The sequence below is a fragment of the Amblyraja radiata genome, unplaced genomic scaffold, assembly GCF_010909765.2.
Source record: "Amblyraja radiata isolate CabotCenter1 unplaced genomic scaffold, sAmbRad1.1.pri S79, whole genome shotgun sequence".
Classification (NCBI taxonomy): Eukaryota; Metazoa; Chordata; class Chondrichthyes; order Rajiformes; family Rajidae; genus Amblyraja; species Amblyraja radiata.
The window spans coordinates 257887-402065 of NW_022630169.1; the positions used below are offsets into that span (position 1 = coordinate 257887).

A 144179-nucleotide genomic window follows, 5' to 3' on the forward strand; every position below is an offset into this window, starting at 1 on the left:
ACCTTATATCTAGAAAGAATTAGACTTGTCTTAATGGACAAACAAGAACGTTTTGATAAAATATGGGCTCCATTCATTAATTATCTGACGGGATAAATTGGCCCAACAGAAACTTGAACTCAGGATTAGATGAAAAGTCATACTTTATAATCTACGAACCTATCTCCAATGACGTATTATGTAATCCATTCCACCTTCTTTGTTTTTTTTGATATTTGTAACTCTTTTTTCTCTCTTTCTCTGATTTTCTATATAAAAAAAAATCATTAGAAAAAGAAGTAATCGACAATTGAAAATTTTAATAATGTATGACTGATGTATATGAAAAGTTTTTTTACTATAATATGTAACTATACTTTATAATATGTCTACTAATAAAAATATTTTAAATAGATGTCTTTTGTTGGGTTTCCAGGGGTTCATATGTGTTCAGAGGGGTTTAGAGGGGTTTAAAGGGGCTAAGATAGGCTTAGAGGGGTTCAGAGGGATCCAGAGAAGTTTGGAGGTGTTTGGAGGGGTTTGGCGGGGTTTGGACGGGGTTAGAAGGATTTAGAAGGGGTTTCGAGGGGTTTAGAGGAGTGTCGATGAGTTTGTGGGTGTGGAGAGGGGTCTGGAAGGGTTTCGAGGGGTTTCGAGGTGTTTAGATAGTTTTTGACGGGGTTAAATGGGTTCAGAGGGGTTCCGAGTGGTTTAGGAGCGGTTTAGGAGGGTTTATGGCGGTTTAGAGGGGTTGGGATGGTTTCAGAGGGCTATAGACGGGTTTAGAGGGGGTTTGAATGGTTCAGAGGGGTTCAGATGGGTTTGGAGGTGTTAAGAGCGTTGTGGAGATGTTTAGATCTGTTTAGAGGGGTTAAGAGTGGTTTAGACGAGTTCAGATGTGTTTAGATTTGTTTAGAGGGGTTTAGAGGGGTTTAATGTGTTTAGAGAGGGTTAGAGATTAGAGGGTTTCAGGTTGGCTAAGTGGGGTTTAAATGGGTGTAGATGCGTTTAGAGTGGTCTAGGGGAGTTTAGAGCGGTTTAGAGGTGGTCAGATGTGCTCAAAGGGGTTCGGAGGGTTTTAGAGGGGTTTGCAGGGTTTTCAGATTCAGATTCAGATTAAATCTTTATTGTCATTGTGCTGTGCACAGTACAGGGACACAGAAATACAGTTAGCATCTCACCCATAAGAGCGAACATAGAATCATGAACAATAAATATATACACGTACATACAATAGTAGTGGTGCAATTTTTCTGAGGGAAGAAATATCCGGCGGTGGTGGGGGGGGGGGTGACTGGCAATCACCAAGGTGCAGAGTTCAGTAATGTAATAGCCGCAGGGAAGAAGCTGTTCCTGAACTTGCTGGTCCTGCAACGGAAAGACATGTAGCGCCTCCCGGAAGGGAGGAGGGTAAACAGTCCGTGGCTGGGGTGAGAGCAGTCGTTGACGATGCTGCGCGCCCTTCGCAGACATCGCTTTATTTGGACAGTCTCATTGGAAGGGAGTGAGGAACCGGTGATACGTTGGGCAGTTTTCACCACCTTCTGCAGTGCTTTCCGGTGGGAGACAAAAAGCAGTTACCATACCATACTGTGATACAGTTGGTAAGAATGCTCTCGATGGTGCAGCGGTAGCAGTTCACCAGAATCTGAGGAGACCAATGGTTCAGAGGTGTGATAGAGGTTTAGCTGTTTGGAGTGGTTTAGAGGGGTTCATAGGCGTTTAGAGGGGTTTACAGAGGGTTAGAGAGGGTTGGAGGAGTTTAGAGGTATTTAGACAGGTTTCGAGGGATGTACAGGGGTTCAGAGGTGTCCAGATGGTTTAGAGGGGCTTAGAGGGGTTCACGGCGATTTAGAGGGGTTGAGAGGGATTTAACGGCGTTTAGATGGGGTTTAGAGGGATGTATATGGGCTTAGACGGGTTTAGAGGCGTATAGAGATGTCTATATGGGTACAGACGTGTTCAGAGGAGTGTCGGCCGGTTTGGTGTTATTTGGAGGGATTTAGAGGGGTTATAAGTGGTTCATAGGTGTTCAGAGAGTTTCAGGGGGATTTAGAGGTGTTCAGAGCGCTTTGGAGATGTTTAGAGGGGGTTTAGAGTGGTTTCGAGGAGTTAAGATGTGTTTAGATTGGTTTAGAGTAGTTAAGAGGGGTTTAATGGGTTTAGAGGGTATTAGATGGATTTAATTGGTTTAGAGGGGATTAGAGGCGTTTCGATGCATTATGGTGGGCTAAGAGGGGTTTACATGTGGTTAGATGCGTTTAGAGTGGTCCAGAGGAGTTTCGAGCGGTTTAGAGAGGTTCAGATGTGTTCAGAGGGGTTCGGAGGTGTTTAGAGGGGTTTAGACGTGTTTATAGAGGTTTAGCAATTTGGAGGGGTTTAAAGGGGTTCAAATGCGTTTAGAGGCGTTCAGAGAGGGTTAGAGGGCGTTGGACGGGTTTAGAGGTCTTTAGACAGGTTTCGAGCGATTTAGAGGTGTTCAGAGGTGTTCAGCCGGTTTAGAGGGGGTGTATAGGGGTTGAGAGCGTTTTGGAGATGTTTAGAGTGGTTTAGAGTGCGTTAGGGGAGTTAGGAAAATTGTTCCCGATGTTGGGAACGTCCATAACAAGGAGTCACAGTTTAAAGATAAGGGGGGGGGGCATCTTTTTAGGACCGAGAAAACATTTTTCACACAGAGTGTGGTGAATCTGTGGAATTCTTTGCCACAGAAGGTAGTTGAGGCCACAGTTCATTGGCTATATTTAAGAGGGTTAGATTTGGCCATTGTGGCTAAAGGGATCAGGAGGTATGGAGAGAAGGCAGGTACAGGATACTGAGTTGGATGATCAGCCATGATCATATTAAATGGCGGTGCAGGCTCGAAGTGCCGAATGGCATACACCTGCACCTATTTTCTATGTTTCTATAGTTCTATAAGTGTTCGGAGTGGTTTCGAGGGGTTTCGATGGATTTATCGGAGTTTAGAGGGGGGGTTAGAGGGATTTACAGGGGCGTAGAGAGATTTAGACGGGTTTAGAGAGGTTTAAATGGGTACAGACGTGTTCAGAGGGTTTTCGAAGGATTTAGAGGGAGCTAGAGGGGTTTAGAAGGGTTCAGATGGGTTCAGAGGGGTTTAGAGTGATTAAGATAGGTATTGAGGGGTTTGGAATGGTTCAGAGGGATTCATAGGGGTTTACAGAGGTTGAGAGCCGTTTAGAGTTGTTTAGAGAGGTTTAAATGGGTCAAGAGGGGGTTTACAGTGGTTCAGAGGGTTTAGAGGTGTTTAGAGTGGTTTGAAAGGGTTTAGAAGGGTTCAGTGGTGTTCAGAGCGTGTTATAGGTGTTTGGAGGGGTATAGAGTGGTTTAGAGGTCTTTGCAGGGGTTCAGAGGAGCGCATATGTTTTGAGATGGACTTAGAGGGGTTTAGAGGTGTTCAGAAGGGGATTAGAGTGGTTTGGACTGGTTTGGAGGGGTTCAGAGGGGTTCAGAAGTGTTTAGAGGCGTTTAGAATGGATTAGAGGGGTTCAGAGGCCTTCGGAGGTGTTTAGTGTGGTTTAGAAGGGTTTAGAGGGTTTCAGAGCCGTTCAGAGGCAGACAGAGGGATTTCGAATTGTTTAGAGGTGTTCCGAGGGGTTCCTATGGGTTAGGAGGGATTTAGTGGGGTTTTGACGGGTCTAGATGGGTTTAGACATTCAGAAGGGTTCAGTTGGGTTCAGAGGAGTTTACAGGTGTTTAGAGAGGTTTAAAGGGGTTTAGAGGCCTTTAGAGGGGATTAGAGGGCTTTACAGGGGGTTTGGAGGGGTTTGGTGGGTTGAAGTTGTTTAGAGGTGTTCATAGGGGTACATAGAGGTTTACGTGGGTTTACAGGGTTTCAGAGGAGTTTAGATGCGTTTAGAGGAGATTAAAGCGGGGTTTAGAGGGTTTTAGATGGTTGCGGAGGAGCTTAGAGAGTGTTTGAGGGCTTTCGATGTGCTTCGAGGTGTTGGAGGGGTTTCGAGTTGTTTCGAGTGGTTTCTAAATGTTTCGAGGGCTTTCGAGGGACTCGAGTGGATTCGAGGGCTTGAGAGTGGTTTAGAAGGCTTCAGAGGGGTTCAGAGAGGTTTGGAGGGGTTTAGAGGGGTTTAGTGGGGCCCAGAAGGGGTTGGAATGGTTTAGAGGGCTTCTGAGTGGATTAGAGAGGTTCAGATGTGTTCTAAGGGGTTTATAGGGGGTTTAGAGTGGCGTATATGTGTTTAGGCCGGTTTGGATGTGTTCTGAGGGGTTTGGAGGGATTTGGGACATGAGTCGTTCCGAGGGGTTAAGAGGGGTTCAGAGGGGATCTGAGAGGTCGGATGGGCTTTAGAGGGGTTCGTAGCGGTTTGGAGGGCTTTGGAGGGATTCTGAGGGATTTAGAGCGGTTCAATTATGTTCGGAGGGGTTTAGAGGGGTTTGGAAAGGCACAGATGGGTTTAGAGAGGTTAGAGGGGTTTACAGGTTTGAGGTAATCAGAGAGGTTTATAGGGATTTATAGGGGTTTCGAGGTGATTATAGAGGTTTAGAAAGGTTCAGAGGTGTTCAGATGTGTTTGGAGAGGTTTAGAGAGGCTCAGAGGAGTTCATACGGTTTGGAGGGGTTTAGAGGGGGTTCAGAGTGGGTTAGAGGGACATAGAGAAGCTTAGAGGGGTTTAGAGGAAATTTGAGAGGCTTAAGAGGGGCGTGGAGGTGTTCAGAGGGGTCCAAATGGGTTTAGATTGGTTTAGAGGTGTTTGGAGGAGTCTCGAAGAGTTTGGAGGTGTTTCAAGCACGTTTCGTGGTGTAGAGGCGTTTACAGTGGTTTAGAGGTGTTTAGAGGGGTTTGGCGGGGTTAAGAAAGGTTTTAGATGGGTTCATAATGGTATATAGAGGTTAAGTTGTTTGGAAGGGTTTAGAGTGTTTTAGAGGGGTTATGAGGCGTTTAAAGGGGTTTAGAGGGATATAGATGGGCTGAGAGGATTTTAGAGGTGTTTAGGGAGGTTTTTATGGGTACAGATGGGTTCAGAGGGTTTTGGAGCAGTGATTTTTGGTGTGATTTAGAGGGATTTCGAGGGGTTCAGATGTATTCAGAGGGGTTCAGAGGAGTTTAGAGAGGTTGAGAGTGGTTTATAGATGTTTAGAGGTGTTTAGGGGGGTTTAGACTGGTTTAGAGGGGTTAATATGTGTTGAGATTGTTTTAGAGGTGGTTAAATGGGGTGAAGGGGGTTTAGAGGGGTTTAAAGGGGAAAGAGGGGTTTAGACCGGTTTGGAGGGCTTTAAAGGGCTTTTGAGGGGTTTAGAGGGGCTCATAGCAGTTCAGAGGGAATTAGAGAGATTTAGAGTGGGTTTAGAGCGGTTCAGAAGGTTTCAGAGGTATTCTGATGGGATTAGAGGTGTTCAGACGTTTGGAGGGGTTCAGAGGCGTCCAGAGGGGTTCAGATGGGTTGTGAGTGATTTAGAGGGGGTTAGAGATGTTTAGAGCGGATCAGAGGGGTTTAAGCGGAGGTTAGAGTGGTTTCAAGAGGTTTAGAGGAGTTCGGAGTTTTTAGAGAGGTTTAGACGGGTTTCGGGGTTAGACGGTTTCAGTGCCGTTCAGAGGGATACAGAGGGGTTTCGAGGTGTTTAGAGGCGTTCCGAGTAGTTCCAATGGGGTTTGGAGGGTTTTAGAGGTGTTTACAGTAGTTTAGGTTCAGAAGGGGTCAGATGGGTTTACAGGGGTCTAGAGGTGTTTAGATGGATTTATAGGCGTTTACAGGGGATTAAAGGGCTTTACATGGGTTTAGAGAGGGCAGAGGGGTTTAGAGGGGGTTTTGAGGGTTGCAGATGTGTTCAGATGTGTTTAGAGGGGTTTAGAGGGTTTTCGAGAGGGTTCGATGGGTTTAAAGGGGGTTCAGATGTGTTCAGAGGAGTTTGGAAAGGTTGAGAGCTGTTTGAGATGTTGAGAGGTGTTTAGGGGGTTTAGAGTGGTTTAGAGGAGTTAATATGTGTTGAGTTTGGTTTAGACCGGGTTAAAGGGGTTTGACGGGGTTTAGAGGGTTGTAGAGGGCTTTAGAGTGCTTTAGAGCGGTTTAGAGGGGTTTAGAGGGGATTAGAGCGGTTTAGAGCGGTTTAGAAGGTTTCACAGGTGTTCTGATGGGTTTAGAGTTATTTAGTGGTTTCGAGGGGTTTAGATAGTGTAGGTGGTTATGCATGCAACCAAATATGTAGCTGCCTCATTACCATTTGACACTCCCACCTTAGGTAGTATAACTGTATTATCTGCATGCACCCCCCGCTCTTGGTTCCAGTACGTGTGTAGACCAGTTGTGGTCAGTGCTGGGACGTGTGGATGTAGTGTCTTAATAAAGACTTAGTGAAGGATTAAAGACCACGTCTAAAAACATCTACATGGTGTCAGAAGCGTTTAATCTGCGCCTCTCGTATATCGGGTTTTATTTTGCTTTTTGAGTGTGTGTGTAGTGATGGCTTCGTCTTGTTGCAAGCCTTCCCCGTTAGACTTTGATGTCGACATCGCGGAGCGATGGGACACGTTCGTCATGGACTACAACCATTATGTGAATATTGCGCACCGTAATAACCCTGCTGCTGTCAAAGCATCGCTGCTATTGAACCTTGCTGGGCCTGATGCCATGAGGCGGGCTAAGTCGTTTGTGTACAGTCCAGCGGTCCTGGGCGAAGATGACCAGATTGCTGAGCCAGCCGAGTCTCCTGACGACCCGGTGTGTCTGTTGAGGAAGTTCACTGAAATTTGTGACCTTCCCTCGAACCGCATTTTGGAGCGGGCTCGGGTTTTTTCTCGCAAGCAACAGCCTGAGGAACCTGTGGAATGTTTCATTGCCGACCTCCGCTATCTAGCTCAGCGCTGTCGTTTTGGTGAGTTATGTGACCAGCTCACGCGGGACATGTTAGTTACTGGCATGTTAGACCAGAAGTTGCGGGCTGATTTATTACGGATGCCTGACCTCATGTTGAACGAAGCTGTGCATGCTTGTCGCATTGCTGAGGTTGTTACTCCGCTTTGTGGGGAGAGAGGATCTGGGAACCGTGCCGTTAGCGTGGCTGCTCTGTCTGTGCCGCGGCGGCCACCGAACAGTTTTAAACCACAGCCTCGCCCAGCTCCTGCCCCTCGCCCTCAGAGTGCCAGGAAGTGCCCCAATTGTGGGTATGGACATTTGCCACAGTCTCTGTGCCCTGCTTATGGAAAAGCCTGCAACTATTGCAGAAAACAGAACCACTTTGCAGCGGTCAGTCGTTCCCGTGGGAACGTTGCTCAGCCTCCTCGCCAGGTGTTCAACAATCTCCAGAGGATTGAAAGTGTCCTTGATTCTCAGTACATCGAGGAGTCAGCCCCCGAGTCAGACTCCAGCATCTCTATGGGGGATGCCAGTGTTTACGCTCTGCTGCACAACCAGACTCGACTCCCCGACCCATCGGTGCTTGTTACTGTTAATGACAAGACCTTCACTGCGAAGTTGGACATTGGTGCCAAGGTCAGCGTAATATCAACATCACTCTTCCACCAGATAAGGTCTAATGAAAGTTTGACTGCAGACCATTCTGAGCTCCGAGCGTACGGAGGGGAGGAGCTGACACCTGTGGGGAGGGTAACATTCCACTGCAAGCTACAGAAAACATCTCGTGACCTGTCTTTTTTTGTGTTGGATTGTGATTGTGTGCCTCTGCTGAGCAATCAAGCATGCCAGGATCTGGGTCTGGTTGCTTTCGACAGTACAGTCCATGAGGTGAGGGTGGTGCTGGACCCTGTCTCTGAATACCCTGACCTCTTCGATGATCAGCTCGGTAAGCTGCCGCTTGTATATAAAATTACTACTGACTCCTCCATAACTCATGTGTGCCGTCCACCTCATAGTTAAAGCAATGCTGGACAACATGGTAAACTTGGTGGTGCTAGAAGCCATCAGTAAGCCCACGAGCTGGGTGTCTACGATGGTTGCCACTATAAAAAAAGGGAAGAATGAGATACGGGTCTGCATCAACCCGAAGGACTTGAACACTGCCATTAAGCGGCCCCACTACCCTATGCGGACTGTCGAGGATGTTGCCGCCCAGGTTGGTCAAGCCACCGTATTCTCAGTTCTCGATGCTAGGAGTTCCTTTTGGCAGGTTCCACTGCACAGGGAGTCAACTGACTTGACAGCTTTTGCAACGCCATTTGGGAGGTACAAGTTTTTAAGAATGCCTTTTGGGATAAGCTCGGCGAGCGAAGTCTTCCAGCGCTCCATGGAGCAATTGGTTGCCGGGCTGCCATGTTCCATCATTGTCGATGATATCCTCGTTTATGGTCGGGATGTCACGGAACACGACCGAAATCTCCGACGGGTCCTCGACCGGGCTCGCCAGATAAACCTCAAGCTGAACCCGCCCAAGTGTAGGTTCCGGTTGTCTGAAGTGTCGTATGTCGGCCACATCTTTACCTCTCGTGGCCTGAAGCCTGACCCAACAACAACTGCTGCCATCTCCGAGTTCCCTGCACCTGCTGATGTCGCTGGCCTGCAGCGGTTTCTCGGTATGGTAAATTATCTGGGTAAATTTGTTCCGTGTCTAAGTGAGCTCAGTGCGCCGCTGCGCCTCCTGACAAAGGAAGATGTTGCCTGGTCGTGGAGTCCGCAACACCAACAGTCGTTTGACACTTTGAAAAAAATGCTGGTCAGCACTCCGGTTCTCCGGTTTTTCGATCTCCGACTACCAATTGTAGTGACCTGCGATGCCTCCCGTTTTGGTCTCGGTGCAGCCTGCATGCAACAATATGATGGAGATTCTCTGCAGCCTGTCTCGTTTGCCTCTCGTACCATGACGGACACTGAGCAAAGGTATGCCCAAATTGAGAAGGAGCTCCTTGCTGTGGTGTTTGCGTGCTCTAAGTTCCGGGACTTTCTCTTTGGCGTTCGGTTAACGGTGGAAACAGACCACCAGCCGCTGGTTACGATATTAAACAAACCCATTCATGCTGCCCCGGCCCGTCTGCAGCGGATGATGCTACAGCTACAGCGGTTCGATTTCAACATTGTGTATAGGAGGGGTACCGAGATGCATGTTGCCGATGCTCTGTCGAGGGCACCTCGGTCCTCCTGTGCCCAGCATCCATACGAGCAGGAGGACCTGCACGTGCTGAATGTGAATTTTGTTCCTTCAGAGCAGCTGCGGTGCCTGCTCGAGCACACTGCTGCCGACCCTGACTTGCAACAGCTGTCTGCTGTCATTCTGCGCGGGTGGCCCCGCAAGCCTGCCTCTCTGCCTGCTGGCGTGCAGCCCTTCTTCCTGGTTCGGGATGAGCTTGTGGTTCGGGAGGGTATCGTCGTGAAAGGTCACAAGGTGGTGATCCCTGCCTCACTCTATGATGCTTACTACTCTGCTGCTCATTTGGGGCATCCGGGCGCTGACGCTACCATTCCTCATGCTCAAGGGCAGTACTATTGGCCTGCCATGGCCAAGTATATCAAGGCTCGAGTGGCGGCGTGCTCCGAGTGCAACTCCATGGCCCCTCACCAGCAGCGGCAGCCCCTGTTGCAGCAGCCGGCCCCCGACATGCCCTGGTCTTCACTGGCTGCAGATATTTTTGAGTGGCGTGGGAAGCACTACCTGGTGTTGGTGGACTCGTATTCATCCTGGTTTGAAATGGACCTTTTTCCCACCATCACATCGGAGATGGTCATCGGCAAGCTGCGACGTCATTTTGCTGTCTTTGGTTCCCCGGTCAAGCTCCAGACTGACAACGGCCGTCAATTTACTCGCGCCGAATTTGCTGCCTTCGCTACGAAATGGAACTTTACTCACTTTACTAGCAGCCCTGAATTCCCTCAGAGTAACGGACTGGCTGAACGTGCTGTGCGCAGCGCGAAGACGTTGCTATAGCAGTCTCGCTTGTCAAACTGCGATTTTTATCAGGGACTGCTAAATTTGCGAAATGTGTCTAGAGACGGTGTTTTGGGTTCACCTGCTCAGCGGCTCATGTCCCGTGTCTTCCGGCCGCCAATGCCGATCGCTCAGCAGTCGCTTGTGCCGGTGGTACGCCAACCTGATACGGTCCACCGCCGTATTTCCCAACGCCACGAAATCCAGCGCCGGTCCCACGACAAGTCTTGCCGCCCCCTTCCCCCCCCCTCACGACGGGTCAGGCTGTCCCTTTGCAGTCACCTACCGGGGTTTCCAAGCTTGCCACTGTAGTAGGAGTGGCGGACTAACCCCGTTCCTATTTAGTAGACTACGAGGGCACTGTGTACCGTCGCAGTCGCCAACGTCTGTTAGCTGTCCGGGAGCCTGCGCCCCCGTTTCCATTCCCGGAGCCTCCCTCTCCGTGGCTCGACTCTCCTCCTCGGATTGTGCCGCCTAGTCCTGTTGTTATTCGTGCCCCTACCGTGCCTCTAACGGTGCCTCCGAGTTTTGCCTCCCCGGCTGGCACGTCTCCTCCACGTCTTTCTCCTACTGATTCTCCTTCTTCTTCTTCTTATCCGCCTCGGCAGTCGCCATCTAGCAGTCCACCGGTTTCTGGCCAGTCTCCTGTTTTTCTGTCTGATCCGCAGTCCCCACGTAGTTCTCCGCCTCTGCCTTTCTCTTTGGGGGAGGGGAGTGAGGGTGAGGGCGCTGTACGGACCCGCTCAGGTAGAGTTGTCCGGCCCCCTGATCGGTATGGCGACTTTGCTTAATATTGTGCTGTTTGATTAAATGATGCTGTTACTATGTTGCAGGCTTGTATAATTACCCTGCTGCTGTTTATTCTACGGGAAAGGATGTAGGTGGTTATGCATGCAACCAAATATGTAGCTGCCTCATTACCATCTGACACTCCCACCTTAGGTAGTATAACTGTAGTATCTGCATGCACCCTCCCGCTCTTGGTTCCAGTACGTGTGTAGACCAGTTGTGGTCAGTGCTGGGATGTGTGGATGTAGTGTCTTAATAAAGACTTAGTGAAGGATTAAAGACCATGTCTAAATACATCGATAGATAGATAGATAGATAGATAGATAGATAGATAGATAGATAGATAGATAGATAGATAGATAGATAGATAGATAGATAGATAGATAGATAGATAGATAGATAGATAGATAGATAGATAGATAGATAGATAGATAGATAGATGGATAGATATATAGATAGATAGATAGATAGATAGATAGATAGATAGATAGATAGATAGATAGATAGATGGATGGATGGATGGATGGATGGATGGATGGATGGATGGATGGATGGATGGATGGATGGATGGATGGATGGATGGATGGATGGATGGATGGATGGATGGATGGATGGATAGACAGATAGATAGATAGATAGATAGATAGATAGATAGATAGATAGATAGATAGATAGATAGATAGATAGATAGATAGATAGATAGATAGATAGATAGATAGATAGATAGATAGATAGATAGATAGATAGATAGATAGATAGATAGATAGATAGATAGATAGATATAATTTAATTGCCACACAACCATGGTCGGTGGAATTTGGGTTGCCAGCAGCGGTACAGTAATAAAGAACACACAACCACAATAAAAATGTTACACAAACATCCACCACAGCATTCATCACTGTGGTGGAAGGCACATAACTTGGCCAGTCCAGGGGGTTTAGGAGGGTCCAGTGGTGTTTAGAGGGGTTTAGAGTTGTTTAGATGAGTTTGGAGGGGTTCAGAGGTGATCGGATGGGTGGAGAGGGGTTTGGCGGGGTTAAGAGGGGGTTTATAGGTATTCAGAGGTTTATAGAGGTGTTCAGAGGGATTCATAGAAACATAGAAACATAGAAAATAAGTGCAGGAGTAGGCCATTCGGCCCTTCGAGCCTGCACCGCCATTCAATATCATCATGGCTGATCATCCAACTCAGTGTCCTGTACCTGCCTTCTCTCCATACCCCTTGATCCCTTTAGCCACAAGGGCCACATCTAACTCCCTCCTAAATATAGCCAATGAACTGGCCTCAACTACCTTCTGCGGCAGAGAATTCCAGAGATTCACCACTCTCTGTGTGAAAAAAGCTTTCCTCATCTCGGTCCTAAAATATTTCCCCCTTATCCTTAAACTGTGACCTCTTGTTCTGGACTTCCCCAACATCGGGAACAATCTTCCTGCATCTAGCCTGTTCAGATGGGTTCATAGGGTTTTAGAGTGGTTTGCAGTGGTTTAGAGGGTTTTAGAGTGGATCAGAGAGGTTTAGATGGCTCCAAGTGGTTTAGAGGCATTCAGACAGTTTCAGATGAGTTTAGAGGCGTTTAAAGGAAATTAGAGGGGTTTACATGGGTTTAGAGGGGTTCAGGTGTGTTTAGACTGGTTTAGAGGAGGTTGGAGAGGTTAAAAGTGGTTCCGAGGGTTTAAGAGGGATTTGGAGTGGTTCGAGGGGTTTAGAGGCGTTCGGAAATGTTCAGAGGGGTTTAGAGGCGTATCGATGTAGATTACAGAGGGGTTTAGAGGGGTTCAGAGAGGTAAAGTGTAATCTGGAGATGTTTGGAAGGGCTTTGGGATTTCAAAGGTGTTTAGAGGTGTTTAGAGGGGATTAGAGGGCTCTCGAGGTGTTTAAAGGGGTTTCTAGTGGTGCCGAGGTGTTTCTAGGGGTTGCGTGGGCTTTAGAGGGGACTCGAGTAGTTCCAAGGAGTTTAGAGAAGTTAAGAGGGGGTCCGATGGGTTCAGAGAGGTATAGAGGGATTTAGAGGGGTTCAGAGGGGTCCATAAGGGTTTAGAGGGGTCCATGGGTTTTTTGAGGGGTTTAGAGATGTTCAGATGTGTTCGGAGGGGTTTCGAGTGTGATAGAGGGGCTTAGAGAGGTTTAGGGGGGGTTCAGATGGGTTGAGAGGGGTTTGGAAATTTAGAGGGTTGCTAAAAGGGGTTATAAGTGTATACAGGTGTTCAGAGGTGCCGGAGGGGTTTGCATGGGTTTATAGGGGTTCAGATATGTTTAGACGTGTTTAGAGGGGTTCAGAAGTGCTTCGAGGGGTTTAGATGGGGTTAGAGAGGTTTAGAGGGGTTTACGGGGGATTATAGTAGTTTAGAGCCGTTCAAAAGGTTTCAGATGTGTTCTGAGGAGTTTAGAAGTGTTTGTGGAATGGTTTAGAAGGGTTCCGTGGTGTTCAGAGTAGATTAGAGGTGTTTCGAGTGATTTAGAGGGGTTTGGTGGGGCTCAGAGGTGCTCAGATGCGTTGAGAGGGGGTTAGTGGGGTCTGTGGGTGTTTAGGGGTGTTCCGAGGGATGCAGAGGTGTTCAGAGGGGGTCAGGGTGCTTTGGAGTGGTTTAGAAGAGTTTAGTGTGTATCAGAGGGGTTTAGTGGGGTTTAGAGGTATTCAAACAGTTTCAGATGGGTTTAGGGGCGTATCAAGGAGGTTAGAGGGCTTTACAGGGGTTTAGAGATGTTCCGAGTGGTTCCGATGGGTTTTGGAGGGATTTAGAGGTGTTGACAGGGGTGTAGGTTCAGAAGGATTCAGATGGGATTAGACGGGGGTATAAATGTGTTCAGAGAGGTTTAGAGGGGTTTAGAGGCTTTTACATAGGATTAGTTGGCTTTACAGGGGTTTATAGAGGTTCAGAGGGGTTTAGAGGGGTTTAGAGGGATTTGGTGGTTTGGAGTGGTTTACAGGGGTTTAGAGTGTTCAGAGGGTTCAGAGAGATGTACAGTGGTTTACAGGGCATCAGGGGGGTTTAGAGGCGCTCGGAGATGTTCAGAGGGGTTTAGAGGCGTATAGATGGGGATTAAATAGGGGTTTAGAGTGGTACAGAGGGGTTCAGGGGAGTTTGGGTTTAGAGGGGTTTAGATGGTTTTAGAGGTATTTAGATGTGTTTAGAGGGGTTTGGAGGGCTTTCGAGTGGTTTAAAGGCGTTTCGAGTGGTGTCGATGGGTTTCTAGATGTTTCCTGGGCTGTAGAGGGGACTCGAGTGGTTGCGGGGGATTAGAGAGGGTAAGAGGTGTTCAGAGGGTTTCAGATGGGTGTGGATGGATTTAGAAGGGTTCAGATGGGTCCAGAAGGGTGTAGAGGGGTTTAGGGGGGGTTAGAGGGGTTTGCGGTGTTTAGAGGGGTTCATATGAGTTCGGGGGGGGGGTTCGAGGGGATTAGCGGGGCGTATAGTGTTTTAGGGGGGTTCAGAGGGGTTCATAGTGGTGTAGAGGGGTTTAGAGGGGGGTAGAAGGGTATGCAGATGTTCAGAGGTGCTCAGAGGAGTTTGCAGGTGTTTATAAGGGTGTCGATGTGTTTAGACGTGTTTAGAGGGGCTCAGAGGTGTTTAGAGATGTTCAGATAGGGTGAGAAAGGTATAGACGGGGATAATAATAATAATAATAATAATATATTTTATTGTCATTGCACATCAGTGCAACGATATTCAGTATCCAGCTCTAACCGATGTACAGGAAAAGTAAAATAAATAAATAAGCTGTGTGACGTGGCCATCCGAGGGAGACTGTCCAGGGGGGTTGGGTGGGGGGCACTCAGCAGGGCCGGTTCAGAGCCGCTTATAGCTCTTGGAATAAAGCTGTTTCTGAGTCTGGAGGTTCGGGCGTAGAAGGCCTTGTAACGTCTGCCGGAGGGAAGTAGTTTAAACAGTCCGTTACAAGGGTGTGAGGAGGCTTTATGGATGCTGACGGCCTTCTTGAGGCACCGTGTGTGGTAGATGCCCTCCAAGGCTGGTAGCTGTGTCCCAATGATCCTCTGCGCTCTGTGGACGACGAGCTGAAGAGCTCTCCTCTCTGCCTCCGTGCAGCTGAGATACCGCACAGAGATGCCATACGTTAATATGCTCTCTGTGGTGCAGAGGTAGAACGTTGTCAGCAGCTGTTGGGGCAGATCAGTCTTTTTTAATGTCCTCAGGAAGAACGGTCGTTGCTGTGCCTTCTTGACCTGCGCAGCAGTGTTAGTGGACCATGTGAGGTCCTCTGAATTGTGAGTGCCCAGAAACTTAAAGCTGGACACTCTCTCCACACTTTCCCCGTAGATGGATAATGGGGCGTATTCTCCATTATGGGACCTCCTGAAGTCAATAATCAGATCCTTGGTCTTGGAGGTGTTTAGTGACAAGTTGTTATGAGCGCACCAGTCCTCCAGGTTCTGCACCTCCGCTCTGTAGTTTGTTTCATCACCGTTGGTGATCAGCCCAATCACTGTTGTGTCGTCTGCAAACTTCACGATGGTGTTGGTATCGAATGCAGGGACACAGTCGTGAGCTAAGAGGGAGTAGAGCATGTGGCTTAGTACACAGCCCTGTGGTGTGCCGGTGCTCAGGGTGATAGTGGAAGACAGGTGCGGGCCCAGTCTCACTGCCTGCGGTCGCTCCGTTAGAAAGTTCAGGTTCCAATCGCATATCGGCGAGCTGAGGCCTAGCTGGTGGAGTTTGGTGGTGAATGACCGTATTGAATGCAGAGCTGTAGTCAATGAAGAGCATCCTCACATACGTGCCCTGTCTGTCCAGGTGAGTCAGGACAGTGTGAAGAGCCAGAGAGATGGCATCCTCTGTTGATCTATTTTGTATGTAGATGTGGTTTAAATGGGTTCAGAGGTGTTCAGAGGTGTGTTGAGGGGATTAGAGGTGTTTAGAGCGGTTTAGATAATTTTAGACGGGGGTAGAGGGGTTCAGAGGGGTTCCGAGCGGTGTTGAGGCTTTAGAAGGAGTTTACAGGGGTTCAATAGTGCTCAGGGGTGTTTAGATGGATTTCGAGGTGTTAAGAGGGGTTTCAATGGGTTTCGAGGGCTTTCTATTGGTTTTGTGGGATTCAGTTACTATGAGTGTTTTTGAAGGGTTCAGAGGGGGTTTGAGATGTTTAGAGTGGTTTAGAGGGATTTGAATAGCTTCAGATAGGTTCAGAATGGTTCGGAGGAGCTTAGAGGGGTTTAGATGGGTTTAGCGGTATTTTGAGTGGTTCAAAGGAGTTCAGAGGTGTTTGAAGGGGATTGAAGAGGTTCGGATGGGTCCGGAAGTGTTTCGAGTGGTTTAGAGGGCTTTTGAGGGGTTTGGATTCAGATTTAGATTCAACTTTAATTGTCATTGTCAGTGTACAGTACAGAGACAACCAAATGCAGTTAGCACCTCCCTGGAAGAGCGACATAGAATATGATTTAAATAAATAAATCTATTTACATGTATACAGTCATAGTATTTTTCCTAGTGGGAGGAGTGTCCGGGGGGGGGGGGTGATTGGCAGTCACCGAGGTACGTTGTTGAGTAGAGTGACAGCCGCAGGGAAGAAGCTGTTCGTGGACCTGCTGGTCCGGTAACGGAGCGACCTGTAGCGCCTCTCGGATGGTATGAGGGTAAACAGTCCATGGTTGGGGCGAGAGCAGTCCTTGGCGACGCTGAGCGCCCTCCGCAGACAACGCTTGCTTTGGACAGACACAATGGAGGGGAGCGAGGAACCGGTGATGCGTTGGGCAATTTTCACCACCCTCTGCAGTGCTTTCCGGTCGGAGACAGAGCAGTTGCCATACCATACTGTGATACAGTTGGTAAGGATGCTCTCGATTGTGCAGCGGTAGAAGTTCACCAGGATCTGAGGAGACAGATGGACCTTCTTCAGTCTCCTCAGGAAGAAGAGACGCTGGTGAGCCTTCTTGATCAGAGATGAGGTATTGTGGGTCCAAGAGAGATAATCGGAGATGATGACCCCCAGGACCCTGAAGTTGGAAACATGTTCCACCTCCGTCCCGTTGATGTGGATGGGGGTGTGCGTGCCGCACTTAGACTTCCTGAAGTCTACAATGAGCTCCTTGGTCTTCTTGGCGTTAAGGGCCAGGTTTCTGTCAGCGCACCATGCTGCTACGTGCTGGACCTCCTCCCTATAGGCCGACTCATCGTTGTTGCTGATGAGGCCAATCACCGTTGTATCGTCTGCATACTTGATGATGGTGTTAGTACTATGTACAGGTGTGCAGTCGTAGGTGAAGAGGGAGTAGAGGGGGATCAGCACACAGCCCTGTGGAACGCCGGTGTTCAGGGTGAGGGTTGAAGAGGTGTGCTTGTCTAACCTAACAGACTGGGGTCTGTTGGTTAGAAAGTCCAGTATCCAGTTGCAAAGGGAGGGGTCGATGCCCAGGTTACCGAGTTTGGTGATCAGTTTAGATGGGATAATGCTGTTGAATGCTGAGCTGTAATCGATGAACAGCATTCTTACGTCAGTGTCTCCGTTGTCGAGGTGGGAGAGGGCGGAGTGGAGTGCCGTTGAGATGGCATCCTCCGTACTCCTATTCTTGCGGTAGGCAAACTGATATGGATCCAGTGTGGGGGGTAGACAGCCTTTGAGGTGTGCCAGGACCAGCCTCTCGAAGCACTTGGTGATGATGGGGGTAAGTGCAACTGTGCGGAAGTCGTTGAGGCTTGCTGCAGTGGAGTGTTTTGGCACTGGCACGCTAAAGGTTTTAGAGGGGTTCAGATGTGTTCGGAGGGGGTAGATGGTGTTTAGAGAAGCTTAGAGAGGTGTAGTAGTGGGGTTCAGGCAGGTTCAGAAGGGTTTGTAGCGGTTTACATGGGGTTTAGAGGGGGTTAGAGGGATACACGGTGGAGCGGAGGTGCTCAGATGTGTTTGGAGGGGTCCAGATGTGCTTAGAGTGGTTTAGATGGGGTTAGATAGGTTTGGAGGGGATTAGAGGGGTGTGAGTGGGCTTATAGAGGTTTCGAGGAGTTTAGAGTAGTTAAGTGGTGTTCAGAGGTGGTTAGAGGTGTTTGAGGGGTTTAGAGGGGTTTATGAGGTTCATTGCGTTTTAGACGGGTTTAGAGAGTTTCGGAGGGGTTCCGATCGGTGAAGAGGGGTTAGGAGGAGTTTAGAGGGGTTCAGAAGCGTTCAGATATCTTTGCAGGGGTTTAGAGGCTTTCATACGTGTCCAAAGGTGTTTCGAGGGGTTTAGATGGCTTTTGTTGTGTTTAGCGCGGTTTAAAGGGGCTTAGATAGGCTTAGAGAGGATCAGAGTAGTTTGGAGGTGTATAGAGGGGTTTAGATTGTGTTAGAGGGGTATACAGGGGATCAGAGGGGCATAGAGACGTTTGGAGGGTTTATAGGGGTTGAGAGGTGTTCAGAGGTGTTTATAGGTATTCAAGGGGGGGGGTTAGAGGGGTTTAGATGTGGTTACAGGGGGTTTAATGGGGTTCAGAGGGGTTTAAAGGTATTTTGAAAGCGTTAGATACGTTTAGAGGGTTTCATACGTGTTGAGAGATGTGTAAAGGTGTTTAGACGTGTTCAGATGGGTTGACAGGTGTTTAGAGGAGTTTCGAGGTGTTTAGGGGTATTTGGAGGGGGTACGAGGGGTTTAGATTGGGTTTAGAAGGGTTTGAATGGGATTTAGAGGGGTTCAGACAGGACCAGAAGGGTTGAGAGGGGTTCAGAAGTCTTTTGAGGTGTTTAGAGAGGTTCAGATGTGTTCTAAGGGTTTTAGATTGGTTTAGAGGGGCTTAGATGGGTTTAGGCCGATTCAGAGTGATTCAGAGGTGTTTGGAGGTATTGTTACGGTTTAGAGTTGTTAGAGGGGTATACAGGTGTTCAGAGGTGCTCACAGGGGTTTTGAGGGTTTTATAGAGGTTTCGAGGTGTTTCGAGGGGGTTGTAGGGGGTTTCGGGGGCTTTAGAGGGGACTCGAGACGTTCCGAGGGGTTAGAGAGGCATAGAGGGGTTCCGAGGGGGTAAGATAGGTTTATGAGGGGTTTAGAAAGGTTCAGAGGTTCTCAGATGTGTTGAGAGAGGTTTAGAGGGGGTTAGAGGGACTTTGATGAGCATAGAGGAGTTTAGATGTTTCCAGAGGGGTCCATAGGGGTTTAGACGTGTTTAGAGGGGTTTCGAAGAGTTTAGATGTGTTTGAAACATGTTTCTAGGGGGCGTCGAGGCGTTTACAAGGATCTCGAGTAGTTTAGAGGGGTTTGGTGGGGGTTAGAGCGGTTTTAGATGAGTTCAGAAGGGTTTATAGAGGTTTAGTTATTATAGAAGGAGTATAGAGGGGTTGAGAGGGGGGCATATGCGTTTAGAGGTGTTTAGAGGGATTTAGATAGGTTTAGAGGGTTTAAGAGGTGTTTTGAGAGGTTGTTATGGGTACAGACGGGTTCAGAGGGGTTTAGAGGGATTTGGATGTGTTTTGAGGGGTTCAGAGGCGTCCGAAGTGGTTTAGAGAGGCTAAGTGCGGTTGAGAGATGTTTAGATGTGTTTAGAGGTGTTTAGAGTGGTTTAGAGGGGTTAATGTGAGTTCAGATTATTTTAAAGGAGGTTAGAGTGTTTTAAAGGGTTTTAGATGGGTTTAGCGGAGATTAGAGCGGTTTAGAGCGGTTTAGAAGGGTTCTCAAGTCAATTCAAGTCAAGTCAAGTTTATTTGTCACATACACATACAAGATGTGCAGTGAAATGAAAGTGGCAATGCTCGCGGACTTTTGTGCAAATAGACAAACAACCAAACAGACTATAAACACAATCATAACACACATATACCTTTACATAATACATAATGGAAGGAAAAACGTTCAGTAGAGTTAGTCCCTGGTGAGATAGGCGTTTACAGTCCCAATGGCCTCTGGGAAGAAACTCCTTCTCAACCTCTCTGTTATCACCGCATGGCAACGGAGGCGTTTGCCTGGCCGTAGCAGCTGGAACAGTCCGTTGCAGGGGTGGAAGGGGTCTCTAATGATATTGTTGGCTCTGCAGTTGCACCTCCTGATGTATAGTCCCTGCAGGGGGCAAGTGAAGTTCCCATAGTGCGTTCGGCCGAACGCACTACTCTCTGCAGAGCCTTCTTGTCCTTTGCAGAGCAATTCCCAAACCAGATGGTAATGTTCCCGGACAAGATGCTTTCCACCGCCGCTGCGTAGCAGCACTGGAGGAACCTTGGAGACACTCTGAATTTCCTCAATTGCCTGAGGTGGTAAAGGCGCTGCCTTGCCTTACTCACGAGTGCTGAGGCGTGTGATGCCCATGTCATATCCTCAGAGATGTGGACTCCCAGATATTTAAAACAGTTCACCCTATCCACAGGATCCCCATTTATCCTCAATGGAGTGTACGTCCTCGGATGATGTGCCCTCCTAAAGTCCATGATCATCTCCTTCATTTGTTTGATGTTCAAGAGGAGGCTGTCATCCTGGCACCAGAGTGCTAGATCAACCACCTCCTCCCGGTAGGCCTTCTCGTCGTTGTCTGAGATCAGGCCCACCACCACAGGGTCATCAGCAAACTTAATTATTGAGTTGGAGCTGAACCTAGCCACACAGTGTACAGGGAGTACAATAGTGGGCTGAGGACGCAACCCTGGGGCGATCCTGTGCTCAGAGTGAGGGACTTCGATGTATTCCCTCCCAACAGTTGCTCCACCCCCAAATGAACAACCCCTCAGTCTCTCCACCTCTGCTGTACAAGATGCACTGAGCAAGGTGAATGAGCGCAAAGCTGCCGGCCCCGATGGCATCCCTGGCCGGGTGCTTAGGGCATGTGCTGGACAACTATCCCAAGTCTTTACCGACATTTTCAATCACTCACTGGCCCAGGGTGTTGTCCCCACTTGCCTCAAGACATCAACCATCGTGCCAGTGCCCAAACAGTCAGCCACAGGGAGCCTCAACGATTTCCGCCCAGTGGCACTCACCCCTGTCATTGCTAAGTGCTTTGAGCGGCTGATCTTGGCTCACCTCAAAGCCAGCCTCCCCCCCACACTGGACCCCCATCAGTTTGCCTACCGGGCCAACAGGTCTACAGAGGACGCCATATCGGCGGCCCTACACTCTGCCCTGACCCACCTGGACAACAACAACTCCTACATCAGGTTGCTGTTCATTGATTTCAGCTCCGCTTTTAACACTGTCATCCCCGCCAGCTTGATCACCAAACTCAGCGGACTTGGCATCTCCACCTCCCTCTGCAACTGGACACTGGATTTCATCACCAACAGACCACAGTCTGTTAGGGTCAACAACCTCACCTCCACCACTATAACACTGAACACCGGCGTGCCACAGGGCTGTGTGCTCAGCCCTCTCCTCTACTCCCACTTCACCCACGACTGCATCCCTAAGTACGGATCCAACGCCATCATTAAGTTTGCTGACGACACCACGGTGGTAGGACTGATCAGTGACAACGATGAGTCAGCCTACCGAGAGGAGGTCCAGCACCTGACAACCTGGTGTGCCAATAATAACCTCGTCCTCAACTCCAAGAAGACGAAGGAACTTATTGTCGACTTCAGGAAGGTCAGAGGGGGCAGACATACCCCCATCCACATAAACGGGACTGAGGTGGAGCGCGTCTCCAGCTACAAATTCCTCGGGGTACACATCTCGGAGGATTTGTCCTGGTCCCTCAACACCTCCAAGCTGATCAAAAAGGCACAGCAGCGCCTTTACTTCCTGAGGAGGCTCAAGAAAGCCCACCTGTCCCCCCAGATCCTGACCAACTTCTACAGGTGTACCATCGAGAGCATCCTGACCGCCTGCTTCACGGTATGGTACAGCAGCTGCACTGTTGCGGACAGGAAGGCACTACAACGGGTGGTGAAAACCGCGCAGCACATCATCGGCGCCCCGCTCCCTGCCATGGATGCCCTCCACCGAAAACGGTGTCTGAAACGAGCTGGGAAGATCATTAAAGACCCCTCCCACCCCAACCATGGACTGTTTGCCCTCCTCCCATCAGGGAGGCGGTACAGGAGCCTCAGGTCTCGTACCAGTAGGATGAGGAACAGCTTCTACAATCATACCGTCGCATTGCTGAACTCGGAGTCCCGCCGATAGATTCCTCCGGTCCCATCGTCCCCATTGTTTAATTATTCTGTATTTTTTATTATTCTGTATCCTCTTTTTTAAATTTAATTTTCTATATTGCACTACTACGGACTGACGCAAAACTGCATTTCGTTGTACCCATACTCAGTATTTGTGCAATAACATTAAAGTTGAATTGAATTGAATTGAATTGAATCTTGACTACCTGGGGCCTGGCGGTGAGAAAGACCAGGATCCAGGCACACAGGGAGGTGTTGAGACCCAATTCCATTAGCTTCCCGGCCAATCTGGTGGGGACTATCGTGTTGAAGGCTGAACTGTAGTCTATGAACAGCATCCTCACGTAGCCCCCCTTCTGGCTGTCCAGATGGGAGAGAGCGGTGTGCAAGACCTGGGAGACCGCATCGTCCGTGGATCTGTTCGGACGGTATGCGAACTGCAACGGGTCCATGTTGCGAGGGAGGAAGGCGCAGATGTGTTTCTTCAGCAGCCTCTCAAAGTATTTCATGACTACCGAGGTAAGGGCCACCGGACGGTAGTCATTCAGACAGGCAGGGGAGGCATTTTTTGGTACCGGTACAATGATGGATTTTTTGAAGCAGGCAGGGACCACGGACTTGTCCAGGGAGAGGTTGAATAATGTAGTGAGCACTGGAGCTAGCTGCGTAGCACAGGACTTGAGTACTCGCCCCGAGATGCCATCGGGGCCTGCAGCTTTCCTCGTGTTCACCCGTGTCAGAGCCCTCCTCACGTCGTGCTCGGACAGCGACAATGTGTGCACATTCCTCCCTTCAGCTTCGGTAGCCAGCCCACTGGCGGAATTGTCGATAGTCGGCAGACCTGAGGTGGTGTTTCCCCTCTCGAAACGAGCGTAAAAGGAGTTCAGGTCATCAGCTAGGGAGGTGCCGGCACTTGCGGATGAGGGAGGGGTGCTCCGGTAGTTGGTTACAATCCGTAACCCCTGCCACAGGCTTTTGGTGTCCTGCTGCTCCATCTGTAACTCCATCTTGTCTCTGTACCTCCTCTTTGCGTCCTTCACCGCCCTTCGCAGTCGGTAGGACTCTGCCTTGTATACGTCCATGTTTCCTGATGCCAGGCCCGAGTTGTAGACAGCGGTGCGAGCATTCAAGGCCACACGGACAGACCTGTCCACCCAGGGTTTTTGGTTCGGAAATGTGCTTACCCTTACCGTGGGGACGATGTTGTCGGTTATTGTTGCTATGAAGTCCGTGACTGCTTCCGCGAACTCACTGGTGTCACTGGAACTTACTTCGAACATATTCCCGTGGACATCACTCAGTGCATCTTGCAGCATGGCCTCTGGCTGGTCGGACCATCGCTTTACGTCCCTCGTCTCTACCGCTTCCCGAACTATCCTCTGTTTATACTCCGGCAACAGGTAAATGGCAGCGTGGTCAGATTTTCCTAGGGGAGGGAGTGAAACGGCCTTGTAGCCTTTCCTGAACGGCGTGTAGCAGTGGTCCAATGTTCTCTCCCCCTGGTGGCACACGTGATGTGTTGGTAGAAGTTCGGCATGACCTTCTTGAGATTTGATGTATTAAAATCTCCAGCCACCACCATAGCTGCATCCGGGTACTTGTTTTGATGTCGACATAGCACATCGTGTAGGGCCGACAGTGCCACGTCGGTGCCCGCCTGCGGTGGAATGTAGACGGCTGTGACGATCACTGAGCCGAACTCCCGCGGAAGGTGGAATGGGCGGCATGAGATCGTCAGGTGCTCCTGGTCCGGCGAGCAGGAACGAGAAAGCATCTTTATATTTCCAGGGTTGCACCAGTTGTTATTGGTCATGAAGCAGACTCCTGCACCCTTGGATTTTCCAGATGCTTCTGATCTGTCAGCACGGTGGACAGTGAAGTACTCGGTTGGGCAGATTTCCTGATCCGGAATCAGTGAGGTCAGCCATGTTTCAGTCAGGCAGCGGATGGTGCGGTTGTGAGCAGTGCAGTGGGAATTCGAGGGGTTTAGAGGGGGTTTAGAGCCGTTCAAAGGTTTCAAAGGTTTTCTGAGGGGCTTAGCAGTGTTTAGTGGTGTGGAATGCTTTAGAAGTGTTCCGTGGTGTTCAGAGGAGGTTAGAGGTGTTTAGAGTGATTTCGAGGGGACTGGAGGGGCTCAGAGGTGCCCAGATGCGTCGAGAGAGGTTTAGAGAGGGTTAGTGGGGTTTGTAGGTGTTTAGAGGTATTCAGAGGGATTCATAGGTGTTCAGAGGGGTTATGAGGGGTTCTGAGGGGTTTAGAGTGGCTTGGAGTGGTTTAGGGTTCAGAGTTTATCAGAGGGGTTTAGAATGGTTTAGAGGCATTCAAACAGTTCAAACTGATGGCGGTTAAAGGAGGTTAGAGGGCTTTACATGGGTTTAGAGGGGTTCAGATGGGTTTAGATTGGTTGAGAGGGGTTTAGAGATGTTTAGAGTGGTTCAGAGGGTTTAAGAGGGGTTTAGGGGTTAGAAGGACTTAGAGGGTTTCAGAGCCGTTCAGAGCCGTTCAGAGCCGTTCAGAGGGATACAGAGAGTTAAAGGGGTTCAGAGGTGTTCAGAACTGTTTTGAGGGGATTAGAGGGGTTTAGAGCGGTTTAGAGAATTTAAGACGGGGGTAGAGGGGTTCAGAGGGGTTCCGAGCGGTGTAGAGTGGTTAGGAGGAGTTTACAGGGGTTCAATCGTGTTCAGGGGTGTTTAGATGGATTTCGAGGTGTTATGAGATGTTTCAATGGGTTTCGAGGGCTTTCGATTGGTTTTGCGGGGTTCATGTGTATTTAGAGGTGTGGAATGGTTTAGAAGGGTTCCGTGGTGTTCAGAGGAGGTTAGAGGTGTTTAGAGAGATTTAGAGGGGCTTGGAGGGGTTCAGAGGTGCTCAGATGCGTTGAGAGGGGTTTAGAGGGGGTTAGTGGGGTTTGTAGGTGTTTAGAGGTGGTCCGAGGGATTCATAGGTGTTCGGAGGGGTTCAGAGGGGTTTAGAGTTGTTTGGAGTGGCTTAGAAGGGTTCAAAGTTTATCAGAGGGGTTTAGAGTGGTTTAGAGTCATTCAAACCGTTTCTGATGGGTTTAGAGGCGGTTAAAGGAGGTTAAAGGGCTTTACATGGGGTTAGAGGGGTCCAGATGGGTTTAGATTGGTTTAGAGGGGTTTAGATAGGTTTAGAGTGGTTCAGAGCGTTTAAGAGGGGTTTAGGGGTTAGAAGAGCTTAGAGGGTTTCAGAGCGTTCAGAGGGATACAGATAGTTAAAGGGGTTCAGAGATGTTCAGAGGTGTTTTGAGGGGATTGGAGGGGTTTAGAGCGGTTTAGATAATTTTAGACGGGTTTAGAGTGTGTCAGAGCCGTTCAGAGGTACACAGAGAGTTTTCGAGGGGTTTAGAGGTGTTCCGAGTCGTTCCGATGGGTTTTGGAGTGATTTAGAGGTGTTGACAGGGGATTAGGTTCAGAAGGGTTCAGATGGGATTAGAGTGGTTTAGTTGTGTTTAGAGAGGTTTAGAGGGGTTTAGATGCGTGTACATGGGATTTGATGGCTTTACAGAGGTTTATAGAGGTTCAGATGGATTTAGAGGGGTTTAGAGGGGTTTGGTGGTTTGGAGTGGTTTACAGGGGCTTGGGTGTTCAGAGGGGTTCAGAGAGGTTTACAGGGGTTTACAGGGCATCAGAGGGGTTTAGAGGCATTCGGAGATTTTCAGAGGGGTTTAGAGGCGTATAGATGGGGATTAAAGAGGGGTTTTGAGGGGTACAGAGGGGTTCAGGTAAGTTTGAGTTTAGAGGGGTTTAGATGGTTTTAGAGGTGTTCAGATGTGTTTAGAGGGGTTTGGAGGGCTTTCGAGGGGTTTCGATGGGGGTTTAAATGCGTTTCGAGTGGTGCCGATAGGTTTCTAGGTGTGTCGTGGGCTTTAGAGGGGAGTCGAATGGTTCCGGGGGTTTAGAGAGGTTAAAGGGGGTTCAGAGGTTTTCAGGGGGGTGTGGATGGATTTAGAAGGGTTCAGATGTGTCCAGAAGGGGGTAGAGGGGTTTAGAGGATTTTGAGGTGTTTAGAGGGATTCAGATGTGTTCGTGGGGGGGAGGTTCGAGGGGATTAGCGGGGCTTATAGAGTTTTAGGGGGGTTTAGAGGGGTTCATCGTGGTGTGGAGGGGTGTAGAGGGGTTTAGAGGGGGATAGAAGGGTATACAGGTGTTCAGAGATTCTCAGAGGGGTTTGCAGGTGTTTATAAGGGTTTCGAGGTGGTTAGAGATGTTTAGAGGGGCTCAGGGGTGTTTAGAGGTGTTTAGATAGGGTGAGAGAGATTTAGAAGGGGTTACAGGTGGATTATAAAGGTATAGAGGAGTTTAAAGGGGTTTAGAGTTGTTCAGAGGTGTTTTGAGGGGATTAGAAGGGTTTAGAGTGGTTTAGAGTGGTTTAGAGAGTTTCAGAGGCGTATAGAGGAGTTTAGCGATTAGAGGCGTTTAAAGGGGTTTAGAGGAGATTTGAGGGGTCAGATGTGTTTGGAGGAGTTTATAGGGATTTAGAGGGGACTTAGAGGGGTTTAGAGGTGATTAGAGAGTTTTATATGGGTTCAGACGGGTTCAGATGGGTTTCGTGCGGTTTGGTGTGATTTAAAGAGATTTAGAGGGGTTAGAGGGGTTCAGAGGGGTTAAGATGTGTTTAGAGGGATTTGCAGGGGTTTTGATGTGTTCAGAGGGGTTCAGATGGGTTTAGAGAGGTTGAGAGCGGTTTAGAGATCTTTAGATGTGTTTAGGGGGATGTAGAGGGGTTTAGAGGGGATTAGATCGGTTTAGAGCGGTTTAGAGGGGTTCAGAGCAGTTCAGATGGAATTAGAGCGGTTTAGAGGGTGTTTACAGCGGTTCAGAGGGGTTTAGAGACGTTTATGGGTCTGGAAGGGTTTAGATGGTTTAAGTGGTGTTCAGAGGGGGTTATAGGTGTTTAGAGGGGTTTAGAGTAGTTTAGAAGTGTGTGCAGGGGTTCAGAGGAGCTCAGATGGGTTGAGAGGGATTTAGAGGGTTTAGTGGGGTTTAGAGGTGTTCGGAGGGGGTTCAGATGGGTTCAGAGGGGGTTAGAATGGTTTGGAGTGGTTATGGGGGTTTCAGAGGGGATCAGAGGGATTTAGAGGGGTTTAGAGCTTTAGAGGGTTTCAGAGGTGTTCAGACTATTTCAGAGGAGTTTAGAGGCGTTCAGACTATTTCAGAGGAGTTTAGAGGCGTTTAAAGGGGATGAGATGGCTTTACACGGGTTTAGAGGGATTCAGATGGGTTACGATTGCGTAGGAGGGGTTTGGAGTGGTTTAGATGGGTTTAGTGGTGTTCAAGTGGGTTCAGAGGGGTTTTGATGGTGTTACAGGGCATCACATTGGTTTAGAGGCGTTATGAGATGTTCAGAGTGGTTTAGAGGCGTATCGATGGGGATTACAATGGGGTTTAGAGGGTGTCAAATGCGTCTAGAGGGGTTTAGAGGGATTCAGATGGGCTTAGAGGGTTTTAGAGGGGTTTAGAGGGGTTTAAATGGTGTTAGAGGTTTATGCGGTTTAGAGGGGTTCAGAATGGTGCCGAGCGGTGTAGAGGGGTTAGGAGGAGTTTCGAGGGGTTCGAAGTGTTATGAGGTGTTTAGATGGGTTTAGAGGTGTTCAGATTGGTTTGGAGTGGTTTAAATGAGTTTAGAGGGGATGGGAGGCATTCAGAGGGGTTCAGATTAGTTTAGAGGGGTTTAGAGGGGTGCATATGGGTTCAGAGTGGTTTAGACGGGTTTAGATTGGTTTAGAAAAGTTTATAGGTGTATACAGGGGTTTATAAGGGCTCTGTGGTTTCGAGGGTTATAGGGGTGGAGTGGTGTTTGGAGGTGTTTAGAGGGATTCAATTGGCTGTTGAGGGGTTCAGAGGGGTTCAGATGTGCTCGGACGGATTTAGAGTGGTTTAGATGAGGGTTAGAAGGGTATACAGGGGTTCCGAGGGGCTCAGACGTGTTTATTGGTTCTTGGTTCTTGGAGGGTTTATAGGGGTGGAGAGGTGTTTTGAGGTGAATGGATGGGTCAGGGGTGTTTTGAGTGATTTGGATGGGGTTACAGAGGTTTCGAGGTGGCTAGATGGGTTTAGAAGGGTATAAACGGGTTTAGATGGGGTTAGAAGAGTTTAGAGGTGTTCAGAGGTGTTCGGAGTTTTATAGAGGTGTATAGATGGGTTTTAGACGGGATAAGAGGGGTTCATAGGGTTTCCGAGCGGTTTAGAGTGGTTTAGAAACATAGAAACATAGAAAATAGGTGCAGGAGTAGGCCATTCGGCCCTTCGAGCCTGCACCGCCATTCTATATGATCATGGCTCATCATCCAACTCAGTATCCCATCCCTGCCTTCTCTCCATGCCCCCTGATCCCTTTAGCCACAAGGGCCACATCTAATTCCCTCTTAAATATCGCCAATGAACTGGACTCAACTACCTTCTGTGGCAAAGAATTCCACAGATGCACCACTCTCTGTGTAAAACATGATTTTCTCATCTCAGTCCTAAAAAACTTCCCTCTTATCCTTAAACTGTGACCCCTAGTTATGTACTTCCCCAACATCGGGAACAATCTTCCTGCATCTAGCCTGTCCAACCCCTTAAGAATTTAGTAAGTTTCTATAAGATCCCCATCAATCTTCTAAATTCTAGCGAGTACAAGCCGAGTTTATCCAGTCTTTCTTCATTTGAAAGGCCTGCCATCCCAGGAATCAGTCTGGTGAACCTTCTCTGCACTCTCTCTATGGTAATAATGTCCTTCCTCAGATTTGGAGACCAAAACTGTACGCAGTACTCCAGGTGCGGTCTCACCAAGACCCTGTACAACTGCAGTCGAACCTCCCTGCTCTTATACTCAAATCCTTTTGCTATGAATACTAATATACCTTTGCTTTCTTCACTGCCTGCTGCACCTGCATTCCTACTTTCAATGACGGATGCACCACGACACCTAGATCTCGTTGCATTCCCCCTTTTCCTAATCGGGCACCATTCAGATAATAGTCTACTTTCTTGTTTTTGCCACAAAAGTGGATAACCTCACATTTATCCACATTATACTGCATCTACCATGCATTTGCCCACTCACCCAACCAATCCGTCACCTTGCAGCCTCCCAGCATCCTCCTCGCAGCTAACACTGCCCCCCCCCCCCCCCAGCTTCGTGTCATCCGCAAGCTTGGAGATGTTGCATTCAATTCCCTCGTCGAATCATTAATATATATTTTAAATAGCTGGACTACCACCACTGAGCATTGTCGTAGCCCACTAGTCATTGCCTGCAATTCTGAAAAGGACGCATTTACGCCTACACTTTGCTGCCTGTCTGCCAGACAGTTCTCTATCCACATCAATACTGAACCCCCAATACCGTGTGATTTAAGTTTTCATATTAATTCTTTATGTGGGACCTTGTCGAAAGCCTTCTGAAAGTCCTGATATAACACAACCACTTGTTCTCCCTTATCCACTCTACTAGTTACATCCTCGAAAAATTCTATAAGGTTCGTCAGACATGATTTACCTTTCATAAATCCATGCAGACTTTGTCCAATGATATCACCACTTGCCAAATGTGCCGCTATCCCATCTTTAAAAAAATTACTAGCATTTTCTCCACTACCGATGTTAGACTAACTGGTCTGTAATCCACATTTACTCTCTCCCTCCCTTTTTGAAATGTGGGGTTACATTAGCTCCCCTCCAATCATATAACCATATAACCATATAACCATATAACAATTACAGCACGGAAACAGGCCATCTCGACCCTTCTAGTCCGTTGCCGAACACGTATTCTCCCCGAGTCCCATCTACATGCACTCAGACCATAACCCTCCATTCCTTTCCCGTCCATATAACTATCCAATTTGTTTTTAAATGATAAAATCGAACCTGCCTCCACCGCCTTCACTGGAAGCTCATTCCACACAGCTACCACTCTCTGAGTAAAGAAGTTCCACCTCATGTTACCCCTAAACTTCTGTTCCTTAATTCTCAAGTCATGTCCCCTTGTTTGAATCTTCCCTACTCTCAGTGGGAAAAGCTCATCCACGTCAACTCTGTCTACCCCTCTCATCATTTTAAAGACTTCTATCAAGTCCCCCCTTAACCTTCTGCGCTCCAAAGAATAAAGCCCTAACTTGTTCAACCTTTCACTGTAACTTAATTGCTGAAACCCAGGCAACATTCTAGTAAATCTCCTCTGTACTCTCTCTATTTTGTTGACATCCTTCCTATAATTAGGCGACAAAATTGTACACCGTACTCCAGAATTGGCCTCACCAATGCCTTGTACAATTTTAACATTACATCCCAACTTCTATACTCAATGCTCTGATTTATAAAGGCCAGCACACCAAAAGCTGTCTTTACCACCCTATCTACATGAGATTCCACTTTCAGGGAACTGTGCGCAGTTATTCCCAGATCCCTCTGTTCAACTGCATTCTTCAATTACCTACCATTTACCATGTACGTCCTATTTTGATTTGTCCTGCCAAGATGTAGCACCTAACACTTATCAGCATTAAACTCCATCTGCCATCTTTCAGCCCACTCTTCCAACTGGCATAAATCTCTCTGTAGACTTTGAAAATCTACTTCATTATCTAGAACCCCACCTATCTTAGTATCATCTGCATACTTACTAATTCAATTTACCACACCATCATCCAGATCATTGATGTACATGACAAACAACAGTGGACCCAACACAGATCCCTGTGACACCCCACTTGTCACTGGCCTCAAACCTGACAAACAACCATCCACCATTACTCTCTGGCATCTCCCATTCAGCCACTGTTGAATCCATCTTGCTACTCCACCATTAATACCCAACAATTGAACCTTCTTAACCAACCTTCCATGAGGAACCTTCTCAAAGGCCTTACTGAATTCCATGTATACAACATCCACTGCTTTACCCTCATCAATTTCCCGAGTAATCTCTTCAAAAAATACAAGAAGATTAGTCAAACATGACCTTCCAGGCACAAATCCATGTTGACTGTTCCTAATCAGACACTGTTTATCTAGATGCTTATATATATTATCTCTATGTATCTTTTCCATTAATTTGCCTACCACTGACGTCAAACTAACAGGTCTATAATTGCTAGGTTTACTCTTAGACCCTTTTTAAACAATGGAACGACATGAGCAGTACGCCAATCCTCCGGCAGTATTCCCGTTTCTAATGACATTATAAATATTTCTGTCATAGCCCCTGCTATTTCTACACTAACTTCCCTCAATGTCCTAGGGAATATCCTGTCCGGACCTGGAGACTTATCCACTTTTAATTTTCTCAAAAGTGTCAGTACTTCCTCTTCTTTGAATCTCATAGTTTCCATAGCTACTCTACTTATTTCCCTTACCTCACATAATTCAATATCCTTCTACTTGGTGAATACCGAAGAAAAGAAACTGTTCAATATCTCCCCCATCTCTTTTGGCTCTGCAAATAACTGTCCACTCTGACTCTCTAATGGACCAATTTTATCCCTCGTTATCCGTTTGCTATTAATTTGGCTGTAGAAACCCTTTGGGTTTACTTTCACCTTACTTGCCAAAGCAACCTCATATCTTCTTTTAGCTTTTCTAATTTATTTCTTAAGATTCTTTTTACATTCTTTATACTCCTCAAGTAACTCATTTACTCCATGCTGCCTATAATTATTGTAGATCTCTCTCTTTTTCCGAACCAAGTGTCCAATTTCCCTTGAAAACCATGGCTCTTTCCAATGTTTACTATTTCCTTTCAACCGAACAGGGACATCAAGATTATGTACTCTTAAAATTTCACCTTTAAATGTCTTCCATTTCTCTTACACATCTTTCGCATAAAACAAACTGTCCCAATTTACTCCTTTTAAATCCTTTCGCATCTCCTCAAAGTTAGCCTTTCTCCAATCAAAAATCTCAACCCTAGGTCGTTCTGACCCTCTTCATAATTATATTGAAACTAATGGTATTGTGATCACTGGACTCGAACTGTTCCCCAACGCATACTTCTGCCACCTGACCCGTCTCATTTCCTAACAAGTCCAGCACCGCCCCTTCTCTAGTAGGTACCTCTATGTATTGCTGCAAAAACTATCCTGCACACATTTTACAAACTCCAAACCATCCAGCCCATTTACAGAATGTGTTTCCCAGTCTATGTGTGGAAAATTGAAATCTCCTCAGAAACTCCTCAGGAAATCTCCTCAATCCTCAGGAACTACCCCAGTTTCTAAAGAGATTTGACAAATTACCACTAATGCATCCACTATTTCTGGGGCTACTTCCTTAAGTACTCTGGGATGCAACCTACATGGCCCTGGGGATTTATCGGCCTTTAATCCATTCAATTTACCTAACCCCACTTCCCGGCTAATGCTGGATTTCACTCGGTTCCTCCATCTCATTTGGCCCCCGGTCCCATGCTATTTCCGGCATAAATTGATGTCTTCCTTACTGAAGACAAAACCAAAGTAGTTATTCAATTGATCTGCCATGTCCTTGTTCCCCATGAGCAATTCGTCTGTTTCTGACTGCAAGGACATGGCAGACCTACAATTTGCTTTCACTTCTCTTCACATATGTATAAAAACATTTGCTCTCAGTTTTTATGTTCCCTGCCAGTTTTTCTTTCCATTATCTATTTTACCTTTCCTAATTAAGCCCTTTGTCCTCCTCTGCTGGAGTCTGAAGTTCTCTCAGTCTTCTGATAGGCTGCTTTTTCTGGCTAATTTGTATGCTTCATCTTTTGTTTTAATACTATCTCTGATTTCCCTTGTTATCCACGGATGCACTACCTTCCCTGATTTATTATTTTACCAAACTGTGGTGAACAATTGTTCTAGTTCATCCATGTAGCCTTTAAATACCTTCCACTGCATATCCACTCTCAACCCTTCAAGAATCAATTGCAAGTCTATCTTGGCCAATTCACGTCTCATATCCTCAAAGTTATCTTTCTTTCTCCCAGTCCTCTGATAGGCTGACTTTTCTGGCTAACTTGTTTGCTTCATCTTTTGTTTTGATACTATCCCTGATGGTTTAGCGGGGATCACAGCAGTTCAGAGTGAATTAGAGGGGTGTAGAGGTGAGTTGCAGCGGTTCAGACGGGCTCAGGGTTCCGAGGGGTTTAGAGGTGTTTATAATGGTTTCGATAGGTTTGGAGAGGTCCAGAGGTACTCAGAGGGGTTTTGAGTTGTCCAGAGGGGTGTATATGGGTTTAGTGGTGTTTCGAAGTGTTTCGAGGGGTTTCCAACAGGGTTCTAGGGATGTCGAGGGACTTCGATGGGTTTAGAGGGGGTTGGTGCGGTTTAGAGCCGGTTAGAGGGGTTCGATGTGTTTAGCGGGGTTTTAAGGTGTTTCGATGGGATTAGAATGGTTTTGAGGGGTTCAGATGGGTTCTGAGGAGATTGGATGGGGTTTAGAGTGTTTTAGAGAGGGTTATATGAGTTTCGAGGCCTTCAGTGGTTCGGCGAGGTTTAGAGGTGTTTTCATGGGTTTTAGATGGGTTTAGCGGGGTTCAAAAGGGTTCAGACGGGTTTCGAGGGATTTAGAGGGGGTTTGCAGAGTTCAATACAATTCAATACAATACAATTCAATCTATTGTCATTTGGACCCCTTGAGGTCCAAACGAAATGCCGTTTCTGCAGCCATACATTACAAACAAATAGACCCAAGACACAACATAATTTACATAAACATCCATCACATTGCTGTGATGGAAGGCCAAAAAAACTTCTCTCTCCACTGCACTCTCCCCCCCGATGTCAGAGTCAAAGTCAAAGTCCAAGCCCCCGGCGGGCGATGGCGATTGTCCCGTGGCCATTAAAGCCACGCCGGGTGATGCAAGGTCGCACACCGGGTCTTGATGTTAGAGCCCCCGGCGTGCGCTCGCAGAGACCCGCCACCATTCCAAGCCGCGCGGGGCGGTGCTGTAAGGCCCCGCTCCAGGTGCTCTTCAACCCCGCAACTCCGGCGGGAGAAGTTGCCGCTGCGGAAGCCCCGAAATGCGGTCTCCCTCCAGGGACCCGCGGGCTCCCGGTGTTACCGTCCGCCAAACCCGCAGTTGCAGCCACCGAATCTCCGGTGGTCGGGTCGCAGCAGCGTCCACCACAGCTCCACCCGCTCTGGACTCGGCCAGCCCCGCGACGGTGAGGTGAGTAGTCGGCCACAGAGCCCCCGGTCTTCCTGTTGGAGGCCGCTCCTCGTTGCAGCCCCAACGACAACGGAGACCCGACAAAGAAAAGGTTGGGTCTCCCGTGCAGGGAGAGATTTAAAAGTTACCCCCAACCCCCCCCCACACCACCCCCACACCCCCCCCCACACACACACATACCCCAACAAAAATAACAAAAACTACATCAAAACATAGACATAAAATAATAAAAACGCAGACGGACTGCAGAGGCCGCTGCTGACGAGAGTCGCGCCGCCTGCCGGGATGTGTTCAGAGGGGTTTAGAGGGGTTAAGAGCGGTTTAGAGATGTTTAGAGGTGTTTAAATGGGGTTAGAGGGGTTTACACCGGTCTAGATGCGTTTTGAGGGGTTTAGAGGGGAATATAGGGGTTCAGAGGGGTTTAGATTGGTTTAGAGGGGTTTAAGAGGGAATTGGAGCGGTTTAGAGGTCTTTAGACATGTTTCGAGGGATTTAGATTGGTTCTGGAGGATTCAGATAGTTTAGAGGGTTCCAGAGGGTTTAGAGGGGTTCAGATAGGTCCAGATGGGTTTAGAGGTATTTAGAGGGGGTTTGAGGGATTCAGAACGATTCAGAGGGGTGTAGAGGGGTTTGTAGCGGTTTATAGATGCTTAGAGGTGTTTAGGGGGGTTAGAGTGGTTTAGAGTGGTTAAGATGTGCTTAGATTGGTTTAGATGGCTTTAGAGGTGCTCCGAATGTTTTAGAGGTGGCCAGCTTGATCCAGACGGGTTAGAGGAGTATAGAGGGGGTAGGAGGTGGGTACAGGTGTTTGGAAGGGTTTCGAAGGGTTTACAGGGGTTTAGAGCATGTTTCGTGGTGTGTGGAGGTGTTTACATGGGTTTCGAGGTGTTTGGGGGGGGTTTAGAGTGGGTTCGTGGGGTTTCGAGCTGTATAGAGTAGTTCCATGGGGCTACGAGTGGGTTCAAGTGGTTTTGCGGGGATCAGAGGGGTTCTGAGGGGGTTGAAGCGCTTTAGAGAGGTTTAGAGGAGGTTTTGGTTGGAGGGGTTTAGTGGTTCAAAGGGGTTCGGAGGGTTTTAGAGGGGCTTAGTGATTTAGAGGTTTTCGAGACGTTTATATGGGTACAGACAGGTTCAAATGGGTTTGGAGGGTTTGGAGGTGGTTAGAGGTGTAAAGATAGGTTCAGAAGGGTTCAGAGGGTTTAAATAGATTTAGAGCGGTTGAGAGAGTTTTGGAGATGTACAAACGTGTTTAGAGGGGTTAGAGTGGTTTAGAGAAGTTACCATGTGCTTGGAGGGTTTTAGAGGGATTTAGAGGGATCAGATGGGTTTAGCGGGGGTTTAATTGGGGATTGAGGTGTTTAAAGGTGTCAGAGGTCTTTAGAAGTGATCAGAGGTGTTCGGAGGTGTTTGGAGGGGTTTCGAATGGTTTAGATGCATTTAGAGGCGTTTGGAATGGTTCAAAGGGGTTTACAGGTTATTGGAGGGGGTTTAGAGATGTCCAGACAGGTTTAGAGGGATGTAGAGGGGTTCATATGTGTTCAGAGGGGTTTAGAGGGGCTTATTGAGGTATAGGTGGGCTCAGAGTTATTTAGAGTAGTTTAGATTGATTTACATGAGTTTAGAGGGTATCAGAGGGGCTTAAATGGGTTTAGAGGGGTTTCGAGGTGCGTGGAGGGGTTTCGAAGTGTTTGAGGGGTGTCGATGGGGTTTGGAGGAGGTTAGTGCGGTGTCGATGGGTGTCGACGTGGTTCGAGTGGTTCAGAGGGGGTCAGAGTGGTTTAGATGGGTTTAGAGCGGTTCAGAGTGATTTCGAGGGGTTTAGAGGAGGTTAGAGGTTTGTCCAGTGGTTCAGGTGCGTTAAAATGGGTTTAAAGGGGTTTAGAGACGTGTTGATGGGTCCGAAGAAGTTCAGGGCGGTTTAGAGGGATTTACAGGGGTTGGAGGTGTTTAGATGTTTTTAGATGTGTTTAGATGGGTTTAGAGGGGGTTACAGGGGTGTAGATGGGTTTAGAGGGGGGTAGAGTTGTTTAGAGTGATTTAGAGTGGTGTAGAGCGATTTCTAGAGGTTTAGAGGAGGTTAGAGAGGTTCCGAGGGTTTCAGGGGGGTTGTGATGTGTTTACCGGAGATTAGAGAGGTTTAGAGTTGTTTAGAGGGGTTTACATGGGGTTACAGGAGTTTACAGAGGTTTAGAGGGCTTTAGACGCGTTCAGAGAGATTTACAAGGGTTTAGAGGGTTTTAGAGGGGTTTGAAGAGGTTGAGAGGGGTTTAGAGTGGTTTTCAGGGGGGTTAGAGCGGTTTACATGGGTGTTAGAATGATTTAGAGCGGTTTTACGGAGTTTAGATGGGTTTACAGAAGTTTAGCGGGGTTTAGAGTGGTTTGGAGAGGTTGAGATATGTTTAAAGGGGCTTAGAGATGATTACTGGGGTTTACAGGGGGTTTACATGAGGATTAGATGTGTTTAATGGGATGTAGAAGTGTTTAGATGGGTTTACAGTGGTTTACAGTGGTTTAAAGGGTTTTACAAGGGTTTAGAGATGTTTGTAGTGGTTTACAGACGTTTGGTGGGGTTTAGGGGGATTTAGTGGGGTTTACAGGGGTTTACAGAAGTTAAGGAGCGTTTGCGGGTGTTAAGAGTGGTTTAGAGGGGTTGGCAAGCGATAGAGGGGTTACAGTGTTTAGAGTGGTTTTAGGAACTTTAGAAGGGTTTAGAGCGATTTAGAGTGGTTCACAGGGGTTTAAAGAGGGTTGGATAGATTACATGCGGTTACAGGAGTTTAGAGGGAATTACACGGGGTCTTCAGAGGTTTACACGTGTTTATAGGGGTTTACATGGGTTTACATAGGTTAAATGGGTTTAGAGTGGTTTAGCGGTGTTTGGAGAGGTTTACATGGGTTTGCATGGGGTTTAGAGGGGTTTGCATGGGTTTTGAGGAATCCAGGTGGTTTCAAGGGGTTAGAGGGGTTTAGATGGGTTTAGAGGGGTTTAGAGGTGTTTAGAGGTGTTTAGAGTTGTTTGTAGATTTCCAAATTCTACAGAGAGATTTAGGCCATTTGGAAGAATGGGCTGATAGATGGTAGATGGAGTTTAATGCTGATAAGTGTGAGGTGCTACATCTTGGCAGCACAATCAAAATTGGAGGTACATGGTAAATGGTAGCGAATTGAGGAATTCAGTTGAACAGAGGGATCTAGGAATAACTGCATAGTTTCCTGAAGGTGGAATCTCATGTAGATAGGGTGGTAAAGAAAGCTTTTGGTGTGCTAGCCTTTATAAATCAGATTATTGTGTATAGAAGTTGGGATGTAATGTTATAATTGTACAAGGCATTGGTGAGACCAATTCTGGAGTATGGTGTACAATTTTGGTCGCCCAATTATAGGAAGGATGTCAACAAAATAGGGAGAGTACAGAGGAGATTTACTAGAATGTTGCCTGGGTTTCAGCAACTAAGTTACAGTGAAAGGTTGAATAGGTTAGGTCTTTATTCTCTGGAGCGCAGAAGATTGAGGGGGGACTTGATAGAGGTATTTAAATGTATGAGAAGGATATACAGAGTTGACGTGGATAAGCTTTTCCCATTGAGAATAGGGAAGATTCAAACAAGAGGACATGACTTCAGATTTAACGGACAGAAGTTTAGGGGTAACGTGAGGGGGAACTTCTTTACTCAGGGGGTGCTAGCTGCGTGGAATGAGCTTCCAGTGGAAGTGGTGGAGGCAGGTTCGATTGTATCATTTAAAAATATATTGGATAGGTATATGCATGGGAAATGAATGAAGGGTTATGGTCTGAGTGAAGGTAGACAGGCTGGGGGAAAAAGTGTTCGGCACGGAATTGTACGGCCGAGATTGCCTGTTTCCGTGCTGTAATTGTTATATGTTATATGGTGATATGGAGGCATTCACATGGGTTTACAGTGATTTAGAGGGATTTACAGTGGATTAGAGGGGTTTAGGGGGGCTTAGGGGGGTGTTCAAGTGCTTAGAGGGATGTGGAGGGGTTTACAGTCGTTTAGAGAGGATGAGAAGGGTTTGGAGGGATTTACAGGCGGTTGGATGGGTTTAGACCTGTGTCGAGGGGTTTAGAGGTGTTTAGGTGGGTTAGAGGTGTTTAGATGGTTTTAGCGGGGTTTAGTGGGGGTTTGAGGCGTTTTGAGTTGTTTTGGAGTGGTTTCGATGCGTTTACAGGGGTTTAGGGGTTCACATGGGTTTACAGGGGTTTAGAGTGATTTAGAGATGTTTACAGGGGGTTTGCATGTGCTTAGATGAGTTTAGTTGTGTTTAGAGCGCTTTACAGTGGATTTAGAAGGATTTGGAGGTGGTTTAGAGGGGTTTAGATGGGCATACATAGGTTCACAGGTGTTTAGAGAGACAGAGCTGTTTAGCGTGCTTTAGATTAGTTTAGAGGGGTTTAGGGGGGTTTACAAGGTGGTTTGGAGGGGTGTAGAGGGGTTGAAATAGGTTTTGAGATGTTTGGAGGGGTTTAGATGGGTTTGGAGGTGTTTGGAGGAGTTTGGAGGTGCTTGAAGGGGGTTGGTGCGGTTTAGACGGGTTTACAGTGGTTTACAGGGGGCTTCGACGGGTTTAGAGGGTTAAGAGGTGTTTCGAGTGGTTTTGAGCGGGTATCGGGGGTACTGGAGGTGTTTAGAGGGTGTTCGATGGGTTACAGGGGTTGAGAGGGGATTTCAGGGGTTTGGAGATGTTTAGAGTGGGTTAGAGGGGTTCGGATGGGTTAGATGGCTTTAGAGGGGTTTATAGGGGGTTAGACGTGTTTATAGATGATGAGAGGGGTTTCGGCAGGTTTCGATTTCGGTTTAGAGGGATTTACAGGGGTTCAGATGGGTTTACATGAGGTTAGGTGGGGTTTCGATGGATTTAGAGTGGTTCAGAGGGGGTTAGATTGGTTTCGAGGGGATTACATGGGTTTCCAATCGTTTAGAGGGGTGTAGATGGGTTCAGAGTATTCAGAGAGGGTTAGAGGGGTTTAGATGTGGTATACTGGGGTTCCGATGGGTTTTGAAGTGTTCAGACGGGTTTAGAGAGGATTACAGTGGGTCAGAGGATTGAGAAGGGTTCTGAGGAGTTCCGTGGGGTTTTGAGGGGTTTAGATGGGTTTAGATGGTTTAGAGGGGGGTTAGAGGGGTTCAGAGGAGTTCGGAGGGGAATAGATGGAGTTAGAGGGAGCAGCCGTTCAGAGGGGTTCAGAGGAGTTTAGTGGGGTTTGGAGGGGTTTAGAGGTGGTCAGATGGGCTTAGTGGGGCACCTGCGAAAATTGCGAGACTAGAGAGAAAAGTACGAACCTGTTACGAAAAGAGCGAGTCTGGTACGAACAGTGCGATCTTATTGCGAAAAGTGCGGTAGGCGCAAAATGTGCGAGCCTCGTGCGGAAAGTGCGAGTCTGCTGCGAAAAGTGTGAGCCTGGTGGGAAAACTGCGAGCCTTGTGCGAAAATCGCTAGACTGTTCCGAAAAGTGCGATCCTGCTGCGAAAAGTGCGATCCTGCTGGGAAAAGAGCGAGTCGCATGCGTAAACTGCGATCCTGATGCGTAAACTGCGATCCTGATGCGTAAACTGCGATCTTGGTGCGAAAACTGTGAGCGTGGCGCAAAAAAGTGCGAGCCTGGTGCAAAAGTACGAGCCGTCTGCAAAAAAATGCCAGCCTGGTCCGAAAAGGGCGAGCTGGTGCGCAAACTGCGAGCCTGGTGCGAAAAGTGCAAGCCTCAGTAAATGGGGAATTAGGGGAGCGCACTCATGAATGGGGAAATAGGGAGCGCAGCATTGAATGGTGAATCGGGGAGGACACCAATACATGGGGATTTAGGGGGTGGCACCAGTAAATCGGAATTTAGGAGAGGGCGCCAGTAAACAATGGCACAGGTGCCTCAATTTCAGAGACTGGGTTCATTTCCGACCACGGTCGCCGTCCGCACGGTTTGTATATGCTCCTCGTGACCGCGTGGATTTTTCGCCTGGCCCGCTTTTACTCCAGCTTTTTGTGACGACATATATTATACCTGTGTTTCTCAGCTGAAGCTATACAGCTCGGAGGCACCGCGGTATAATTGCTGCCTTAAAGCGGTTTCAATCCCGACCAAGGGTGCTGTATGTATGGAGTGTGTCCGTCCTCCCCCTGACCGCGTGGATTTTCTCCAACATCATCCGTTTCCTCCCAATCTCCAAAGACGCATAGGTGTGAAGACAGGTACACAAAAAAGCTGGAGAAACTCGGCGGGTGCAGCAGCATCTATGGACCGAAGGAAAAAGGCAACGTTTCGGGCCGAAACCCTTCTTCAGACTGATAGGATGGGGGAGGGGGAGGGGGTTGGGCGAGAGAAGGAAAGGAAAAGGGAGGAGGAGGAGCCCGAGGGCTGGGGGATGGAAGGACACAGTCCCAGGGCTGAGGAAGGGGAGGAGACAGCACGGACTAACAAAATTGTGAAAATTCAATGTTCATGCATGAATATGAATGAAGAATGACTGGATAGACTCGGCTTGTACTCACTAGAATTTAGAAGTTTGAGGGGTCATCGTATAAAAACTTACAACATTCTAAAGGGGTTGGACAGGCGAGATGCAGGAAGATTGTTCCCGATGTTGGGGAAGTCCAGAACAAGTCCAGAAAAGTGGATAAGTCTCCAGGTCCTGACAGGATATTCCCTAGGACATTGAGGGAAGTTAGTGTAGAAATAGCCAGGGCTATGATAGAAATATTTCAAATGTCATTAGAAATGGGAATAGTCCCCGAGGATTGGCGTACTGCGCATGTTGTTCCATTGTTTAAAAAGGGTTCTAAGAGTAAACCTAGTAATTATAGACCTGTTAGTTTGACTTCAGTGGTGGGCAAATTAATGGAAAAGATACTTAGAGATAATATATAGAAGCATCTGGATAAACAGAGTCTGATTAGGAACAGTCAACATGGATTTGTGCCTGGAAGGTCATGTTTGACTAATCTTCTTGAATTTTTTGAAGAGGTTACTAGGGAAATTGACGAGGGTAAATCAGTGGATGTCGTCTATATGACTTTAGTAAGACATTTGACAAGGTTCCTCGTGGAAGGTTGGTTAAGAAGGTTCAACTGTTGGGTATAAATGCAGGAGTAGCAAGATGGATTCAACAGTGGCTGAATGGGAGACGCCAGAGGGTAATGGTGGATGGCTGTTTGTCGGGTTGGAGGCAGATGACTAGTGAGGTGCCTCAGGGATCTGTGTTGGGTCCTTTGTTGTTTGTCATGTACATCAATGATCTGGATGAAGGTGTGGTAAATTGGATTAGTAAGTATGCAGATGATACCAAGAAAGGGGGTGTTGTGGATAATGAAGTTGATTTCCAAAGTCTACAGAGTGCTTTAGGCCATTTGGAAGAATGGGCTGAAAGATAGCAGATGGAGTTTAATGCTGATAAATGTGAGGTGCTACACCTTGGCAGGACAAATCAAAATAGGACGTACATGGTAAATGGTAGGGAATTGAAGAATGCAGTTGAACAGTGGGATCTGGGAATAACCGTGCATAGTTCCTTGAAGGTGGAATCTCATTTAGATAGGGTGGTAAAGAAAGCTTTTGGTATACTAGCCTTTATAAATCAGAGCATTGAGTATAGAAGCTGGGATGTAATGTTAAAATTGTACAAGGCATTGGTGAGACCAAATCTGGAGTATGGTGTACAATTTTGGTCGCCCAATTATAGGAAGGATGTCAACAAAATAGAGAGAGTACAGAGGAGATTTACTAGAATGATGCCTGGGTTTCAACAACTAAGTTACAGAGAAAGGTTGAATAAGTTAGGTCTTTATTCTCTGGAGCGCAGAATGTTAAGGGGGGACCTGATAGTGGTCTTTAAAATGATGAGAGTGATAGACAGAGTTGATGTGGACAACTTTTCCCTTTGAGAATAGGGAAGATTCAAACAAGAGGACATGACTTCAGAATTAATGGACAGAAGTTTAGGGGTAACATGAGGGGGAACTTCTTTACTCAGAGAGTGGTAGCGGTGTGGAATAAGCTTCCAGAGGAGGTGGTGGAGGCAGGTTCGTTGGTATCATTCAAAAATAAATTGGATAGGCATATGGATGAGAAGGGAATGGAGGATAATGGTATGAGTGCAGGCAGGTGGGACTAAGGGAAAATAATTGTTCGGCACGGACTTGTAGGGCCGAGATGGCCTGTTTCCGTGCTGTAATTGTTATATGGTTATATGTTATGGTTATAAGGGGGTCACAGTTTAAGGATAAGGGGGAAATCCTTTAGGACCGAGATGAGAAAAAACATTTTTCACACATAGAATGGTTAATCTCTGGACGTCTCTGTCACAAAAGGTAGTTGAGGCCAGTTTATTGCCTATATTTAAGACGGAGTTAGATGTGGCCCTTGTGGCTAAAGGGATCAAGAGGTATGGAGAGAAGGCAGGTACAGAATACTGAGTTGGATGATCAGCCATGATCATATTGAATGGCGGTGGAGGCTTGACGGGCCGAATGGCCTACTCACCTAATTTCCATGTTTCTCTTTTAGACGAGTTTAGAACAGTTTACAGAGGTTTAAAGGGGGGGTTTACAGGGTTTTAGAGGGGGTTACATAGGTCTACAGAGGTTTAAAGGTGTTTACAGGGGGTTACAGAAGTTCAGAGGAGTTCGCGGGGGTTTAGAGGGGTTTACACGTGTTTACATGGGTTTAGAGGAGTTTGCAGTGGTTTAGATGTGTTTAGTGGTTTTCAGAGGTTTAGATTGGTTTAGTGCGTTTTAGAGTGGTTTACAGGGGGTTTAAAGAGGGTTGGAAGGGTTTACATGCAGTTACGGGTGTTTAGAGGGGCTTACAGAGGTTTATGTAGGTACAGACAGGTTCATGTGGGTACAGACAGGGTCAGAGGGGGTTGGGGGGTTTGGAGTGGTTTAGATGTGTATGGAGGAGTTCAGAAGGGTTCGTAGGGTTTTAGATGGATTTACAGGTGTTTTGAGGTGTTCAGAGAGGTTCAGAGGGGTTTCGAGGGGCTGAGAGCGGTTTAGAGATGTACAAAAGTGTTTAGAGGGGTTTGGAGTGGTTAGAGAAGTAAAGATGTGCCTGGAGGGGCTTAGAGGGGTCAAATGGGTTCAGAGGGATTTAGAGGGGTCCAGAGGCGTTCAGAGCTGTTTAGAAGTGTTCAGAGGTGTTCCGATGTGTTTGACGGGTTTCGAAGGTTTTAGAGGAATTTAGAGGCGTCTCGAATGGTTCAAAGGGGTTTATAGGGGGGTTGGAGGGGTTTAGAGGTGTTCAGACAGGTTTAGAGGGATATATATATGTGCATATGTTTTCAGAGGAGTTTAGATGGGTTTAGAGAGGTCGAGAGTGGTTCAGAGTGGTTTAGAGTAGTTTAAAGGTATTTATAGGGGTTTATGGGGATTAGAAGGATTTTGAGGTGCTTAGAGGGGTTTGGATGAGCTTGGAGGGGTTTCTAACGGTTTAGAGGGGGGTTCGACGGGCGTCTAGGGATTACAGGCGTTTACAGGGCGTTTCGAGGGGTTTAGTGCGGTGTCGATGGGCGTCGACATAGTTCGTGTGGCTCAAAGGGGTTTTGTGGGGTTTAGAGGGGTTTAAATATGTTTAGAAGGGTCTAGATGGGTCCATTAGCGTGTAGTGTGGTTTAGAGGGGTCCATTCGCGTTTACTATGGTTTAGAGAGGTTTAGAGCGGTTCAAAGTGGTTTAGAGGGGTTTAGAGCAGTAGAGGGGTTACAGGGGTTCAGTTGCGTTTAGAGGGGTTTAAATGGAGTTTAGAGGCGTTTAGATGGGTCCAGAGAAGTTCAGAGTGGTTTAGAGGGATTTACAGAGTTTGGAGGGGTTTAGATGTGTTTATAATGGGTTGGAGGTGTTTAGATGGGTTTAGAGGAGTATAGATGGGTGTAGAGGTGTTTAAAGGGGGTAGAGTGGTTTAGAGGGGGTTAGAGAGGTTGGGAGAGTTTCAGAGGAGTTGTGATTCTGGAATTGTTCATCCCAGTTTGACAAAATAATAAATCAGGGAAGGTAGTGCATCAGTGGATAACAAGGGAAATCAGGGATAGTATCAAAGCGAAGGATGATGCGTACAAATTAGCCAGAAAAAGCAGCATACCTGAGGACTGGGATAAATTCAGAGACCAGCAGAGGAGGACAAAGGGCTTAATTAGCAAAATGAAAAATAGATTATGAAAGAAAACTGGCAGGGAACATAAAAACTGACTGCAAACGTTTTTATAGATATGTGAAAAGAAAGAGATTAGTTAAAACAAATGTAGGTCCCTTGCAGTCAGAAACAGGTGAGTTGATCATGAGGAACAAGGATATGGCGGACCAATTGAATAACTACTTTGGTTCCGTCTTCAGTAAGGAAGACAATAATCTGCCGGAAATAGCAGGGGACCGCGGGTCAAAGGAGTTGGAGGAATTGAGTGAAATCCAGGTTAGTCAGGAAGTGGTGTTGGGTAAATTGAATGGATTAAAGGCCGATAAATCCTCAGGGCCAGATAGGCTGCATCCCAGAGTACTTAAGGAAATAGTGGATGCGTTAGTAATAATCTTTCAAAACTCTTTAGTTTCTGGAGTAGTTCCTGAGGATTTGCGGGTAGCAAACGTAACCCCACTTTTTAAGAAGGGAGGGAGAGAGAAAACGGGGAATTACAGAGCAGTTAGTCAAACATCGGTAGTGGGGAAACTGCTAGAGTCAGTTATTAAAGATGGGATAGCAGCACATTTGGGAAGTGGTGAAATCATTGGACAAAGTCAGCATGGATTTACGAAAGGTAAATCATGTCTGACGAATCTCATAGAATGTTTCGAGGATGTAACTAGTGGCGTGGATAGGGGAGAACCAGTGGATGTGGTGTATCTAGACTTCCAGAAGGCTTTCGACAAGGTCCCACATAAGAGATTAGTATACAAACTTAAAGCACACGGCATTGGGGGTTCAGTTTTGATGTGGATAGAGAACTGGCTGGCAAAGAGTAGAAGTAGACGGGTCCTTTTCACAATGGCGGGCAGTGACTAGTGGGGTACCGCAAGGCTCAGTGCTGGGACCCCAGCTATTTACAAAATATTTTAATGATCTGGATAAGGGAATTGAAGGCAATATCTCCAAGTTTGCGGATGACACTAAGCTGGGGGGCAGTGTTAGCTGTGAGGAGGATGCTAGGGGACTGCAAGTTGACTTGGATAGGCTGGGTGAGTGGGCAAATGTTTGGCAGATGCAGTATAATGTGGATAAATGTGAGGTTATCCATGTTGGTGGCAAAAACAGGAAAGCAGACTATTATCTAAATGGTGGCCGACTAGGAAATGGGGAGATGCAGCGAGACCTGGGTGTCATGGTACACCAGTCATTGAAAGTAGGCATGCAGGTGCAGCAGGCAGCGAAGAAAGTGAATGGTATGTTAGCTTTCATAGCTAAAGGCATTGAGTGTAGGAGCAGGGAGGTTCTACTGCAGTTGTACAGGGTCTTGGTGAGACCACACCTGGAGTATTGCGTACAGTTTTGGTATCCAAATCTGAGGAAGGACATTATTGCCATAGAGGGAGTGCAGAGAAGGTTCACCAGACTGATTCCTGGGATGTCAGGACTGTCTTATGAAGAAAACCTGGATAGACTTGGTTTATACTCTCTAGAATTTAGGAGATTGAGAGGGGTTCTTATAGAAACTTACAAAATTCAGGACAAGGGGTCACAGCTTAAGGATAAGGGGGAAATCCTTTAAAACCGAGATGAGAAAAACCTTTTTCACACAGAGAGTGGTGAATCTCTGGAACTCTCTGCCACAGAGGGTAGTTGAGGCCAGTTCATTGGCTATATTGAAGAGGGAGTTAGATGTGGCCCTTGTGGCTAAGGGGATCAGAGGGTATGGAGAGAAGGCAGGTAGGGGATACTGAGTTGGATGATCAGCCATGATCATATTGAATGGCGGTGCAGGCTCGAAGAGCCGAATGGCCTACTCCTGCACCTTATGTCTATGTTTCTATGTTTCTATGTGATGTGTTTACAGGAGATTAGAAGGGTTTAAAATGGTTCCGAGTCGTTTAGAGGGATTTACAGGGGTTTACAGGAGGTTACAGACGTTTGGTGTGATTTAGAGATGTTCAGATGGATTTAAATGGGTTTAGAGGGGCCTAGTGGGGTTTAAAGAGGTTTAGAGGGTGTTTAGAGTGGTTGTCAGGGGGTTTAGAGCGGGTTTCCTGGAGTTAGAATGATGTAGAGCGGTTTTGCGGAGCTTAGATGGGTTTACAGATGTTTAGAGGGGTTTAGAGTGGTTTGGAGGTGTTGAGGTGTTTAGCGAGGCTTACAATGGTTTACAGGGGTTTACAGGGGTTTACATTAGATCTACACCGAGGTGTAGAGGGGTTTAGATGGGTGTACAGTGGTTTACAGGGGTTTACGGAGGTTAAGACGCGTTTGCGGGGGTGTAGAAGGGTTGGCAATGTTTAGAGGGGGTTACAGTGGTTTAATAATAATAATAATAATAATAATAATAATAATAATAATAATAATAATAATAATAATAATAATAATAATAATAATAATAATAATAATAATAATAATAATTATTATTATTATTATTGATCCCCTCAGGGAAATTCAGATGTCCAGAAGCCCCCAACCAACAAACCCACAGATTCAAAATGAACGCAGACAGAAAATACATAGAATACAATGTGGACACTACCTGAGAGCAATAAATACTTAAAAAGACCAATAATTAACAGTTAAAAATTAAAAATTGCAAAATGCATCCCCCTACAGCCTAGCGGTCCGAATTATAAAATCTAATGGCTGCAGGGGTGAAGGATCTCCTGAACCGCTCCGTTCTACAGGGCAGGGAGAGGAGCCGGTTGTTGTTCCGATTGCTCTTTTGACTCTCCAGAATTACATGGAGGGGATGCCCGGGGTTTTTCAGGATGACCTGCGCCTTGTGCCTCATATGCCTCTCAAGCACATCCATCCCAGAGTCTACTCTCCCCTCCAGCACTGAGCTAGCTCGTTTAACCAGTTTGACCAGCTTCTTGTTCAAAAGGGAACTGCAGATGCTGGAATATCGAAGGTACACAAAATTGCTGGAGGAACTCAGCGGGTGCAGCAGCATCTATGGAGCGAAGGAAATAAGAGAGGAGGAGTCTGAAGAAGGGTTTCGGCCCGAAACGTCGCCTATTTCCTTCGCTCCATAGATGCTGCTGCACCCGCTGAGTTCCTCCAGCAATTTTGTGACCAGCTTCTTGTTGTTTTTTGCACTAATGATGTTGCCCCAGCAGACAACAGCGTGGTAAATAACACTTGCAACCACCGTGTTGTAAAACATGTGCAGCATATCATTACACACATTGAAGGATTTGAGCCTTCTGAGGAAAAAGAGTCTGCTCTGGCCTTTTTTGTAGAGGGAGTCAGAGTTGACAGACCAGTCCAGTTTGTTATCAAGGTGCACTCCAAGGTATTTATATGTCTGCACCACCTCAATGTCAGCCCCTGCAGCGTTGACCGGCTGAAGGGGGAGATTGGTCCTGCCAAGGTTAACCACCATCTCTTTAGTCTTAGTTGTGTTCAGGATGAGACAGTTCTCTTCACTCCAGGCACAAAAGGCACTGGTCAAGTTCCTGTATTCCTCCTCCTGCCCGTTCCTTACACATGCCACAATCGTTGTATCATCTGAATATCTCTGTACGTGGCATGTGTCAGACGTATAGTTAAAGTCTGCTGTATACAGGGTGAAGAGGAACGGGTCCAGAACCGTTCCCTGTGGGGCTCCAAAATTGCACACCACTGTGCCAGAGACACTGTCCCCCAGCTTGACAAACTGTGGTCGACCCGTCAGGTAGTCGTATATCCAGGAGATAAATGTGGAATCCACCCCCATCTTCTTAAGCTTGTCATTCAGAATCAGGGGTTGGATGGTGTTGAACGCACTTGAGAAGTCGAAGAACATAATCCTCACATAGCCACCGGGTTTGTCCAAAAAGGAGTAGATCCGGTGCAGCACGTAGAGGACTGCGTCATCCACCCCGATGTTCTGCTGGTATGCAAACTGTAGTGGGTCGAGTGCGTGCTGGACTTGTGGTCTCAGGAGACGAATGAGTAGCCGCTCCTTTGTTGTCATGATATGGGATGTAAGGGCCACCGGTCTGTAGTCGTTGATCTCGGTCGGCCGCCCTGCTTTGGGAACCGGCACGAGACATGATGTTTTCCACAGACCTGGTACCCTCCCTGACTGGAGGCTCAGGTTGAAAATGGTCTGGAGCGGCTCCGCCAGCTGAGCCGCACAGTCTTTTAGTAACCTGGGACATACACCATCAGGGCCAGCTTAGTGGGGTTTAGAGTGGTTTTCTGGGACTTCCGGTGGCGCTATGGAGTAGGAGAGACTCGCGCCAACTAGCTCCGTGATAAAACCCGAAAAAACGGGGGGGAAAGACAGATCCTACCTGCAGAAAACGGCACCGATTGTTTTGCAATAGGCCCGTGACGTCATCAGGCGCGCGACACAGGCAGTATGTCGACTCAGCATACCCCCCCCCCCCCCACAAGATAAAAACCGGCAAGACTGAAGAGGTATACCAACTGAAGCCTCGGCCTCAGGTTTAACAGCACCCAGAGAAGACATCTCAAAGAAAAAGAAAAAGACTGAGATGGAAGAATTAAAAACGTTTCTTACGGAGGAACTTAAAAATCTTAGACAGAACTTTAAAGAAGAGCTGACATCTTTTAAAAAAGAAATTAAAGAATAAATTAAAGAAGATGTTACAGAGATTGTACACGAAGTCTTTGAAGACTGGAAATTAGATATGGAAAGAAATTTGACTCAAAATGCTGAAGAAGTAAATGAAAAACTGAATATGATGGAATCCAGATTTGATTCTAAACTTGAACCTATCTTCCAGACATTAAACCAACACCACAAGATTGTAAAAGAACTTGAGGAATTTGCTGAGACAAGCACCGCAACTACAAAACAACTCATCACTGAGAACCAACGCCTATCAAAGTTATTGCGTCAAATAACCGAAAAATGTACAGACTTGGAGGGACGACAGAGGCGTCAGAACTTAAGAATCGTGGGCATCCAGGAAGACAGAGAGGGGACTCGTGACCCCCGTGAATTTGCTGCAGATGTGCTGAAAACAATTTTGAACCTGGACCAGGCGCCATCACTTGCCCGAGCGCACAGAGTGCCGAGACGTCCCCCAAAGGTGGGTGGCCCTCCAAGAATAATGATAGTAAAGGTCCAATATGACCACGTATTGGATGACATGATGAGGAAAATTGTCAAAAGCAGAAATCTTGTATATGAAGGAGACAAGATTAGCGTATTCAGAGATTATCCTGTGGAAGTTGTTAAGAAAAGAGCATTGTTCACAGAAACAAGAAGAATACTGAAGAACATAAAGAATTTGAGATGTGGACTGTTATATCCCGCAACACTAAGAGTTAGTTACGAACAGAAGGAACACTTCTTCATCAAGCACACAGAAGCATTTGAATTTGCCAAGAACATCGAGGACAAGATCGAAGATTGAAAAATACTCAACAATCAACACCTACCTGGATACTGCTATCTCGCAGAGAAGATATGGAACTCTAAACTTTAAACTATTATATTTAAGAGTTGCCTAAAATTCGCAATAAGATTTGGGTAAATATCCTGCAACGGATATATAATACTTACATTTTAGTACTAACTTCTAACAACTATTATTAATCATGAATACTAACTAACACTAATTATTGATAATTAGATTATTTAGATTATTTAAGAATTAACTAAAAGTATGAACCATAAGTAAAGTGTGATTCAGATATATTACAATGAAAAATGTATGGTGGCTCTCTCTGTGATGTTTTTGATTTTGATTATTCTTTTATAAATGTTTATATTATACAAAACTAACATTTCAATTGGAGACTACTAATTATATCAATAATGGAAGATAATCATTATTTCTTCCCCCCCCCCCCCCCCCCCACAAATTGTTTGCATCGAATTGGAAACTTTCCTTTCAAGGAAAGTACGGAGTACGGTTATTTTTATTAACCAAAAGCTACGGAAGTCCATAGATGCTTAGCCACATTAGGGTGGCTATCACTAACTGCACTAATTGTAGTTGTAGTTGCTTTTTCTTTTTACTTTCCACACTTTACTAATCCAATTTGCTATCACTTTTTTAATTTTATATCATATTATATTTTGTATTTGGAATGGAATTGCATATTTTACTGAAGGAGATAAGTTCGGATGGAAAACAGACGTGACCTTAAATTCATCTACCTGATGTTCGAGTATAAGGTAGGGTTGAATGTGCTCAATCATCTGCTCTACCACTTAATCACAAGATGCAAGACATGAATATAAAAATTGGGGGTGAAGGAATTAAATTCTGTAGTTGGAATGTTAAGGGAATTAATGAACCTATCAAGAGAGGTAAAGTGTTAGCTCATTTAAAATCATTGAAAACAGATATAATATTTATCTAGGAAACACATCTTAAAAAGGAATCACAACACAGATTGAAAGCTAAATGGATAGCCAAAGCGTACCACTCTTCATTCTCACATAAATCTAGAGATGTTGCAATATTAATTCGTAAAGGTATACCCTTTAAACATATATCAACGATAGAAGACACTTAAGGCAGATATATTGTAATAATAGGGGAGTTATACTTAAAAAAGGTGACTCTCCTCAATGTGTATGGACCAAATTTTGATAGCCCTCTGTTTTTTAAGAGAATTCTTAATAATATCCCGGAATGTACACAACAAAACTTAATAATCGGTGGAGATTTAAATTGTACATTAGATGCTTGTTTGGATAGATCATCAACTCAAAGAAAACTAAAATCTCGATCAAGTGAATGTTTAAACTCATACATTAATACTACTAATATTAAGAACGTTTGGAGAATTGAAAATCCATCGGGCCGAGAATATTCATTTTACTCACCAGTACATAAAACTTACTCAAGGATAGACTATTTTTTAGTAGATTCAAAACTTATCCCATTTACCTATAATTCGCAATATCATAACATCATAATCTCAGACCACGCTCCACTAACATTTATGATCAAACTAAACGGAATGGTAGAGACACAGTCACAATGGAGATTTAATCCCCAAATCTTAAAAGATAAGTTATGTAATGAATACCTAATAACACAGATTAAAATGTGTTTTGATGCTAACGATAGCCCTGAAATCTCTGCTTCCCTTCTTTGGGAAACATTTAAAGCATTTGTACGAGGAGCATTAATTTCTTCCCAATCATTTTTTAATAAAGAGAATAGGGCCAAACAACAGAAACTGGAAATGGAAATAAAGCAATTAGACACAGAAAATGCAGCAGCACCATCCACGATAAAACACAATAAAATTGCAGTACTGAAATATAAATTCAACAAGATATATTCAGACCAAGTTATAAAACTTTATCAACATACAAAACAATTAAATTTTGAATTTGGTGATAAACCACAAAAACTACTAGCGCGTCAACTTCGTAAATTTGATGGGGAAAAAACAATATACAAAATTAGAACAGACAAGGGAGAAACATTAACACTGCCTAAAGATATTAATGATAGATTTCTACAATACTACTAAAAATTGTATTCATCTAAAATAACAGAACAATCAACGGGAATGGAAACATTTTTACAGAATTATAAGTTTGCGGGTCTAGTTCAGAAAGAGAGAGAATTACTAGGGGCTGAAATTACGATAAAAGACATCGAAGAGTCAATCAAATCTTTAAAAAACTGAAAGGCTGCAGGCCCCGATGGTCTAAATTCTGAATTTTATTAAAAACATTATGATTTGCTTTCCCCACGCCTACAGACAATGTACAAATACGCTTACACTCAACAGAAACTCCCAGAAACACTAAATTAATCTACAATCATACTCATACCAAAAACGGACAAGGATCTTGAAGACCCAGGTTCATACAGAGCTATAGCCCTCTTAAATACTGATCAGAACATATTAACTAAAATTTGATCTAATAGATTGAGCTTAGTGATCAGTAAATTAATACATCCTGACCAAACAGGGTTTATCCCAAAACGTTATTCATTTTATAATCTGAGAAGATTATTAAATATTATATACTCCAATAGAATTCCTAATGCAGATCTAGCAATTATTTCGTTAGATGCTGAAAACGCATTTGACCAGGTAGAATGGCCATATTTATTTTCGGCGATGGAAAAATTTCAACTAGGAGAGAAGTACTGTACATGGGTTAAATTGTTATATTCTAATCCAACAGCCAGAATATTAACAAACAAAATGTTATCAACTAAATTTAATCTCTCTAGAGGCTGTAGACAAGGATGTTCACTATCCCCACTATTATTTGCTCTTGCAATCGAACCCCTAGCAGAAATCGTTAGAAACCATCCAGGAATATATGGATACAATACTAGAGACACAAGGAATAACATTTCCTTATATGCAGATGATGTACTAATATATATTACAAAGTTAGAAACTAGTATTCCAAATTTATTAAATCTAATAACTCAATTTGGTCCGTTTTCGGGATATAGAATTAATTGGAATAAAAGTGAAATCATGCCATTAACAAAATTCAATTTACATACAATACAACAATCCCCTTTTAAAATAGTTAAAGATAAATTTAAATACTTAGGAATCTATGTAACTAAGACATATACCACTTTATTTAAACTAAATTTCCCACCCTTACTGAATAAACTACATAAGAATATTCAATACTGGAAGACACTCCCCATTTCTATGCTTGGGAGAATTAATGCTATAAAAATGATTTTTTTACCGCAACTGCTGTACCTATTTCAATTAATTCCGATATATATTCCAAAAACATTTTCCAAAAAAGTCGACTCCATTGTTACAAGTTTTGTCTGGGATTATAAGAATCATAGAACAAGTAAAAAACATTTATGTAAGTCAAAGATAAATGGAGGTTTGGCTTTGCCAACTTTCTTATTTTGTTTTTGGGCAGTCCATATTAAAAACATGAATTTCTGGCTGGAAGAAATGGATCGACAACCAGATTGGTTAATGATGGGAAAAGGAAGACTGTCTACCTTTTGAAATAGGTCCGATCATATTTGCCCCCACAAAACTGCACAAAAAAACCTATAAAGAAAACCCCATAATGCATAGTGGAATACGAATTTGGAAACAAATAAAAAAAGATTTAAAATTGAATAATATACCACTATACCTTCCCATTGTAAATAATCCTTTATTCAAATCATCCTTTATGGACAAAGGTTTCACACAATGGAAAAATTATGGAATCAAAAATATTGGACATCTTTATGGGAAAGGCACTTTTCTCTCATTTCAAGAGTTACAACAGAATTATGGACTGCACTCAAATAATGTTTTCAGATATCTACAGATTAGAGATTATGTTAAATCTAATACACAAGTCTACATGAGTAGGGAATCAGAAATTATTGATGAATGTTTGAACAAGCATCCTAATACTGAAAAACTAATAGCTTATATTTATAACACCCTACTAAACAACGAGGTATCACCGACCGAACCATATAGATACAAATGGGAAAATGAAATGGGTCACCCTATAACGAAAGATATGTGGGACGAAAGTTTACAACAAATACATCAATGTTCATTAAATGCCAGACATACTTAAATACAATGCAAGGTCTTACATAGACTACACTACTCTAAAATAAAACTAAATGGAATCTTCCCACAAATCTCTCCTATTTGTGAGAAATGTCTACATCTAGAGGCTAATTTAACACACACGTTTGCAAACTGTATAAAACTTAAACATTTCTGGACTGATATTTTTGAAATAACTTCAGAAGTTATTAATACAAAACTGGACCCAGACACAACATTAATAATACTTGGAACATCAGAACAAAGTTTAACACTCACAACAAACCAAATAAATTTCCTCGACTACAGTATAATAATCGGAAAAAAATTAATATTACAATTTTGGAAAGGCCCTACAACCCCCACAATTAAAATGTGGATTACGGAAATGTCGGAGACCCTATACTTAGAAAGAATTAGACTTGTCTTAATGGACAAACAAGATATTTTCGATAAAATCTGGGCTCCATTCATTAACTATCTGAAGATAGTTTGGCACAGCACGAGGACCCAACTGAAACTTGAACTCAGGATCAGATGAAAAGCTATACTTTATAATCTACGAACCTATCTCCATTGACGTATTACAGGTAATCCATTCCACCTCCTCTGTCTTTCTGTTTTTTTTAATTTGAAACTTTCTACCCTCTCTTTCTCTCTTTCTATAAAAAATAAAAACACTAGAAGCAGAAGTAATTGATAATTGAACATTTTAATAATGTATGACTGATGTATATGAAAAGTCTTTTTACTATAATATGTAACTATACTTTACTTTATGTCTACTTCTAACAAAAATAAAAAAAATAAAGAAAGAGTGGTTTTCTGAAATTTAGACGAGTTTAAATTGTTTAAAAAGGGGTCTAAGAGTAAACCTAGCAATTATAGACCTGTTAGTTTGACGTCAGTGGTGGGCAAATTAATGGAAAGAATACATAGATAATATATATAAGCATCTGGATAAACAGGGTCTGATTAGGAACAGTCAACATGGATTTGTGCCTGGAAGGTCATGTTTAACTAAACTTCTTGAATTTTTTGAAGATGTTACTCGGGAAATTGATGAGGGTAAAGCAGTGGATGTTGTGTATATGGACTTCAGTAAGGCCTTTGACAAGGTTCTTCATGGAAGGTTGGTTAAGAAGGTTCAATGGTTGGGTATTAATGGTGGATTAGCAAGATGGATTCAACAGTGGCTGAATGGGAGATGCAAGAGAGTAATGGTGGATGGTTGTTTGTCAGGTTGGAGGCCAGTGACGAGTGGGGTGCCACAGGGACCTGTGTTGGGTCCACTGTTGTTTGTAATGTACATCAATGATCTGGACGATGGTGTGGTAAATTGGATTAGTAAGTATGCAGATGATGCTAAGATAGGTGGGGTTGCGGGTAATGAAGTAGCGTTTCAAAGTCTACAGAGAGATTTATGCCAGTTGGAAGAGTGGGCTGAAAGATGGCAGATGGAGTTTAATGCTGATAAGTGTGAGGTGCTACGCCTTGGCAGGACAAATCAAAATAGGACGTACATGGTAAATGGTAGGGAATTGAAGAATGTAGGTGAACAGAGGGATCTGGGAATAACTGTGCACAGTTCCCTGAAAGTGGAATCTCATGTAGATAGGGTGGTAAAGAAAGCTTTTGGTGTGCTGGCCTTTATAAATCAGAGCATTGAGTTTAGAAGTTGGGATGTAATGTTAAAATTGTACAAGGCATTGGTGAGGCCAATTCTGGAGTATGGCGTACAAAGGTCAAAGGTCAAAGGTCAAAAACTTCATTTGCCATTTGTGCTTACACACATAGGAACTCTTGTGCGGCTATTCAGAGAGTCAAGTTAAGTTAAAAATTAAAATTAAAAATTAAAAACATTTTAAAAAAAAATAAAAAGACACACAGAAGACACATAGAGCATTGTAACTTGCACAAACACTATATCAGGACATCAGTTCATTTTGTTGTGTTTTGGCCAAGAGTCTCACTGTTGCAGGGAAGAAGCTCTTAAAAAAGCGTGTTCTATTTGTGGCGATACTGTCCGCTCGTCTGTGCCTGAGGTTGTATGTGCAGTTTTTGTGTTTGAGCAGGGAGTGAGCTGGATGTAGTGTGTCTCTAATGATTCTCCCTGCTCTTTTTTGACAGCGCTGTGTGTAGATTGTGTCCATGGAGGGGAGTTCAGTTCTGATGATCCTCTCTGCAGTCTTTATGACTCTTTGCAGAGCCTTCCTCTCTGTCTGTGTGGTGTTTCCATACCACACCGTGATGCCTGTGGTGAGGATGCTCTCTACCAGTCCTTTGTAGACCTGGGTGAGAGGGCGACAGTGCAGACCAGCTTTTCTGAGCAGCCTGATGAAGTACAGTCTCTGCTGGGCTTTTTTCACTGTGGCTGCAGTGTTCAAAGTCCAGTTCAGATCTGATGTTATTTGTAGTCCCAGGTATCTGTAACTGTCAGCCCTCTCCACCACAGTCCACTTGATGATGAGGGGCTGCAGGGGGGGTGGATTTTTTCTAAAGTCCATTATTATTTCTTTTGTCTTGTCTGTGTTGAGGCTTAGGTCGTTCACCTCACCATAGGCAAGAATGTCGTTCACCAGACTCCTGTAGCCCGACTCGTCCCCCCCCCCCCCTTGATGAGGCCCAGGATGGTGGTATCATCCGCATACTTAATAATGATGGTGTTTTCCTGGGTGGAGACACAGTCGTGTGTGTACAGGGTGAAAAGTTTGGGACTGAGACAGCAGCCTTGTGGTGATCCTGTGCTGACGGTGAGCTCTGCAGACACCCTCCTTCCCATCCTCACCACCTGTGGTCTTTCAGTCAGGAAATCTAAGATCCAGTTGCAGGTGGGAGTCGGGACGCCGAGGTCTGTCAGCTTCTCAGTCAGCCTGCCCGGGCGAATGGTGTTAAAGGCCGAGCTATAATCCAGGAACAGCGTTCTGACGTATGTTCCTCTGCTGTCCAGGTGTTGCAGAATGTGGTGTAGAGCAATGGCCATAGCGTCGTCCACTGAGCGGTTGGGGCGGTAGGCGAACTGGAGGGGGTCGATCGTGCCCGGGACCATGTGATTGATGTGTGTGAGAACCAAATTTTCTAGACACTTCATGGCAACTGGCATGTGTGCCACTGGCCTGAAGTCATTCAGGGTGGATGGGTTTGTTTTTTTTGGAACTGGTACAATGGTGGAATATTTAAAAATACGGGGGACCACTGCTTGGTTTAAAGACAGATTGAAGATGTCTACATACACTCCCGTGAGTTGTTCTGCACAGGCCTTCAGAACTTTAGGAGGGACGCCATCTGGTCCCACAGCCTTGTGGGGTTTCACCTGCCTCAGAGATTTCAGGACCTGTACGGGTGTCACCTGAAAAACAGTGTCCGTGGGGTTGCATGGGGCTTTTGAGGGGGTGTCTGTGTTCAGTCTGTCAAACCTGGTGTAGAAGGTATTAAGGCTGTCTGGGAGGGTGACATCCTGGGGGTCTGTGGTTGGTACTGTTTTCTTGTAGTTTGTGACTGCTTGGATTCCCTGCCACATACTGCGTGTGTTGTTACTTAGGTAAAAGCTTTCAAGTTTTTGGGAATAAGCCCTCTTTGCATCTCTGATGGACTTCTGTAGCTCGTACCGGGCTTTCTTGTACTCCCTTTGATCTCCTGACTTAAAAGCTTCCTGCCTTTTCCTGATCTTCTGTTTTATGTTTCCTTTGAACCAAGGTTTCTGGTTTGGAAACACACGCACAGTTCTGGGAGGGGCACATATAGATGTGCACCAGCTGATGTAGTCACTCACAGCCTCTGTGTATTCATGAATGTCATCTGTGGCCACCTTAAAGATATTCCAGTCTGTAGCCTCTAAACATCCCTGCAGGCTAGCCTGTGCACTGTCCGTCCAGGTGTTAACAGTTCTGACTGTGACTGGCTATGCCTTAAGCCTCTTGGTGTAGGTGGGCTTGAGCCGAATTGCCAGGTGGTCAGACTTGCCGAAGTGGGGTATTGGTTCAGCTGTAAAAGCATTTTTGATATTACTGTAGCAGTGGTCCAGTGTCTTATTTCCTCTAGTTGGGAAAGTCACAAACTGATACAGTTTTGGAATGTTTTTCTTGAGGTTGCAATGATTAAAGTCTCCCAGAATAATAAAAGCAGCATCAGGATATTTGTTTTCATGCTCATTGATCATGTTGTGTAGCTCCCTGAGTGCAGCCTCTTCTTTGGCAGAAGGGGGAATATACACGACACTCACAATAATACATTGCAGTTCTCTGGGTAAATAAAACGGCCGTAGCTTCACAGTTAGATCTTCCACATTCTCAGAGCAAGATTTAGAAATAAGCTTACAGTCGGTACACCAGGTTTGTTTGACGAGGACGGCCGTTCCTCCGCCGCGGGTCTTGCCGCTGTCCGCTGCGCTCCGGTCCTCCCTGAAGGCCGTGTAGCCGTCTGGTGTTATCGCCTCGTCGGGTGTCCTTTCCCCCAGCCATGTTTCACAGAAGCACAGCATGGAGCAGTCCTGTAAGTTCCTCTGCGTGGAGCCCGAGCATGGAGCTCATCCATCTTATTTACCAGAGACTGGACGTTAGCAAACAGTATAACCGGGAGGGCTAACCTTCCATTATCTAAATGGTGGCCGACTAGGAAAAGGGGAGATGCAGCGAGACCTGGGTGTCATGGTACACCAATCATTGAAAGTGGGCATGCAGGTGCAGCAGGCAGTGAAGAAAGCGAATGGTATGTTAGCTTTCATAGCAAAAGGATTTGAGTATAGGAGCAGGGAGGTTCTACTGCAGTTGTACAGGGTCTTGGTGAGACCACACCTGGAGTATTGCGTACAGTTTTGGTCTCCAAATCTGAGGAATGACATTATTGCCATAGAGGGAGTGCAGAGAAGGTTCACCAGACTGATTCCTGGGATGTCAGGACTGTCTTATGAAGAAAGACTGGATAGACTTGGTTTATACTCTCTAGAATTTAGGAGATTGAGAGGGGATCTTATAGAAACTTACAAAATTCTTAAGGGGTTGGACAGGCTAGATGCAGGAAGATTGCTCCCGATGTTGGGGAAGTCCAGGACAAGGGGTCACAGCTTAAGGATAAGGGGGAAATCCTTTAAAACCGAGATGAGAAGAACTTTTTTCACACAGAGAGTGGTGAATCTCTGGAACTCCCTGCCACAGAGGGTAGTCGAGGCCAGTTCATTGGCTATATTTAAGAGGGAGTTAGATGTGGCCCTTGTGGCTAAGGGGATCAGAAGGGATGGAGAGAAGGCAGGTACGGGATACTGAGTTGGATGATCAGCCATGATCATATTGAATGGCGGTGCAGGCTCGAAGGGCCGAATGGCCTACTCCTGCACCTAATTTCTATGTTTCTATGTTTCTATGTTTCCACTGCTAACCAAGCGCCGGAGTCGTCGTTCGGTCCCTCCCCGTCTGCCGCGTCTCCGCCTGGGCCTGTCGTTGTCCGGGTGCCGGCTTAGCGACGAGTCGCTGTAGCGTATTAGCTCAGGGTAGGGGTTAGACGTGCTCGGGTCTAAATGTCCGAAAGGACTGCACTCTCTCAGTCGTAGTAGGGTCGCCCGGTCATAGACGCCGTTTGCTGACCATGCTGTTACCGTAGTATGGCACAAAATAACAAGAAACAGACAAAAAAACAGGTTGACTCTGAGAGCTCCGCGACGTCGCCCTCTCAGGTGCGCCATCTTGACGTACAATTTTTGTCGCCTAATTATAGGAAGGATGTCAACAAAATAGAGAGAGTACAGAGGAGATTTACTAGAATGTTGCCTGGGTTTCAGCAACTAAGTTACAGAGAAAGGTTGAACAAGTTAGGGCTTTATTCTTTGGAGCGCAGAAGGTTAAGGGGGGACTTGATAGAGGTTTTTAAAATGATGAGAGGGATAGACAGAGTTGACGTGGAAAAGCTTTTCCCACTGAGAGTAGGGAAGATTCAAACAAGGGGACATGACTTGAGAAGTAAGGGACTGAAGTTTAGGGGTAACATGAGGGGGAACTTCTTTACTCAGAGAGTGTGGAATGAGCGCCCAGTGAAGGTGGTGGAGGCAGGTTCGTTTTTATCATTTAAAAATAAATTGGATAGTTATATGGATGGGAAAGGAATGGAGGGTTATGGTCTGAGCGCATGTATATGGGACTAGCGGAGATTATGTGTTCGGCACGGACTAGAAGGGTCGAGATGGCCTGTTTCCGTGCTGTAATTGTTATATGGTTATATGGTTATATGGTTTAGAGCGATTTAGAGTGGTTTACAGGGGTTTAAAGAGGGTTGGAGGGTTTACATGCGGTTATAGGGGTTTTGAGGGGTTTACAGGGGTCTCAGAGGTTTACATACATTTACAGAGGTTTACATGGGTTTACAGCGGTGTCGAGGGGTTTCGAGTGGGTTAGAGGTGTTTGGAGAGGTTTACAGGGGTTTAGAGGAATTTACATGGGGTTTAGAGGGGTTTACAGAGGTTTAGAGGAATCCAAAGTGGTTTAGAGGCGTTAGAGGCAAAGCTTGTATATCTTATAGCTATATAAGATCTTTGGCTAGAGGGGTTTAGATGGGTTTAGAGGTGTTTAAAGTTGTTTGGAGGCATTTACATCGGTTTACAGTGGTTTCATGGATTTACAGGGGATTAGAGGGGTTAGGAGGGATTTCAAGGGTTCAGAGGAATGTATAGGGGGTTACAGTTGTTTAGAGAGGATGAGAGGGTTTAGAGGGATTTACAGGGGGTTGGGGGGGGGGGGTTAGATGTGTTTAGAGGGGTTTAGAGGTGTTTAGGTGGGTTAGAGGTGTTTAGATGAGTTTTGGGGGTTTTCGAGGGGTTTTGAGGGTTCAGAGGTGTTTGAGTTGTTTTAGAGTGGGTTAGTTGCGTTTACAGGGGGTGTTAGTGGTTTATATGGGGTTTACATGGGGTTTGGAGTGGTTTCATGGGTTTACAGGGGGTGTAGGTGAGTTCACACGGGTTTACAGCAGTTCGCATGTGTTTACACTGCTCTGGAGAGGTTTAGATGGGTTTTCAGATGTTTTGGCGTTTTTACAGGGGTTACAGGGGGTGTCTGGGGTTTACATGTTTAGAGGGGTTTAGAGGTGTTTAGAGCGGTTTACAAGGGATTTAGACGGATTTGGAGGAGGTTTAGAGGGGTTTAGATTGACTTACATGGGTTTACAGGAGTTTAGAGGGACAGAGCTATTTAGCGTGGTTTACGACGGGTGGGGTTAGTGGTTGCCACAGTTTTGGATTAGTTTAGAGGGGTTTAGGTGGGTCTACAAGGTGTTTACAGTGGTTTGGAGGGTTTTAGATGGATTTAAATGGGTTTAGAGGTATTTGGAGGGGTTTAGAGGGGTTAGGAGGGATTTAGAGGAGTTTGGATGTGTTTGAGGGGGGTTGGTGCAGATCAGAGAAGTTTAGAGGGGTTTAAGGGGGGTTCTACGGGTGTAGAGTTGTTTTGAGCGGGTACCGGGGCGTTAGAGATGTTTAGAGTGGGTTAGAGGGGTTCAGACGGGTTTAGAGGGCTTCAGAGGGGATTACACGTGTTTATAGATGATTAGATGGGTTTCGGTGGGTTCCGGTGGGTTTCGAGTTTTTTACAGGGGTTCAGAGGGGTTCAGATGGGTTTATAGGAGTTTAGATGGGGTTTAGAGGGATTCTGAGAGGTTCAGAGGGGGTTAGATTGGTGTCGAGGGTATTACAGGGGTTTCCAGTGGTTTAGAGGGGTGTAGAGATGTTCAGAGGGGTTCAGAGAGGTTTGGAGGTGTTTAGAGTGTTTTAGAGTGGTTTCGAGTGCGTTTTGTGGATCAGAGGGGTTCAGAGCGGTTCAAATGGGTTTAGAGGGGTTGAGAGTACCTCAGAAGGGATTAGAGAGGTTTAGAAGTGTTTACTGGGGTTCCGAGGGGTTTTGTGTGGTTCAGAGGTGTTTAGAGGGGATCACAGTGCTGCAGAGGGTTCAGAAGGGTTCAGATGAGTTTCCCGGTGTTTAGATGGGTTTAGAGGGATTCAGAGGAGTTTAGAGGGGTTCAGAGGCGTTCAGATATGTTTAGAGGGGTTTAGAGGTGTGTAGATGGTTTAGAGGAGGGTTAGATGGTTCAGAGGAGTTCAGAGGGGAATAGATGGATTTAGAGCCGTTCAGAGGGGTTCAGAGGAGTTTAGTGGGGTTTGGAGGGGTTTAGAGGTGGTCAGATGAGTTTTGAGGGGCGTCTGCGAAAATTGCGAGACTGGAGATAAAAGTACGAGCCTGCTACGAAAAATGAGCGAGCGTGATACGAACAATGCGATCCTGGTGCGAAAACTGCGATCAGGCGCAAAATGTGCGAGCCTGGTGCAAAAAGTGCGAGCTTGGTGCGCAAACTGCGCTCCTGGTGCGTAAACTGCGATCCTGGTGCGAAAACTACGGTCCTGGTGCGAAAACTGCGATCGTGGCGCAAAAATGTGCGAGCCTGGTGCGAAAAGTACGAACCGTCTTCAAAAAATGCCATCCTGGTCTGAAAAGTGCGAGCTGGTGCGAAAGCTGCGAGCCTGGTTCAAAGAGAGCAAGCCTCAGCAAATGGGGAATTTGGGGAGCGCAGCATTAAATGCTGAATCAGGGGAGGACACCAATAAATGGGGATGTAGGGGATAGCACCAGTAAATCGGAAATTAGGGGAGAGCGCCAGTAAACAGTGGCACAGCTGCCTCACGTTCAGAGACCGGGTTCGATTCCGACCACGGCCGCCGTCCGCACGGTCTGTATGTTCTCTCCGTGACCGCGTGGATTTCTCCAGAGATGCCGCCTGGCCCGCGGTTATTCCAGCTTTTTGTGACCACATATGTTGTATCTGTGTTTCTCAGCTAAAGCTATGCAGCTCGGAGGCACAGTGGTAGAGTTGCTGCCTTACAACGCCAGAGACGCGGGTTCAATCCCGACCAAGTGTGCTGTATGTATGGAGTTAGTACGTCTTCTCCCTGACCGCATGGATTTTGTACGACATCTTCGGTTTCCCCCAATCTCCAAAGACGCATAGGTTTGTAGATATACAGGTTTAAATGTAAGTTGTCCCCAGTGCGTGTAGGACATCGACAATGTGTGGGCATCGCTTGTAAGTGCGGACTCGCACTGTTCCTTTTCGAGACACTATTCTCCAGAGATGCTGTATGTCACGCTGGATTATTCCAGCATTTGTGTCTATCTTCGGTTGAAACCAGCATCTGAAGCTCCTTCCTGTGCGAAGCTATTCTTGTCAAGACATTTGAGGGGTTTAGAATGGTATATGCGGGGTTATAAGAGTTGTGAGAGGGTTCAGCGGGGTTTAGAAATGGTTCAGAGGGGGGTAGATGGGTTATAGCGGTTCAGAAGGGAAGTCGAGCTGTTTCGAAGGGGTTAGAAGGGCGTCAAGGGGTTTATAGGGCTTTAGAGAGTTTAGAGGGGCTTAGAGAGGCTTAGAGATGTCTAGAGGGGTTTAGAGGGGCTTACAGATGTTTAAGGCGGTTGATAGGGGCTCAGAGGCGCTCCCGAAGTCCTCAGGCCGCGCTGGTCGGTGCTCCGACTCTGGCGATCTCGGATCCCAGGCTCCGAGGTGTTTTAAATCCAGCGCCACCCGCTGCTGGGCGCTCTTAGCCACAGCTCATCTGATGTTGGAGTCGGCGTTCACAGCACTCCGGAGCTTACCGCACGACGACCCGGGTAGGACATCGCCCACTCCGTGATGGTGACCCAGCGCTGTGCCGCCACCGAAGCTGCAGTCCCGGCCGATCCCGGCAGGAAACGCCGCTCCAGTCCCGAAGGTAGGCCGCACGGAGAGGGCGAAGATGCGATTCCGCAGGAAAACCGCATCTCCGAACAGCTAGGGCTAAGAAAATACAATTTCTTCCTTCCCACCCCCACATAAAAAGTTTAGAATTCCAAAATAAAACGTTTTTAGACACTAGAAAGGGTGAAAAGGCGGACTGAAGGCAGAGCAGCCATACTCTTGCACATCCGCCATTTTGTTTACATGTGTTTAGCGGGGTTTAGTGGTGTTGAGGGCGTTTACAGGAATTTAGACCGATGTAGAGGGGAATAGAGCGGTTTCGAGAGGTTTCGAGGTGTTTCGAGGTGTTTAGAAGGGTTTACAGGGTTTTACAGGGGATATAGAGCGGAATAGAGAGGTTTCGAGGGGTTTGCAGGGGTGGTGGTGGGGGGGGGGGGTTAGATGTGGTTTACAGTGGTTTAAAAGAGTTGACGGTGTTTTAGAGGGGTTTAGAGGGATTTAAAATGGTTTGGAATTGTTTGGAGGTGTATATAGGGGCGTAGATGGGGTTTAAATATGTTTAGAGGCGTGTGTAGTAGTTTGGAGGGGGTCCGAGGGGTTTAGAGGAGTTTGGAGGGGTTTAGAAGGGGTTGGAGGTATTTGGATGGGTTTAGTGGGGTTTAGAGGGGTTAGAGGGTTTAGAAGATTAACACTGGTTTAGAGGGGTTTAGAGATGTGTTGAGGGTTTCTGAGGGGTTTAGATGTGTTTAGAGGAGTTTAGAAGGGTTTAGAAAGGTTAAGAGTTGTTTAGAGGGTTTTACAGGGGTTTAGAGAAGTCTACAGAGGTTTAGAGGGCTTTAGAGGGGTTCAGAGGGAAGTATAGAAGTTAGAGGTGTTTTGAGTGGTTTTCAGGGGGTTTAGAGCGGTTCCCATGGGGGTTAGAGTGACTTGGATGTGTTTATAGGCGTTTAGATGTGTTTATAGAATTTTAGAGGGGATTATAGTGGATTTGAGTGGTTTAGGTGTTAAGAGTGGATTACAGGGGTTTACAGGGGTTTAGATGTGTTTACAGGGGTGTAGAGGGGTTAATAATGGGTTGACAGGGGTGTTCATCAGTTTAAAGGGGTTTACAGCGGGGTTTAGAGGGGGTTGTAGTTCTTTACTGTCGTTTAGATGTGGTTTGAGGGCATTAGAGCGGTTTACAGAGTGGTTTAGAGGGGTTGGCAAGGTTTAGAGGGGTTTACAATGGTTTAGAGGGGTTTAGAGTGGTGTTCAGGGCTTTAGACATGGTTCCAGGGTGACCAAGGCTGAGAGCCGAACTTCCAGGGATATTCAATATTCAGGAGGGTTAGACAGAAAGGAAAAGGAGGTGGGGTAGCGTTGCTCGTTAGAGAGGAGAATAACGGAAAAGAACGGAAGGTATTGGCTTGGAGGACGTGGAATCGATATGGGTAGAGCTGCGAAACAATAAGGGGGAGAAAACGCTAGTGGGAGTTGTGTACAGGCCACGTAACAGTAGTAGTGGAGTTGGGGATGGCATTAAACAGGAAATATAAATGCGTGCAACAAAGGTAAAATATATATAATGGGTGACTTTAATCTACATATAGAGTGGGTGAATCGAATTGGCTGAGGAAGGGGATTTCTTGGAATGTATGCGGGATAGTTTTCTAAACCAACATGTAGAGGAACCAACGAGAGAGCAGGCTATTCTAGATTGGGTCTTGATGAATGAGGAGGTGTTAGTTAGCAGTCTTGCTGTGCGTGGCCCCTTGGGCAAGAGTGACCAAAATATGGTTGAGTTCTTCTTTAGGATGGAGAGTGACATTGTTAATTCAGGAACAAGGGTCCTGAACTTAAAGAAAGCTGACTTTGAGGAGATGAGACGTGAATTGGCCAAGATAGACTGGCAAATGATACTTAAAGGGCTGACGGTGGATATGTAATGGAAGGCATTTATAGACTGCATGGATGAACTACAACAATTGTTCATCCCAGTTTGGCAAAAAAAGAAATCAGGGAAGGTAGTGCATCCATGGATAACAAGGGAAATCAGGTAAAGTATCAAAACGAAAGACGAAGCATACAAATTAGCTCGAAAAAGCAGCCTACCAGAGGACTGGGAGAAATTCAGTGCAGCAGAGGAGGACAAAGGGCTTAATTAGGAAAGGGAAAAAAGATGATGAAAGAAAACTGGCGGGGAACATACAATACTGACTGTAGAAGTTTTTATAGATATGTGAAGAGAAAAAGATTAGATAAAACAAATGTAGGCCCCTTGCAGTCAGAAACGGGTGAATTGATCATGAGGAACAAAGACATGGCAGACCAATTGAATAACTACTTTGAATCTGTCTTCACTAAGGCAGACATAAATAATCTGCCGGAAATAGCAGGGGACCGGGGGTCAAATGAGATGGAGGAACTGAGTGAAATCCAGGTTAGAGGGGAAGTGGTGTTAGGTAAATTGAATTGCTTAAAGGCCGATAAATCTCCAGGGCCAGATAGGCTGCATCCCAGAGTACTTAAGGAAGTAGCCGCAGAAATAGTGGATGCATTAGTGATAATTTTTCAAAACTCTTTAGATTCTAGAGTAGTTCCTGAGGATTGGAGGGTAGCTAATGTAACCCCACTTTTTTAAGGGAGGGAGAGAGAAAACGGGGAATTACAGACCAGTTAGTCTAACATCGGTAGTGGGGAAACTGCTAGAGTCAGTTATTAAAAATGGGATAGCACATGTGGAAAGTGGTGAAATCATTGGGCAAAGTCAGCTTGCATTTCTGAAAGGTTAATCATGTCTGACGAATCTTATAGAATTTTTTAGGATGTAACCAGTAGAGTAAATAAGGGAGAACCAGTGGATGTGTTATATCTGGACTTTCAGAAGGCTTTCGACAAGGTCCCACATAGGAGATTAGTATACACATTTAAAGCAAAAGGTATTGGGGGTTCAGTATTGATGTGGCTAGAAAACTGGCTGGCAGACAGGAAGCAAAGAGTAGGAGTAAACTGGTCATTTTCACAATGACAGGCAATGACTAGTGGGGTACAGCAAGGCTCAGTGCTGGGACCCCAGTTATTTAAAATATATACTAAACCAAGTGCAGACCCGTCGGGTCTGTTCCCCCAACGTGCGGTTGTGGGCCGGGGGGGGAGGCGGCATGCAGCGTCACACACACTAACTATCCCCCCTCCCCGCACTCACGCTAATTACCCCACTTGATATTATATTAATATTATTAATTTGCTCATTTTACCCCATAACCACCCTATCTACTGACGCATCGCCCCCAACTTGCAGTCACATCTAGAGAGAGGGGGGGGGGCGGGGGTAGAGAGTGAGGATAGAGAGAGAAGGGGCAGAGACAGAGAGAGAGGGGAGGAGATGGAGTGGATGGAGGGGAGAGAGAGAGGGGGAGAGAGGGGGGAGAAGGGGGAGGGGGGAGAGAGGGGTTGGGGGGAAGGGGGGAGAGAGTGGAGGCGAGAAAGGGGGCGAGAGAGTGGGCGAGAAAGGGGGCGAGAGGGGCGGGGTAAGGAGGGGGGGGAGAGGGGAGCGCGATGGGGGTGAGAGTAGATAGGAGTGATGAGATGGGTGGGGGAGAGGTGGGTGGAAGGGAGGGGAGGGAGGTCAGGGTCAGAGGGACTAGTGGGAAGGGGTCGTGTGGAGGGGGGGAGGGGTGCTAGTGGGGATGGACAGTTGGCGGGGCGATGGAGGGGAGGAGGGGGAGAAAAATGAGGGGAGGAGAAGAGAGGGGGAGGAGAGGAGAGAGAGAGGAGAGGAGGAGAGGAGAGCCAGAGAGGGGAGGAGAGGGGGGAGAGACGGAGAGGGTAGAGGAGGAGTGGGGCGAGAGGGAGAGGTGAGGTAAAGCAGGATGGGGGAAGAGAGAGATGGGGGAGAGGAGGGGGAGAGGGGGGAAGAGGAGAGGGTGGGAGGAGGGGGGAGAGGAGAAGGGGGAAGGAGATGGGGGGAGGAGGGGGGTTGGAGGGGGGGAAGAGGAGGGGGAAGAGGAGGGGGGAGAGGAGGAGGGGAGAGGTGGGGAAGAGGAGGGGGAAAGAGGAGGGTGGGAAGAGGAGGGGGAGAGGAGAGGGGGGGAGGAGAGGGGGAGAGGAGAATGGGGGGAGAGGGTGGGAGGGGGAGGGGAGGGGGTGAGAGGAGTAGGGGGTGAGAGGTGAGGGGGGTGAGAGGAGAGGGGGTGAGAGGAGAGGGGGGTGAGAGGAGAGGTGGAGAGAGGAGATGGGGAGGAGAGAGAGGAGAGGGGGGAGAGGAGAATGGGCAGAGGAGGTGGTTAGAGGAGAGGGGGGGGAGGAGAGAGGGGGGAGAGAGGGATAGAGAGGGGGGAGAGTGGAGAGGTGAGAGAGGAGAGGGGGGAGAGAGGAGAGGGGGCCGATAGAGGAGAGGGGGGAGAGATGAGAGGCGGAAGGAGGAGAGAGGGGGGGAAATAGGAGAGGAGAGAGGGGGGAGAGAGGAGAGGGGGAGAATGGGAGGGAGAGGTGGGGAGAATGCCTTTTTACTCAACCCAAACCCCCCAAACAACCATTTGCATGCAGTGCTTTTTTCCCTCAAACTAACCATAACCATATTTTCATTTTCAAACCAAATTAAGGGGACTTACTCACAGCTGTGTAGACATTTGTTCAGTCATTCAGAGCTCATACCTCCATGTTGTAGAGACTGATTGGGGCACACCACTTCCTGGTTTTATAGTCCCTCCTCCTCCCACCAGCAGGAGCAGCAGAGAGAGTGGGGAATTTTGTAAAAGCATTAATATCTCTGTAATTTTTCATCGATAGGAAAAATCCTCGGCACACATACGGCGGAGCGGGGGCTCTGAGCAAGGTAGCCAAAAATGACGTCCGTAGGTGGCGGCGTTCTCTCGGAAATCTCAGCACAGAAGGCCAAAACCGGTCAAGAAAATACTTTTAGTAATATAGATTAATGATTTGGACGAGGGAATTGAATGCAACATCTCCAAGTTTGCGGATGACACGAAGCTGGGGGGCAATGTTAGCTGTGAGGAGGATGCTAAGAGGCTGCAAGGTGACCTGGATAGGCTGGGTGAGTTGGAAAATGCATGGCAGATGCAGTCTAATGTGGATAAATGTGAGGTTATCCACTTTGGTGGCAAAAACAGGAAAGTAGACTTGTATCTGAATTGTGGCCGATTAGGAAAAGGGGAGATGCAACGAGACCAATAGAAGGGGTATGGTGGAAGCCTGTAATTGGTGGAAGAGGATCAGAGGAAGCAGCTGATTGGGTGCAACCCCAGGTTTGCATTCTGCTTTCATAGAAACATAGAAACATAGAACATAGGTGCAGGAATAGGCCATTCGGCCCTTCGAGCCTGCACCGCCATTCAATATCATCATGACTGATCATCTAACTCAGTATCCTGTACCTGCCTTCTCTCCATACCCCCTGATCCCTTTAGCCACAAGGGCCACATCTACCTCCCTCTTAAATATAGCCAATGAACTGGCCTCAACTACCTTCTGCGGGAGAGAATTCCAGAGAATCACCACTCTTTGTGTGAAAAAGGTGTTCCTCATCTCGTCCCCCTTATTCTTAAACTGTGACCCCTTGTTCTGGACTTCCTCAACATCGGGAACAATCTTCCTGCATCTAGCCTGTCAAATCTCTTAAGAATGTTGTTAGTTTCTATAAGATCCCCCCTCAATCTTCTAAATTCTAGCGAGTACAAACCGAGTCTATACAGTCTTTCTTCATATGAAAGTCCTGACATCCCAGGAATCAGTCTGGTGTACCTTCTCTGTACTCCCTCTATTGCAAGAATGTCTTTCCTCAGATTAGAAGACCAAAACTGTACGCAATACTCCAGGTGTGGTCTCACCAAGACCATGTACAACTGCAGTAGAACCTCCCTGCTCCTATACTCAAATCCTTGTGCTATGAATGCTAACATACCATTCGCCTTCTTCACTGCCTACTGCACCTGCATGCCTACTTTTAATGACTGGTGTACCATGACACCCAGGTCTCGTTGCATCTCCCCCTTTCCTAATCGGCCACCATTCAGATAATAATCTACTTTCCTGTTTTGCCACCAAAGTGATAACCTCACATGTATCCACATTATACTGCATCTGCCATGCATTTTCCCACTCACCCAGCCTATCCAAGTCACCTTGCATCCTCCTAGCATCCTCCTCACAGCTAACACTGCCCCCCAGCTTCGTGTCATCCGCAAACTTGGAGATGTTGCATTCAATTCCCTCGTCCAAATCATTAATATATATCGTAAATAGCTGGGGTCGCAGAACTGAGCCTTGCGGTACCCCACTAGTCACTGCCTGCCATTGTGAAAAGGACCCGTTTACTCCTACTCTTTGCTTTGTGTCTGCCAACCAGTTCTCTATCCACATCAATACTGAACCCCCAATACCGTGTGCTTTAAGTTTGTATACTAATCTCTTATGTGGGACCTTGTCGAATGCCTTCTGAAAGTCCAGATATAACACATCCACTGGTTCTCCCTTATCCACTCTGCTAGTTACATCCTCGAACAATTCTATAAGATTCGTCAGACATGATTTACCCTTCATCAATCCATGCTGACTTTGTCCAATGATTTCACTACTTTCCAAATGTGCTGCTATCCCATCTTTAATAACTGATTCTAGCAGTTTCCCCACTACCGACGTTAGACTAACTGGTCTGTAAATATCCGTTTTCTCTCTCCCTCCCTTTTTAAAAAGTGGTGTTACATTAGCTACTCTCCAATCCTCAGGAACTACTCCAGAATCTAAAGAGTTTTGAAAAATTATCACTAATGCATCCACTATTTCTGGGGCTACTTCCTTAAGTACTCTGGGATGCAGGCTATCTGGCCCTGGGGATTTATCGGCCTTTAATCCATTCAATTTACCTAACACCACTTCCCGGCTAACCTGGTTTCTGACTGCAAGGGACCTACATTTGTTTTAACTACTCTTTTTCTCTTCACATATCTATAAAATCGTTTGCAGTCAGTTTTTATGTTCCCTGCCTGTTTTGTTTCATAATCTAGTATCCCTTTCCTAATTAAGCCCTTTGTCCTCCTCTGCTGGTATCTGAATTTCTCCCAGTCCTCTGGTAGGCTAGTTTTTCTGGCTAATTTGTACGCTTCATCTTTTTTTTGATACTATCCCTGATTTCCCTTGTTTTCCACGGATGCACTACCTTCCCAGATTTATTTTTTTGCCAAACTGGGATGAACAATTGTTGTAGTTCATCCATGCCGTCTTTAAATGCATTCCATTGCATATCCACCGTCAACTCATTAAGAATCAATCGCCAGTCTATCTTGGCCAATTCACGTCTCATACCCTCAAAGTTACCTGTCTTTAAGTTCAGGACCCTTGTTTCTGAATTAACGATGTCACTCTCCATCCTAATGAAGAACTCAACCATATTATGGTCTCTCTTGCCAAGGGGCCACGCACAACAAGACTGCTAACTAACCCTTCCTCATTACTCAATACCCAGTCTAGAATAGCCTGCTCTCTCGTTGGTTCCTCTACATGTTGGTTTAGAAAACTATCCCGCATACATTCCAAGAAATCCTCTTCCTCAGCACCCTTGCCAATTTGATTCCCCCTAAACTATATGTAGATTGAAGTCACCCATTATAACTGTTTTACCTTTGTTGCACGCATTTCTAATTTCCTGTTTGATGCCATCCCCAACTTCACTACTACTGTTAGGTGGCTTGTACACAACTCCCACTAGCTTTTTCTGCCCCTTAGTGTTTCGCAGCTCTACCCATATCGATTCCACATCCTCAAAGCTAATGTCCTTCCTTTCTATTTCGTTAATCTGCTCTCTAACCAGCAACGCTGCCCCACCTCCTTTCCCTTTCTGTCTATCCCTCCTGAATATTGAAATCTCTGGATGTTCAGCTCCCAGCCTTGGTCACCCTGGAGCCATGTCTCCGTGATCCCAGCTATATCATAGTCATTAATAGCTATCTGCACATTCAACTCATCCACCTTATTACGAATGCTCCTTGCATTGAGACACAAAGCCTTTAGGCTTGTTTTTAAAACACTCTTACCCCTTATACTATTATGCTGAAAAGTGGCCCTTTTTGATTTTTGCCCTGGATTTGCCGGCCTGCCACTTTTACTTTTCACGTTGCTACCTATTGCTTCTACCCTCATTTTACACCCCTCTGTCTCTACGCTCACACATTTATGAAACCCTTTCCCTTTAACTCCATCCTCCACTATCCCATTCGACACCCCACCCCCCTTATTTAGTTTAAAACCACCCATGTAGCAGTGGCAAACCTGCCTGCCAGAATGCTGGTCCCACACCTGTTAAGATGCAATCCGTCCCTTTTGTTCAGTTCCCCCTTACCCCAAAACAGATCCCAGTGACCTAAGAATCTAAATCCCTGCCCCGTGCACCAGTTCCTCAGCCACACGTTCAGGTCCCGTATCTCCCTGTTGCTGCTCTCGCCAGCACGAGGAACTGGAAGCAAACCGGAGATAACAACCCTGGAGGTCCTGCTTTTCAGCATTTGACCGAGCTCTCTAAAGTCACGCTGCAGAATATTCATCCCCTTCTTTCCGACATCGTTTGTGCCGACATGCATTACCACTTCCGGATGTTCACCTTCGCCCTTGAGGATTTTCTGCACTCTGTCCGTGACATCCTGGATCCTGGCACCAGGAAGCAGCACACCATCCTCGCATTCCGTCTGTTGCCGCAGAAAACCCTGTCCGTACCTCTCACAACGGAGTCTCCCACTACAATGGCGTTGCCTGCCTTAGGCCTTTTTAGTTTTGACTCAACAGCCCTATTCGCATCGCAAGCCAGTCCGCCGCTCAGTGTAAACACCTCTTCTGTCCCGACAGCTTCTAAGTGGGTGAACCTGTTCACAAGAGGTACAACACCCGGGGAAGTTGGCATCCCATGCTTCCCTCCCTTTCTCACTGTCTCCCACCTTCTCTCTTCCAGTACCTTAGGTGTAACAATCTTACTGTAGGACTTGTCGAGGAACGACTCCGTTTCTCGGACGAACCGGAGGTCATCCACTTGCTTATTCAGTTCCCCAACACGGTCCTTCAGGAGCTCTACCTGGATGCACTTCTTGCATTTGTAGCAGCCAGAGGCACCAGCGGTGTCCTTGACCTCCCACATGCTGCAAGCATCGCACTGAATCAGCTTGCTTGACATCTCCTTCTTTCGTCTCTACCTCTCAAGCGTATTGCGTGGTCTCCTCTTCTCAGGCTCCTCGCCGAAGACTCTCGAGTCAAAGACTCAGAGGTTTGGTTTGTAATTGCAGAAGGAGGTTTGCTTTGAAAATACAAAAGTTTTTTTTGGTTTGAAAATGCAAATGGTGCTTTGGTTTAGTTTGGAAATGCAAAAGGTGGTTCGGTTTGAAAATGCAAATGGTGGTTTGCTTTGTAAATGCAAATGGTGGTTTGCTTTGTAAATGCAAAAGGTGTTTTATTTGAAAATGAAAAAAGATGGTTTGATTTGAAAATACAAAAGGTGCTTTGCTTTGAAAATGGAAAAGGTGCGCGGGGGCGGGAATGGTGTGTGTTGATGTCACTCGGCCTCGCGGCGTTTCCCGGGAGCAGCCGTTGATAACCGACAGCCGTTAAAAGTTGTTCGTGTCGGGTCGGGGTCGCTCGGGAGCGAGCGTCGACTGCACACGACCGTGCAGTTAACGGACGTTGACGTGTGTGTGTGTGTGTATGGGGGGGGGAGCGTCGACAGTTGGAGTTCTTGAAGAATCCATTCAGTCCACCCTCTCCCCCGTCTCTCTCAGTTTAAAACTGTCGTTGACTTTCCTTCTCAGTCACACTGGCTTCTTTCTCCCCCTAGAATCTTTCTTCCTCTTTGGAATAAAATCATTCGGATTCTTCCGAATTATTCCCACCAGACATTCCTGCCATTGCTGTTCCACCCTCATCCCTTCCAGGGTCCATTTCCAGTCATCTTTGGCCAGGTCCTCCCTCATGCCTCTGCCGCCTCCTTTGCTCAGCTCCAATACCGACGCATCCGAGTTCACATTCTCCCTCTCAAATTACAGATTTCAAACTGATCATATTGTGGGCGCTACCTCCCAGTGGTCCCTTTATCTTGACTTCCCTTATCAAATCCGGTTCATCACACAACACTAAATCCAGAATTGGCTTTTTCCGGGTCGGCTCCGTTACAAGCTGCTCTAAGAATCCATTCGGAGGCATTCTTCAAATTTCCTTTCTTGTGCTCCAGTATCAATCTGAATTTCCAAATCCACCTGCATGTTGACATTTCCCGTGACCCACCTTTCTAAGATACCAATTGTATCTCCTGGTGTAATTGGTATCCTATATCGTGGTTTCATGTTTGGAGGCCTGTAAATAACACCCATTAGTGTATTTTTACCCTTACTATCCATCAGATCATGAGGAAGGTAACGCCCCTTCCGGGGGGTGCAGGAGTATAAAGCCCCTGAGGTCGGACGCGAGTCAGTCACTCTGGAAGATCATGAGAGAGTCCAGAACTGTAATTCTACGCAATGAGTCAACTGGACTGTGAGTCTTCAATGTGATTGGAATAACTGACGTAAGCCCGCAATGTGCTTGCAATAAACGATTTCTTAGCCCTGCACTGTGCTTGACTTGAAATGGAATGGATTGAATTGTTGGCCCAGCACTCTGCTTGACTTGAAACATAGAAACATAGAACATAGGTGCAGGAGGAGGCCATTAGGCCCTTCGAGCCAGCACCGCCATTCATTGTGATAATGGCTGATCGTCCCCTATGAATAACCCGTGCCTGCCTTCTCCCCATATCCCTTGACTCCAATAGCCCCCTAGAGCTCTATCTAATTCACTCTTAAATCCATCCAGTGACTTGGCCCCCACTGCCCTCTGTGGCAGGGAATTTTATAAATTCACAACTCTCTGGGTGAAAAAGTTTTGTCTCACCTTAGTCTTAAATGACCTACCATTTATTCTAAGACTGTGGCCCCTGGTACTGGACTCGCCCAACATTGGGAACATGTTTCCTGCATCTAGCTTGTCCAGTCATTTTTATAATTTTATATGTTTCAATAAGAACCCCATCATCCTTCTAAACTCCAGTGAATACAAGCCTAGTCTTTTCAATCTTTCCTCATATGACAGTCCCGCCATCCTAGGGATCAATCTCGTGAACCTACGCTGCACTGCCTCAATCACCAGGATGTCCTTCCTCAAATTAGGAGACCAAAACAAGGCCCGTACGATGCTTTTCAAAAAGGGGGGTGGCATGACAGGATTACAAACAACTTAATGTGAAGCGTGAAGTCCCTCAATGCCTGGGTCCAGGGCCCGCTTAAGGGCCCTGGAAGCTCAGGGGGTTTAGATGCTCTCTGATGCATTCGGAGTCTTATTTTTGAACATTTTTGCACAATAATCTATGACCAATATTTTAGAAATTAACAGGAATCTGAGGTAGCTTTTTCACACAAAGGGTGCTGGGTATACGTAACGAGCTGCCAGAGGAGGTAGTTAAGGCTGCGACTATCCTAATGTTTAAGAGACATTTGGACACATACATGGATAGGACAGGTTTAGAGGGATATGTGCCAAACGCGTGTGAGTGGAACAAGTGTAGGTGGGACATGCTGGTCGGTGTGGAGAAGTTGGGCTGAAGATCCTGTTTCCACACTGCATCATTCTATGAACAATGCATGTAGATAAGTAGAGAAGATTTGAAAGAGGAGTGAAATGTAAAGGCAGATAGAGGTTTATGGGTGGAAATGAACATAGGAAAGGAGGGGGGAGAGTGGGCTTGGGCAGATGGGTGAAGGGAAAATAGTCTCAAAGTGCTGGAGTAACTCAGTGGATCAGGCAGCATCTGTGGAGAACATGGATAGGTGACGTTTCACAGAGTGCTGGAGTAACTCAGCTCGTCAAGCAGCATCTGTGGAGAACATGGATAGGTGACATGTCACAGAGTGCTGGTGTAACTCAGTCGGTCTGGCAGCATCTCTGGAGAAAAGGTATAGATTGTATTTCGGGTCAAGATCGTTCTTCAGTAATATTCATGATGTGACATGCATAGACATTTCTAAATGTTACCCAAACCATCTTGCCATCTCCTATAACATCTCCTATAACATCTCTCCTGCCTTGGGTGATGCTGGACAGGATACAAGCTTTGGAACACGGTGTGAAGCTGTTGCCGTCTGTCCCAGCCTCAAGAATCTTTCAATCTCCTCCTGAAAAATGTCCATTGACTTGACCTCCACAGCTGTCTGTGGCAATGAATTCCACAGTTCACCATTCACTATTGGAAACATCCTTTCCACATCCTCTCCATCCAGGTAAAAACCTGCAATGAGAGGATGTGGAAAGGATGTTTCCAATAGTGGGAGAGTCTAGGGCCAGTTGCCACAGCCTCAGAATTAAAAGACATTCCTTTAGGAAGGAGATGAGCAGGAATGTCTTAGGTCAGAGGGTGGTGAACTGTGGAATTCATTGCCACAGACAGCTGTGGAGGTCAAGTCAATGGACATTATTCAGGAGGAGATTGAAAGATTCTTGATTGATACGGGTGTCAGATGTAATGGGGAGAAGGCATGAGGATGGGTTTGAGAGGGAAAGATAGTCATAGGGTGATACAGTGTGGAAACAGGCCTTTCGGCCCAGCATGTCCCATCTGCACTAGTCCCACCTGCCCACGTTTGATCCATATCCCTCCGAACCTGTCCTATCCATGTACCTGTCTAACTGTTTCTTAAATGTTGCGATAGTCCCTGCCTCAATTACCTCCTCTGGCACCTTGTTCCAGACACCTACCACCCTTTAAGTGAAAAACATACCCCACAGATTCCTATTAAATCTTTTGCCCTTCACCTTTTGCCCTCCTCTGCTCCTCGATTCACTTACTCTGGGCAAAAGACTCAACCATATCTATTCAAATCATGATTTTATACACCTCTATTAGATCATCCCTCTTCTTCCTGTGCTCCATGAAATAGAGTCCCAGCCTACCCAACCTCTCCCTATCGCTCTGGCCCTCTAATCCTGGCAACATCCTCGTTAAATCTTCACTGTACCCTTTCCAGTTTGATTACATATTTCCTATAACATGGTGCCCAGAAATGAACACAATACTCTGAATGCGGCCTCACTAACTTCTTATGCAACTGCAACATGACCTCCCAACCTGTGTACTCAGCCTGACACGCTGAGTTACTCCAGCACTCTGTGAAACGTCACAGAACAGGGCGAGATTCGCAAGTTTACTGATGATACAGAAGTGAGTGCTTTTGCAGAGAGTGAAGATGGTTGAGAAAGATTGCAGCAGGATCTGGATCAATTAGCCAGTTGGGCAGAGGAATTGTGATGGTTGCATGGTTCCTTGAAGGTGGTGGCGCAGGTATATCAGGTGGTCAAAAAGTATTTTGGCACTTTGGCCTTCAGCATCCGTAGAACATCCGGTGGCGCTGTTGCTAGCTGCCTCCGCCTTCAGTCCGGTATTTTTTATTTATTTTTTGTTATGTTTGAAGTGTGTTTTTTAATGCATTTTGTGGGGGAAGGGGGTACGGTAAGGGGGATACCGTCCTTCAGTCGCTTCCTAGAGAGGACGCGGCTATTATTCGTCGCGTCCTCCCCCCCCCCTCCCCCCACCAGCGGCATACCTACTGGGCATACCTACCTTTCCTGCCGGGACCGACCAGAGCAGCAGCGGCGGGGCAGCACTGATACATCGCGGGGCTGGGGATGCCTTACTGGGGATCGCCGTTTGGAGCCCCGGAGTGCTGGATCTGCGGCACCGACATCCTGGAGCCGTGGTTCGCGGAGCTCCCAACGCGGGCGGCGCTGATCAACAACGCGGAGTCCTGCGACTCCGCCCGGCTCGGCCTGTGGACTTCGGGAGCCGCGGACTCCTGTGGGAGGCGGCTGATCTGGAGGTCCGGGCCGCTGAGGATGTTCCCCGTCGAGGTTTCGGCGTCGGCGTTCCATCATCCCGGCCTGAGCATCGGGCCGCCCGTGGCGGAGACTGCGAGTGCTCGGGAGGCCCCGACCACGGGTGAACATCTGGGAAGATTGGCGGGGAGGCTGGCTGGACTATGGTACCTTCCTCAACTTTGGTGCCACTGTGGGGTTGTGTTGTGTCATGGACTTCTGTGTTTGTGCTTTAAAAAAAAAGTTTTATTTATTTATTATTTATTTTATGATAATTGATTGTAAGGAAAATCCATTTCGTTGTCTCTTATGAGATAATGACAATAAATTGAATATAATCCAATCCAATCCAATCAGTCAGAGTATTGAGTATAGACGTTGGGAGGTCACGTTGCAGTTGTATAAGACGTTGGTGAGACCGCATTTAGAATATTGTGTTCAGTTCTGGGCACCACGTTATAGGAAAGATGTCAAACTGAAAAGAGTACAGAGATCCCCGTCCTGGATCAGTCCAATCAGGGTTGTGTCATCCGCAAACTTGAGAAGATTTACAGAGGTGTCTGTGGAGGTGCAGTCATTGGTGTGGCGAGAGTAGAGGAGAGGGGAGAGAACGCATCTAGCGGTGCACCTATGCTGATCGTTTGCGGGTCCGAGATATGCTTTCCCGCCTCACATGCTGCTTCCTGTCTCTCAGGAAGTTGGTGATCCACCAACAGAGGGGTTCAGGCACAGTCAACACAGAAAGTTTGGAGCGTAATAGCTCTGGCACGATGGTGTTGAATGCAGAGCTAAAATCAATCAAACAAAATCTTCGCATAGGTCCCCTGGTGGTCTAGATGCTGGAGGATGAAGTGCAGGCCCAGATTGACTGCGTCATCCACAGATCTATTGGCCCAATTTGCAAAATGCAGATGGTCCAGCAGAGGGATTGTGATATTTTTCAGCTTGGCCAGCACAAGCCTTTCAACGGTTTTCATGACTACATAGGTCTGTGCGACAAGCGTGTAGTCGTTAAGACCAGTAATCCTTACCTTTTTGGGTACAGGGAAAATAGTGGAGACTTTGAAGCAGGCAGGGACAGTACATCTTTGCAAGGACTGGTTAAGCATGAGTAATTGGGTGTGAAGTGGTGATTGTAGTGGGGCGGGTGTAGATGGGCCCAGTCTTTGCGGACTGATGTCAGGCTGTGAGTGAGTGTGAAGTGTTGGTTGGGGTGGGAAAGGGTCCCCTCTTTTCATACTGGAGTCTTGCCTTAAGTAGGTGTGAAGTGGTGAATGGGAAGGAGAGGGTGCAGGGTCCATTCTTTGCAGACTGGGGTCTGGCTGTGTTTGTTGGGGAAGGGGAACCAGGGTTACGTTTCTGATTTTCAAACCTGAAGTAAAACTCATTCAGGTCCTTCGTCAGATGACGATTGTCCAAAGAGCGGGGGGCTTTCCTCTTATAGCTGGTGATTTCGTGCATGCCCTTCCAAACTGAAGAAGAGTCATTAGCTGAGAATTTGCTCCTCACCTTCCTTGGCAGCTCTGATTCCCCTTCGCAGCTCTTTATCGATTAGTCTATCTTTTAAATCTTTAACGATTAGGCTTGACGCATATTTGCCTCCCCACACGATCTCGAAATGGAAATGTTACATCTGTATATAATGATCCCAATAAAATGTGTATTTATGTCACAAACTATGGAATTCATATGTTTCAGTATTGTTTTCAAGGAAAAGAAAGCAGTTCCAATTGTTTGATATGATTTGATATTGTTTAATTTTATTCATATGGAGGAGAAAATATAATAGCTCTAAAAACCTACCTTAATTGTGTAATCTCACTAAAGGTAATCTCCCTTTCCTTATTCCCCTCACTCTCTCCCCCTCCCCCCTCTCACATCACCCCCACGTTCTTGCGGGGGGAGGGGCGAAGATGAAGGTGGCGCGGGCCCAGCGCGGGCCCTGCGGGCGGGGGATGAAGGTGGGGTGGGCCTGGCTGGGCCCCAGCAAGGGTCAGCGAGGGTGGCATGAGCCCAGCAGGGGTGGCGTGGGTCCAACGGGTGTGGCGTGGGCCCAGCGGGGATGGCGTGGGCCCAGCGGGGGTCAGCGGGGGTGGTGTTGGGGGAGGATGGCTTGGGCACCGGCGGCGGGGGGAGCCGAGGGGAGCGGGCCCTGCCGCAGTGGTGTCTGGTGTCGGGGTTACAGCCGTTGGGTTCGGCACCTACTCCTGCACCAATTGTCTATTGTCTATTAAATGGGGGGAATCCTGCACCAATACTCCCAAGTCCCATTGTATCTCCGATTTCTGGATTTTCCCCCTATTTACAAAAGGGTGAGATTCTCTGCCCACTCTCCCAACCTGTCCAAGTCCTTCTGCAGAGTTCCTGCTTTCTTTACACTACCACACACACACACACAACTATTTTCGTATCATCTGCAGACGTTGCCTCAAAGCCTTCAAACCCTCGTCCAAATCATGAATATATAATGTGAAGAGTAGCGGCCCCAGCACCGAGCCCTGCGGAACTCCAGTAGTCACTGGCAGCCAACCCGGAAAAGCCCCCTTTATTGCCACTCTTTGCCTTCTGTCATCCTGCCTGCCTGCCAACCTGCTGTCCGTGCTAGTATATGGGATAGAAAGGCAGGGGAGATGGAAAGGGAGAGAAAGAGGGAATGAGGGGGAGGAGAAGGAAGCACGAAGGCGGAGCAGGAAGGGGGATATGACGTGAGGCCGGGGGGGGGGCTGAGGGAGGTGAAGAGGAGGGGGAGCAGGAGGGGGGGGAGCAGGATGATGGAGGAGACATGGTTGATCAGGAGGGTGGTAACGATGGAGGGAGAATACGGGAGTGTAAACAGAGAGAAAGCAGCGGAGAAAGGTTTGGGAGGTGAGGGGTAGAATTGAGTGAAGTAAATATTGGGGAGATTGGGACGGTCACATATTTCTGATCGATTTGCAATGATCCGAGCGGGAGTGAGTCTGGAATTTACAAGTGGTTATTGACATGCATATATGCCCTAAAGGAGATTGGAAATAAATATAGAGGCACAAACTCTTCAATCCTTATGTACATTATTGATGCTTCCAAAGCCGTTGACCGTGTTAATCACAGAAAGCTGTTTGTTAAAATGAGTCAAAGAGGGGTGCCTAACACATTGTGAGAATTCTGGCCTAATGGTATGCCCACCAGACTAATCTTTATATTGATGATCTGTCCAAACAATTGAAAGCCTGTAATACTGGGTGCATGATTGGTAATATTTTAGTGAACCATATTATGTATGCAGGTGATCTTGTGGTCTTTAGTCCATCTAACGCTCGTCTCCAGCAGCTCCTTACTATATGTTCTGTGTATGGCGTGGAACATGATATTAAATATAATGCTTGTAAGAGTGGTGTTATGATCTGTGGAACCAAAGAGGATAAATGTCTAAAGTTTCCTGATTTTTAATTGTCTGACAATAATCTTAGTGTCTGTAATAAGGTAAATTATCTAGGGCATGTTATTACAGCACAAATGACAGATGATGAGGATATTAATGACGCATGCTGTATGTACAGGCGAATATTCTCTTGCGTAAGTTTGGTGCCTGTCCAGATGTGGTGAAGATGTCGCTGTTTGGAGCATACTGCACACCACTCTATACTGCGCACCTGTTGTCGAACTATGGAAGGACAAGTTTGCAGAGACTAAAGGTGTCATATAATGATGCCATGAGAACACTGCTAAGGAAATCTATCCTAAGGAATAAAGCCTAATCTGAGGAAGGACATTCTTGCCATAGAGGGAGTACAGAGAAGATTCACCAGACTGATTCCTGGGATGTCAGAACTTTCATATGAAGAAAGACTGGAGAGACTCGGTTTGTACTCGCTAGAATTTAGAAGATTGAGGGGGGAATCTTGTATAAACTTACAACATTCTTAATGGTTTGGGCAGGCTAGATGCAGGAAGATTGTTCCCGATGTTGGGGGAAGTCCAGAACAAGGGGTCACAGTTTAAGGATAAGGGGGAAATATTTTAGGACTGAGATGAGGAAAACAATTTTCACACAGAGAGTGGTGAGTCTCTGGAATTCTCTGCCACAGAAGGTGGTTGAGGCCAGTTCATTGGGTATATTTAAGAGGGAGTTAGATGTGGCCCTTGTGGCTAAAGGGATCAGGGGGTATGGATAGAAGGCAGGTACAGGATACTGAGTTGGATGATCAGCCATGATCATATTGAATGGCGGTGCAGGCTCGAATGGCCGAATGGACTATCCTGCACCTATTTTCTATGTTTCTATGTTTCTATTATAGTTCTGTAAATATTAGTCATCTAGACATCCACTAACTTTCAATGTTATTTAGTCATTAACTATTTACATGTGATTTACAGACGACACAGCAGTAACAGACATTGCTGTGTGAATGAACAGTTTGAACAATATTGCTGCTGCTGTTGTCACCATCAATCCACAGCATGAAGGAGCTGGTGATAAAGTAACATCCGGGATCCTGCAGGTCCCGCTGCAATTCCCCCGTCCCCCACTGGGGGCAGCACCAGTCATCTGGCATCATCAGCAGCGCCGTGTACCCGGGTCACGTGACAGCGGGCAGGGTCGCCTCTGATGTCACCGCCCGGCCGCCCCTGGAACCGTTGGGGTTTAAAGGGGAGGGCGGCCGTTTAAAGGGGAGGGCGGAGAATCAGCGAACAATATTCTGGTCCCAGGGTGGCGACGTCCCGAGATGTCCACACGTCCACACTCAGTCCGCGTCTTGTTCCCTGCAGACTCTTCAGCTGGTTCCGTCCATCTGCACTGAACTTATTCGCACACAGCCTGAAACAGGTCGAGGAATAAAGAGGAAGTAAACAGATGAAACAATAGTGTCCATAATAGGGACTGGGGTTAATATTTCAACAACATTTACAGAGCAAAATCACAGGAGGAGCCCGCGGATGGATGGATCCCCTGATATTTTATCACATTAAACATTAACACAAACACTCACCTGATCAGCTTCAGTCTCGGGAAGGCCAGTATGAGGCGGCGGAGAGCGGGGACACATCGGTCTGTGAGGGAGTTTTGTCCCAGGTCCAGCCCCGTCAGCGAGGTATTTGTACTGAGAGTGGAGATGAGATCCTTGGCTCCAGAATCTGTGAGACGGACATCATACAGCCTGGAGATGAGAGAGAGTGAGGGTGAGGGATACAGAGAGACAGGAGACGGTGCAAATCCCCAGTGTGTATCAGTGACACAATTACTGATCATAATAATGTTCAGTGTCAAACACCCAGTGACTGTAAACACAAACTCTCACAGTCTGGGACTTACCCCAGTGTCTGTATTTTACAGTCCGGGTTCCTCAGAGCCGCAGACACCAGTTTCACTCCGGAATCTCCCAGTTTATTACCACCCAAGTCCAGCTCCGTCACTGTGTGGGTTGTACTGAGAGAGGAGACGAGATCCATGGCTCCAGAATCTGTGAGACCGACACCGTACAGCCTGGAGATGAGAGAGAGTGAGGGTGAGGGACACAGAGAGACAGTAGACGGTGCAAATCCCCAGTGTTTATCAGTGACACAATTGCTGATCATATTAATGTTCTGTGTCAGACACCCAGTGAGTGTAAACACAATCTCTCACAGTCTGGGACTTACTCAAGTTTCTGTATTTTACAGTCTGGGTTCCTTAGAGCCGCAGACACCAGTTTCACTCCGGAATATCCCAGGTCGTTGAATACCAGTCTAAACACAAACAGACAGAGTAAGAAACAAACTGATACAAACCCCGGCGAGGCTGAGATAGGCAACTTCCCCCAAACAGATATTTCTGGAAGCACCTCAGCACATTAATGAATACATCTCTATGGTTGTGGTGTTTGGTGACTGTCACCATTTATTCTCATTCTCCGACGACTGGGGAAATGTTCCCTGTGCAGAGAACGGCTGCAACACGCGTGACCCGGGGGAGAGGGGGGGTACGGAGTCAACCACTGGTGTGTCGGGGGAGGGGGCATGGAGTCGACCACTGGTGACCCGGTGGAGAGGGGGGGACAGAGGAGGGTAAAATAGTAGGGGTGTTCCCCGTGCACAGTGGCGGCCGCTCGGCCCCATAGACGGGGTGCTGGACTTAATAACAAAATAGTTGAACAATTTTGCAGTTCAGTGTTAGCGTCAAAACGGACAGTTACCTCAAGTGCTGACACTTGTGCAGAACCGGTCCCAGCCGCTGGAAACCTTCACACTGAATGCGGCAGTCCTCCAGATCGAGGTGTTTGATTTTATCGCAGAGCCTGATGACATGAGACAGGACCGCACAGTCAATCGGGGTCAGTCCCAGTCCACTGAATGAAAGTGTTTCCACAGATTCCAGTGTCTGCTGAGCCAGTGCAGGATTCTGAGACTCAAACAGGTAGTGCATCGTGTTCAGGAGGCTCCGTGGACCATCTTCACTCTCTGTGTTTCTAGCCCGGCGTTGGACCTCCTCCTTCACCCAGTCAATCACTCGGCAGGTTGTTTCATTAGGAAATTGACCCAGAAACTCCTCCAGGCCCCGAGCTGACCGTGGGGAGGAGAGACCAGCGACAAAACGGAGAAATACTTCAAATCGCCCGTCTGTCGTGCTGTGGGCTTCAGATAGGAATTTCACGATATTCCCGGGATCTACAGTCAGGAATTGTGCAAGTGCGGCTACAAACTCTTGGATGGTGAGGTGCGGGAATGTGTACACCACGCTCCGGGCTGAATCCTCTCTCTCCAAAAGTTCCATCATGAACCCGGACAGGAACTGGGAAGGCTGCAGATTGTATTTGATCAAATCTCCATCCGTGAACACAATGTTCTTCTTGGACACTCCAGTGAAGGCCATCTGACCAAGCCTCAGGAACAACTCACGGAGGTTCTCAATCTCACGGCCGTGGTTTTTCAGGATGTTGTAAATAAAGTAGCAATATAGTTGGGTGATGGTCTTGGGAACTCGCTGCGGGTCCCGCTGTGTTTGTGTGAAGAAGGGGCCCAATGTCAGGCCGAGGATCCAGCAGTAGGAGGGGTTGTAGCTCATGGTGTACAGGATCTCGTTCTCCTTCACGTGTTTGAAAACAGCTGCAGCCACCGACTGATCTTCAAAATACTTGGTGAAATATTCCTTGCGTTCCTCACCAACAAATCCCAGGATTTCTGCCCGGACACTGATCTCTGCCTTTTCCAGTAAATGTAAGGCAGTGGGGCGGGTGGTCACTAGCACTGAACACCCTGGGAGCAGCTTGTGCTGGATTAAACTGTACACAATGTCAGACACGTTACACCGGGATTCGGGATCTGGGCACTGGTGCTGAGGTTCTGTGTCTCTCCCACAGTCAGAAAAATCAATTCTGCCCTTGAATTCATCCATACCGTCAAATATAAACAGCAATCCCTCTGGCTTCTTCCAGACCTCTCCTAGCATATTCCCAAAGTATGGATACTGATGCAGAATTAGTTGCCTCAGGTTTATACTGCAGTTAATTACGTTTAAATCCCGGAATTTGAAACTGAAGACAAACTGGAAGTGTCTGTATATTTTCCCCGTGGCCCAGTCATGAACAAGCTTCTGCACCATTGTTGTTTTTCCGATCCCCGGGACTCCAGCCACGGCTGCTGAACTCCCAGCTTTGTGATCAGACCAAAATCTCTTCATTTCCTTGAAGAAACTTTTCTGGAAGAATTGATCAAACCGTATTGTTTCCAGTTCTCTCCGCATATGTTTCTCTCTCCACTCTTCGTGGTCCCGGCCTCTTGCCAGCAGCTCATGTTCCACCAGTCTCCGATGCCGAACGGTGGAGATGATTGTGAGCTTAGCGTATCGATCACGCAGCAGGAAATTCTTAACCTTCTCTTTCATCAGGATGGTGTTCACGCTCAGTGTTTCAGTCTGTGCTCGCAGAGTCTCCTTGTGTTGCCGTTGAACATCTGTGGACATAGAGACAGCATGTCTGTATCTATTCTGGTGAAGGTGGAACAGCCAACATGTGTTCAGCAAAAATCATAGGGGGATGTTTTAACTGAACATTTGGAAAGTCAGAGATAGAGAGGTTGAAAATGAACATTGGCCGGGAAATATTTCACCAACCCAATGTCATTCCGAATGTGTTTGCTTCAGGCTAAATTGGCTGCTTTATTACACAGTGAAGCTTGTTTCACGGAGCACCAAGTCCACACCCTATTCTGCAGTGGCTACAGGGTCTGAATATGGGCACTTGACTTCACTGATCACCTGTACTGGGAAACACTGCGTATGGTAACAGTCGACGAGATCAATTACAATGTGTTGGGCTTCGGTTGAATTTGTTCTATTTAGTTTTAATTTAGTTTAGAGGAAACAGGCCATTCGCACAACCAAATCCACACCGATCATCGATCACCTGCACGACTCCTTTTCTTCAACTCGGGACAATTTGCCAGAAGTGAATTAACATACAAACTGCACGTCTTGGGAATTTGGGAGGAAACCGGAGCACCCGGAGAAAACCCACGTGGTCACAGGGAGAAGGTACAAACTCCACACAGACAGCAGGCGTAGTTAGTATCGAGCTGGGGCCTTTGGCGCTGTAAGGCAGCAACTCTGCGGCAATGTAACACCACTGTGCAACATGTGTATCAGGACGATGATACCCACCTTGCATAATCCGATTTTGAGAAGGCAGCTTGTGAATGGACCGATTCTAACCAACAGCTCATGACATTTCATGGAGTTTCCCCACTCCATTTCCTGTAATATCTGGACTGGAGACGGGATTGGACTCATTGTACCTGCTCCGTGTGTTCCAATAACAAGGCCACATGACATTCACCTCTGCCCAAACCCCGCAGCTCATTGCCCATGCTGGTCCAATTATGTATTCATCTCCTAATGTACTTTTGGGCCATTATCCAGTTCGTGTCCACCACACCACCGTGTAAATATTATATCCAAAAGCCCAACTATTCCATTAAATTCACTTTATCACCTTGTTACAGGCTCTTCCGTCGATCCATATAGATCACTGTTCTCGGGATAGAGCCAGCCCCATTGAACACAATCTCTTTCCTTCAGACCATTACAGACCAGTTAGTCTAACATCGGTAGTGGGGAAACTGCTAGAGTCAGTTATTAAAGATGGGATAGCAGCACATTTGGAAAGTGGTGAAATCATAGGGCAAAGTCAGCATGGATTTATGAAAGGTAAATCATGTCTGACGAATCTTATAGAATTTTTCGAGGATGTAACTAGTAGAGTGGATAAGGGAGAACCAGTGGATGTGTTATATCTGGACTTTCAGAAGGCTTTCGACAATGTCCCACATAAGAGATTAGTATACAAACTTAAAGCACACGGTATTGGGGGTTCAGTATTGATGTAGATAGAGAACTGGCTGGCAGACAGGAAGCAAAGAGTAGGAGTAAATGGGTCCTTTTCACAGTGGCAGGCAGTGACTAGTGGGGTACCGCAAGGCTCAGTGCTTGGACCCCAGCTATTTACAATATACATTCTTGCCATGGAGGGAGTACAGATAAGGTTTACCAGACTGATTCCTGGTTTGCAGGACTTTCATATGAAGATAGACTGGATAGACTCGGCTTGTACACGCTGGAATTTAGAAGATTGAGGTGGGATCATAGAAACGTACAACATTCTTAAGGGGTTGGACAGGCTAGATGCAGTAAGATTGTTCCCGATGTTGGGGAAGTCCAGAATAAGGGGCCACAATTTTAGGATAAAGGGGAAATCTTTTAGAACCGTGATGAGAAACAAAAAAAATTCACACAGAGAGTGGTGAATCTCTGGAAATCTCTGCCACAGAAGGTAGTTGAGGTCAGTTCATTGGCTATATTTAAGATGGAGTTAGATGTGGCCCTTGTGGCGAAAGGGATCAGGGGGTATGGAGAGAAAGAAGGTACAGGATACTGATATGGATGATCGGCCATGATCATATTGAATGGCGGTGCAGGCTCGAAGGGCCGAATGGCCTACTCCTGCACCTATTTTCTATGTTTCTGTGAGAGGCCCATTAGCTGCTCCGACTGCGGAAAGAGCTTTGCCTGGTTGTCTGGCCTACTGGAGCACCGGCAGGTGCACAGCAGTGAGCGGCCCTTCACCTGCGCTGCCTGCAGCAAAGGCTTCAAGTCATTAAATTACCTGAAGATGACCAGGCTCCAGTACACCGGGAGCGGCCCGACACCTGCAGTGACTGCGGTAAGGGCTTCATCAGCTGCACCAGGCTGCTGGAGCATCAGCGGGCGCACACGGGCGAGCGTCCCGTCCCCAGCCCGGTGTGTGAAGAGGGCGTTGCCATGGCCTCCCACGCCCTGTCTCACCAGTGCGTGCACACCAGTGGCCATCTTTTAGGACCGAGATGAGGAAACCATTTTTCACACAGAGAGTGGTGAATCTCTGGAATTCTCTGCCACAGAAGGTAGTTGAGGCCAGTTCATTGGCTATATTTAAGAGGGAGTTAGATGTGGCCCGTGTGGCTAAATGGATCAGGGGGTATGGAGAGAAGGCAGGTACAGGATACTGAGTTGGATGACCAGCCATGATCATATTGAATGCCGGTGCAGGCTCGAAGGGACGAATGGCCTACTCCTGCACCTATTTTCTATGTTTCTCTGTTTCTATACCTTGACTCCATCCTATCCCCCTGGTTAAATCCCTCCTTACCTATGTTCATGACACCTCAGACTCTCCGTCGTCTACGCGCATTTCATTCTCTAGGCCCCCATCCTCTCTTCACCATGGACGTCCATTCACTCTACACCTCCATCCCCCACCAGGATGGTCTCAAATCTCTCCGGTTCTTCCTCGAACGGAGAAGCAACCTATACCCGTCCACTGATACTCTCCTCCGCCTAGCGGAGTTGGTCCTTATCCTCAATAACTTCTCGTTTGACTCCTCCCATTTTTTCCAAATACAAGGCGTAGCTATGGGCACACGCATGGGCCCCAGCTACGCCTGCCTCTTTGTCGGGTACGTCGAACAATCCTTGTTCAATACGTACCAGTACACCATCTCCGACCTCTACCTCCGCTACATCGACGACTGCTTTGGTGCTACCTCCTGCACCCACACACAACTGACTGACTTCATCCGCTTCACCACTAACTTCCATCCGGCACACAAATACACCTGGACCATTTCCGATATTTCCCTACCATTCCTTGACCTCACTATCTCCATTGCAGGTGACAGACTACTGACCGACATCCGCTATAAACCCACGGACACCCATGGCTATCTGGACTACACTTCTCCCCACCCTGCTTCATGTAAGGACTCCTTCCCCTACTCCCAATTCCTCCGTCTACGCCGCATATGCTCCCAGGATGAGGTGTTCCACACCAGGGCATCTGAAATGTCATCATTCTTCAGGGAACGGGGGTTCCCCTCCTCCACCTTAGATGAGGCTCGCACCAGGGTCTCTTCCATACCCCGCAACACTGATCCCCATACCCCCACTCGCAACAAGGGCAGAGTCCCCCTAGTCCTCACCTTTCACCCCACCAGCCGTCACATACAACAAGTAATCCTCCGTCAGTTTGGCCACTTCCAACTTGACCCCACCACTCGCCACATCTTCCTATCTCCCCCCTTGTCTGCTTTACGCAAAGATCGCTCCCTCCGTAACTCCCTTGTCAATTATTCCCTTCCCTCCCGTACCACCCCCTCCCCGGGCACTTTCCCTTGCAACACTTGTCACTTTACCTCCCCCCTCGACTCCATTCAAGGACCCAAGCAATTGTTCCAGGTGCGACAGAGGTTCACCTGCATCTCCTCCAACCTCATCTATTGCATCCGCTGCTCTAGATGTCAGCTGATCTACATCGGTGAGTCCAAGTGGAGGCTTGGCGTTCATTTCGGCAAACACCTCCGCTCGGCCCGCACTAACCAACCCGATCTCCCGGTGGCTCAGTACTTCAACTCCCCCTCCCATTCCGTATAAGACCTCTCGGTCCTGGGCCCCCTCCATGGCCAGAGCGAGCACCACCGGAAATTGGAGGAACAGCACCTTATATTCCGCTTGGGGAGTATGCATCCTGGAGACATGAACATTGAACTCACAATTCTGTTAGCTCTTGTTGTGTCCTCCCCTTCCCAGCTCTCCCTCACCCCTCGGGCTCCTCCTCCTCCTTTTTTCTTTCTTCTCCCCGCCAGTCTGAAGAATGGTTTTGGCCCGAAACGGTGCCCATTTCCTTCGCTCCATAGATGCTGCTGCACCCGCTGAGTTTCTCCAGCATTTTTGTGTACCTTTGACTCTACAAACCTCCATCACATTCCTACTCTACATCACTGCGGCCTGCTCTGTACATGGGAACCAGCGTCTGAAAGCAGGCAATTCCCCAGGAACTCCAAGCAAGTCCGGGTTCTGCTGTAGAACTCCGCATTGCAACACTTCCTGCGCTGCAGTTGGAGGTTCCGATTTTTCCTTTGGTCGAGTACGTTTTGGGAATTCTCTGGATTCTCTGGCAGTGCTGCCGAGAGTGGAATTCGGTGACTTGCTGAATGACAGACAGCAGCCCGTCGCTGGATTCCCCATGGTGGAATCTAATTATACATCGAGACTCCACAAAATGACCGAGGATTGTGACAAAATCTAATGGTTCCCCGTCCGTCCTCCAGAGCCTGCAAGGAAGGCCCAGTGCCCAAGGTCTGACAGATTCCGATCAGGCAGCTGAAGGCAGACATTCAGTTTCACAGTGAAAGGCTGTGGGAGTCCCATCCCATCACTTACCTTTCAGGTGAGTGGGCACTTCAGATACACCCTGCCCTGCCATGTCCATGTAGGCGAACTGGTCTTGACCTGTTTAAACAGATTAACGTATTAACTTGTGACCTTACATCCCAGCGGTATGAATAATGACCTCTAACTTCAAGTAACACTTGCTTTCCCTCTCTCTCCATCCCTCACACCTTCACAGTTCTCGGACCAGTCTGCTTGTCCTTGATTACATTTTATCTGTTTGTTTTGTTGTTACCTTCTCCTCGCTAACAATGATCTATTCCAGTGATTCTTAAACTAGTACAGTATCATTCACCCTTGAGTCTTTATCACAACATTTCATTCACCCACCACTAAATATTCTTAAGTTTTTTTGGTGATTTTCGCTTATTCTCCCTTGTGTATAAATAGCTGAATAAATTAAATCATTCACCCCTCTAGTTTCATTCATCGCGAAACAGTTTAATTCACCATTGGGTGATCCATTCACCAGTTTAACAAGCACTGATCTATTGTACAATTTCATTGACCTCATTCCTCTTTGTCCGTTTTCACACCTTTACACTTCCTTATCTCTGTAGCTTCCACTCCCCTGACTCAGTCTGAAGAAGGATCTCGATACGAAACGTCACCCATTCTTACTATCCTGAGACGCTGCCTGTCCCGCTGTTATTCCAACATATCTTGTGCTTAACTTGCATGGTCCCTTTTGTTCAATATTGTAAGATCAGCAGCATTTACAGCTGAAGTTTAATAGTCTAATGTTGCCGTACCTTGAGCCAGTATCTCTTTCAATAATCTGCTCAGCTTCGGTAGTGTTTGACGTATTTTCGCAAGGGATTCCCACATCACCCTTCGTGCCCCAGAACCCTTCTCCATCACCAGATTCAGGAGTAGTTTGGAGCCGGCCGTTTGGTTTCCCTTCTCTGCGAGTTCAGTCACACTCTGTAATGAACAATGGTGAACATATTGAGGAGCGGAGGAAAGCAAGCAGCTAGCGGGAGAAAAGGGCCAACTCCGAGACAGGGCCCCGAGCGGCACTGTCACCGTGCAATCATTAGGCTGACAATGACCCACCCTGAACACTGACTGACCCAGCGCAGTCTGACTACCACAGGGTCAGCGTTGAGCTTCCCCAGGGTAAGTGCTGATTAACTACAGAAAGAGCACACATCACTACTGGGCTCAATGAGGGGTCTGGTGTCAGCTGGGGAACCGGTAGGGAGGTGAAGCCAGTGACCACAGGACATGTGCGCAGGGAGAGAGTCGGAGGTGAAGCAGCAGTGAGGCAGTGAAACATGTTTCAAGTGGAACAATCACATGGGGAATGTTATGGTTAGGTTTGGTTTGTATTTTTGGTGTCATACAGTTTAGGATCATACATAAGGTCCGTGATCACCAGTCATTAATTATCTCCGCGGCTGCCTTCCTGGTGTGTATCGTTAATAATTATTCAACAATGTCAATCTTTACACCGTTGTAATTACAAAACTGTGAAATACTCCTAAGGAAAATGCAACTGCAACGCGAGGCATGATGTAATGTGCCCAAACGCCGTGAATCACTGGGACTACACAGCCCCTTGTCAGGGCCTTTGGGCCTAGTATATGAAACATCATGGAAGACAAGCTTAATACAATCTGCGCTCGCAATACCATGAGGTGTCATATCACCAGAAGTCACGTGCCCATATGTGGCTAAAGATGGGAATTCAGGACAATTGGTGACTTCTGTCGGTGCTGTGAGCATGTGTTGATCGAATACAGGCTCAGTGTTGCTGCATCTCCAGACTCCTTTGTGAAGTTTGATCCACATGTGCCCCTGATATTTCATTCTCCAGCCGTCCCTTTACATTGGTTCTCTCAGTCTGTGTTAAATTTAGAAACAACACAAGATCTGTGTCCCATCCACTTACGTGATAATCTCGCCCAGTGAAGTGATCCGCGCCCGTTAGCATCAAGCCAAGTCCATCCACAACCTCTTCAATCGCCTGCTCCAGTCGGTCCTTGTAGAATCTTGTCAACTGTAAGAGCTGGTGATCGTCACAGTTTGACAGGAAAGTTGAGATTGCGGCGTTTATATCTGTGAACGCAGGAGGGGTAGGAAAACATCATCTGATAAATCGTTCACCATTGTCCCTCAGTTCAGACTTCCATGAGTGCAAATGAAAGAAACTGCAATTTTGTTGTTGTTTTTTCTCTCAATGTTTTATTTAACTGCAGTTTTAACATCACGTATTGGCAGTGAACGGTTCCCGCTCCCACACCATTCATCACACCTAAAAATGTTCTCTAGCTGGGCCACAGAAAATAGATAGAAAGATAGTCACATCATCACCACTGTGCAATAGCCCAGGAAACCAGAATTAAATCGTCACCTGGCCTTCCAATCTGATATTGAATTATGTGAGGTAAGGGAAACAAGTAGAGTAGCTATGGAAACTTTGAGATTCAAAAAAGAGGAAGTACTGTCACTTTTGAGAAATATAAACGTGGATACGTCTCCAGGTCCGGATAGGACATTCCCTAGGACATTGCGGGAAGTTAGTGTAGACATACCAGGGGCTATGACAGAAATATTTCAAATGTCATTAGAAACGGGAATAGTGCCGGAGGGTTGGCGTACTGCGCATGTTGGTCCATTGTTTAAAAAGGGGTCTAAGAGTAAACCTAGCAATTAGAGACCTGTTAGTTTGACATCAGTGCTGGGCAAATTAATGTAAAGGATACTTAGAGATAATATATATACGCATCTGGATAAACAGGGTCTGACTAGGAACATGGATCAACATGGATTTGTGCCTGGAAGGTCATGTTTGACTAACCTTCTTGAATTTTTTGAAGAGGTTACTCAGGACATTGATGAGGGTAAAGCAGTGGATGTTGTATATATGGACTTCAGTAAGGCCTTTGACAAGGTTCCTCACGGAAGGTTGGTTAAGAAGGTTCAATTGTTGGGCATTAATAGTGGAGTAGCAAGATGGATTCAACAGTGGCTGAATGGGAGATGCCAGAGAGTAATGGTGGATGGTTGTTTGTCAGGTTGGACGCCAGTGACTAGTGGGGTGCCACAGGGATCTGTGTTGGGTCCACTGTTGTTTGTCATGTACATCAATGATCTGTATGATGGTGTGGTAAATTGGATTAGTAAGTATGCAGATGATACTAAGATAGGTGGGGTTGTGGATAATGAATTAGATTTTCGAAGTCTACAGAGAGATTTATGCCAGTTGGAATAGTGGGCTGAAAGATGGCAGATGGAGTTTAATGCTGATAAGTGTGAGGTGCTACATCTTGGCAGGACAAATCAAAATAGGACGTACATGGTAAATGGTAGGGAATTGAAGAATGCAGGCGAACTAAGGGATCTGGGAATAACTGTGCACAGTTCCCTGAAAGTGGAATCTCATGTAGATAGGGTGGTAAATAAAGCTTCTGGTGCGCTGGCCTTTATAAATCAGAGCATTGAGTATAGAAGTTGGGATGTAATGTTAAAATTGTACAAGGCATTGTTGAGGCCAATTCTGGAGTATGGTGCACAATTTTGGTCGCCTAATTATAGGAAGGATGTCAATAAAATAGAGAGAGTACAGAGGGGATTTACTAGAATGTTGCCTGGGTTTCAGCAACTAAGTTACAGAGACAGGTTGAACAAGTTAGGGCTTTATTTTTTGGAGCGCAGAAAGTTAAGGGGGGACTTGATAGAGGTCTTTAAAATGATGAGAGGGATAGACAGAGTTGACGTGGATAAGCTTTTTCCACTGAGAGTAGGGAAGATTCAAACAAGGGGACAAGACTCGAGAATTAATGGACAGAAGATTAGGGGTAACATGAGGGGGAACTTCTTTACTCAGAGAGTGATGGCTGTGTGGAATGAGCTTCCAGTGAAGGTGGTGGAGGCAGGTTTTTTTTTATCATTTAAAAATAAATTGGATAGTTATATGGACGGGAAAGGAATGGAGGGTTATGGTCTGAGCGCAGGTATATGGGATTAGGGGAGAATACGTGTTCGGCACGGACTAGAAGGGTCGAGATGGCCTGTTTCCGTGCTGTAATTGTTATATGGTTATCATATGTTTATATTGAAAATACTTGTATTTCTGAAAATACTCCAATCCTTCACAATTTAATAGATTTAACATCTGTTTTCCTCAGTGGCTGTTGCAGGCGTTTTCCACATTGGGGCCTGGCTTGGACAAAAAGGGCACCTCCTGTTCCCTGAACTGTCAGTTTAGAATTTTTGTGCAGTTCAGATCCCCCAATGACAGTAAGCATATTAGTCTTTGGAAATGGTGCAAAAGATGTTGGCCAAATTGTCCCCTGGATTAGAGGGTGTTAGCTACAAAAGAGGTTGGACAAACCTGGATTGCTTTATGTGGAGCGTGAGAGGTTGAGGGCAGAATTGATAAACATTGCAATGCCTTGAATGTGCTGCCAAACCTGGTGGTGGAGGCAAATATGATCGTTCCCTTTAAGCAGCTTTTAGGTAAGCACATGGATAGGGTGGGAGACGAATCACATGTAAACAGAAGTGATTAGTGTTGTAATGTATGCACGCATATTCATGTTTATGTGAATGAGTTGGTGTTGTATTTAAGTAGGGAATGTTGGGTAATAAACCGCTCTCGTGATCCAGGCAACCTGCGTGCAAGTTGTTATTCATTTTGCCGTCAGGAATATAACAAGATTGGCAACGAGGATGTGATCGAGTTTGTGAACTCATCCTTTAAATACAGTGCAGGACTGTTTTGCAACACGCAGTATTGTTTAACATTGTAAACAGTAAATACGGAGTTGTGTCGCAGTTGTTTGTGAGCTGGACACGGTAGGCTGCAGGTCCTTCTATGCAGGGGACTGTAGTTTAAAACAGCAGCTGGACAAATCATCAAGTGTTTGTCAGGCTATCTCTATGTTGTGTCTACGTGGCAAGATGTCATCCTTGGGATTGTATAAAATTTCAAACTGAGTATTTTTTGTCGAATTCCTCAAGCTGAATAGCATTTGTACAGCTACGTTTTAGGTGAATTGTTACATAGAAACATAGAAACAGAAAATAGGTCCAGGAGTAGGCCATTTGGCCCTTCGAGTCTGAACCGCCATTCAATATTATCATGGCTGATCATCCAACTCAATATTCCATCCCCGCCTTCTCTCCATACCCCCTGATCCCTTTAGCCACAAGGGCCACATCTAACTCCCTCTTAAATATAGCCAATGAACTGGCCTCAACTATCTGCTGTGGCAGAGAATTCCACAGATTCACCACTCTCTGTGTAAAAAATGATTTTCTCACCTCGGTCCTAAAAGACTTCCCTCTTATCCTTGAACTGTTACCCCTAGGTCTGGACTTACCTAACATCGGGAATAATCTTCCTGCATCTAGTCTGTCCAACCCCTTAAGAATTTTGTAAGTTTCTATAAGATCCCCCCTCAATCGTCTGTATTCTAGAGAGCAGAAGCCGATCCTATCCAGTCTTTTATCATATGAAAGTCCTGACATCCCAGGAATTAGTCTGGTGAACCTTCTCTGTACTCGCTCGATGGCAAGAATGTCTTTCCTCAGATTAAGATACAAAAACTGTACGCAATACTCCAGGTATGGTCTCACCAAGACCCTGTATAACGGCAGTAGAACCTCCCTGCTCTTATACTCAAATCATTGTGCTATGAATGCTAACATACCATTTGCTTTCTTCACTGCCTGCTGCACCTGCATGCCTACTTTCAATGACTGGTGTACCATGACACCCAGGTCTCGTTGCATCTCCCCTTTTCCTAATCGGCCACCATTCAGATAACAGTCTACTTTCCTCTTTTGCCACCAAAGTGGATAACCTTACATGTATTCACATTATACCGCATCTCCCATGCGTATGCCCACTCACCCAACCTATCCAAGTCACCTTGCTGCCTGCTAGCATCCTCCTCACAGCTAACACTGCCCCCAGCTTCGTGTCATCCGAAAACCTGGAGATGTAGCATTCAATTCCCTCATCCAGATCATTAATATATATTGTAAATAGCTGGGGTCCCAGCACTGAGCCTTGCGGTAACCCACTAGTCACTGCCTGCCATTCTGAAAAGGACCCGTTTACTCCTACTCATTGCTTCCTGCCTGCCAGCCATTTCTCTATCCACATCAATACTGAACCCCCAATACCATGCGCTTTAAGTTTGCATACTAATCTCTTATGTGGGACCTTGTCGAAAGCCTACTGAAAGTCCAGATAAAACACATCCACTGGTTCTCCCTTATCCACTCTACTAGTTACATCCTCGAAAATTGCTATAAGATTCGTCAGACATGATTTACCTTTCATAAATCCATGCTGACTTTGTCCAATGAATTCACAACTTTCCAAATGTGCTGCTATCCCATCTTTAATAACTGACTCCAGAATTTACCCCACTACCGATGTTAGACTAACTGGTCTGTAATTCCCCGATTTCTCTCTCCCTCTCTTTTTAAAAAGTGGGGTTACGTTTGCTACCCGCCAATCCTCAGGAAGTACTCCAGAATCTAAAGAGTTTTGAAAGATTATTACTAATGCATCCACTATTTCTGGAGCTACTTCCTTAAGTACTCTGGGATGCAGCCTATCTGGCCCTGGGGATTTATCGGCCTTTAATCCATTCAATTTACCCAACAGCACTTCCCGACTAGCCTGGATTTCACTCAATTCCTCCAACTGGTTTGAACCGCGGTCCCCTGCTATTTCCGGCAGATTATTTATGTCTTCCTTAGTGAAGACGGAACCAAAGTAGTTATTCAATTGGTCCGCCATATTCTTGTTCCCCATGATCAACTGACCTGTTTCTGACTGCAAGGGACCTACATTTGTTTTAACTAATCTCTTTCTTTTCACATATCTATAACAACATTTGCAGTCAGTTTTTATGTTCCCTGCCAGTTTTCTTTCATAATCTATTTTTCCTTTCCTAATTAAGTTCTTTGTCCTCCTCTGCTGGTCTCTGAATTTCCCACAGTCCTCTGGTATGCTGCTTTTTCTGGCTAATTTGTACGCATCATCCTTCGCTTTGATACTATCCCTGATTTCCCTTGTTATCCACGGATGCACTACCCTCCCTGATTTATTCTTTTTCCAAACTGGGATGAACAATTTTTGTAGTTCATCCATGCAGTCATTAAATGTTTTCCATTGCATATCCACCGTCAACCTTTTTTAAATTAATTGCCAGTCAATCTTGGCCAATTCACGTCTCATACCCTCAAAGTTACCTTTGTTTCTGAATTAACAATGTCACTCTCCATCCTAATGAAGAACTCAACCATATTATGGTCACTCTTGCCCAAGAGGGCACGTACAACAAGACTGCTAACTAACCCTTCCTCATTACTCAATACCCAGTCTAAAATAGTCTGCTCTTTCGTTGGTTCCTCTACATGTTGATTTAGATAACTATCCCTCATACATTCCAAGAAATCCTCTTCCTCAGCACCCCTGCCAATTTGATTCACCCAATCTAAATGTAGATTGAAGTCACCCATTATAACTGTTTTGCCTTTGTCGCACGCATTTCTAATTTCCTGTTTGATACCATCTCCAGCTTCACTACTACTGTTAGGTGGCCTGTACACAGCACCCACCAGCGCTTTCTGCCCCTTAGTGTTTCGCAGCTCTACCCATACCGATTCCACATCCTCCAAACTAATGTCCTTCCTTTCCATTGCGTTAATCTCCTCTCTAACCAGCAACGCTACCCCACCTCCTTTTCCTTTCTCTCTATCCCTCCTGAATATTGAATATCCCTGGATGTTCAGCTCCCAGCCTTGGTCACCCTGGAGCCATGTATCCGTGATCCCAACTATATCATAATCATTAATGGCTATCTGCACGTTCAACTCATCCACCTTATTACGAATACTCCTTGCATTGAGACACAAAGCCTTCAGGCTTGTTTTTACAACGCTCTTACCCCTTATACAATTATGTTGAAAAGTGGTCCTTTTTGATTTTTGCCCTGGTTTTGTCTGCCTGCCCCTTTTACTTTTCACCTTGCTACCTATTGCTTCTACCCTCATTTTACACCCACTGCCTCTCTGCTCTTGTACCCATCCCCCTGCCACATTAGTTTAAATCCTCCCGGACAGCACTAGCAAACACTCCCCCAAGGACATTGGTTCCATTCCAGCCCAGGTGCAGACCGTGCTGTTTGTACTGGACCCACATCCACCAGAACTGGTTCCAATGCCCTAAAAATTTGAATCCCTCCCCCTTGCACCATTTTTCAAGCCACGTATTCATCTGCAATATCCTCGTATTTCTACTCTGACCCGTGGTACTGGTAGTAATCCAGAGATTATTACCTTTGAGGTCCTACTTTTAAGTTTACCTCCTAGCTCCCTAAATTCACCTTGTAGGACCTCATCCCTTTTTTAACCTATATCGTTGGTGTCAACATGCACCACGACAACTGGCTGTTCACCCTCCCCCTCCAGAATGTTCTGCAGCCGTTCAGTGACATCCGTGACCCTTGCACCAGGGAGGCAACATACCATCCTGGAGTCTCGTTTGAGGCCGCAGAAACCGCCTATCTATTCCCCTGACAATTGAGTCCCCTATTACTATTGCCCTTCCATTCTTCCCCCCCCCCCTCATGTGCCGCAGAGCCACCCATGGTGCCATGGACTTGGCTGCTGCTGCATTCCCCTGATGAGCCATCTCCCTCAACAGTATCCAAAATGGTATACCTGTTTAGGAGGGAGATGACCGCAGGGGACTCCTGCACTACCTGCCTACTGCTTTGCTGGCTATTGGCCACTCGTTCCCTTTCTGTCCTCTTACCTTTTACTGCGGTGTACGTGCTATTCACGACTTTCTCAGCATCGTGGATGCTCCAGTATGAATTCAGCCGCAGTTCCAATCGTTCAATGCGGTCTGCCAGGAGCTGCAGCTGTACACACTTCCTGCAAACGTAGTCACCAGGGACACTGACCATATCCTTGATCTCCCACGTGTTGCAGGCTGAGCAAACCACGGGGCCAATCGCCACTGACATATCTTACTCCCAAATTAACTCTATATTAAATATTAAAAAACACAAAATTTTATCCTTTAAACTTTACTAATAAATACTAATAAATACTGTACACTCAACTCCCAGAATCCTTAACTCCCAGAATCCATAACCTGCAGGCAGAAATGTAAAAATGTAAACCCGGTCCTCTTCCACCAATCAGAGGCTTCCACCAGACTCCTTCTCTGGAACGTTGCCGATTTTGATGTATTTACAGCGCAGGTACTCCTCCCCTCGCACCAACGGCTCCCTGGGCCTCTGTGAAAGCAAACCCCGCGATGTATTTTATACTTACAGCACAGGTATTCGTCCCCTCGCCCCAACGGCTCCCTGGGCGTCTGTGAAAGCAAGCCCCGCGATGTATTTTATACTTACAGCGCAGGTACTCCTCCCCTCGCAACAACGGCTCCCTGGGCCACTGTGAAAGCAAGCCCCGCGATGTGTTTTATACTTACAGCGCAGGTACTCCTCCCCTCGCACCAACGGTTCCCTTGTTTCTTAAATTTACAATGTCACTCTCCATCCTAATGAAGAACTCAACCATATTATGGTCACTCTTGCCCAAGGGGCCACGCACAACAAGACTGCTAACTAACCCTTCCTCATTTCTCAATACGAAGTCTAGAATAGCCTGCTCTCTCGTTGGTTCCTCTACATGGTGGTTTAGAAAACTATCCCGCATACATTCCAAAAAATCCTCTTCCTCAGCACCCCTGCCAATTTGATTCACCCAATCTATATGTAGATTGAAGTCACCCATTATAACTGTTTTACCTTTGTTGCACGCATTTCTAATTTCCTGTTTGATGCCATCCCCAACTCCACTACTACTGTTACGTGGCCTGTACACAGCTCCCATTAGCGTTTTCTAGCGTTTAGTGTTTCGCAGCTCTACCCATATCGATTCCACATCCTCCAAGCTAATGTCCTTCCTTTCTATTGCGTTAGTCTCCTCTCTAGCCAGCAATGCTACCCCGCCTCATTTTGCTATCTGTCTATCCCGCCTGAATATTGAATATCCCTGGATGTTCAGCTCCCAGCCTTGGTCACCCTGGAGTCATGTCTCCGTGATCCCAACTATATCATATTAATTAATAACTGTCTGCACATTCAACTCATCCACCTTATTACGAATGCTCCTTGCATTAAGACATAAAGCCTTCAGGCGTGTTTTTACAACACTCTTACCCCTTATACAATTATGTTGAAAAGTGGCCCTTTTTGATTTTTGCCCTGGATTTGTCTGCCTGCCACTTTTTCAAGCCACGCATTCATCTGCAATATCCTCATATTTCTACTCTCACTTGCCCGTGGCACTGGTAGTAATCCATAGATTATAACCTTTGAGGTCCTACTTTTAAGTTTATCTCCTAGCACCCTAAATTCACCTTGTAGGACCTCATCCCTTTTTTTTACCTATATCGTTGGTGCCAATGTGCACCACGCCAACTGTCTGTTCACCCTTCACCCACAGAATGTTCTGCAGCCGTTCAGTGACATCCCTGACCCTTGCACCAGGGAGGCAACATACTGGAGTCTTGTTTACGGTCGCAGAAACGCATATCTATTCCCCTTACAATTGAATCCCCTATTACTGTTGCCCTTCCACTCCTTTTCTCCCCTCCTGTGCCGCAGAGCCACACATGGTGCCATGAACTTGGCTGCTGCTGCCTTCCCCTGATGAGCCATCTCCCCCAACAGTATCCAAAATGGCACACCTGTTTAGGAGGGAGATGACCGCAGGGGACTCCTGCACTACCTGCCTACTGCTATGCTGGCTAGTGGCCACCCGTTCCCTTTCTGTCCTCTTAACTTTTACCTGCGGTGTGACCAACTCACTGTACACGCTATTCACGACTTTCTCAGCATCGTGGATGCTCCAGTATAAATCCAACCGCAGCTCCAATCGTTCACCAGAAAAGACATGAATTCGGGGTTTTTGTACGGACTTTAAAAGAAAGAGAGAACAACACGATGGCAGCGTCCACGGGCTACATCGGAAACCTTGGCACTTTTGACAAGAGTATAGAACCGTTCAGCTCTTATATGGAGAGAGCAAACATGTTTTTCACGGCAAACAATATAACGGAGATTAGTAGTGAAGAAGAGATAGTGTGGCGGGACTGTCATATGCTGAGAGAATGGAGCAGCTGGGCTTGTACACTCTGGGGTTTGGAAGGATGAGAAGGGGATCTTATTGAAACATATAAGATTGTTAAGTGTTTGGACACGCTAGAGGCAGGAAACATGGTCCCGATGTTGGGGGAGTCCAGAACAAGGGTCCACGGTTTAAGAATAAGGAGTAAGCTATTTAGAACAGAGACGAGGAAACACTTTTTCTCACAGAGTGGCGAGTCTGTGGGATTCTCTGCCTCAGAGGGCGGTGGAGGCAGGTTATCTGGATGCTTTCAAGAGAGAGCTAGATAGGTCTCTTAAAATAGCGGAGTCAGGGGATACAGGGAGAAGGCAGGAACGGGGTGCTGATTGGGGATGATCAGCCATTATCACATTGAATGGCGGTACTGGCTCGAAGGGCCGAATGGCCGGCTCCCGCACATATTGTCGGTTGTCCTTTTATTGAATTTCTTCAACAACATAATGGTTGAACACAAACTCAAAACCGACGCTAGGGTCGGGTGAGCGGGCGTAGGGAAGGGTAGTGGGATATATCTCCGCTTCTTTCACTTCATCGTTGGTTCTGGGGGTTGTCTCTTTTTTTTCGTCTTTTTCGAAATTCTTTCTTTCTATTTATTTTCTTCTTTCTTTCCCTATTTTCCTTTTTCCCTATTTAGTTATTAGTTTATTAAATGTTAAAAATTTAAGCAGTTCAAAAAATGTACAATTGTTATGTCGATTACTTTCTCCTTGTACAATTGGTTCTAATAAAATAAATATATATATATTTTTAAAATATTTTATTTATTAGAGGTAATGTGCATTACACTGATTTAAGCCCAAAATAACATAATACATTTCCTGTACCACTTCTTGTTTTAAACTTTAAAAAGGAAAGTAGAGAGAGTTAGATAGGATAGTAAGTGCGTGAAAGAGTGATCAAGAGAGACCCGTAGAAACGTAAAACACGAAAAAGTGATAAAAAGAAAACCAAAGAAAAAGAAAGAGAAAAATAGAGAACAGAAGATATAAGAAAGTAAAATAAGATAAAAACCTACTTCGTATCTTTACACATCCCTCACCAGGTCTTGAAACCATTTATTGTCAGTAATAAAATAAATATTAAAAAAAACTTTGGCGGCAACTCAAATGATTTGTATCCAAAAGGAGTGCTGATTTATCAGACAATTCCTGCATCTGTGACGTTGCTGTCTCTGTAGATGTCAACTCTCTGTGCTCAGCCCCTTCCCTATGCGCACTTAGAAACATAGAAACATAGAAAATAGGTGCAGGAATAGGCCATTCGGCCCTTCGAGCCTGCACCGCCATTCAATATGTTCATGGCTGATCATCCAAATCAGTATCCTGTGCCTGCCTTCTCTCCATACCCCCTGATCCCTTTAGCCACAAGGGCCACATCTACAGTAACTCCCTCTTAAATATAGCCAATGAACTGGCCTCAACTACCTTCTGTGGCAGCGAATTCCAGAGATTCACCACTCTCTGTGTGAAAAATATTTTCCTCATCTCGGTCCTAAAAGATTTCCCCCTGGTCCTTAAACTGTGACCCCTTGTTCTGGACGTCCTTGTGAACATCATTGCATGCATCAGGTGCATGCAGTGTCATGGCTGCATCTATATTTCATTGAAGGCTCACAAACCTTTTTGTTCCTTTGATGTACAGGCAACTGAACCACCTTCCCTGTCACCACCTTCAGCCATGATGTCGACAGACGTTCCCAAACTCTGTAGCTCTGAATACACAATATTAATAAAACCATCAGGTGACAATTGAATGTGAAGGATGACATTGCCTTGTGAAGCAACAAAGAGCATTACAGTGCAGCGGAGATGTGGAAAACATCCCATCCAAACAAGGTATACCCCTGCAAATTAACAGAAACTAAAAGCAGTAGACCACCTTGCTCTTCATTTCTGCTTTAGTGTAAATTTCATACTTCCACTCATATACTCAATAGTCCCAACTCGTTAGGTCTCATTTCATTATTCAAATATGTACAAAATGCCATCTATATTGCAAATGCGAAATGCTTAAAGTATCCTTTCCTCTTACAATCATTCTACTGCTACTTCTCCTTGGATCACAGTCCCTGCTGTGACCAGGGGGTAATGAAAATGTGCAACTCTCCGTACAGGAGGCTCAGAAAGGCATTTACCCTGGCAATTGAGGACATTGCTCACAAAAAATAACTAAAAACAGAAATAACAAGCTATGATGTGCCTGCATTTAAGAGGGGGCTGCATTGTCAACCATGGGAAATGTAGAGCAGTGAGCCTCACGGCTGTGGTATACAAATTACTGGAGTATATTGAGGGGAACGATATATCTATATTGTGATGGATAGGACTGTTTATGGATAGCATAGTTTTATGCATCAGAGATCATATATCACAAATGTGATTGAATTTTCTGAGTAATTGATGGTACAAGTAGATTCAGTGTATTTGCTAATGTTCCACGTGATAGGCTGTTTGGAAGGTTTTATCACAAGTGATCCAGGGGAGCTAGCTGACAGGATAGAGAATTGACCGTGTAAAGAAGTAAAGGGGGAGCGCAAGGTAGGTGGGACTAGGGGAAAATAATTGTTCGGCACGGACTTGTTGGGCCGAGATGGCCTGTTTCCGTGCTGTAATTGTTATATGGTTATATGGTTATAGGATGAGGGTGGAAGTTTGTTTTACAGACTGCAGGCCTGTGACCAGTGGTCTTCCCCCGGGATTATTGCTGGCCCCATTGCTGTTTGTGGATTATATCAAAGATTTGGATGAGAACACAAGGCATGATTATCAAATGATGCAAATGGGTGTTCATCTGTTGGGCTGAGGAATGTTGAATGGAGTTTAATACAGATAAACTCAAGGTGTTGCATTCTGGGAAGACAAAGCAGGACAGGACCTTAGAGAATGTCAGGGTTCATCAATCACAATATTGAGTGTAGAAGTCGGGACGTTATGTAACAGGTGTACAAGACTTTGGCAAGGTCACATTTAGTGAATCGGCTTCCGTTCTTGACATCCTGTTATAGGAGAGATGTTATCAAATTGGAAAGGGTGCGGAGAATACTTAAGAGCATGTAAAAGCATTGTGCCAGGACTCGAGGGCCTGAATTACATGCAGAGGTTGAGCATGCAAGCACTTTATTCTTTGTAGCGCAGGAGGACGAGGGATAATCTTATTGAGGCAGATACGTTTGTGATGGGAGTGGATAGTGTCTTACACCCAGAGGAGGAGAATGAAAAACCAGAGAACATACTTAAGGTTGGAGGAGAATGACTGGCGGAGACCATTTTCACACAGAGCGTGTTGGACATATGGATTGATCTACCAGAGGAGGTAGTTGAGGCAGGAGCTACCACACATGTAAAATATATTTAAACAGGTGCACGGATCGGAAAGTTTAGAAGGGTAAGGACCAGGTGCAGGCAGGTGGGACCAGTACAGATGGGGCATCTTGAACCAACGAGCCTGTTTCATTGCTGTCCGAGTCTATGACTTTATGATTTGGATTAATAAAGCCAAACCTGGAGATGATACATATAATAGTGCAGCACGGGAACTGGCCCTTCAATCCCCAATATCTGCACCAACATTATCATGCCAATTTGAACTAATCCCATCTACCTGCTCATGGACTAGATCCTCTATTCCCTGAATGTGTCAGTCATGTGTCAGTCTAAACAACGTTTCCACCACCTCCTCAAGCAGGACCTTCCAGGAACCGACCAAAGTCTGTGTAAAAACATGTCGTCTGCCCCTTTAAACATTCCTCTCTCCAGTCAGAGACATCCCCACCCTGGGAACAAGACTGACAATATCTATGCCCCTTATATTCAATACTTCTATTAGGACTCCACTCTGCCTTCATTACCTAGATAAAACAAACTAATCTTTGTCTGCCTTAACTCAGACCATATTTCCAACTGATGTTTATTCTAGTGGATCATTTGACAGCTTTCCTCATGGTCCACAATTCTGCAAATTGTTTGTGTTTTTTTTTTAAATTACTAACTCGACCAGCAACGTTTTTGTCAAATTGTGGACATGATCAGAAATTGCAGCGGTTCCAGAACTGATCCTTGCAGAATACTATTGGTCACGAACCCAGTCAGTATAACACTCCTCCACCACTATTCCTCTCTCCTGTTTCCCCTTGCTCTAACCCCTTTGGTTCTATTCACTTCACCAGTCTTCACCATTCTGCAGCATCCATTCCCCTCCCATTCCACTCACCTGCCACTTGGATGAGATTCGATGATTCCTTGTTTGATGAATCTCGGTCATGATGGATTTCGCCACTTGGGTCAGTTCCAGGGCCGTGAACCACGTCTCCTATTCCTCTCCTTCGGTATTGATATTGTTCCCTTTCCTCGTCGGCGGCTTCACATTCCATTGAGGTTCCGCTCTCAATCCCACTTTGTTTTTCTGTTGTTGTTCCTGTGTTCTGACCATCTTCCTTTGATGAGGTGCCTGGCCAAATACTTTTGAGGAGTTTGCCCACTTTACCTAATTTCCCACCTGAAAAAAAACCATTAATTGTAGGTTGCACTGCAATTTCAAATTGAGAAAACCATAGGTTGGGAATCGCTGGCAGCAATCTGATCTGACATTCTGGGGCAAGTGGAAGTTAATGGTAGCCTTAGCAACAGCGCAGATATACAGGCCATTCGGCCCAACCAAACCAAAATGCCTCATCAATGCTTGTCCCATCAGTCCATGGTTTGACCATAATCTCTCTAAACCGCTCTGTCAAAATGTATTTTGGGGAAAAGATTTAATAGGAATCTGAGGGGTAACTTGTTCACACAAAGGGTGATGGGTGTATGGAACAAGCTTCCAGAGAAGGTAGTTGAGGCTGGGACTATCCCGTCGTTTAAGGAACAGTTAGAGAGGTGGATGGATAGGACAGGTTTGGAGGGATATGGACCAAACGCGGGCAGGTGGGACTAGTGTAACTGGGACATGTTGGCCAGTGTGGGTATGTTGGGCCGAAGGGCCTGTTTCCACACTGTATCACTCTATGACATGTTATTATTGTATCTGTTTCAATTACCAGGGCGTTTCCGTTCAACGTGAATGTCCTATCCTGGTTCGATTTCTCGAACTTACATCCAAACTTACTAATCATACCTGAACATCCCCACTGAATTCATTTCTTCAGTTGAGACGGCAGTCGGCCCAACATTGACCCCCAAGTGGCGCACCATTCACAGGCCTCCAGTCTTATAGACAATAGACAATAGGTGCAGGCGTAGGCCATTCGGCCCTTTGAGCCAGCACCACCATTCGATGTGATCATGGCTGATCATCTCCAATCAGTACCCCAAGAAGCAAGTTACAAGATACATTTATTTGTCACATGTGCCAGATGGCACAGTGAAATGTGATTACCACACAGCCATACAATCAAAAATAAAGAACACGACACATGATAGAGTTCAACATAGAAACTTCCCCATGCAGCAGTATCAACGTTTCCCACAGTGAGGGAAGGCACCAAAGTCCGTCTCTTCCTCTAATATTCCCCAATGTTCACCCGTGGTCGGGGCCACCCCGAGTCCACCGCAGTCGCCGCTACCGGCGGCCCAATGTTCAGGCCCGCTCGCCGGGGTGATGTAAGTCCGACGTCGGGGCTGGGGAACATCCGCAGTGGCCTGGACATCAGAGTCGGCCACCTCCGACCTGAGTCCGCGGCTCCCAAAATCCACAGGCCGCGCTGGGCGGAGTTGCAACGCTGGCGGTCCTCGGCAAAGGGCCCCAGGACTCCGCGATGCCGGTCAGCGCCACCCGCGTAGGGAGCTCTCCAAACCGCAGCTCCACAATGTTGGAGCAGCGGCCCAACACATCCGAACCCAGGTAAGCATCGCCCGCTCCGTGGTGAATTCAACGCTGCGCCGCCGCTGTTGCAGCTCTGGTCCGGTTCCCGGTCCACTGCATGAAAGTTCGCTCCAATCCAGCTGGTAGGCCGAAAGGTGGGGGGCGAGGACGCGACTCGGAGAAAAAGTCGCGTCCCCGCCAGGAAGCGACTGGGAAACAGTTCCCCCTTAACCTGCCCCCCTCCCCCACATAGAAAAGTTCAGGTTTCCCCCCAAAACAGAAATTAAACTCACTATTTTTTTTTAAAAGGTCGAAAAGACGAACAGGCTGTCGGCAGAGGCTGCCGTCAGTGCAGCACCCCCAGTGGCGCCCCGTTCCTGCCTTCTCCCCACATCCCCTGACTCCGCTATTTTTAAGAGCCCTATCCAGCTCTCACTTGAAAGTATCTAGAGAACCGGCCTCCACCTCTGAGGCAGAGAATTCCACAGACTCACAACTCTCTGTGAGAAAAAGTGTGTCCACACCTCCGTTCTAAATGGCTTACACCTTATTCTTAAACCGTGGCCCCTGGTTCTGGACTCCCCCAACATCGGGAACATGTTTACTGCCTCTAGCGTGTCCAAACCCTTAATCTATATTACTAAATCTATGATGTTGACCGCTTTTGGCCGACTGTGCTGTGATTTCCGAAAGAACGCCGCCACCTACGGCCATCATTTTTGGCCACCTCGCTCAGAGCCCCCCTCCGAGTGCGGAGGATTTTTAATGTCGGTTAAAAATGAGAGGGATATTAATGTTTTTTACAAAATTCACTATTCTCTCTGCTACCCCCGCTGGCGGCAGGGGGAGGGACTATAAAACACGGAAGTGTCATGCCTCACTCAGTCTCTGCTGGACCCAGGAGGCGAAAGGGTCACGGCTCTCTGAGCTGTGGATCTACTCCACGGTGAGTCCCCTCGATGTGGTTTTCCCTGAACTGACGTGTATTTTGTTGGCCTGCTTGCAACGTGTTTTGTCCCGCAATTGTTTGGCGTTTATAAACTTGGTTTCAGCGAACTGATGTGTATTTTGTCGGCTTGCTTGCAATTGCTTGGCGTTTTGAAACGCTTGCTTGCAACCGTTTTCAGATGAATAAAGCATGAATAAACGTTTTATTAGATCAGCACTGTGTTCAAGTTTAAAATTGGCGCTCATTCTGTGTTTTTGGCTGGGTTGCAAGATGGCGCCGATGACGTCATTTCCGGTTAGCGACAAGATGGCGTCGATTACGTCATTTCCTGTTGGTGGCAAGATGGCGCTGACTGCAGAAGACACAGAGTGCAGGCGCTTCTGAATAATTCAACAGCACTGGCTGCTTTTTTTTATGGTAAGTGTATGTTTGTTGGACGTTATTTAAAGCATGTTTTTGTTTCACCAGCAGCCTCTACAGGAGGCTTTAAACGTTTGAATCGTTCATTTTATATACTGTCTGTTTACCATGCTCTGAAGTTACTTGACATTTTAGTATTGGCTGTGACTGTGTGTGTCTGTGTTTTCTTCAGGAAATGTTTGGTTGTAAAGTGTTTGTAAATTTGTTTTTGTTGGCTGTTTTAAATAAATGTTTACATAAAAGAAAATGTATTAGTTGTAAAGAGTTTGCAAATTAGTTTCTCTTGGGTTTTAAAATGGTTGGAACCGTTTGCAGATGGATACAGCATGAATACACATTTTATTAGATCAGTACTGTGTTTAATTTTAAAATTGGCGCTGATTCTGTGATTTTGACGACGTTGCAAGATGGCATCGACGACGTCATTTCCGGTTGGTGGCAAGATGGCGTCGATTACGTAATTTCCGGTTGTTGGCATGCAGCGGGATGGTGACGTCAAGATGGCCGCAAATGCAGCCGCTGCTGAATAATTCATGAATTAACTGCCCTGTCTATGGCAAGTGTGTGTTTGTTAGATGTTATTTAAAAGCAGCATTTTGTTTCAGCACCAGCCTCTACAGCAGGCTTTAAAGATTCGTTTTACACGTTGTATATTCAACACGTTCTGAAGTTACTTGGCATTTTAGTATTGTGTGTGTGTGTGTGTGAATATGTGTGAGTATGTGTGTGTGTGTGTATATATATGTGTGTGTGTGTGTGTGTGAATATGTGCGTATGTGAATGAGTGTGTATGTGAATGAGTGTGTGAATGAATCAGTGTGTGTGTGTGTGAGAATGTGTATGCGAATTAGTCTTAAAAGTGTGCTTCGTTGAATGATGACTTCAGAGAAAAATTATTTCTTAAAATTTGACTGCTGACTTTCTCTATATTAAAATTGTCTCTTTTTATCAACAGGAAATTGTCATCCAGAGGCAGTGAGCAGCAGAACACAACAAGAGACGCAGAAAGAGACACAACAAGTAAGAACTTAATAATTCTCATCTTTAACATTTAAATTGTTCTTATATTTTAAGTCATTCACATTTTAAACTTAAATAAATCCTTTTTGCACTTTTGATGCCTGTGTGTTCTTCATCACAATGGGAAGCTAATACGCAGGGATGGCTGCTCTGTGGGAGAGCCACTAAGAGTGAATGGGGGAGGTTGTGGGGAGATGCACTGAATGTGTGGGTGGGAGTGGAATGGCAAGGAGCAGAGTGTGGGGGGGGGGTGAAGGTAGGTGCGGTGACTGAGTGAACTGTCAGCGTACCAGGCATGAGTGACTGCACTGCCAGCCCAAGAGCCGTGAGTTAGTGAACTGCCAGCCAACCAGCCGTAAGTGACTGAACTGCCAGCCCAATAATCCATTGTCCACCCTCTCCCACTTCTCTCTTACAGCCTGCCCCCTGTTTTGGACAGAATTTCTGGCAGTTTCTCAGCCGCCAGCCTGCCAGGTCCGAGTGACTGTACTGCCAGGCCTCAGTGACGGAGCTGCCAGCCCTCAGTGACTGAGCTGCCAGCCCAAAATCCATTCGGCCCACAAACTCCATACTAGCCCTCTGGATACCAGTACCCTCGGCCCACAACACTCATACTAGCGCAACAGAAAGTGCCACCCCCCCCCCCCCCGGCCAGCAATATTGGAATTGGTGCAGAGGTGGAATATTGCATAGGGTGACCAGCCCTCCCGTGTGATGCTGGGACCCAACGGGTCCCACAGTCTAGTAATCTTATATGTTTCAATGAGATCCACTCTCATCCTTCTAAACTCCAGAGTGTACAAGGGGGGGGGGGGGACTGGCAATCACCAAGGTGCAGAGTTAAGTTGTGTAACAGCCGCAGGGCAGAAGCTGTTCTTGAACCTACTGGTCCGGCAATGGAGAGACCTGTAGCGCCTCCCGGATGGGAGGAGGGTAAACAGTCAAAATGCTTACTACGGCGCAACTGCAGGCGTTGGTGAGAGTGTAGAGGGATTGACGGCTGGCAAACCCATCATGGGTCAAAGGCCAATTTCTGCGCAGTATGACCCATGATTCTGGGCAATGATATTTTGGCTAAACTTTTGTGATAACATAAATCAAACTGCAGCGATTTATTACACAGTTCCACAATCCATCCACATGTGACTGTGCGATCCCTGCAGATGTAAATTGTCTGTGCTCAGCCCCTTTCCTATTGCCACTTCTTTTGTTAACCTCGGTATTTGCAACAGCCCATTGTCAGGACAACATTTATATTTCACAGACGGCTTTACAAACCTTTCTGTTTCCTGGATGTAGATGTCACTGCATCACCTCCCCAATCGCCACCATCAGCCATGATTATGGCAATTGTTCCAAAATTCTGTGGTTCTGGAATGAACAATATTAAGATAATCGTCAAGCTACAATTGAATGCGAAGGAAAACTTTACCTGCCCTCTGTGGCAGGGAATTCCATATATTCACAACTCTCTGGGTGAAAAAGTGTTTTCTTACCTCAGTCTTAAATTACCTCCGCTTTATTCTAAGACTGTGGCCCCTGGTTCTGGACTCGCCCAACATTGGGAACATTTTTCCTGCATCTAGCTTGTCCAGTCCTTTTATAATTTGATATGTTTCTATAAGATATCCCCTCATCCTTCTAAACTCCAGTGAATACAAGCCTAGTCTTTTCAATCTTTTCTCATATGACAGTCCTGCCCGCCCAGGGATCAATCTAGTGAACCTACGCTGTACTGCCTCAACCACAAGGATGTCCTTCCTCAAATTAGGAGACCACAAATGTAGACAATACTCCAGAAGTGGTCACACCAGAGCCCTATATAACTTTTTACTCCTATACTGAAATTCTCTTGTTATGAAGGCCAACATTCCATTGGCTTTCTTCACTGCCTGCTGTACCTGCAAGTCAACTTTCAGTGACCGGCGTACAAGGACACCTAGGTCTCGCTGTACCTCCCATTGGATAACCTCACATTTATCTATATTATACTGCATCTGCCACGCATCTGCCCAGTCGCTCAACCTGTCCAGGTCACACTGCAACCTCCTAACATCCTCTTCTCTGTTCACACTGCCACCCAGCTTTGTGTTATCCGCAAACTTGCTAGTGTTGCTTCTAATTACCTCTTCCAAATCATTAATATATATATGGTAAACAATTGCGGCCCCAACACCGAGCCTTGCGGCACTCCACTCGCCACTGCCTGCCATTCTGAAAAGGACCCGTTCACTCCTACTCTTTGCTTCCGGTCTGCCAACCAATTACCTATCCATGTCAACGCCCCACCCCCAATACCATGTGCTCTAATTTTAGTCACCAGTCTCCCGTGCGGGATCTTATTAAAGACTTTCTGAAAGTCTAGATACACTACATCCACTGGCACCCCTTCATCCATTTTACTTTTCACATCCTCAAAAAATCCCAGAAGATTAGTCAAGCATGATTTCCGTTTCATAAATTCACGTTGACTTGGAATAATCCTTTTACTGCTATCCAAATACCCCATTGTTACGTCTTTAATAATTGACGCCAGCATCTTTCCCGCCACCGAAGTCAGGCTAACTGGTCTGTAGTTCCGTTTTTTCTCTCGATCCTTTCTTGAAAAGTGGGATAACATTAGCTATCCTCCAATCCACAGGGACTGGTCCTGAATCTATTGAACATTGGACAATGATCACCAATGCATCCACTATTTCTAGAGCCACCTCGCTGAGGAACCTGGGATGCAGACCATCAGGTCCAGTGGATTTATCATCTTTCAGTATCATTCGCCTACCCAATACGATTTATCACCTAATGAACATTTATTTCAGTTCCTCTACCCCCTTAGATCCTCTGTCACCCAGTACGTCTGGGAGATTGTTTGTGTCTTCCTTAGTGAAGACAGATCCGAAGTACCTATTCAACTCTTCTTCCATTTCCTTGTTGCCCATAATAATTTCACCCGTGTCTGCCTTCAAGTGACCCACATTTGACTTTGCTACCCTTTTTCCCTTAACAAATCTAAAGAAGCTTTTACTGTCCTTCTATATATTCCAGGCCAGCTTCCCCTCGTACTTCATCTTTTCAGCCCGTATTGCCCGTTTTGTTTCCTTCTGTTGTCCTATGAAAGTTTCCCAACCCTCTGACTTCCGGCTTCTCTTCGCTGTGTTATACATCTTTTCTTTCAGTTTTATTCTATCCCTAACTTACTTTGTCATCCGCGGATGCCTCCTACTCCCCTTAGAATCTTTCTTCCTTTATGGAATGAAATGATCCTGCGTCTTCCGGATTATGCCCAGAAATTCCTGCCATTGCTGTTCCACCGTCATTCCTGCTAGAATCCCTTCTCCAGTCTACCTTGGCCAGATCCTCTCTCATGCCTTCATAGTTCCCTTTGTTCAAATGCATCACTGCCACTTCCGATTTAACCTCCTTCTTCTCAATTTGCAGATTAAAACTAATCATATTATGATCGCTACCTCCAAGTGGTTCCTTTACCTCGCGTTCTCTTATCATATCTGGTTCATTGGACAACACCAAATCCAGAATTGCCTTTTCTCTGGTCGGCTCCATTACAAGCTCGGAGGCATTCTACAAACTCTCTTTCTTGGGGTCCTGAACCAACCCGATGTTCCGATCCTACCTGCATATTGAAATCTCCCATCACCACAGTGGCATTACCTTTGTTACATGCCAGTTTTAACTCCTGCTGTAAATTACACACTACATCCGGGCTACTATTTGGGGGTCTGTAAATAACGCCAATTAGTGTCTTATTGCCTTTACAATTCCTCAACTCAACCCACAGTGACTCTACCACGTCAGTCCCTATGTCTTCCCTTGCAAGGGACCGAATTCCATTCCTCACCAGCAGAGCTACCCCCCCCCCTCCTCTGCCCACCTGCCTGTCCTTTCTATAGGATGTATAACCCTGCATATTACGTTCCCAGGCCCGATCCTCCTGCAGCCACGTCGCAGTAATCCCCACAATGTCATATCTACCAACCTCTAAATGATGCAGTCAACCTGGGCCTGCACGTCATCCTACAGCACCTGGACCGCCAGGGGACCTATGCGAGGATTTTGTTTGTTGATTTTAGCTTTGCATTCAACACCATTGTGCCAGAGCTACTACACTCCAAACGTTCCGAGTTGACTGTGCTTGAACCCCTCTGTCGATGGATCACCAACTTCCTGACTGACAGGAATCAGCATGTGAGGCTGGGAAAATACCTCAGACCCACAAACCCTCAGCACAGGAGCACCGCAAGGTTGCGTACTCTCTCCTCTCCTCTCCTCTCCTCTCCTCTACAACCCTGATTGGACTGATCCAGGATGGGGAGGAATCTGCCTACAGACAGGAAGTGACACAGGAAGTCCTGGTGCCATCGCAACAACCTGGAGCTCAATGCTCTTAAGAGAGTGGAATTGATTGTAGACTTTAGGTGATCTCCCCCTCCTCTCACCCCACTCACCATCAACAACACCACAGTCACATCTGTGGAGTATTTTAAGTTCCTGGGAACCATAATCTCCAAGGACCTTAAATGGGGGTCTACCATCGACTCCATAGACAAAAAGGCCCAACAGAGGATGTACTTCCTACGGCAGCTGAGGAAGAACAATCTGCCACAGGCAATGATGGTCCAAATTTTACACGGCCATCGTAGAGTCTGTCCTCACCTTCTTGATCATGGTCTGGTTTGGCTCAGCCACCAAGCACGACACCTGGAGGCTGCAGCGAATCGTCCGATGAGCAGAGAAGGTTATTGGCTGCAACCTTTCCTCCATTGACGAACTGTACGCTGCAAGGGCCAGGAAGCGAGCGGGTAAGATCATCTCTGACCCCTCTCACCCTGGCCACAAACTATGTGAATCACTTCCCTCTGGAAGGCGACTCCGGATTGTCAAAGCTGCCATAGTCAGAAATAAACACAGGTTTTTTTCCACTAGTAGTTGCTCTACTCAATAGCCAAAAATCTGTAGCCTCCTTTTACTCTGGTATTTTATTTGGTTCAAATGTTTAATCGATAATGTTTTATTATTAATGTTTGGTGTGTTATGTGTCATTCGTAACTGTCACTGTATGTCATGTTGTTACTGGTGGGAGTAGCACCAATGCAAATTCCTTGTATGTGAATACTTGGCCACTAAACGTATTCATTCATTCATTCATTCATTCATTCATTCCACTGACCTATCCACGTAAATATCTCACCTTTCCCAGCCACAGTGCCCTGTCCTTAATCCAGAGTAAAGGTGCGAGGAATCATCCCGTTGTAACAGACAACAGCTGCAACACACACGTCACCAGTGCAAGCACAATTATAACCCCACACTACTGATTCCTGGGCCGCTGATATGAATGTCTTTTTAAGTTTTAAATATTGATTTGAAACAAAGACCAGCAATGCATCTTGAGCTGCAATAGTCTAACCCAAGGGTGGGGAACCTACGGCCTTAAGGCCATTAAGAGCGGCCTTTTGAATGAATCCAAATTTTGTAGAACAAATCCTTTTATTTTTATTAATATGTTTTTGTTCGTCTTATATTATTTTTATTTTAATCTTAAAATGAACGCATTTAAAATACCAAAGAGTAAAAGAAGTTTGAACTAGATAATTCTCCCCTACTGACGGCCACAATTAAAACATTAGTAAGTCATGAGGGCTATTTTAACACCTGCTCATCATTTGGTTCTACTGCGACTCTAGAATGTACGTTAACCTCCCCGCCTGACTAGCGCCACCACAGCCTGAGGCTGGTTGACGAGAGGGAAACTGTCGGGGAGAGTCCGCTGGCCGTCCAGCCTTCAGTATTATCAACTTTTGATAGCGGTACACGTGGCTTTCCGTGTGAAGTTAAATTGGAGAATACTTAAACAACGTATTTGTTTGACTGTATTTTTAATAATTATTTATTAAAGGAAGCCACTTAGTTGTAGAAATCGTTAAAACAATGCATTGTCGACGTTGTAGGATGTGAAGATCCCGATAAGGTTTCAAAGTACAAAACAACTGCCTCTTTCAAGATCGGCAGCATGAATTAGCCCTCAACGTAACAGAACAACTTCGCGTAATACTTCAAAAGGATAATATATATTAATCAATCGCTTAATCATGAATCAACTGACACTACTGACTCGGCGCAGGTTGTATACTACATTCGGCCCATAACAGAAGATTGTCTTTGCTACGATGAGTTACTCGCTTTGGACACTCTTACGGGTTGAATACGAGGAATAGATTTATTCAACAACTTTCAAGATAAATTGCGTGAAGTTGAACTGGATTTGGTTAATTTATTGAGTGTATGTACAGACGGTGCACCTTCCATGACAGGAAAACGTGAAGGGTGTATTGCACACAGAGAAAAGCTATTATCAGACCCAGATGGTCTCATTATATTTTCATTGTATCTTACATCAGCAAAATCTCAGTGCTGAATCTACTATTTTAAGTGACACTTTGCAACAAGTTATAAGTATTGTTAACTCTATTCGTGCAAATACAACGCGGCATCGTCAGTTTCGTAATATGCTAAAGTTGGACGATGAGGCATTCAGTGTGGATTTGCCGTATCACTGTAAAATGCCTTGGCTATCGCAGGTACAGGTGTTAGCAATATGTTTATCTTTGCGAGAACAGATAGTTTCGTGAAGAACAGGATCAGCAATGTGAATTATTGAAAGAAGATTTCGATAGAAATACTACATTTCTTTGTGATATCATCAAAGCAAAAATGACGAATGTTTCTTTGCAAGGTAAAACTAAGGCTACATATGATATGTGGCAAAAAAAAATCCAAGCATTTCGGAAAAAGCTATCTTTTTCCAAAACTTTTCTTCTTCAAAATTAAATTTCGGATGAACATTTTCCATAGTTAGCGAAGGTCATTGATGAGCAGGAGGATTCATGCGAATCATTTGAAGAATACACAACTGTTATAGACTTATTAATTAAAGAATACAATGAAACATGGTAAATGGTAGGGAATTGAAGAATGTAGGTGAACAGAGGGATCTGGGAATAACTGTGCACAGTTCCCTGAAAGTGGAATCTCATGTAGATAGGGTGGTAAAGAAAGATTTTGGTGTGGGGGGTGGCCTTTATAAATCAGAGCATTGAGTATAGAAGTTGGGATATAATGTTAAAACCATACTCCAGAATTGGTGAGGCCAATTCTGGAGTATGGTGTACAATTTTGGTCGCCTAATTATAGGAAGGATGTCAACAAAATAGAGAGAGTACAGAGGAGATTTACTAGAATGTTGCCTGGGTTTCAGCAACTAAGTTACAGAGAAAGGTTGAACAAGTTAGGGCTTTATTCTTTGGAGCGCAGAAGGTTAAGGGGGGACTTGATAGAGGTTTTTAAAATGATGAGAGGGATAGATAGATAGATAGATAGATAGATAGATAGATAGATAGATAGATAGATAGATAGATAGATAGATAGATAGATAGATAGATAGATAGATAGATAGATAGATAGATAGATAGATAGATAGATAGATAGATAGATAGATAGATAGATAGATAGATAGATAGATAGATAGATAGATAGATAAATACTTTATTAATCCCCTTATTCAGGGGAAATTCTGATGTCCTTGCAGCACACTAATAAAAATACAACACAGTATTCATAAAGAAATTCAACACCAAAACATCCCCCCACAGTGATTCCCACTGTGGGAGAAGGCACAAAGTCCAGTCCCCATCCTCTTGTCCACCCATAGTCGGGCCTATTGAGGCCTCCACAGTCGCCGCCACGGCGCCCGATGTTCTCGCCGGGTGATGGTACTCCGGCGTCGGGAGAACCCCCAGCAGCTTGGGGTGCCAGGAACGGCCGCCTTCCCACCGGAGCCTGCGGCTTCCAAGCCAACAGACCACGCCAGACGGAGCTCCGCACACTGGTGATCTCGGCGAGATGTAAGTTCAACGTCGCAGCTGGCCGCTCCGCAGAACCGCGGCTCCACGATGTTTTCCTCGGCGGTACCAAGCATACTGGAGTCCCAGCGCGACGACCCAGGAAAGGCATCGCCCGCTCCGCAATAGCGCTCCAGCGCTGCACTGCCGCCAAAGCCGATGTTCTGCGCCGCCGCCGCCAACGCCGACGTTCTGCGCCGCCGCCAAAGCCGATGTTCTGGCCAGGTCCCCTCAGGGAAACGTCGCTCCAGGACCCGCTGGTAGGCCGCGAGGACAGGTCGAAGACGCTGTTCGGGGGAAGGCAACCCCTCCGACCTGGTAGGGACTTAGAAAAGCAGTTTCCCCCTTCCCCCACACCACCCCCTACACATAAAAGATTTAGACCCCCTGACTGTACACTTAACGAACTAAAAATAATAAAAAAGAAGGGGAAAAAACGGACAGCTGCAGGACAGGCAGCTGTTCAGGACAGCGCCTCCTCCGGATTGGATAGACAGAGTTGACGGAAAGGAATGGAGGGTTATGGTCTGAGCGCAGGTATATGGGACTAGGGGAGATTATGTGTTCGGCACGGACTAGAAGGGTCGAGATGGCCTGTTTCCGTGCTGTAATTGTTATATGGTTATATGGTTATAAAGCTTCACTGACTTTGAGAATCATGATATCACACTCAAACGAGCATTTCAACCTCACCGAGTTGTCGTCTCCAAGGCTGCTATATAACTACAGATGGAATTGATTCAGCTCTCAGAAGATGACATTTTAAAGTCCTTATTTGACGTTGAAAGATCCGATTGAAATATGGAAAAATGCAATGGAATACCCACGTCTTCGTCAACATGCACGAAAAATGCTTTCTTGATTTTCCACCACTTATTGCTGCGAATCTACATTCTCCTACCTAACCCAAATCAAGACGCCCTTAAATGAGCGATACCCATCTAGAAGGTCAGCTGAAACTGCGTACCTCCATGTTGCAACCAAATATTCAAATGCTTTCCCACAAAAAGCAGTCACAACAAAGTCATTAAAAGGATAGTTAACTTTGGAATTAACATAATGTTTTCATTTTCTTGAAGTTAGTACATAGTAGTAAGATTTTGACAAAATAATGCACATTTTGAACTATATCTAATTGACGTTTCTTCGATGCGGCCTTATTAGATTACAGCTAACTTAATGCGGCATTCCAACATGAAAAGGTTCCATACCCCTGATCTACCCTCATTCCAGCTAGTCAGGTGAATATCGATTTGCGAGGTGCAGCTGTAGTTCTTTCTGTGAGCTGCAGCACTCAGTATCTGTGTGCAAGTTGCTGCCTGCCTACAGTGTGGATTCAAATCCTCACATTCCTCAGAACAGGGAGCGTTCTGGCTGCTGAAACCAAGACCAACCGGTTTGACAATCTACCACTATATATTGTGAATAAAGTTGTTTTTATTTCCTGTTAACCCTTTCTGCGGATAGCGATACAGTAACATAGATATGATTTGAATATAACCTGCAGGATTCTGTCTGCGGCATTCCTGGAAGTCTGTCGTCCTCCTGCCCGCTGTTACTCACTGTGGTTATTTATTATATAAAGACTGGTGACAGAACTCTCCTCTCCAGAAATCAGTTCAGGTGTCTCGAGCCGCGTGAGGGATTATTTCAACATGGATACAATTTAAGCGAACAGGAATCTTTTTTATGTTCTCATTAACGTGAGTCTATCGTGGTTCCCTTCTTTCTCTGTGTTAGAAACATAGACAATATGTGCAGGAGTGGGCCATTCAATAGGCTTCGAGCCTGCACCGCCATTCAATATGATCATGGCTGATCATCCAACACAATATCCTGTACCTGCCTTCTCTCCATAACCCCTGATCCCTTTAGCCACAAGGGCCACATTTAACTCCCTCTTAAATATAGCCAATGGACTGGCCTCAACTACCTTCCGTGGCAGATAATTCCATAGATTCACCACTCTCTGTGTGCAAAATGTTTTTCTCATCTCGCTCCTAAAAGATTTCCCCCTTATCCCTAAACTGTGATCCCTTGTTCTGGACTTCCCTAACATCGGGAACAATCTCCCTGCATCTAGCCTGTTCAACCCCTTAAGAATGTTGTAAGTTTCTATAAGTTCCCCCCTCAATCTTCTAAATTCTAGCGAGTACATGCCGAGTCTATTCAGTATTTCTTAATATGAAAGTCCTGACATCCCAGGAATCAGTCTGGTGAACCTTCTCTGTACTCCCTATAGGGCATGAATGTATTTCCTCAGATTAAGAGACTTAGACGTGTTCACGTCTGATAGCAGCTAAAACCACATACATTAACTGTTCTGATGAATCGGAGAACACGTCTCTCTTGGTGGGTCAAGTCAAGTCACTTTTACACTTGGTGGGTCAAGTCAAGTCTATAGCACATTTACAAAACAACTCACGTTGACCAAACTGCTTTACATTGGTGGAGGTACTAACGTTATACAACAGTGGTTCAAAGATTAAGCGCATACATAAATACATACATATAGCCCTCCCTCAGACTACGTCAAGAAAGGATTGATGCGTTTTAAGTCTCGAATTAAAAGAGTCGATGGAGAGGGCAGTTCTGATGGGAAGAGGGATCTCGGCTAATCTCGCAATTTGCTGAAGAGTTCGCTCTCCACTCATCTTCCAGGAATTATTGGAATCGGATCACAAACCCGGTCAGCTGGGATTACAGTGTAACTGGAAAATGCCAGTGGATTAGAATAGGTTAAATCCAATGATCCAAGTCGCACGGTGCCAAGTGACTGCTGAGTCATGTGTCTGTGGGACCGGCCAACACCTGGTCTTGGCAGTCTGCTGGCTACTGGGGGCAACAGCGGGCAGAACGACTGGGAAATATGTTTGGTGGGATGTCGCAAACAGAATTCCGACAGGTTATGTTAAAATCCAGATCTGTTCCTGCAGTCCCAGCAGCAGAAAGAGTTAACTAGAATTTACTCCAACCCGAGGTAGAGGAATACAGCAATCCCGGTTCCACCCACTCTCACAGAGCGACCGGGCCACTGGTCCAGGACAGGTCAGGTTAAAAAGCGGCCAGAAGTGGAGTGGAGGAAACATAGGCAGCAATATCAATGCAAACCTTACCTCACCATCGCATGTATGTTCTGCCTGGATTTCCGAGTAGATCTCACAACTACTGCCTTTGCTATTCCTTTCGGACAAATGGGGCGGGTGTTTTTTGTTTTAATTCAACGAATCCCAAGCTGTGAATCTGATCCGCCCCATTCATTGGAATTTTTCCAGCTCAACCCTGTGTGTGAATGGTGCTGCCTAAAGATATGATATTTGGTGCCGCCCGCCCGCCCGCCGGCCGCAGCACGAGTTTCACCTCAAACATCCCTCACCTGTAACGCGATAGAGAACCGCATTACTGCGGAAATAAAGAAAATAGCCCATTGGACATTTACTCTCTCTAATAATCGTGGTTAATGGCACCAAGTCGGTCCTTCGGAAATGTTAAAGAACATATTTAAAACCATTTTATTTACAGCTGACTGACAATGTGTTGCCGAACCGGTTTTATTTGGTTTCAGCAGAAAGGGCCGCTCCCTGTTCTAGGGAATGTAGGTGATGGAATCCATCCTGAGTACAAGCAGGTACTTGCACACAGACACATACACACGGAGCTCTGAGTATCACACAACGACAGCCCGCATCTCCTAAATCAATGGTACACAAAAATGCTGGAGAAACTCAGCGGGTGTAGCAGCACAGGACCGTACGAAGCTTTCCGAAAAGGGGGGTGGCATGACAGGATTACAAAAAAATTAACGTGAAATAGCGTGTGCGCTGCGCACATCATGAGCGCGAAGTGTGAAGTCCCTCGATGCCAGGGTCGAGTGCCCGCTTAAGGGCCCTGAAAGCTCTGGGGTTTTAGATGCTCTCTGATGCATTCTGAGCCTTATTTTGGAGCATTTTTGCACCAAATTTATGACCAATATTTCAGAAATTAACAGGAATCTGAGAGGTAGCTTTTTTCACACAAAGGGTGCTGGGTATATGGAACAAGCTGCCAGAGAAGGTAGTGAAGGCTGGAACTATCCTAATGTTTAAGAGACATTTGGACATGTACATGGATACGACATATGTAGATGGATATATGGGCCAAACGCATGTGAGTGGGACTAGTTTAGATGGGACATGTTGGTCGGTGTGGGCAAGTTGGGCTGAAAGGCCTGTTTCCACACTGCATCATTCTATGACTAAAAAGTTATGAAGAAAAATGAATGTGGATAAGTAGAACAGATTTGAAACCGGCAGTAAAACTCATTCAGGTAGTTCATTCAGGTAGCTGACGATTGTCCAAAGAGTGGGGGGCTTTCCTCTTAAAGCTGGTGATTTATTGCATGCCCTTCCAAAGTGAAGAAGAGTCACTATCTGAGAACTTGCTCCTCAACTTCTCAGAGTACCTTTCCTTGGCAGCTCCGATTCCTCTTCTCAGCTCTTTATCGATTAGGCTATCTTTTAACTCTTTAACGATTAGGCTATCGGCTTGACGCATATTTTCTCCCCACCCCATCTCGAAATGGAAATGTTACTTCTGTATATAATGATCCCATTAAAATAGTAAGATTAAACGAGAATTTACCAGGTTGAAGTTTGATCTTTATTTTATGAGTAACATTGAGGGATTACGTGAAGACCCCGTCCAGTACGCATGCGTATCAAGCGAGAACCATTATACCAGTTGAACTTTATGATAGAGGGCTGGGAGTGGAGGGCACGTATTCCCTCAACGTTACTCCTCATAAAATAAAGATCAAACTTCAATCAGGTAAGTTCTCGTTTAATCTTATTATTTTACTTCGGAGTCACGTGAGTAACTACGTGAAGATTTTAAAGCTCTGTGATTTTTACTTACTTTTACTTTATTAATTTTATTGAACAGGTTAAAAAATACAAACACAAATAAACTTGTAAGCAATAAAAAAATAAAGATGAAAGAAAATAAAACACAAAGGAAAACAAACAAATAAGTAACTCAAAAATACAAATAATATCGTTCATGTTCAAAAGGGGTAAGAAGAAGTTCGAAAACTTTTCTGGTCCTACTTATTTTCTATACATTTTCATGGAAAAACAAAATAATGGGAATAAATGGACCCAAAATCTGTTGAACAGTCCACAAACAAGAAATAACCAAACAGAAAAGAAAATCACTGGTCCAGCTCATAAGCATTCAATCTTTTGTTTCTGAAGATTGTTTTTAGTTTGAATAGAGTCTTACATTTTTTCATGCCGTGGAACAGAGTCCAGGTGTCATAAAAACATAGAAAGTAGGTGCAGGAGTAGGCAATTCGGCCCTTCGAGCGTGCACCGCCATTCAATATGATCATACCTTCTCTGTACTCCCTCTATGGCAAGAATGTGCTTCCTCAGATTAGGAGACCAAAACTGTACGCAATACTCCAGGTGTGGTCTCACCAGGACCCTGTACAACTGCAGTAGAACCTCCCTGCTCCTATACTCAAATATGTTTGCTATGAATGCTAACATACCATTCGCCTTCTTCACTGCCTGCCGCACCTGCATGCCTACTTTTAATGATTGGTGTACCATGACACCCAGGTCTCTTTGCATCTCCCCCTTTCCTAATCGGCCACCTTTCAGATAAAAGTCTACTTTCCTGTTTTTCCACCAAAGTGGATAACCTCACATGTATCCACATTATACTGCATCTGCCATGCATTTGCCCACTCACCCAGCCTATCCAAGTCACCTTGCAGCCGCTAGAAGCTAGAACCTCACAGCTAACACTGCTCCCCAGCTTAGTGTCATCCGCAAATTTGGAGATGTTGCATTCAATTCCCTCGTCCAAATCATTAATATATTTCGTAAAGAGCTGGGGTCTCAGCACTGAGCCTTGCAGTACCCCACTAGTCACTGCCTGCCATTGTGAAAAGGACCCGTTTACTCCTACTCTTTGCTTCCTGTCTGCCAGCCCGTTCTCTATCCACATCAATACTGAACCCCCAATACCGTGTGCGTTAAGTTTGTATTCAAATCTCTTATGTGGAACCTTTTCGAAAGCATTCTGAAAGTCCAGATATAACACATCCACTGGTTCTCCCTTATCCACTCTACTAGTTACATCCTCGAAAAACTCTATAAGATTCGTCAGACATGATTTCCCTTTCATAAATCCATGCTGACTTTGTCCAATGATTTCACCACTTTCCAAATGTGCTGCTATCCCATCTTTAATAACTTTCCCCACTACCGACGTTAGACTAACTGGTCTGTAATTCCCCGTTTTCACTCTGCCTCCTTTTTGAAAAAAAGTAGCTACCCTCCAATCCTCAGGAACTACTCCAGAATCTAAAGAGTTTTGAAAAATTATCACTAATGCATCCACTATTTCTGGGGCTACTTCCTTAAGTACTCTGGGATGCAGCCTGTCTGGCCCTGGGGATTTATCGGCCTTTAATCCATTCAATTTACCCAACACCACTTCCCGGCTAACCTGGATTTCAGTCAGTTCCTCCATCTCATTTGACCCCCGGTCCCCTGCTATTTCCGGCAGATTATTTATGTCTTCTTAGTGAAGACAGAAGCAAAGTAGTTATTCAATTGGTCTGCCATGTCCTTGTTCCCCATGATCAATACACCTGTTTCTGACTGCAAGGGACCTACATTTGTTTTAACTAATCTATTTTTCTTCACATATCTATAAAAGCTTTTGCACTCAGTTGTTTATGTTCCCTGCCAGTTTTCTTTCATAATCTATTTTCCCTTTCCTAATTAAACCGTGTGTCCTCCTCTGCTGGACTCTGAATTTCTCCCAGTTCTCTGGTATGCTGCTTTTTCTGGCTAATTTGTACGCTTCATCTTTTGTTTTGATACTATCCCTGATTTCCCTTGTTATCCACAGATGCACTACCTTCCCTGATTTTATTTGTTTTGCCAAACTGGGATGAAAAATTGTTGTAGTTCATCCATGCAGTCTCTAAATGCCTTCCATTGCATATCCACCGTCAACCCATTAAGAATCAATTGCCAGTCTATCTTGGCCAATTCACGTCTCATACCCTCAAAGTTACCTTTATTTAAGTTCAGGACCCTTGTTTCGGAATTAACAATGTCACTCTCCATCCTAATGAAGAACTCAACCAAATTATGGTCACTCTTGCCCAAGGGGCCACGCACAACAAGACTGCTAATTAACCCTTTCTCATTACTCAATTCCCAATCTAGAATAGCCTGCTCTCTCGTTGGTTCCTCTACATGTTGGTTTAGAAAACTATCCCGCATACATTCCAATAAATCATCTTCCTCAGCACCCTTGCCAATTTGATTCACCCAATCTATATGTAGATTGAAGTCACCCATTATAACTGTTTTACCTTTGTTGCACGCATTTCTAATTTCCTGTTTGATGCCATCCCCAACTCCACTACTACAGTTAGGTGGCCAGTACACAACTCCCACTAGCGTTTTCTGCCCCTTAGTGTTTCGCAGCTCTACCCATATCGATTCCACATCCTCCAAGCTAATGTCCTTCCTTTCTATTGCGTTAATCTGTTCTCTAACCAGCAACGCTACCCACCTCCTTTACCTTTCTGTCTACCCCTCCTGAATATTGAATATCTCTGGATGTTCAGCTCCCAGCCTTGGTCACCCTGGAGCCATGTCTCCGTGATCCCAACTATATCATAGTCATTAATAGCTATCTGCACATTCAACTCATCCACCTTATTACGAAAGCTCTTTGCATTGAGACACAAAGCCTTCAGGCTTGTTTTTTACAACACTCTTACCCCTTATACAATTATGTTGAAAAGTGGCCCTTTTTGATTTTTGCCCTGGATTTGTCTGCCTGCCTCTTTTACTTTTCCCCTTGCTACCTATTGCTTCTACCCTCATTTTACAACCTTCTGTCTCTCCGCTCACACATTTAAGAAACCCTTTCCCTTTAACACCATCCTCAACTATCACATTTGACACCCCAACCCCCTTAATCAGTTTAAAACCACCCGTGTAGCAGTGGCAAACCTGCCTGCCAGAATGCTGGTCCCCCACCTGTTATGATGCAATCCGTCCCTTTTGTAGAGTTCCCCCTTACTCCAAAACAGAACCCAATGATCTAAGAATCTAAATCCCTGCCCTGTGCACCAGTTCGTCAGCCACACATTCAGTTCCCGTATCTCACTGTTCCTGCTCTCCCCAGCACGAGGAACTGGAAGCAAACCAGAGATAACAACCCTGGATGTCCTGCTTTTCAGCATTTTTCCGAGCTCTCTAAAGTCACGATGCAGAATATTCATCCCCTTCTTTCCGACATCGTTTGTGCCGACATGCACTACCACTTCCGGCTGTTCACCTTCGCCCTTGAAGATTGTATGCACTCTGTCCGTGACATCCTGGATCTTGGCACCAGGAAGGCAGCACACCATTTTCGAGTCCCGTCAGTTGCCGCAGAAACCCATGTCCGTACCTCTCACAATGGAGTCTCCCAATACAATGGCGTTGCCCGACTTTGGCCTTTTTGGTTTTGGCTCGACAGCCCTATACACTGCAGTCATACACTGCATCAGTAGGCCAATGATGGGTGAACATTAAGAATGCATTCAGACATGACATAGATATAGACATGTTGATTCTATCAATGAATAATAGTGGCAAAAGTAACCTCCCTAACCTGGAGGAAGTATGAACCATACCTAACATAGAGTTGGCAAATAACCCTGATTTGGCAATAGGTTTATTCTGAATATTTGGACAGATCAATAGTTTGACAATCCTGCAACCGCTAGGATGTGGTCCATCCCTGCTACTGAGGTAAAGCGGTCCTGGCGGAGTGAGACTCAATGTCAATGTACACTCCTGAATATGCCAGACCCAAATAACCATCTGGAGAAGGTTCGTAGTGAATCCTTCTAACAAGATTTTATGTAACTAATAATATTGCTGTCAGTCTATAAAGCTCTTAGGAACCTTGACATACTGGTGTAAATGCGTGATCACACGCAGCCCAAGGTCCATGGGATATGCAACTCTAGTTTGGTCTTGTGTCCCTGTTTAATCTGCTTGATTAATCAAAAACAAAACATGTTATTATAGCCCGCTGATACGATCATCCTATCCAGTGTTGCAATGACTGGATCAATAGCGCTGTACTCAATGCCATGGCGTAATCACTAGTACGTGAGTATGACCATGGGCAGGGATGTTGCTGGTGCCCATCGGTGAAGTGACGTAGTACAATGTTAACAACCCATATCGCTGCGTCCCTAAACCTGGGAAGCTGACGATACCTTCAATCTCTGGATATCAAAGGGTGAGACCGGACAGTGTGGTTCATGTACTCATCAGCCAAATGATTATGAGGTACTTAAGGCACAGTAATGGAATAGTAACTTAATGTTATAATCCCATAAAACAGAATTTTAATGTGTCAGTCATCCGTGCCGAGTTAAACGTAAGGAAGCATAAACAATGCTTCCCATCTCCTATGCAGATAGCTGCTATTTGGTGCTATCCCTGCAATCTGTAGTGAGCACTCTTAACGCTCATGGTTTGACAACGCAAGCCGCAGAAACGATCTCTCAGTCTATGATTGATTATATCTGCAGAGGATGGTTTCAACATCACAACTGAACCAGCATATTTTTATCTGGAATTAACCATGTAATGTTTTATGTTCATTTTTCGCCTCAGCAGGAGCCATATGTGTAGAACCCAGGCAGGCACTATGAAAACCCGGAAGCGGGAATCTTGCTGAATTTTGCAAAACCCGTCTATTGAGGCCAAATGGAGAGAAGACATAAAATAACATTCCTTCCTAGTGTAGCGTGAATGCACCCTTCGCCACTGTATGCTTCATTCACTGTTGATTGAAACTAGATGCAAGCAACTCAATAGTTAGTGTTCTATCAATCCACAATGTCATTAAATAATTTGTGATTACACATTCATTCTGTGTTGTCATTGATTTTGCATAATAATACGCCAGTGCTAAATGTAGTTTGGTAAAACTATCACCGGATACTTTGATTTGATTGTACCTTTGGGATTAACATATACCACCACCAAAGTGTACCACCTTGGACTTGTGCATGCCGTATAGGCATATCCACATCCACTTTAATGTCCAGAATGCACCTGTTGTCCATTGGCAGTTGATACCATGACTGAACACTTGATAACTCATGCTAAACCCATCTTCCTCCGTAACTAGAGATGGTATTAGTAAATGACCCATCTTTGGGTAATAGCATCAGTTTGGAAATGACTGAAGATTTACGGATAAGAGGTTTTAGTGGAGCAAAGCTGTCCATCATTGTTACTTTGATTGTTTCAGCTAACAATAGCAGTGGTCTAATTTTTTTTGTCTCAGAGCTGATCCCAGACCAATAAATGGATGATTGTATCCCAACAATCAATAGTTTCAGTTGGTATCAACTTAATTTAAATTTAACTGGACGGGTGAGAACCAATTCCTCAAATATAGCTATGTGGCTGATAAGGCTAATTTAGTAAAATACAGTATGTTCAGTATCATCCAGATTGGCCATGCTACTTATTTGTTAGCTCTGTGCAGCCGAAGCACTGATAGTAGTGATTTGGTAAATAATCTGGAAACTTGAGTTAGCCCATTGTAACGCTACTGAGTGAATCGTTGCCTCATCCAGTTAAATTTCAAATATCTTCAACTCTGTGAGCAGAAATGATCACATGGAATTTATTCAGAAAATTCTATATTGCACATGCGGGTTGAGGCTGTTGACAATGATCAGTCCACATCCCATTCTTGTGAGCCTTGTCTTGAAAGGCAACTCCAACCATACCTGTGTGAAGTATAAACTAATCTAGTGGTATCCATTGTGGGGGGATGATTTTTTCTGTCTGTTAGTAATCCTGTTAGTCTTTGTCCGAGATGGCTGTCGTGAAGAGAGAGTGGACGCTGGCGCGCTTTAGCTGCCGCTGCTCTCTCTTCACATTGTGTTTTAGATTTTTTGTTTTTGGACTGAATTCTGTTTTTAATTTGAGTTTCTGTGATGTCTTTATTATTTATTTTATTCTGATTATATGTTTTTTATTCCTGTTAATCTCTGTAAGGTGTCCTTGAGATGTCTGAAAGGCGCCCAAAATAAAATGTATTGTTATTATTATTATTATCCCAAACCAGTGTAAATATTCAAACCAGTTTAATATTACCAACTTGTATCCGTGACTGGAGACATCATCGATGAGGTTCCATACCTTTATCCGAATGGGAGGACTTATGCAACCCGACCAGGAGCTGCCACAAACATGTGTGCATGATTTTACATCTGCTCCTGGAGATAGAGGAGCTCGCGTACGAGGTTGGCGCATCTTCCAGGAAGGCCGTTCTGGGCTGTGACCTAAAAAGGACCTCTGTCATGGTTGTACGGCCTTCAAGCTTTCACCAGCTTCAGTTCATCGTGGTTTGCTGGTGGGTGCGCAGGGATGCTGCCGTCGAAGATGTGACGTCTTGCGTGATGATGTGGCCTTCCTGAACCCGACGGCCACTCGTCGAGCTTCTGCTGCTGGTAGTGTTGTTCCTGCAGCCCCTGCACACTTGTGGTTTCTTCAGCCAAACCCCTGTCTTCAGAGTCAGCCCAGAAGTGACTCCTAATGCACCCTCTGTCGAGGGAGTTGCATTATGCAGCCCTCAATAAGGTGCTGCTATGGGCGTCCAAGGACCCCCTGGTGACTAGGCTCCATATACCGGAGCATGTCACATTGGAGCTTCTGATCCATCAATCGCTCCATGCGGGATATGCGATCACAGTTGCTCCCGCCGGCGTCCATTCCTGTAACACATTCTCACAAAATAGCACAACACGACCTTCGAGAAAGGAATTTACCTGCATGTCCTTTTAAACCCTTCTGCTGCGGGGCAACTGGTCTCGTGGTCGTGGTTTGTTACAGCTGGGGTTCATCTGTGTTCCTTGTAGAAACACTCCATTGCGGGTTATTTCTCCCCCCACTGCTTTTTCTCCGCGGTCCCTTATAACAGGGCTTCTCCACGGTGTTCTCCAGCTGGGCCTTTCTTTCCACCCCGCCCCCCCCCCCCCCAGTCTGGGTATCCCCGCAGTAATTGCAGCCGGGATATCCCCGCGGTCCCTATCAAAGGGATAGCCGCCATTTACAAAGTTGGGGAGGGGGGTGGGGGTTATCCTGCTTCGGGGTGGGGGGGGGGTATATGAAGCCGCTGGTTTAACTGCCAGCGGCACAGTACTTACTGCCGTCCGGTCCTCGCATCCCGCAGTCTACGGAGCGGGTTCTCAGGTCGCTCCACGTATTCCACGGTCTCCGGAGCGGCTGTCCCGGTTTCCCCCGCACCAATATGAAGCCGGTGGGACTACCGCCAACGGCTCGAAGGTGAATCTACCGCGTTTCCGGCGGTCCCCGGAGTGGCTGTCCACGTGCCCCCGGCACCAATATGAAGCCGCTGGCTCCACAGCCAGCGGCTCGTGGGCGAATCTGCCACCGTCGGCTCCTCATTTCCCGCGGTTTCCCGAGCGGGTTCTCCACCAATATGAAGCCGCTGGTTTTACCGCCAGCGGCTCAACTGTGAATTTACCGCCGCTCGCTACCCACATTCCGCGGTTCCGAGCGCCTAGGTCAGTGGGCGGTATTCCTCGTGATCGGGGTTCCCTGAAGTCCGAGACTGGGGTTTCCCCTCCGTCCCGACTTAGCCCCGGACTTTTAGCAGGACCTCTAAGTAGGAGTTCCTGCAAGAAAATTTTAAAACATGAAAGTATTTTAAAAAGCTTACCCCAGGTCTGTTGCTGGCAGGAGAATCACATTCAATCACGCATGCGTACTGGACTCACGTGACTCCGAAGTAAAATGTATATTTATGTCACAAACTATGGAATTCATATGTTTCAGTATTATTATCAACGAAAAGAAAGCAGTTCCAATTGTTTGATATTATATGATACTGTTTAAAATTATTCATATGGAGGAGAAAATATAATAGCTCTAAAACCTACCTTAATTTTGCAATCTCACTAAAGATAATCCCCCTTTCCCTCTTCCCTCCCCATCTCTCTCTCCCCTCCCCTTCCCCCTCTCTCAACCCCTCCCACATCCCCCCTTCTTTCTGGCGGGGGGGGGGGGGTTGGGGGACGAAGATGAATGTGGCGTGGGCCCTGTGGGCGTGGCGTGGGCCCAGTGGGGGTCAGTGGGGGTGGAGTGGGCCCAGTGAGGGTCAGCGGGGGTGGCGTGGGCCTAGTGGGGGTCAGCGGGGGTGGCGTGGGCCCAATGTGTGTCAGCGAGGGTGGTGTGGCCCCAACGGGGGTGGCTTGGGCCCTGCGGGTGTGGCGTGGGCCCAACGGGGGTGGCTTGGGCCCAGCGGGGGTTGCGTGGGCCCAGCGGGGGTGACTTGGGCCCAAGTAGGGGTGGCTTGGGCCCAGCGGGGGTGACGTGGGCCCAACGGGGGTCAGCTGGGGTGGCTTGGGCCCAGTGGGGGTGGCATGCGCCCAGCGGGGATTAGCAGGGGTGGCGTGGGCCCAGCGGGGGGTGACGTGGGGAGAAGATGGCTTGCTTCCCGGCGGCGGGGGGAGGTGAGAGGAGCGGGCCCCGCCGCAGCGGTGTTGGGGTTACAGCCGCTGTGTTCAGATTCAGCCACTCCCGCCCAGCGACGGGAAGACGGTCTCCAAGCTGTTGGTGCAGCTCCGACGCCGCGGATGGAGATGCTGGACCGGGCGGGAAGACACCGCACTCCCCCCCTCCGGCCCGGGGAAATGGGCACTCCCTTATCCCGCGGGCCAGATTTTTTTTTCCGATTTTTTCTTTTTTTTTAACGATTTTTTTTTCCTCCTCGGGATTTTTTCTTACTGGGGGAAAAAGGGGGGGAGGGCGGTCGCTCCCAACGCAACCCTCCCCCTTCGGACGGCCATGCAGCATCCATGGAGCGAAGGAAATAGGCAACGTTTCTCCCCGCCACCCCCCATCAGTCTGAAGAACGGTTTCGGCCCGAAACGTTGCCTATTTCCTTCGCTCCATAGATGCTGCTGCACCCGCTGAGTTTCTCCAGCATTTTTGTGTACCTTCGATTTTCCAGCATCTGCAGTTCCTTCTTAAACACTCTCCTAAACGTTATGAGTGTTTAAACGTAGGCAGAACCATCACGTCGGTTATTGTCGTGTCTAATATGTATTTATGTCTTTATTTCAAATCCACCCTGGTCACATCTCTCTGAGGTACATGCCCACACTGGGATAGTGGTGAACCTGAGGTACATGCCCACACTGGGATAGTGGTGAACCTGAGGTACATGCCCACACTGGGATAGTGGTGAACCTGAGGTACATGCCCACACTGGGATAGTGGTGAACCTGAGGTACATGCCCACACTGGGATAGAGGTGAACGGAACAGCACATTAGCTTATAGTTATCCAGTTATTTTCACATTTAGCTATCAAGGTAGCTATTTGCTATATATTATCTAGCTATAAACAATCTGGCAATCTAGCTATGTATCGTTCTAGTTATCTGGCTCAGTAATCATCTATCTAGCTGTTTGTGTAGCTAACTGAATACATATTAGACCATTTATCCATCTACCCATCTAGGCATCGAGGCAATTAGCCGGCGAGTCGACCAGCCATCATTCCACAACGCCAGCTGGACACCTAGCCATAAAATCGTCTACCAAGGATGTGTTGTCCGCCCACTAGTAGACGCACCATATACCTACGACCTGCGGGAAAATTCGGCCCGACCACCATCTACAAGGTTGGATGTTACCACTGTGGTGTGACGACACGATCAATGACAAGACACGGTTAATTCCCGGGATGGCGGGACTGTCATATGCTGAGAGAATGGAACAGCTGGGCTTGTACACTCTGGAATTTAGAAGGATGAGAGGAAATCTATTTGAAACATATAAGATTGTTAAGGGTATGGACACGCTAGAGGCAGTAAACATGTTCCTGATGTTGGGGGAGTCCAGAACCAGGGGCCACAGTTTAAGAATAAGGGATAAGCCATTTAGAACGGAGACGAGAAAACACTTTTTATCATAGGGAGTGGTGAGTCTGTGGAATTATCTGCCTCGGAGGGCGGTGGAGGCAGGTTCTCTGGATCCTTTCAAGAGAGAGCTAGATATGGCTCTTAAAGATAGCGGAGTCAGGGGATATAGGGAGAAGGCAGGAACGGGGTACTGATCGGGGATGATCACCCATGATCACATTGCATGGCGGTGCTGGCTCGAAGGTCCGAATGGCCTACTCCTGCACCTATTGTCTATTGTCTATTGAGACGAGGTATAAGAAGGAGCTAGAGAACTTCGAACCAGAGTGTCGAATAACAACCTCTGGGTTAGTTTTTGAAGAGCCAGGTATTGATCACGAAGCGTGATGGACTGACATGTCCCACTCACCATGAATGACGCTGAAGTGGAAATTATTGGTAGCTTCAATTTCCTTTGTGAAATTACCAATAATCTGCCGTGGACCATCTACACTAAAGCGGCAGCCAAGACTAACGACACTACTTCCTGAAGAGACTGCGGTAATTCTGCTTGTTATCAATGACTCTTACAAGTTTCTACAAATAAACAGGGACAGCATACGGCCAGGTTGTAACAGAGCGTGCCCCCCCCCCCCCCCCTCAAAGGCGCCGAAGTCGCGCACACGGCCAGTGGCAGAACTGCAGCGCCGATGAAGGTAGGTTTTGTAACAGCGCTACTAATGGGAGTTATCTACAGGCCCCAAAGCACTAGCCTGGATATAGGATGCAAGTTGAATCAAGAGCTTTGCCTGGTTGTCTGGGCTACTGGAGCACCGGCAGGTGCACAGCAGTGAGCGGCCCTTCGCCTGCTCTGTCTGCGGCAAAGGCTTCAAGTCATTAAAGTACCTGAAGATGCACAAGCGCCAGTACACCGGGGAGCGGCCCTACACCTGCAGTGGCTGAGGCAAGGGCTTCATCAGCTGCACCAGGCTGCTGGAGCACCAGCGGGTGCACACGGGCGAGCGTCCCGTCCCCAGCCCGGTGTGTGAAGAGCGCTTTGCCATGGCCTCCCACGCCCTGTCTCACCAGTGCGTGCACACCAGTGGCCAGCCCTACGACTGCCCGTACTGTGGTGAGGTGTTCCATAGCTGACGGGGGTTGCGGCAGTACCGGCGGACCCACGCCGGCGAGCGGCTGCTCCCACTGCGGCAAACATTTCAAGAACGCACGGAGGTTGCCGGAGCACCAGCGGATACACGACAGAGAGAGAGACCCTAAGTGTGTGCTGAGTGAGGCAAGGCTGTGGCAGCACCGGCGAACCCACAGCGGTCCTGTGGTAAGGGCTTCACCCGCTTGACCACCTGCTGGAGCACTGGCCGGCACCCCTTCACCTGCCCGCCCTGTGGCAAGTTCTTTGCCTGCTCCGCCAGCCTGCTGGATCATCGCGGCATGGATAGATAGGCGCTGTTTAGGTAGACAGAGAATGTTGGATGGAATGGGTACCATTCGGGTCGAAACCCTCTTGAATCTCGACACACATTCCTTCTCTTCAGAGATGCAAGTTACCTGCAAGTTATGCTCGGTGAGTGGGAAAATGTATGGCAGATGATGTATAATGTGGATAAATGTGAGGTTATCCACTTTGTGGGCAAAGACAGGAAAGCAGACTGTTATCTAAATTGAATTAATGGAATTGAATTGAATTACCTTTATTGTCATTCAGACATTGCGGTCTGAACGAAATTTCGTGCCTGCAGTCATACATACAATAATACAATAATAAACAACAATAAACACAAATTAACATCCACCACAGTGAGTCCTCCAAGCACGTCCTCACTGTGATGGAGGCAAAAATCTTAGGTTTGCAGTCTCTTCCCTCCTCTTCTCCCTCTGGGAATGGTATGTTAGCTTCATAGCAAAAGGATTTGAGTATAGGATCAGGGAGGTTCTACTGCAGTTGTACAGGGTCTTGGTGAGACCACACCTGGAGTATTGCGTACAGTGTTGGTCTCCAAATATGAAAAAGGACATTATTGCCATAGTGGGAGTGCAGAGAAGGTTCACCAGACTGATTCCTGGGATGTCAGGACTTTCATATGAAGAAAGACTGGATAGACTCGGCTTATACTCGCTAGAATTTAGGAGATTGAGGGGGGATCTTATAGAGACTTACAACATTCTTAAGGAGTTGGACAGGCTAGATGCAGGAAGATTGTTCCCGATGTTGAGGAAGTCCAGGACAAGGGGTCACAACTTACGGATAAGGGGAAATCCTTTAAGACCGAGATGAGAAAAACATTTTTCACACAGAGAGTAGTGAATCTCTGGAACTCTCTGCCACAGAAGGTAGTTGAGGCCTGTGCATTGGCTATATTTAAGAGGGAGTTAGATGTGGCCCTTGTGGCTACAGGGATGAGGGGGTATGGAGAGAAGGCAGGTACGGGATACTGAGTTGGATGATCAGCCATGATCAGATTGAATGGCGGTGCATGCTCGAAGGGCCAAATAGCCTACTCCTGCACCTATTTTCTATGTATCTATGTATCTCTGTAAGTTGGGCTGGAGGGCCCGTTTCTGTGCTGGGTGACTAGTGTTGATGGGGCATGTTGGCCGGTGTGGGCAAGTTGGGCTGAAAGGCCTGTTTCCGTGACTCTGTGACGTTTCGCCGCGAGGGGGCGGCGACCCTGGGGTCAGGGGTCGGCGACCGCACCGTGACGCCACACGTGCTACTCTTGGTCTTCCTGACATTGACGACCGTCCTGACCGGAGCTTGGACTCAACTCAAGACCCTCGGAGGGGGGGGTGGATGGGTGGGGTCGAGGGGGAGGGGAAACGGAGGGACCAGGCTGAGGGACGGAGAGTGGGAGGGACAGGAGAGAGGGGGAGACTCGCTTAGCGCTTACTCGAGTCTGGGGGGGCTGGACCTGAGGGCGAGGGAGGGCTGGCAATGGGAGAGAATGGAGTCTCACCCTCACCCCCTGCACCTTCACTCTCGAGGGTCCGTTGCGTGAGAGGTGACCTCCTTCCCGTCTCTGGGACGGTCCGATGGAGCGATGTGGGAGAGGCCGACCTTACAGTCCTGTGACCCCTTCTCCCCGTCTCTGATAACAGCCGGGAAGACACTGTCCCTGAATCTGGAGGTATGCATTTTGACACTTCTGTACCTCTTGCCCGATGGGAGAGGGGAGAAGAGGGAGTGACCGGGGGTGAGACCGGTCCTTGTTTATTCTGCTGGCCTTGCCGAGGCAGCGTGAGGTGTAGATGGAGGCGATGGAAGGGAGATTGGTTTGTGTGCGTGACGGTCTGGGCTGTGTCCACAACTCTCTGCGATTTCTTGCGGGTCTTGGACGGAGCTGTTCCCAAACCGTGCTGGGATGCATCCCGATAAACTGATTTCCACGGCGCATTTGTAGAAGTTGTTGGGGACATGTTGAACTGCCATGGTCTCGGGAAGTAGAGGCATTGGTGAGCTTGTACAGAGGCCAGTAGAACAGGTTCTGTGCGTGGGCCAGCTTGGCATCAACCCCTGGGTGACCGCTGTGTACCTCTTTGTAGTATTCGTCACGTAATGATGAAGGGATCACAACTGTGTGGCCCTTAACTATGACACCGTCCTGTATTACCAGTTCATCGCGGACTAAGAATAACGATTGCACCTCTGTTGGTACGCTGGATTGTCTGTCTGGCCAACTCGTTTGATCACGGACGACAGTATCTGGAAGGTGACGTCGGCGGTGTGTGTTCGGCTAGGCGGCGCAGTTGTTTTGTAGGAACAAAGTCAATGCCGAGGACCGTAAACTCGTCCCGTTCGTAGGCGTGACGTTCGCTGAATGCCCGTGGTGCACGAGAGAGAGAGAGTGTCCGCAACGTGAATTCATTTACCCTTTTTGTAAACGTTTAGAGTCGAAGCGTTGGAGCTGCATCATCATGCTTTGCAGACGAGCTGGTGCAGCATGATTAGGTTTGTTGAGGATCGTCACCAGGAATTGTCTCGACCGTGAAGACGTTGTCAAGGATAAAGTCCTTGAATTTGGAACAAGCAAAGACGACTGCCCTTACTGCAACAACCTCCACCAGCTCTGCCTTGGACATCGCTGGCGCCAGACATTTTCGAATGGCACGGTAAACACTACCTTGACCTGGTCGACTCCTATTCCAACTGGTTCGAACTCGACCTACTGACCTCCATCACGTCAGAAATGTCATACAAAAGCTAAAGAAACACTTTTTCACGTTCGGCGCACCGTCCGTTTGCAGACCGACAACGGTTGATAATTCATCAGCCACGCTTTCAAGCTCTTTGCCAACCGACGGAATTTCCACCATGTCACCAGCAGCCACAGAGTAACGGGCTCGCTGAACGAGCTGTCAGAAGCGCAAACATCTAATGGAACGCGCACACCTTACCAATTCAGACGTGTACCTCGACCTCGGCTTGGTCCGTACACGTTCGGGCCGTATTAGTAGACCGCCAGACAGATATGGCGAATATGTTTAATTATTATGACATGTGTGCTCACTATACTCACTCTGTAAGGGGAAGGATGTAGATTGGTTTATGCATGACAACCAATCATAGTAGAATACCATCACTAACCGCACCCTACTGTACCATTTATATTAACACCCACTTCCTGTACTGCTCAGTCTTGGAAGCGATTGTGATGCTCTGAGAACTAACAACCTGTTGTACCGCTGTAGTTTGAATGCTGATTAAAGAGATCTTGGATCGTAGATTGAATGACTCCGTTTTTTACAACCGCCTATATCTCTCATTTCCTTCTCCCCTCCGACTCTCACTGAAGGAGTGTCTCGACCTGAAACATCGCCCATTCCTTCTCTCCAGAGATGCTGCCTGACCCGCTGAGTTACTCCAGCATTCTGTGAAACTTCACCTACCCATGTTTCCCACAGATGATGCCTGACCCGCCGAGTTACTCCAGCACTCTGTGAAACGTCACATATCCATGTTCTCCACAGATGCTGCCTGACCCGCTGAATTACTCCAGCACTTTGAGACTGTGTGTGGTACAATGTTGATCAGTGATAATTATTAATGATTGAAGCACAATGTGGAACAAGGGGGTGGAACAGATGCAGGTATAATGTAGAATATTGGGCTGAAGGGGCCTGAGGGGCATTTTTAGTATACACCCAGTTATTTCGGACAATTTGTCTGCTGTGGATTGGAGTACATGGGTTTAGAGTGGTTCAGATGGGTTTTGAGGGGTTCAGAGTGGTTTAGAGCAGTTTAGCGCGGTTTAGAGGGGTTCAGAGGCGTTTAGAGAGGTCCAGGGGGATTTAGAGGGGGTTGGAGGGGCTTTGAGGTGTTTATACAGGTTTAGGGAGATTTAGAGGGGTGCATAGGTGTTCAGAGGGGTTGAGAGTGGTTCAGAGTGGTTTAGAGATGTTTAGAGGGATGTATGCGAGTCTAGAGGGGTTGAGAATGATTTATAATGGCTTAGAGGGGTTTAGACGTATTTAGAGGGGGCGCAGAGGTGTTTAGAGGGGTTTAGAGTGGTTTAGCGGTGTTTCCAGAGGTTTCCAGGGGTTTAGAGAGGCGTCTAGGGGTGTCGAGGAGTTTACAGGGGTTTGGACGGGTTTCAAGGTGTTTGGATGGGTTTAATAATAATAATAATAAATTTTATATTTAATGGGCGCCTTTCATACAAAATCTCAAGGACACCTTACATAGTAAACATATAATCGGAATATAACAATAAGGACATCACAGAGACACAAATCAAAAACAGGATTCAATCCAAAAACAGAAAATCAAAAACACAGTGTGAAGAGGGAGCAGCGGCAACCAATTCGTGCCAGCGTCCACTCTCCCTTCACGGCAGCCATCTTGGACACAGACCTACAAGACTACAGTTAGACAAAAAAAATCATCCCCCCACAGTGGATAGCACTGTGGAGGAAGGCACAATGTCCAGTCCCCACCCCATGTTCACCCCAAAGTCAGGCCTATTGGGGCCACCGCAATTGCCTCTACGGAGGCCCGATGTCCCTGGCCGTTCTCACCGGGTGATCTTGCCCCGGCGTCGGGAGAGTCCTTTCGGCGGCTGGGCCACTTGGAATGGCCGCTTCTTGGTTGGAGCCCGCGGCTGCCGAAGCCGACAAGGCCGCGCCGGTTTGGCGCTCCTAGGCTCCAGGTGAAAAAGTCGGCGCCCCGCTCTCCTCACTGCCGCCTCTACGCACGCCGCCTCTCCGCTCCGCAAACCCGCAGCCCGGAGATGTTGCTCACGGCGGTCCAGCTCGCCAGAGCTCCAGCGCGGCGACCCAGGCAAGGCATCGCCCGCTCCGCTCCGCTCCAGCGCTCCAACGCTGTGCCGCCACCCAGGCCGAGGTGCTGGGTGGTTCCCGCCAAGAAACGGCGCTCCAAGCCCGCTGGTAGGCCACGACGACGGGTCGACGGGCAGCCCGGAAAAAAGGCTGCCACACCGACCAGGTAGGGACCTATAAATAAATTAACACCTACCCCCCCACATTAAAAGACCATATCCCCTACAAACAAAAAAACAGGACTCACTAAAAACTAGAAAAAAAACGAATTTAAGACGGACGGCTGCTGCTAGCAGCCGTTCACCAAGATGGCTCCTCCTCCTCTTTAGAGGAGTTTAGAGCGGTGTCGAGGGGTTTCGAGTTGGTTCGAGGGGTTCAGAGGGGTTTAGAGAGGTTTAGAGTGATTTAGAGGTGTTTTGAGATGTTTAGAGGTGGTACAGGCGTGTGCAGCTGGGATTGGGGCGGTGTGGAGGGATATAGAGGGATTTAGAGGGATTTAGAGGGGTTCAGAAGGTTTTAGAGGGATTTTGAGCGATTTTGAATGGTACTTTAGAGTGGTTTAGGGGGGGTTAGAGAGTTTGCGAGCGGCTTAGAGATGTTTAGATGAGTTTAGGGGGGTCTAGAGTGGTTTACATGGAATAATATGTGTTTAGATTGGTTTAGAGGGGTTTAGAGGGGTTAGAGGGGTTTAGAGGTGTTTAGGGGGGATTAGAGGAGTTTAGAGGCGTTTGGAGGGTTTTAGAGGTTTTCACAAGTGATTATAGAGGTGTAGTTGTTTAGATGGGTTTATAGGGTTTTGGAGGGGTTCAGAGGCATTTGGAGGGGGTTGGAGGTGTTTAGAGGTCCTTAGACAGGTTTAAAGGGATTCCGAGGGGTTTAGAGGGATTAGCGGTGTTTAGAGGGTTTAGAGCGGTTCAGAGTGGTTTAGAGGGGTCTGGATGGATTTAGATGAGTGTGGAGTAGTTTAGATGGGCTTAGAGGGATTTAGACGCGTCCAGAGGGGTCACGAGGTCTTTAGAGGTGTCTAGAGGGTGTTAAAGGTGTTTGGAGGGGGTTCGAAGGGTTTAGAGGGTTTTCGAGCAGATTTCTTGCGGAGTAGAGGAGTTTACAGTTTTTTTGTTGTTAATTTTATTTATTAGAAGTAAGTACAATACAGTATCAAACAAGAGGACATGACTTCAGAATTAAGGGACAGAAGTTTAGGGGTAACATGAGGGGGAACGTCTTTACTCAGAGAGTGGTAGCGGTGTGGAATGAGCTTCCAGTGGATGTGGTGGAGGCAGGTTCGTTGGTATCATTTAAAAATAAATTGGATAGGCATATGGATGAGAAGGGAATGGAGGGTTATGGTATGAGTGCTGGCAGGTGGGACAAAGGGAAAATAATTGTTCGGCACGGACTTGTAGGGCCGAGATGGCCTGTTTCCGTGCTGTAATTGTTATATGGTTATATGGTTATATTAGTGGTACATTTTTTCAGGTGCCAAATATTTGTTGACATGATACATTCTATGTACAACTTCATTTTTTATGTTTTGTTAAATAAATGAGAGAGAAAAAGATAATAGAGAGTAGAAGAACGTGTAGTGTGTGTAAAATGAGAAAGACAGTGAGGAAGAGAAGTAAGAAAGAAAAAAGGGCAAGAGAGAGATTAGCAGATATGAGATTGGAGATGAGTTTTCATATTGTTGACCAACTTTCACCCTGAACTTTGGTTGGTTTTTACGATTTACAGGGTTTTCGAGAGGTTTCGAGTGGTTTTGAGGGGTTTAAGAGGGGTTCTGATGGGTTTGGAGTGGTTTAGATGGGGTTAGAAGGGTTTAGAGGAGTTTCGAGTGTTTCAGAGTGGTGCAGAGGGGTTTTGAGGGGTTTAAACGGTTTAGTGGTTCAGAGGGGTTCAGCGGGGTTTAAGAGTAATTTAGAGACGTTCAGAAATGAGCTGTTAGTGGGGTTATGTGTTTAGATTGGTTAAAGGGTTTTAAGGGGGTTTAGAGGGTGTTAAAAGGGATAGAGGGGCTTAGAGGTGTTTGGAGGGCTTTACAGGACTTTAGAGGGCTGTAGAGAGGTTTAGAGGGCTTTAGAGTGGTTTAGAGGCATTCAGACAGTTTCAGATGGGTTTTGAGGCGTTTAAAGAAGATTAAACGAATGAATCTCTTTATTGTCATTGCACATTGTACAACGAAATTTAAAAGTCAATCCCACGGTGCGATTCACAAGAGCAATTTTAAATATATAAGAAAAGGTAAAACTATATACATATTTTTAAAAAAAATACAAATAAATAACAATAGCAGCTGAGGTAGAACCATTCAGTTGAATGTGAGTGTTATTTCTTATTTTGCATTGTTAAGTTCACGTATGGCTATGGAGTAGTAGCTGTCGCTGAGTCTGTTTGTGCGAGTTTTGAAAGACCTGTACCGTCTGCCAGAGGGCAGCAGGTGGAACAAGTTGTGTACAGGGTGGGAAGGATCCTTCAGGATGTTGGCTGCCCTGCCAAGGCAGCGAGAGCTGAAGATGTCCTTCAGGGAGGGCAGTGGGCAGCCAGTGATTTTTTGTGCGGTGTTGATGACCCTTTAAAGGGCTCTCCTGTCCGCTGCAGAACAGCTGACATACCATGTGGTTATACAGTACGCCAGCACACTCTCGATGGAGCAGCGGTAGAAGGACACCAGCAGCTTCTCCTCCAGGTTGTTTTTCCTGAGGATCCTCAGAAAGTAGACTCGCTGCTGGGCCTTCTTGACTGCTATGGTGGTGTTTGTAGTCCAGGAGAGATCCTCCGTAATTTGCGTGCCCAGTAATCTGAAGTATGAGACCCTTTCCACACAGTCCCTATTGATGAATAGAGGTTTGGGGGCTGCACTTTTCTTACGGAAGTCTATTCAGATTCAGATTCAGAAAACGTTATTGTCTGTCGTAACAGAAAATCTTCTTTGACGTGGCTCAACATACAGACAGGACAATGTACTGATAAGCAGTCATACAACACAGATTTCTGCGAGAACACACAGTGTGCATATATCTTAAGTGTATAGATAATGTCCTTTGTTTTTGTGGTGTTTAGGATGAGGTTGTTGTCTGAACACCACGCTGCCAGTCTTTGGACTTCCTCCCTGTAGGCTGTCTCATCTCCTCCTGAGATAAGTCCAACCACAGTCGTGTCGTCCGCAAACTTGACGATGGTGTTGGTGGAGTGGGCGGGGTCACAATCGTGGATGTAGAGGGCGTAGAGGAGGGGGCTCAACACACAGCCCTGTGGGCTGCCCGTGCTGAGTGTGATGGGGGTGGAGAAGTGATGGCCCAGTCTGACGGTCTGGGGGCGGTTAGGCAGAAAGTCCTTGATCCAGAGGCAGATGGGTTGTGAGAGTCCTAAATCCATGAGTTTGGTGACCAGTCTGCTGGGGATGATGGTATTGAAGGCGGAGCTAAGGTCAATGGAAAGCTTCCTCACATAGCTCCCCTGGTGTTCGAGGTGGGTCAGTGCAGTGTGAAGAGCAGTGGCGATGGCATTCACAGTGGACCTATTTGCTCTGTAGGCAAACTGGTGTGGATCGAAGGTGGGCGGGAATCTGGCTTTGATGTGCTGCTGGACCAGCCTCTCGAAACACTTCATGATGACTGGTGTGAGAGCGACCGGTCGGTAGTCGTTAAGGCCGCTGATAACGCTTTTTTGGTAGTGGGATGATTGTGGCAGACTTCAGGCACGGTGGGATGATGGATTTGGACAGGGACAGGTTGAAGATTTTCGTGAAGACCTCGTAGAGCTGGTCTGCACATTCCTTCAGAAACCTTCCTGTCACGCCATCCGGGCCGGCAGCCTTCCTCGGGTTCACCGCCCTTAGAGTGCTTTACAGAGGTGTAGAGGGGTTCAGATGGGGTTAGATTGATTTAGAGGGGTTTAGAGAGGTTTAGAGTAGTTCAGGGGGTTTAAGAGGGGTCTCGAGTGGTTTCGAGAGGTTTAGAGGAGTTCGGAGTTTTCAGTGAGGTTTAGAGCGGTTTAGGGGTTAGAAGGATGTAGGGGGTTTCAGTGCCGTTCAGAGGGATACAGAGGGTTTTCGAGGGGTTTAGAGGTGTTCCGAGGGGTTCCGATTGGTTTTGGAGGGATTTAGAGGTGTTTACAGGGGTTTAGGTTCAGATGGGTTTCGTGGGGTTTAGAGAGGTTTAGAGTGGTTCAGAGGGTTTAAGAGGGGTCTCGAGAGGTTTAGAGGAGTTCGGAGTTTTCAGATATGTTTAGAGCGGTTTAGGGGTTAAGAATGAATGAATGAATGAATGAATGAATGAATGAATGAATGAATGAATGAATGAATGAATGAATGAATGAATGAATGAATGAATGAACGATTGAATGAATGAATGAATGAATGAATGATGAATGAATGAACGAATGAATGAATGAATGAATGAATGAATACGTTTATTGTCATTGCACAATACTGTGCAACGAAATTCCATTGCATCTCCTCCGGTTAAAAATACAAACACGACAACCATTGACACATATGTACACTTATTAGTAAAAATAATAAATAAGTATTTAAAAATATTTTTAAAAGAATGTTGCATTTCTTGGAATTACATTTTGCTTCCCCAGTGTTCTCTGTTGGAATTAAGTTATTTTATCGCACATGGGTAGAAACTATGTTTTAGTCTACCGTTGCGAGCCTTCAGAGACCTGAATCGCCTCCCAGAGGGTAGCAGAGTGAAAAGGTGGTTGGCAGGGTGGGATGTGTCCTGCTTGATGTTTGTGGCCCGGCGCAAGCATCGGGCCCTATATATATCATCCAAGGAGGGCAGTTGAGCGTTTGTAATGCTCTGTGCAGTTTTTTATTACTCTCTGCAGCGCCCTCCTCTCAGCCACAGTGCAGCTAGCCAACCACACCAGGATGCCATAGGAGAGGATACTTTCCAAGGCGCATCGGTAGGACAGCAGCAGCGGCTGTGAGACGTTTGCTCTCCGCAAAGACCTCAGTAAATACATCCGCTGCTGAGACTTCTTCACGAGAGTGGCGGTGTTCATTTGCCATTTGAGGTCGTGGGAGATGTTTATTCCCAGGAACTTAAAGCCAGTGACGCTCTCCACCATGTCTCCTTTGATGTATAAAGGAGCAGGTTCCTCTCTCCTCTTCCTGCTGAAGTCAACTACAAGTTATTTTGTCTTTGATAGGTTGAGTACCAGGTTGTTTTTGGTACACCTGAGAAGGATTTAGGGGATTTAAGAGCCGTTCGGTGGGATACAGAGGGTTTTCGAGGGGTTTAGAGGTGTTCCGAGTGGTTCCGATTGGTTTTGGAGGGATGTAGAAGTATTTACAGGGGGTTTAGGTTCAGATGGGTTTATAGGGGTTTAGAGGTGTTTAGAGAGGTTTAGATGGATTTAGAGGTGTTTACAGGGGATTAGAGAGGTTAAGAGGGGGTTAGTTAGTTTAGATGGTTACAGAGGTGTCCAGAGGTGTTTAGAGGGCTTTCGATGGGTTTCGAGGGGTTTAAAGTGGGTTCAGAGGGTTTCAGAGGAGTTTAGAAAGGATGAGAGCGGTTTGAGATGTTGAGAGGTGTTTAGGAGGGTTTAGAGTGGTTTAGATGAGTTAATATGCGTTGAGAATGGTTTAGAGGGGGTTAAAGGGGTTTAAGGGGTTTTGAGGGGTTTAAAGCGGATAGAGGTGTTTGGAGGGATTTCGAGGGCTTTAGAGCGGTTTAGAGGGGTTCAGAGCAGTTCAGAGGGAATTAGAGTGGTTTAGACGGGGATTAGAGCGGTTCAGATGGGTTCAGAGGTGTTCTGATGGGTTTAGCGGTGTTTAGTGGTTTGGAGGGATTTAGAAGGGTTAAGTGGTGTTTAGATGGGTTTAGTGATTTAGAGGGGGTTTGAGGAGTTTGGAGGGGGTCAGAAGTGCTCAGATGGGTTGAGAGGGGTTTAGAGGTGTTTAGAGAGGTTTAGATGGGTTTAGAGGCGTTTACAGGGGATTAGAGGGCTTTACATAGGGTT

The 144179-nt window shown here is 46.5% G+C and overlaps 1 protein-coding gene and 3 long non-coding RNA genes across 4 annotated transcripts in view; 3 read left to right on the forward strand and 1 right to left on the reverse strand.

The window, feature by feature from the left end:
* Window positions 1-2607, forward strand: part of LOC116969560 — a 7750-nt gene extending 5143 nt beyond the window's left edge. The window contains exon 3 of the long non-coding RNA XR_004410834.1: window positions 2598-2607. This is a non-coding gene — a long non-coding RNA (uncharacterized LOC116969560). The remainder of the gene's footprint in view (window positions 1-2597) is intronic.
* A 30225-nt stretch (window positions 2608-32832) lies between these two features.
* LOC116969561 lies at window positions 32833-55401 on the forward strand. The gene is made up of 3 exons (XR_004410835.1): window positions 32833-32870; window positions 45907-45915; window positions 55391-55401. It is a non-coding gene; the product is annotated as an uncharacterized LOC116969561 (long non-coding RNA).
* Window positions 55402-57290: 1889 nt separating this feature from the next.
* Window positions 57291-110377, reverse strand: LOC116969563 (NACHT, LRR and PYD domains-containing protein 12-like). Its single transcript, XM_033016402.1, has 12 exons — window positions 110317-110377; window positions 105066-105350; window positions 102475-102567; window positions 84705-84874; window positions 83961-84620; window positions 83119-83726; window positions 82586-82672; window positions 82260-82430; window positions 81937-82104; window positions 81640-81764; window positions 58764-58972; window positions 57291-57890 (listed from the first exon to the last, which is right to left on the reverse strand). The coding sequence occupies exons 1-12, from the start codon at window positions 110375-110377 to the stop codon at window positions 57291-57293; spliced, it is 3237 nt and encodes a 1078-aa protein (XP_032872293.1).
* A 24815-nt stretch (window positions 110378-135192) lies between these two features.
* The window catches only part of LOC116969562, a 19037-nt gene continuing 10050 nt past the window's right edge, over window positions 135193-144179 (forward strand). Inside the window, exons 1-2 of the long non-coding RNA XR_004410836.1 lie at window positions 135193-135333; window positions 139160-139165. This is a non-coding gene — a long non-coding RNA (uncharacterized LOC116969562). The remainder of the gene's footprint in view (window positions 135334-139159; window positions 139166-144179) is intronic.

Bases quoted from the DNA above. Each gene is read 5' to 3' on its own strand.
- LOC116969563 (XM_033016402.1), bottom strand. From the start codon at position 110,377: ATGGCTGATGGTGGCGATTGGGGAGGTGATGCAGTGACATCTACATCC. The intron at 102,568-105,065 runs GTGAGTGGAATG...TTGTGTATTCAG, and splicing joins GAATCTCATCCAAGTGGCAG to AGCTACAGAGTTTGGGAACG. The intron at 57,891-58,763 runs GTTAGCAGTGGA...GGCTCCACGCAG, and splicing joins AACGACGACTCCGGCGCTTG to AGGAACTTACAGGACTGCTC.